The sequence below is a fragment of the Sciurus carolinensis genome, chromosome 10, assembly GCF_902686445.1.
Source record: "Sciurus carolinensis chromosome 10, mSciCar1.2, whole genome shotgun sequence".
NCBI lineage: Eukaryota > Metazoa > Chordata > Mammalia > Rodentia > Sciuridae > Sciurus > Sciurus carolinensis.
The window spans coordinates 11165187-11309365 of NC_062222.1; the positions used below are offsets into that span (position 1 = coordinate 11165187).

Here is a 144179-nt window from a genome sequence, read left to right on the forward strand (position 1 = left end):
AAGTTGACAAAAAGCAGCAACTCTAACTAAAACCAAAAGAAGGAGAAATAAACATAAGTGGAATTAGTAAAACAGAAAATTACTATACAATAAAGAAAATCAACCATACTGAAATATTTTTAAAGTCTGAATTTTAAAACTATTATCTTCGAATAATTCAGAAGGTAGAAAATAAATGATAAGCATCATGAATTTAAACAGAAAGACTACAGATCCCAAGAACTTTAAAAATTAGTAGTAAAATGTTATAAACAACTTTACAGTAATAAATTTGGAAATATAAATGAAATGATCATGTCCACTGAAAACACAACTTTAAAAAATTGAATACTCTTAACATGTTGAAAGAAATTTAATATTTTTACAACTTCCCACCAAAAACAAAACAAAACAAACAAACAAACAAAATCCATGGGCAAAAGCTCCACTGGTAAACTCATTCAAATATTTAAGAAAGAAATAGCATAAACTTCACATAAATTATTTCATAGAATACTAACAGAAGGAATTATAGCCAGTATGTCTAAAACCTCACACAAAAAATCTGGGAAGAGCATCATAAGGAAAACTACAGAACAACCTTTCTCATTAACACATAAACAAATACCATAAAGAAACAGTTGCAAATTGAATTTGCAATATAATAGAATAAGATGTCACCACCAAATGGGCTCTTTTCCAGTTATGCTGTTTGTATAACTTTGGAAGATTAAGATAATTTGTTGAATGAAAATAACATTTATCATGATAGATGTTTTTAAAGGATTTGACAATATTCAAAGTCATTCATCACTTTAAAAAAATCCATTTAGAGCAAGGTAAAACCTGGACTTACTAAATATGGTCAGATATATCTACAAAGAAATAAAGCACATACTATTCTTAATGATGAATCCTTGGAGGACTTTTTTCTGGGATCAGGAATGAAATAAAGACACCCACTACCCAAATTCTGCTCAACACTATATAATTTTAAAACATAACACACTTTTTAATAGCCAAAATCAAATATATAAACATAAATCAAATGTTCAATCTGAAGCACTGAAAATTCCAAGACACTGATGATAGAAATTTTAAAGACATAAATAGAGTGTATTCATGACTTGCAAAGACAATCATTTTAAGGATAATAACTTCTCTACATTCGTTCATATACCTAATGCTGTCCCACACAGGATGCAAACTGGAATCTCTGATCATTTTTGCATGTGCATGTAGAAACTGACAAGCTATTTCTAAAGTGTGTATGGAGATGAAAAGAGCCATAAGTAATAAAGCCAATCTCAAAGAAGAAACCAGATATCAAGATTTATTATCTATTGTTATAATTTAAAGTGCTTTAATAGAGTCCAGAAGCACAGAGATGCTTACATATAAGTTTACATAATAATGCTGCAACAGTAGAGTATATTGGAAAAGAATAATTATTGTATGCATGGTGTTGAATCAACTAGACAGTCACATTAAAAAGCGAATCTTAACTCTTACCTAGTACCATAAAGAAAAATCAATTACAGATGGAATACACGTGAAAATATGGAAAGTAAATCAATAAGACTTTTATAAGAAAACAAAAGACTATCTCCTATTATCTTGGTTGGTCAAAGAATTCTTAAGAAGGATAAAGTAGGACAGATATAAAGAACAAAAGAACACCTGGAATTACATTAAAATTTACCAAGTGAAAGTACACTATTAAGAATGGGAAAAATATATTGGTTATTTACACATTAAATCAATGTATCTTTAAAGTTATATGCCAATAGTTTAAAACAAAACATGAATCATATATTTGTATTCAGAACAAAAAAGTAAATAGTTAGTTGTAAATTTTATAAAGAAAATAGAAAAAAATAAAAAAATAGAAGGTATAAAAAGAGAAATATGTAAGTGCCAAAAAAAAAAAATACAGAAAAAGTTCAAATTCACTAGTCATTAGAGAAAGGCAAAGCAGACTAGGTTACAATATCACTCTATCTCTCCAGAATAACAAAATGAAAACAAAATATAATTTTGGGTGTTAACAAATATATACAGAAATCCAACATGTGAAAAGCATTTAAATTTGCATCATTTATAAAATTATGAAGTTGCAGTTCTATGTACTCTGTGATCCACTAGTACTACTGTCCTTCCTTATATATATACCCTTTTGTTGAATTTATCATTTTAATTGAAAATTTTACTGCTGTCATCATAAATAATGATGATTTGAGTAAGTTAAACATTGGGTTAAGATAGCCTGGCTAACATTGTAAAATTTATAAAAATGATAATGTGAGGCTAGAAGTGATGTTGTATTCAAGAAGGAATTCCTCAAACACATTTACTATGTCTTCTTCAAAGGTCTTGCTTTTATTAGGCAAGAGTAACTATTCCTTTGGGGACCCCAAAACATGTAGCATCACAATCATATTAGAAGCTTCTTACTTACTCATTAAACAGTCCAGTAGAGAAACCCTCCTCCAAATGGCCAGTAGATATTCTGCCATCAGCACCCACATCATCCTGGGTTTCCCTGGCAGCCCTCTCTCTATCTCCACCAGACAGGAAGCAAACAGAGCTCAGAGGAACATACATGGGAGTGTGCAATGAGCCAAGCTGGAAATGGTACGCAGCTGTGCTCACATTTCATTGCTTACTTGAACAAGCAGGAGAAGTGTCAAGAGTCTTCGTATGTGATCGAGGAAGGGAGAGAAAGCACGTCAGTGAGCAGCTGGCAATTTATGCACAAAGCACCTTCCTGATGGTAGATGCTCATGTGCACCCTCCTCATATAGATGGCATATACCCACTCTTTCCTCAACGAAGTCATCTCAAAAGACCATCCATTTCTATAATCTGCCCAAAATTCAGGATGGAAGGGCATTGGGCAATCCTCTCCATGGCGGATGTGACCATCTTGTTCCTGTAATGTATGACAGAAAGACAAAATGTCAGCACTGTGTATGGTATCAGCTGTGGAGCAGGGTCAACATGACTACAGTAGAAAAATTCCGTTTAGAAAAAGGCAGAGAAAACACTGAATGCACCTGACAGTCTCTCTACAATCCCAAGGACAGCATCACCTCACAGAGAAATGCTCGGCCCTGCTGTGAGGAAAGTTTCTCCATTACACCCTCCTTCCTTGTCAAAGGAAACCTCCCTGTTCTCCATGACTTCAAGTTCTCTCCTGAAATACCTGTTCTTTATTCTTCAAACCATTCATCTTGCAAAAATTTGCAGCTCTAAAGCTTGTTTTGAGTCATTTTCTTTCTTTCTCTTTCTCTTTCTTTCTTTCTTTCTTTCTTTCTTTCTAATTATTTATTTGTTTATTTTTTAGCTGGGGACTTCTTTGAGAAAACAACTGCCCCAAAAACTTAACAGGCTTTGGACTTATTTCCTTCCAGTCAATTGCAGGTGCTGGTAAAACCATCTAAAATTCCTTCTTAGATACAGCACCAAAGATTCTTTCTTTTTCTCTCTGATTAATTGAGATAGATAATTATTTTAAATAATCAAACCACTTACACCAACTGGAAAACAGGTTTGAGTGGGAATGTCACACACTGAACCTGATCATTATTAAAAGGCTCATGATCTAGCTAAGAAATCCAAAGGCTTCATTTTTTACTTAGATCCCTTTTCAATTGCATTTAATAGTTTTTGAATCTAGATATAGGAGGCATTTCCAGTCTTGTGAAGCTCCTAATTTTTCTCCATTCACATTGCTTCCAAAAATTGGTCAATGTGTTCCTGAGACAATGTTTTGCCTATGGCTCCTTGCCCAACGCAGGAAAGAAAACAAAGTGGGTTCTTTAAAACAACAAGAAATGCACATGGGAAATGACTAAAAAAACAAACTATTGTTGGACTGATCCAGAAAAAAGTCCATGTAACTATATCAAGAAGAAGGAAGGAGATAAAAATATATAACAGATTTTAACATAAAAATGCAATAAATAAATTTTATGTTTGCCATTTTGAAACATTAAATGAAATAATACATTCACCAAAAACTACCAGATTGATTAATTAGAAAACAGAAATCTCATTTCTATCATAATTTTTCAATAAAATAGCATTGTAGTTAAAAATATCCCCATAAAATACCAAGCCTAGGTATTTTTACAGTCCAATTCAAACAAACTTTAAAGATAAGATTATTTCCAAATTGTAAAGCAATTTAGAGACTAAAGGACAAGTGAATACCACCCTACATGAATCAAAAAGAGACCTAGTGTATGCATGAACATACCTATAATAAATCTAAACATGAAATTAGCAAACAAAGTCAAGCAAAGCATAACCAAATCAACACGACTAAGGTGAGTTTATGTTAGAAATAGGAATGTACAAATTAGATAATGTGTGAACATGAACCACTGTATTAATATATCAATAACAATTTTATTTTAATAAATGTAGAAAAAACTCTTGCTGAATTTCAATACATTTTCATATTGTTAACAAACAAGCAAGACGTTAGTCCAATACAAATAGAAAGGAACCTATTGGCCTGACAAGTGTTCAAATAATCTCACAAAGCAAACCTTATTCTTAATAAGGAAGAATCTCCATCATTAACTTTGATGTAATATAAAATTCAAGTTATGCCCATTATCTTCACCTTTATTCAAAATCTTACAGAAGTATACCACACAAAAGAGAGAAAGAAGCAACTGAAAAGCAAAACCAACTCCAATTATATGAAAGTCTTAGTATTTTCTGTTTTGAAAACTAAAGAATATTCAAATTAGTTACTGAAAATGGTTCACATTCAGTAACATAGTTAAAAAAATTAAATGCATTTTAAGCAACAGATAAGTAATTTATTCTAAATGACATCATAAATAGTATCATGCATTGTAAAATATTTTAAAATAAGATTAATAAAAGAAAAGAAAACAGTATGCACAATATGTTAATACTGAAAGACATTTAAGGAACCCAAGTCCAACTTAGATTCATGAAAGGAAATCACACCATTGTAAAGATGTTGAATCTTGCCCCACACAGAGGCGGTTAGATAAGATGAAATTCTAGCTCAAATTCCAATATGTTTCCTCCCCTCTGTAAATGGATAGGGCATTCTACCATTTTATGAAAGAGTGATGTGTTAGGAAAACATCCAAGAGACTCCTGAAAAAAAAAAAAAAAAAAAAAAAAAACAGAGGCATGGTATCTTAGTCTTCCAGCAATCAAGAGATTTTTACGAAGCTAAAATTATTAAAAGTTACCATAGATGAAAGGTGACCAAAACAGAAAAGAACACCTAAATACTTACATGATATATATTTTAAAAATTACATTTTACTTATGTGGGAAAATTAGGTTCTATTTTACAAATAGTGCTGAAATTTTGATTACCCATGTGGTTTGGAGGTTAATTTAGTGATTGGTGAAATCACACACACATACTCATAAATTCATTCATCCATAAATACATAATTTGTATGAATGAATGGATATAGTAACATATGAAAAAATGATAAATTAAAACAAATATAAAGATAAGGAAAACAGCAATTATTTGATTAGCATTTGTCTGATATTTAAAACTAACAACTTAAAATTCGTGGTTAAATTTAGTTGCAAAATTTGTCTACAAAATATAGACAAACTGATTCAAGCAAGATAAAAGAGAAATAATAACAAAATTGTGACACCAAAATTGGGTTCACTGTAGGAATGCAAGTGTGGTTTTATGTTTTTAAAAATCAGCTAATATAATACATAAAATCTGCATATTCATGGGAGAAATAATAAGGTCCTCTCAATAGAAATAATAAAATTAAATATCCATGCATGATTTTTAAAAATGAAAAATCCCTTGGCAAATTAGAAATAATAGAAAATTAAAAGTGTAAGAATTGGCAATAAAAAGATATTCTTCACAGTTTACTAGATAGGCTACAGCAAAAATATCAATGAAACTACAGGTAAAATACTATAAAACAAGATTCTATAAAGGTTGCGGGGCACAAATCAATATATAATCATCGACAGCACCCATAGAAAAAATTACCTCCTGCAAATTAATAATTTTTATAAAATGGGATAATGATCAAAATGTGTGAATAGCCTCTTCACAGAAAATAGGACTATGAAGAGCCAGTATATATTTAAAGACCAGATGCTCAAACTTACCAATATCAAGGAAACGCAAATTAAATCAATAGGGACATTTTTTTCACATATCGACTGACAATACAACTAAGGTCATATATTGAGGAGAATTTATGGAACTGTGCACTCTCATACATATTTGATGAGATTATCCATTAGTAAAATCCATTTGAAGGATAATTAGGTAGTACATCATAAAATTAAAATATATGTAACTTTAGACAAAGCAATTCAAATTTCTGGAAATCTATCCAAAATTGAACATTCACACAGGAAGGAGCACATGGGTATATTAATTCACTCCTTAATTACCTATTAAGTGCCTCCAAAAACTTAGGCCTATTCTAGGTACTAGGATGCACCTGTTCTAGGTCTTGCAGAATGACCAGAGAAGAAGAGGACTTACCCTAATATTCTACAAGGTTTCCATGTACAAGGATGAGGATGCTAAAGCAATAAAGAGCATAACAATTAATAGGATCATGGGGACAAAGTCGAACAGCTGGGAGTTTTCATTTACGCAGGCCTTGGTAAATGTACTGACGAGGGTTGCAACATCGTATGTCATATACGAAGTGATTTACAGTTGCTCTCCTGTGAGGAATAGTGCAATGGAATCATTTCCTGCTTCTAGCAGGAAAAAATGAAATACTGCTAAAGTAAGAGACCAGATAAACAAGGCCTGTTGAATAAACAAGAAGACCCCAGGGAACAAGTGGCAATTAAAGCTGACCCACTTGCAGGGACCAGTGACACCCTTTCCTGACTTACTCACATGCACTAATACCCTGCTGCCACATGCTGAAATCTCCTCAAGAAAAAACTCCACGCCTGTCATTCTTGTTCCTGGAAACTCGATACTTAGCACATCTTAGCAATCCATGACTGTATTTCTATACAATTATCTCTTGTATAGTGTTTAGCATGCATACCAACACAATAATTCATAATGCTTTATAAATAATAAATAAAATCACATTTGCTCAGAACATTCTAGGGAAGTAGTATCATTTTATCCCCACTTTACACTTGAGGGAGCATATGGAAGTAATTTGATCAAGGTCATGCTGTAGAGAAAAGATGATAAACCCAGGCAGGCCATCTGGCTACAAAGAACCCATTCTCAACTCCTGTTCTATGCTTATTTAAATAATTGACTGCTGCTCTCACTTTCTTGTAAACTGGGTTGGTACAGAACTTTTATTTTGGAAGAGGGCTTCCATTTATAGACTCATTCAAGAGATTCCCCAATCCATGAAGAGGGATAGGGGAGGTTTGGCTTTTACGCTGCGCTGACATTGCAACCTCTGGAAAAACTATTTGCCCTTTTAAAATGGAAATAAAGGCAGCCTAAAACCACTAGAAGATTTTAAAATTTTTTACTGTTTTCAGTCTAATAGCAATACAGCAATTATGTTTAATATGTCCAAAGGAGATTTCAATTACATGAAATTGGCAGGGATTATAAAGATCATCCCACTAAACTTTCTGACTATAATATTTATGTGTTGAAAAAGTCTCACTAGCCAGGGAAATATTTTTCATGCCGAGTAGTTGAGTGATCTGTCTTTTGAATAATAGTAAATACAGCTCACATTTATTTTAGAATGTCAGAAAACAGCCAGTTGACAATATTAATAGAGTGGAAAATCCATGATTACAGAAGCTCTCATGTCAAGTATGACAACTTTCTAAATTACTTGTCAAAGTTGACCTGCACACAATCTTAGATGAACTAAGTTAGGCAACTTAACAGTGAATGTAAATAGATAAATCACAGAACTTCAGAGATACTTATCATTGTGCAAATCTTGAAACTGAAAGAACTACCACTCAGCAGAAAAAATATAGAGGAAAAACTCACTATCTTTGTAACCATCTCAAAAAGAAAAAGTATATATCAAGTTCAGAGAAAAGAGAATTCTATCACATACGTATTATAATCATGCTTACAAACACAATGAGGGTTCATGTTATTATCTGGTAAAAATAATTATTTTTAATAAGGATGCCAAATATAATAAAAAATAAAGCAATAAAGATCATATTTATAATTAGGAATCTTACATCATTTTCTAAATTAAAACTTTAGTTCTTGAAGTCTAGGACTAAAAATTAAATAATAACTAGTTCCAAGAGAGAATCCATCAAGGCTTTATTGGAAGCAGAGGAACTGGTGCTCCTCATAGCTACAAGGTAGTTCCCCGTGCTCTGGACCCACAAGGTCTATGGACAGAGGGAAATGAGAAAGCAGAACCAGTAGCTGCCATTTGGGAACAGCAGTGAACACCTATGAGAGACAGTACTTGCTATTTAAAACATCTCTTCATTTAATGTTCACAAGAAATTGCAGTAGAAAATGGATTAGTGTGCAAACTTCAGTCTGCTACATTGCTGTATTTTTCTTGCCCTGGAAAAGAAATTTGGGTTTATAAACAGTTCTAGATCACAAATGTACTTACTATTCCTTTCAGTGCTTAAATAAGGAACATACCATGCATGGATATTCAGTAAGTGGCCTTAGTATATTAAGAACTTGTTGAATATATTAAAATCCTTAGAGATGGATATCAATATTTTATAATTAGGAATATTATATATGGGATTTTAATTCTTCACTTCCTCAATTCAAATACTAAAGAAGACAAATTATTTTAGAAAAATAATTAAGATACAAACAATAATTTCTAGTTGAAAACCTTAGACATATTTTTTGGATTGCCATACAAATATTTTTAGAGGGCCTCTTATGTGCTGGTTATTATGCTTGGTACTAGAATCTGCCTACCTCAAGGCCTTCATCTAGCATTAGGGTGTGCGTGCATCCACATCTGTGTACATGTTGAGAGGATGGGGTTCAAAGATGCAGTCCGATGAATACAGGCATGCTCAACACATATATCGTCAGGTGTGTTTTAGTATATTAATTATCATTATTTTACCTCTCCAAAATTTATACCATTTTTCTGCCTTCAAGTCCCATGCATCATATATTGAGGATAGTTAAGCAGGTAGAGAAAAAAATGAAAAAAAAAAAGGTTGCTATAATTCTGAATACTCTTTTGTGGATCCTAGTTCCACTAAGCAAAATAGATTTTGGTGGAAAAATTATGAAGGTCTTGAAAAAGCAAGAAACATACTGCAGTTCCCCCGAAATTATAGACCCAAATACTAATAAGAGTGCCCTAAGACATCTAAGAAGAACAGCTGTGTGGCCAGCTGTGTCACCAGCCTCAGCAGACACCTGATACCTCAAGCATGCATGGGAGTAGCTAGAAAGTGCCAGTCTACTGTGAGAGCAGGCGCTGAGAACATGGGTGGGAAAAGAATCACACACAGCTGTCACCAGAAACTCAAGTCCCCTTCCCTGGCACCAAGGACCCTCTCAAATTCAGGAGAGAAATGAGGTGGAAGGAGACCCTAACAGGCTTGAGATGGCATTTCCTGTGAATTTAAAAAGCTAAGGGTAACAATAAAAATAAGTTTGATTAACAGAAACTGAAGGAGTATTTTGTACACATCTTAGTTTGCAGACTATAATTAATACCTGCTTGGTTGTGAAAAAAATGAAAGTTTGTGTGAAGAATGAAAAAAGGAAGACAAGTGAGTGATTAATGTGTCACAGAGAAGGTGACATTTGAACAGAGCTTGAAAGGCAAATAAAGTCTTCAGCAGTGGGAATAACACTTGCAAAGTTAGAGATATCTCTAATACCATACTTCGACCTTGGTAGCATCAGCAATCCATTAAGGTAGTACTGAATATAAAAATTCACAAGCAATGGGTTTTAACAGATGTGGAGTTGAGAGATAAGCAGAAAATATATTGAATGCTCAGGAGAACATCATTCAACAGCAGTGATTCTCCAAGTGTGGTCAAAGGACTTCTAAAGTTTTCAATACTTTTTCAGGGGGTCCACAAGGTCAAGAAGTAGCTTTCTCATAATAATAAGGTTTTCCTGCCTTTTCACTCCTGTTCTCTTAGAAGAATGCAGTGGATATTTCCAAAGGTTACGTGATATATAATATTACAACAGACTGAATGCAACAGCAGATATGAAAAGCCATCTTTCTTCTATTTAGTCTGACGGTAAAGATCGGCAAGCTGTAAAACAAAGCTACTCACCTCACATTTTGGTTTTGAAAGTTATTATTTTTCATAATACACTATTTATGTTTGCATGCAATAAAAATGTTTTGAAAAATGTTAGTTTTACTTTCTAATCTTGTGAATTCTGCCAATTAAGAGCCACAAAAACAAATAAGCAATCTTTGGAGAGGGTCTCAACAAATTTTAATAATGTAAATTTGTTGAGACCAAGAGTGTGAAGACTGTCATTGAAAGCTACTAAGTGTATCAGCTTCATATATATTCATTCTAAGATAAATGGTTTGATGAATGGAAGACGGGAACAATCATGACTGAAAAGTTGGTTAGGCAAAGGTGCCATGCACTGAGAGTTGAGAAAAGCTAAGGAGGTAGGCGGTAGACATTTAAAATGGAGACGAAAGGTGGCATAACATTAGATTTCTTAAGAAAGAATAAAAGGAAAATAGTAATAAGTGGAAGCAAGTATATCAAATTTATTAAAAGTAGGACCAAAGTAAAGTATTATTATCATGGATTTAACTCTTAGTGATATTAATTTTGATAAATAATAAGAAAAAAGTATACAAGTTAAATTTTTTGCACACTGATTAATATTTTTTGTATGTTAGGTTAAGCGTCATAAAAAATATTAGCAATGAGAGAACATTTAATTTTTTAGTGTCCAAAATGAAATTTTCTGGCATAAATTAAGAAGTCCAAATATAGACTATTTCAAAAGTATACTTTAAATAATCCCATGTGAAGACAAGGAATGTTTCAATATTTGATACCAATGTAAAATTCTATGTGCTTAATCAAATTAAAAAACAGTTGTTATTATGAATATGATCAGACTATAGGATAATTTATAAATATTTTGATAAATATTATCAAAATTCTGGACTTGTTTTTACATGACTTAATAATACAAAAACAATTTTGCTAAGTTACAGTTATAACCCAGATATCTAGGGAGTAAGTTGGAAGTTAATTTGGAATAAAAGTAGTCATTTTGGAGATTTATTTATTTTTTTTATTTTGGAGATTTAACAACACATAAAAGCACGAAGAGATATTTAAAAACTAGGAGAGAGAAAAAATAATGTTAATTTTATTGTTCTTTGGTATAAATGTTCATAAGTAGCTCTATAATATTTACTTAAAGTTAAATACACTGAAACAACAATAAGTTATCACTGCCACTATGTACCTTTCAGACTGGCCACAATCAGAACACCAACAACAATAACTGTTGGTGAGGATGTGGAGCAGATGCAACTCTCATTCATTGCTGTTGGGAATGCAAAATGGTCCTCCACATTGGAAGACAGCCCGGCAGTTGTTTACAAAGTTATACATGCTCTTACCAGCAGTCATGCTCCTTGGTCTTTACCTGAGGAAGTTCAAAATTTAAGTTCACATAAAATCATGCACAGGCTGTTTACAGCAGTTTTATTCACACTTGCCGAAACTTGTAAGCAACCAAGATGTTTGTCCATAGAGAAATGGGTAAATAAATAGTGGCAACATATAAACAATAGTATTCAATTCAGTGCTGCAAAGAAAAGAGCAATCAAGCCATGAAAGACATGGAAGAAACTTAAATGCATATTTCTAAGTGAAAGAAATCAATCATAAAATTCTATTTATTTTTTCTTTAGATCAGTATTTTTGGAAGAAACAAACCTATTGAGACAGTAAAAGTAGCTGTGATTGCCAATCTTTAAGGGGAAGGAAGAGACGAATGGGTGAAACACAAGAGACTTTTAGTGCAATGAAATTTGTCTGCTTGATATCATAATGGAGAATAAATGTCATTATGAATATTTCCAAACCCATATAATGTACAACACCAATCCTAACATAAACTATGGATTTTAGATGGCAATGATATATAATTGTAGGCTTGTCAATTTTAATACATGTATCACTTTGGAAGGAGATGTCAATAATGAAAAAAAGGTAGGCCTAAATGGGAGCAGGGGGTATTCCAGAAAACTCCATATCTTCTGCTCAACTTTTTTGTAAACCTAAAACTCCTCCAAAGAAATAAAAGAGCTCAACAATAAAACTGTAAAACATTGATGTCAGAAGTGGAAGAAAACATCAACAACAACAACAACAAAAAAAATGGAAGGACATACCATGTTAATTGATTGGAAGAATCAATATTATACCCAAAGTAAGCTGGAGTTTCAATGCAATCTCTATCAAAATCATAATGACATTCTTCACAAGACTAAAAAGAACAGTGCTAAAATTTACCTGGAACCACAAATCCCTGAGTGATCAAAGCAATAGTGAGCAGAAAGATCAAAATAGGAGACCTTAGACAATCTAACTTTAATATACACTACAAATCTGTACTAGTTAAAACAACATAGCCATGGTATAAATGCAGACATGTAAAACAAAGGAATAGAATAGATATCCTAGAAGAAAGCCCACATATCCACAGTCAACCGATTTTCAACAAAAGTACTAAGAATGTGTAGCAGAGAAAGAATAGTCTTTCCAACAATGGGAAAATCGGATGTACACATAAAAAGAATGAAATTGGACCCTTGTGTCTCAACAGTTAGAAAAAACAAGTTAAGATCCATTTACAAACTTAAATATGAGATCTGAAACTATGAAAGAAGAAAACACATGAAGAATATCTCTTAAAAAACACTAAAGTCAGCATGTAATACTCTGATAACAATAAAAAGAGATATGATCACACTTTTGATTGTTTTAACTCAACATTTCCACAGGTCTACAATTGTTATTTTGAAAGGTTTTAACCTGGCACAAATTTTCCAATGTATCCTAGTGATTGTTTTTTAGATATAGAGTTCACAGAATATAAATGAGCATATTAAGTATTGATTTCCCTTTCTAAAATGTATCTTTGATGTTGTAATGTCTTTTACCTAGTTTCTGTTTTACCCATGTTCTAATTATTCTTACTTTATAACACTATAATATGACCTGTAAATGCAATAACAGGAAAAATTAACAACAGCCAAAATCAGCCTAAAGAAAAATTGCTTCAACATTTCTGGAGGAATGTTGGTAGACATAATAACAGTTTCCTGAGTATTAAAGAGTTTTCCACAGTCATCACATGAATAGAGACCACCCAGGGACGAAATGCTGATATCAGCAATAAAGCCAAGAATACATACTAGATTTGAAAGCAAATTGGATATATAAAATTGTTTAATACAATGCAGTGTGACATGATTTTTATAAGGCATGTAAGTGGTAGGAGGTTTTTCTTAACTGTGAAACATTGTTTTTCTTATAAGCATGTCATATCATAAACCTTCAAAGCCATAGAAAACTCAGAAACATTACAAAATTCTGTTCTAAGAATTTATTACATTTCTTTCTGATTCTGACATATACATTACTTTAAACACTGATTGACAGTATAGCAGTGTTGTGGTTTAGATAAAAGGTGTCCCCCAAAAGTTCATGTGTGAGACAATGTGATAAAGCTTAGCGGTGAAATGATTGGGTTATGAGAATATTAAACTAATAGTGCATTAATCTCCTGATAGAGATTAACTGGCAGTAATTACAGGGTGTAGTTGGAGAAGGTGGGTCATCAGTGGTTCCTTTGGGGAATATGTGTTGTTACTGAGGAGTGGAGCACTCTTTCCCTCTGCTTCCTAGTGCTGTACCCCTGCTGCTTTCCTCTGCCACACCCTGTAACCATGATATTCTACCTCACCTAGGGCCTCAAGGAATGGAGTCCACCAACTATGGATTGAGACCTCTGAAACTGGGAGCCTTCAAATAAACTTTTCTTCCTCTAAATTTGTTCTTGTTGGGTCTTTTGATCATAGCAGTGACAAAGCTGATTAAAATAAGCAAGACCTCTAAGTTGTCTAGCAAAAATAAACTCTGTCCTTCTTTGCAATAATACAATTGCTGCTGATTCCCTTACCCTTATATAGACATATGCCTAAATTATCTAACTGAATTACATAACTAAATAAGCTCAGTCTTTTACACACAAACGTGTTGTGTGCTGTTTTCACTCTGCATTCTCATTCATGTTCATTCTTTCTTACCTTCCTGAGAAATTGAACACCAATGTACCTCGCCCAGACTCGGGGAAACAGATTACTATTCCACCACAAACACTGGCCCCTTTACTCTTTGTTAAGGCCACTAGCATACCCTAACTCTGATTTAGAGGAACAAGTGTCTCATCCTGTGCCAATGCACTTTGTAGCTATCAGGGACTAAGATATCTCACCTCAAAATATTATGCATTAGTTCTCCACTGACTATAGAGAAGCCAACTGGATTCAAACTCTAATGTCATCCCTGCGAGTTCATCAAATGCATAATGTATAACCAAAATAAAAAATAAAGAGTCACCATTTTTCCCTGTCGTAATAGGACTTTTCCAATTACAAGGTTCGAATTCCAATTCAAAGCAGGTTAGCGAAAAATAAACTGAATCTCTACTTCTCTCTCTCTCTTTCTGTTAGGTAATGTCAACTGTTATGTTCAATCCAACCCCAATCTGTACTCTTCATTAGTGACCAAGTTATTCCATCACGCACAGTTCCACAGCAAAATCAACTAGTAAGAAACAAATTCTCCATTCGTTGAAGCAAGGCATGGCAATCCCCCAACCCTTAGCAGTGGTAGAAAGAAGACATTCTAGCCAAGTGAGACCTGGAATAGCGGAGCCTACTGGTAGGATGGAACATGTCTTGAAATTATTTTTCTCTCAAAAAGAGAGAGAGGTGTGTGTAGTCGTGCTTATCTGAAATTTCAGCTATTCTGAAGACTGTCAGGAGATCAATGTTCAAGGTCAGTCTGGGCAACTTAGCAACAAACTATCTCAAATTAAAAAAAAAAGAAAAAAATTAAGAAGGGCTAGGACTACAGTTCAGTTGTAGAGCACTCCTGGATTCAATCCCTAGAGCCACAAAAACATAAATAAGTAAAAAATAAAAGAGAGAGAGAGAGATTGCATGTAAACATCACAAAACTGTTATTGTGAAATATAAATTTTAATATACTTGAAATTTTAAAAGAAATGAGCAAATGCCCATCTAAGTACAATTTAACAAAACTAATTCAATAAAAAAATGTAAATTTCCTATGACCATTAACATCCACTTTTATGAGAATCATAATAATCAGACAATCAAAATAACTATTACAATTAAAATTTTCTCATAATGAAAATTGCAGGCTTTGAGGTCAAAACCTAATGAGAAAACATCAAAAAGAAAATTACAGGTTTATCTCACCTATGAACACAGGTGAGAAAATATGTAACAAATCTGCAAATTTATGGGGGTCAATTATATAAATAGGATAATATATCATGATTGTTGGATTTATATAAATAAAGCAAGTATTTTTTTAACTTTAGTAAATTCATCTTTGCATTTTGCATTCTTAAGATATTAAGGGGGGGAAATCACATAAATATCTCAACCCAGAGAGATGAAGCATTTGTTAATCAAAAATAATTGATTATAGAAATGTAAGCAGACTCCAACTTCCTTAAAATTAGAAGACTATCTACAGATCTTTATCATAAATATAAAATTTAATTTTGAAATGTTTCCATTTGAGATTGGGAACATGTAGGCTGACTATAGCTTCTAATAAACACTGTACTGAAATGTGTTACCAGTATAGTAAGACAAGAAGAGGAAATAAAATTTATAAATGTTATAAGAAAGATTATATAATTAAATTCAAAATTATTTTCAGGTAAAATATTTGAATCAGAAACAATTTAAGAGTTGTTTAAAACAATTTAAAGAGTTTTAAGAGTATGTTTTAAGACTGATAATCATACATAAAATTAAATTTAATTTTTGTGTACCAGCAATAAGTCAATGAAAACCATTTAGAATATCATTAAGAATATTGTCAAATTCCTAACAAATACATTTAAAAATTTTTATTGGCATTGAACAACTAAATAAATTCAAATAAATAATGTTCTCATAGACTGGAAAAATCAATATTGTAGAGAGATTAATTCTCCTCATAATATGTAGACTGAATTAATGCTATCATAAACCAAAATTTTAATAGTATTGGGGGGGCACTTGACCATTTAGTTCAAATATTTATGTGGAAAGCAAACAGCCAAGATCTTTTAAAATATTCACAAGATTGAAATTACTACTCTCCTATATATTAAACATTTTATAAAGCTACAATAATCAAGGCAATTTGGTACTGGCACAGATAGACAAGGGAGCAAGGAAACAGAAAATTATGCAGACCTACACATATGTGGACATTTTATTTATGAAAAAGGGGCAACACAGACTTATAAGGAAAGAACTGTAGGAAAGTATCAGACTTCTCAAGAAATAGTATAATTAATGTCTATATGAAAAAAATAAATTGGAAATCACAGTAGGCAAAAAGTAATATCAGGTGGATTATAGAATTTTATATTAAAAACAGGAAAAAAAAACTTGCAAAGCCTTACAAGGATATATAGTAACACAGGAGAGTATCTTTAAACTCTTGGAAAAATTTTTTTAAAGCAAAAGAGAGGCAGTTTAAAGTGAATGTCATTTTTTTTTCTTTAATGTAGTCATCAAAGAACAAAAAGCGAAAGGATGTTACAGAATATAAAATGATACTTGCAATATCTAAAACTAATAAAGCATTTATACTCAATGTGTAGTAAACTCAAAAAAATAAGAAAATCATGGGCAACAAAAAAGAAGGAAGGAAAAAAGGGAGAAAGGAAGGAAAGAGGTAAAAGATTTGAATAGGCACTTCACAAAAGACAAACTTCACAGATGATTTTCAAACTTATTGAATCAAGAAGTTCCAAATTTAAATTACAATGCCACTAAGCAGCCCCTAGATTTGCAAACACCTCAAAGCCTAAAAATGTCAGATAATTCTGACTGTATAGAGCAACTAGAATTATCATAACTGCAATGGATGTGCATCCTTCTTTAAAGTTTTTTTGAATGCATGCATTTGATCCACCATTTCCACTTCTGCATGTGTACAGTTGAGAAATGTTTGCAGAAGTGTAGGAAACTATACATAGGGAAGAGCATAAGAACACTATGACAGCTGTCATCAAAGAACTCAAATTCCCAAAGCAAAATGGATTAATAAATTGTAACACATGCACATAATGGAATCCTGGACAGCATAAAAAGGGAAAAGCTGAAGGCATGTGCAACCATGTGGGAAAATTTTATAAACACACTGTTCTGTGGGAGTTTATATCACAAATACCATAAAATCCAGTTCAAACAGGCAAAGATAACTATATTTTTAGGGTTGCATACATAGATTTCAAAATTCTAAAGGCAAGAAAATTCTTTCCATTTCTTGGGGGAATTTCAAAAACCAGAAAATAGGTCAAGACAAGGAACCCGCTCGCATTCATCAAGTAGCATCTGGGCTTCAGAGCCTCTGAGATCACAGGCTCTAAAAGCACCCAAGATTATCATGGGGGCATTTACTAGGATCACCTACTTAAAGTTGGTATCATTATCTTTCCCACTTGCTCTAATACAAAGGTGTGTTGTTTCTGAGACAAATGCTAAGACATACATGAATGCTTGCTGCATTTCTTCCATTCACATAAAGATTCCCATGAAACTTCCAACTTTCATTATCCTCCATCAAATCAAAATGGTAATTGGTATTTAAAATGAAGTAACATGACTAGACACTTTGCAGATACAGTCATTATCATCTCATAACCTGTTAAATATTCCGACAGATGATGTAAATTTGATAGTTTTGTCAATGTTGTCATGAAATGATTCTGACTTTCCAAAGAAATGTCAAAGAACACTGGAAATAAAACAATACCTAACTAAAGAATCACATCTCTGGGTGGCCTCAAGGAAATCTGAGATTCTTGATGATCTAATATTCAAAATGAAAAACCATTTCATTTATCGAAGAATATGCAAAGGTCATGGCTACCTGGAACTCTTTTTTTCTGTTTATCAAGCATCTTAATTTTAGCACTGCTTAAACCCACTCATGCATTCTCTGGGACACTAATAACTTAATTGCAATCTTTACTTCTGCACTCTCCGTGTGAACCCAAACTTCTTGGAAAATAAAATATGCAGACTGTTAACTATGAAAAGGGTCAGTTTTCACTGTGAAGCTACTACCTGGGTAACATGTTCTATCGAAACATGAGATGGATTATATCAGGGAAGGCCATGAATCCAAGCTATGAGTAAGCCACCAGACACAGAAGCAGGGCAGAGGGTCTGGTGCTCAGGACAGGTACACCTGTGACTTCACTTGTGCCTCTGACTCCCAGCACCCACAGCCAAGTCCTCCAGCTTAGCCTTATTCCTAAGCCTGCCCTTCTTTATCCTCACAATTGACACGCAATGTCAGCAAAGATCAGAGGGGCTCACTCCACCACCGGGGACTTTGTATTTACTCACCTCTGGATTGCATGTTGGTGATTTTGAGACTCAGAGAATTTGCTACTTAAAAATAGAAGAACGATTACCCTGGAAGTAACCTGCAAAGTCACTTTGAACCTTTCTTTTAGTTGGGGAGAAAAAATACAGAAACCAAATGTAGTTTTCTTTCCTTGTGTGGTTTCAGTCAGATCTCATCCAAAATAAATATAGGAAGAAAAAGAAAAATTACTAAAAGTGATGTGCTTTTTTGTCAGTGAAGAAAATAAAAAATCTCTGGGGGCTTCTCTCCTTTCTCTTCTGTCAAATTTTATAATAAAAAGATTCAGGAAAGTGAAAAAAGAGTATATATTCTGAGTTCCTTATGATTCTTGAGGAAATAGCTAAACTTTATGTGGTGCTTTGAGAATTACTTAGCCCTTATGATTTCTTTGATACTTAAGGAAAATAAAGACATTGAGGTTTACAAGTAGCATGGAATTTGGCTTAATCTGATTTTTAGATATTATCAAAGGGACTTAGTAAACAGAAGGGTTCACCAGTCACAGGGAATAAATGTTTTTGATCTCACGTACAAGGGGATGGAGAGACCATTTTGTACCATTTTCTGTCTGCTGTTCAACATCATTAGATTTTCTATTTGCACCCCTTCATTTTCCTGTTTTTCCCATCACCTCTCCAATTTATGTTCCTTCTAAACACATATTCATTTTCTGTCCCCTTCACTTCACATAAGAAGCATATGAAAAAAAAAATTTAAAAACTATAGATTAGGGTGCCAAAAAATGTGCACCTTTTTTTTACTTCTCTTAAAGAAGAAACTCAAATACTTCTCTTAAAAGACTATCTCCATACACTTCTGATTTTTCCTTTTGTCATCTAATCTAGGGTGTGTTCATAAAATTGGTGAAATGAAAGCTCATTCCAAAACTGACCCTTCATTGGACCTTCTGTTGGTAATTTTATGCCTGAAAAAAATACCTTCATTTTCAAATGTGTATATTTCAGTATACCTTTTAGGCACACTTTCTTTTTGAGTTTAATAGCATACTCAGTCTTGATAGGAAGAGTGACATTAGCCTAAGAATGGCAGAAAGGATACATGAATTTAGGGCACTTCAGATACATTTCAATTGAGGACAAAATTATTGCAGAATATTTTCCATGAGTGGAAATACCATATGTTTCTTTTGGTAAAGACCGACAATGTATGATCATTCGCTTGTCTACATTTCCCCCTAAAACACTGAGTGATTTATTATACTGCATCTTCAACTGTAATAAACAGTTCACAGATACTCAATTAGCTTAAGGATACACTACAATTAAGGCATAAAGACTAAACTTAATCAGGCATGTTCACATTCAAAAAGGAACCATAAAAAGCAGATTTGAGAAATACAGAATGCCTCTTAATGGCTTTGGTAAATTGTTTTATATATTTTCAAAAGAAATATAGTATCACACCTTCATTTAAAACTTTTAATTATAAACATTATTAAAGATGAATTTCTATTATATAGACAGGATACCTGTAAATGAAAGCTTTACTGATATAGCAAGAAAATAATTTCTTCTTCAAAAATTACAGAACATAATATAATATTTTATATGGATGTTCAGTGGCCGCATTGTATATGTTTATATTTTGTTTTCAAAATCATTAAATAAAGATGTACCTAATGAGATTACTATTCATTGATAATATAAAAACTATAATAAAATTACACTACTAAGTTATGAACCTTGAGTAATGTGACATGAACTTGAACCCCTCAAGAATAGTGTAATGGCCCTTACCTAGATGAGTCTAAGACTTAGCAATGTGATTAAAAAAACACATTATTAGGCCACTGACTTTTGAGTTCATTGAGCAATTCCTCATAATTTTACTGGAGAAACAAAAACATAGTTCAATTAAAATCTATCATTTTACGATATTATTTGGGACTTCACACAGGGTCATTTTTGTAATGCACATAGGCATATGTGTTTCATGCTTCTGGTATTGAGAAAGTAAAACTTAAATGATGTATGAGCAAATCGCTGAAAACTTTTCCCTGAATGATTAGATTGACTTGGTAAATAAAAAAAAAAAGTTCATTTGAAATTTTAATACCAATAAACTTATAAAGAAAGCCAAAATAAGGAAATATTAATTTTTAAGACATCTTTTTAAAAGGGACAAGTGGTCCTCCTCATCTATATCTCTTTAGCCAGAAAACTCCATCTTGTATAGAAAATAGTAGGAGCCAGCAGACCAGGACTCTCATTGCCATTTAACCATCATCATTTAAAACAAATCAATTAACTTACCTATATCCTAGTTGCCTCCTCTTTAAAATCAGGAAATGGATGAGACGTTCTCTATGGTTGTCCCTAGCTCTAACAGTCCATGATTCTGATTACATTCTGGATTGAGACCAAAAATCTTTAGAGCAAGATAAGAGGCAAATGCTTAACACAGCTATGACCTTTATTAATAATACTCCCACAAACCCAGGAGGGCAAAGGCTTGAAGGCAGTAGAAGGAAAGGCTTCACTTCCCTCAGAGAGCTGAATGGCCCATTTCCTCATTTCACTCAGGACTCTGCTGAAATGCCCCTATCAAGAAGGCATTGTCTCAACACCCCATCTAAACAATCATGCTGACATGACCATATCTCATTTTCCTTGCTAGTGTTCCTTGACACTAGGTATTTTACATCTTGAATATTTTGAATGTTTACAATCCCCGACTAATATAAACTCCATAGCAGCAGTTTTGTTTTGAACTCATGGTGGTATTCCTGGTGACGTTTGTTGATTGAATAATGGATGCTTTCAACAGTCAGTAAACCTACATAACTGGATCAAAGAGATATGTTGATGCTTTAAAGAAAATGAGGCTGAAAAAGTAAGCTGAAAGCCTAGCATAGCATTCTAAGGCGAGGTTGTCCCGTGAGAACTTCCATGATGATGGAAATGTTGTGGATCGTTGGTGTCCATTTCAGTAGCCATTAGGGACACGTGGCTTTGCAGTACTTGAAATTAGGCTACTGAGATAGAGGAATTCAATTTGTTTTATTTACTTTTAATTAAGTTCACATTCAATTGAAATGGCTGTACATGGCTGGTGGTGGTTGTACTGAGTAATTTCTGAGTAAGTTTAAAACTGACTCCCAAAGCAATGAGAAGCCATTGGACATTTCAGAGGAGGAAAAATAATGTGATGTAAACGATATTTGCACAAAATGATGCTGAGAGCAATGCTAAGAATGAAAGAGAGGGAAATTGTAAAGTACAGCAGCCAGACAGAAACTGCAACGCAGCTGGACGTAAGAAACAAAGGACCTGAATTCAGGCTGTGACAGAAGGACGGGAAGGGAAGGATATGGTCAGGAAAGGTGAGAGAACCCAGGTTCACAGAGCCCAGGTGTGTCCATGCTCATTTATGACAGCATGACCCTGTGTCTGCTGCCATAGAGACAGACAACAATGCCACTAGCAAGAGAAGCCAGGTGCAGAGCAACACCTAAACCAGGGTCAAGAGAAATTCACTGACTAAAACTTCAGCTTACGTTGAATGCTTTGCCAATCCTGATGCCTAATGAAAATATTTCCTTGGATTCTAAATCATTCAAAAAACCAAGCTAAAGAAATGGTGACCAATTTGAAGTTGACAAGTTGACATTGACTTGGGACTGTTGGTAGGTGTAACATCAGATATACGTGTGTGTGTGTGTGTGTGTGTGTGTGTGTGTGTGTGTGTGTGTGAATTCTTGTACATATAAACACACAGAAATTGGAAAACAACTGGAAACCTTATCAATCAAGTCTGCTCTGTTCCCTACAGCACAGAAGGCCACCTGGGACAAGCACACATGGGATGTGTTCCACTGGGGAACACGTATTTTTATTTTAAGGTCAGTTTTACACAGTGCAACCCTTTCTGTCACAACACAAGGAAGACTTCTCCCATACTGGCAACACTTTTTATATGGTTGGCAGGTTTCAATGAGTCTGAACATGAATAAAATCTAACTACTCCACTGGATGAAAAGCTCATCAACTTCCTCTTTTAAAGACGAACTAGAAAATAACTGTCACAAGAAAAGAGCCAAAGCGTGATTTAATATTTCATCAACAAAGAAGCCTTGACCCTTATTTGCACTATTAAAATCTTAATATAGCAAAGTCATATAATGGGACAGTTAGAATTTAGAAGCAAATAAAATTCTTTGGCAGACTAGGGATTTTTGCCATCTGTATCTTAAAGCAGGAGGAACCATACACGGTGTTCAGTTTCTATAATAAGCATATTAAAGCCAAAGGTGCTGCTATATATCCCAAACTAAGAAAAAAAATGAAAGGAAACTCCCACAGGGCTCATGCTCTAAATAAAAATGTTTATATTTTGAGAAACTCCACTTTCTTATGAACTTCTGCTAATGATCACATCAGCATGAAAGTAAGCCAAAGAGTCTCAAGGTAAATTGAAAAGCATGACTTTAAGAGTGCCCCCTACCCGTGGAAAGATACAGATTGGCTCAGTTTTCCATCTATGTCAATTACTGGAACCTATATTTGGGCAACATCTGTATTTCCTGAAAGCATGATAACCACATAAATCAGTGGACAGATTGACAGATATCTGCCAGTCTCTCTATTATTCTCCTTCTGACAAAGGCATGATTTTTGTTATTAGAAAAAGGAAATTATTTTAAAGTACATGTGTACTAAAATTTTAAATCTAGGAAGTAGTGAAAATTTTCAAATTAGGAAACAATACTAAAAAGAAGCCACAAGTAAGGGTGTGCTCAGGAGATGGCTAACCACTGGCAGACTACTACTACTATCAAAAGTTGAAGTTTATTTTGAATCTCGCAAATTTTAACTGAAAGTTATTACTATATAGATTTACTGATTTCTAACAGTAAATTGTCCAAATCCTATGCTAGAAGTCAAATGGGGATTAGAAAATCTCAAACTGTGAGCATATTTATGCAAAATTACTATATTCATTCAGACATTACATTCTAAAATTTTTCTCAAAAACCTCATTTGTTCGTTAAGATGTTTTCATCTCTGTTGATAATCAGAATCAAAAGATTAACAGTCCCATTTCATTTGTAACTCCCTAGTCCATCCAAGAGCATCAGATATTATTGTGTATCCTCTGTTACTACTTTACAGCTCGCAGAAGCTTTTGGAACACTGAGTATAATTTTTAAAAATAACTTCTTAGAAGTCTGTACCTGCTCTTTACAAATATATCAACCTGATTGTTAGTGTTTGAAAAAAATGTGCTCTGTATATTTTAAAATTATAAGAATTTAACTAGAAATACCTTCCTAAGGATGAACTTTCAAAAACCACCATAGTTAAATGGTATTGCAGACAAATGGTATATGAACTTACTTAAATGAATCTTTTTTTTTCCTTGTTCCTGTTTCTCTAAATTCACTCATATAACATAGATGTTAAAAATCAACATGAAGAAAGTCCACGTGTTAGTCGTCTTTCCATTGCTATGACAAAATACCTGAGACAGTCAGCTTTAAAAGAGGAAAGATTTATTTGGTTCATGATGGCAGAGGTTTCAGTCTATGGTCACTTGGCCCTTTGCTTTGGGCCTTTGGAGATTGAACATCATGGCAGAGTGTGTGATATAGCAAAGATGCGCTTCATGTGGCTAAGAAGCAGAGAGAGGAAAGGCCAGGGTCCCAATATCTCCTTCAAGATAATACCTCCTTGTCCTAACCTCCTTTCACTAGGCTCTGCCTGCTAAAGTTCCCCATCACCTCCCAGACATGCCCCAGGCTTGGGACCAAGCCTTCCACACGTGGCCTTTGGGGTGCATTTAAGATTCAAACTGTAACAGTCTACTTGCCAAGCACTTTATCCTTGAAAGACTTATGCCTTCCTCCAAAATTCCCCAAAGTGAAAGAAACACACTGCATTTAAGTAGTACATCCAACAACAGGAATGAATTGTGAAAGAATTATAAAATAAATAATTCTCCTGCTAGTTTGCTAAGGTAAGAGTGCTCATCAGGAGGAATCTAGACATAGTTCCAATTAGAGCAGGACCCTTTTATTTATTTTTAAGTTGATGATATCATTTAAAATAAGTGAAATTTTCACTCTAAACTTTGAAACTGCATTGAAAGAGAGACAGTAAAAGAAAGAAAATCAGACTTGACTTCAGGTTCTGCTCTTAAATTCCAAGCTTGCCCCTGAGTGTGTTTCTTAAGTCTCACAGTCTTCAACAATAAAATTATCATAGTTATGTGTATGTACATCTTTCATTAAATAATTCATTGAAATATCATTTTTAAAACTTGATAAAACTTTCCATATAGTCAGATACCTGACTGGTATGAACTGTCATGACTGACAAGGTATCTATCAGGGGAGTTCTTTTTCCTAAAGAACTAGCACAGCAAACTAACCTCAGAGGAAACCCTTTTCTATCAAGAGTTATTGGGCTGCCATCGTCCACCAAAACTCACTTTCCAAGACCATGAAAATGAGCAAACTGACCTCCCAGTTAACCTGAAAAAGATACACATGAGAGTTATACAACACAACTTATAGTGCCAGAGTTGTTGCCCCAAAAGAAGACTTGCTTACAAGCTATGTATTACACTGTCTCTAAAGAAGCGGGGTGAGAAATAGAAACATCGTGCCTGATACACGGAAGAAGAATTACATAAAAAGTATCCTTAAGAAAGTTTTAGTCAGCTTTTTTGCCACTGTGACCACAAGATCTGAAAAGAACAAATTTACAGGAGGAAGGGTTTACTGTGGGGCTCACAGTTTCAGAGGTCTCAGTCCATAGAAGGCTGGCTTCATTCCTTGGAGCTCAAGGTGAGGAGGACAACATGGCAGAAGAAGGTGGTTGAGGGAAGTGGCTCAGGACATCACCAGGAAGCAGAGAAAGACAGAGAGAGAGAGAGAGAGAGAGAGAGAGAGAGAGAGAGAGAGGGAGAGAGAGAGAGAGATATCTCTCCTCACAACAAAATACAAACCCCAAACGCATGCCCCGCAATGCCCACCTCCTCCAACCACACCCTACCTAACTACAGTCATCACCAGTTAATCCCTATCAGGGAACTAAAGCACTGATTAGGTTAAGGTTCTTCTAACCCAATCATTTCACCTCTAAACTTTCTTGCATTGTCTCACACATGAGCTCTGGAGGAACATCACATATCTAAACCATAAGAGAAAGATATTTTAAAAGCACTAAAATCACCAACCACCAAATATAAGATGGGCCACTTTGGCTATGTTAAAAAAATAAAAGAATTTTTACTCATCAAAACACACAGTAAAAAGAGAGCAAAGTGTAAAGCCAACCTCAGCAACTTAGCAAGACTCTGTCTCAAGATTTAAAAAAAAAAAAAAAAAAAAAAGGGCTGGGGATGTGGCTCAGTGATAAAGGGCCCCCAGATGCAATCCTCCATACCCAAAAATAAAAAATAAGAAAGACAACGACTAATGAGAGAAAATGTTTAACATAGAATAGACTCCTAACCAGAATTATAGCAAAGAATGACAAATAATTTTTAAAAAGACAACCAAATTTTAAAATGGTTTAACTGGCAGTTTATAGAAGTGTGACTTTTAATAAGTCTATGAGAAGATATTCAATCTGACTGATAATTATGGAGATTTAAATTCAAACACCTATGTCACTCAAGGTTAACTGGAATCTCGGCCAATACCATATTCCTGAACTGTGTCCGATTGAAGGTGTCACTCTTAAGCTGCCACAAGGTATGCTGGTACAACTGCTTTGAAAGCCATTGTTGAGTTAGAGTATATCTCACATAAAACTCTGCTGCTGTGTCGAAATACACACAAATGTTCAAGAAGGTGTTGGTTATAGCCAAAAATAGAATGTAACACACCCATGCAATAAAAGCAAATGCACAGCTAGTATGTGAGGAAAATGTATTCACTAGAGCCTCCAAGACATCTATGACTCTGATAATGTTAATTGCAGGAATCATCACATAAAATGAAACATGTAAGTTTGCTTCATTCATACAAAAGTTGAAAACACATGAAACTCTATTATTTTACTATAACAACAGTAAACTTTTAAAGACAAGTAAGGAAGTGATTGCCATGAAGTCTAATAAAGACAAACATCTCCAGATGAGATCATCTTGGACGGCAGCAGATCCTAAATGACAATTTCCCTATAAGACTTTACACACAAGTTCCACAAAGAAACAAGGAAGAGTCCATGTGCAGTCGGAGGTAAGTTATATTGCCACAATCCCAGGAAAACCTCCATCCATCACTGGATGGAAGAGGCAAGGCAGGATTCTTCCTGGAAACTTTGGAAAGACACACTACCTTGATATTGGACTACTTGCTTTCAAAAATCTGAGAGAATATGTTTGCTTTTTTTAAATTTAGCTTTAATTTTTTACAGACTGCATTTTGATTCATTGTACACAAATGGGATACATCATTTCGTTTCTATGGTTGTGCACGATGTAGATTCATACCATTTGTGTAATCATACATATACACAGGGTAATGATGTCTGTCTCATTCCACCATTTTTCAGACCCACCTAAGGCCCAAGTTTGGCTGATTTGTGGAAGGAGCCCTAGGAAATAAATGAAAGCACAACAGCAGATAATATTATACGTGGTTTTTTTTAATTAAAAAAAAAAAAAACTCCTTTTTTGCCTAAAGGAGTTGGCCTTGGTTACAATTCTGATTGGAACTTTTATAAGCTTGTAACAAACCATAATATTTTAACCTCAGTTTTCTCCATGAATAAAATGAGAATAACACTATCAACCTCAAAATGTTGCCATAAAAGGCAAATAACAGCATTAAAAGACTTCAGTACACCTGCACATATTTAGGGTCCACATAATTACACACATTTATCCACTCTTCCCACAATGAACCAAGAAGAATGGACTCTTCTTCAGGTAAGAATATGATATGAGGTTATAAATGCATTAGATAATTTTAGCTGATCCTGAATTAAATTAACTTTCCTTCGCTTAATTTTAAGGAGCACCAAGCAACAGATCTCAGCAGGGACACTTAACCTCACAGAATAAAGATTCTTCTCTAGTTGTTTGATAGGTAATACAGACATGAAAAAGACCATGGGAGAGGAAAATAAGGGGCAGACCAAGAGGCGGGATCCGAGGTGACAGAAGTCTATGCTCAGCAGGGTTAGAACTGTAGGTTCTCTCTGGAAATGCCAAACCCGCTCAGTCTAACTGGTCCCCCCCGCCTGCCAGGTATGCACTAAGTTGCAATATATCTGAAGGTAACCTTTGGCAATGCCATTGCAATACTATCTGAATTACAGTTTTGAACTCCCTTGTGAGCATTTGCAAGAAATACTGGAAGAGCCCTTCACGTGGAATTAATTATGCAACACCACCTATCAGTCACGTTTCCCATCCCAAATGGAGGGAGTTGTTCCTGCTCCAGATAACCTGCTCCTCAGTTTGGGGAGTGTCCTTTCACCTCTTGCTTAATACATATAATTGCTATCACAACACATCACATCTGTGTTTCTCCTCTGAAATATTTACTTGAAGGACACAAGAATGGAGGAAAATTCGGTCCTGTAGCATAGGTACACAGATATGCATTATTCTAGCCTTGTTAGCCAGGCACCTTTGTATTTAAACACATACTACTATGATACCTCACTCTTGCACTGATGTTCATTGAGAAATTAATATCAGAGAAAAAGACATAATCTCAATGTGTCCCAAAGATCAAGCATTAAACCAACCTCAGACCATGAAAATTCCACTTAGATGAAGACCTTTTGGGAAACAAACTATTGATCATTCTCCAAGAAGAAACTATAGCCATTAAAAAAAAAAAAAAAAAAAATTCTGTTCTCTCCATTGAGCCTGCACTGAAATAGCATTGATCCAAAGAATAAAATCACCTAGCAATGTGTTCACTAATGACATGGAAGTTGCAGGCACCTTCTCATATCAACAAAATGAATTATAATGAAAACATGATGATAGCTAGTACAATTATAAATTAAGTTATAAATGATGAGACAACAAAATTAATAAGAATGAAATATGAAACCTAAGCACTAGAAAACCTTTTCTGAGGCAACTTTTATAGTTCAATGAACACTGGAAGTGTCAATCTTACTAATTAATACATTAGTAAATGTAATGATCAGCCTTTCTTCCTTCTCAGATTTGGTTTCCTGCTTATTGCAAGTGCTTTCCCCTGCTCCTCCCGAGCTCACCTATTGTGGGCACTGGGGGACACCCATCCTGAAAAGAGGCCACCCCAAGAAACACAGTTGCAGACCTCAGGGCGCCAGCAGAGGGCAAAGATGAGTAGACTCCTTGCTACAACTTAGGAGAGGAGTCCACGGAGACAACTGTATTCTATTAAAGAAGGTGACTGACAGAAATATCAGTCATGAGAATCTAGGAATTAATGAAAGAATCATAATAAAAATGGTGGAAGAATCTGTGAATACAAATAAGGTTTTAACTAAGACTTGAGATAAGAATGAACTTGTGAGAGAGAATAAAATACCAGCTTGCGTCTGGAAATTTATTGGTAGACATGGATACTTAGTCATGCCAGCCCAAGAGCAGAGTCCAATTCCAACCTGAAGTTGGTGTACAGTCTGGCCCTGTGTGAGGATTCCACCCCATCTGCTGGAGGGCCACTAGGAAAATCACAAAATAATTCAGTTGCACATCAGCTGCCCCTCTGACAGTGTTAGAAAGAAAAGTCCACAAAAGATGCCTCTGAAAAGAAGACAAGGTTAAAAACAAAGAGAAGGTCCAGAGATGCTGTCCAGAGATGCCAGCCAACAATGTATGGACTCCACTGGAAAAGACCCACTGAGCCGCTTGTAAACACAGCAGATCCCACTTATCTGTAAGGAAGCCCTTCCAAGACCCCAACAGGTGCCTGAAACCATGGACAGTACCAAACCCTGTATGACTGTGTTTTTTCCTATGCAGACATTCATAGGATAAAGCTTCAATTACAAAGTGAGCACAGTAACAGACTAACATCAATAAAATAGAACTACTATAGCAATATACCATAATAACAGTTGTGTGAATGCGGTCTCTCCCAAACTATTTTATTCTGACTCAGTCTCCCATCTTGTGCTGATGTGAGATGACTATGTGACGAGATCGAGTAAAGTGAATGACAGAGGAACTGTGTGTGAGGTAAGGGTTACCTGAACAGGAGCACTGTAACACCATAACAGTTGATCTGCAACCAAATCAGCTGCCAAGTACAGGGTGGGTAGCCATACAGCATGGATACACTGGGCAAAGGGATGACTCATGTCCTGGGCAGCATCATTAGAACTGTGTACAATTTTAAATTCACAACACTGAACAACCTTTGAATTCAGGTACTCCTTCTATCTCCCATGTCAAGAGTATGTTCTTTTTCTTATCCCACCCTGAATTATAGCAATTACATCAATATGCTTACTCAACTTCGCACACTTAAGCAGGACTTGTATGATCTTAGTCATGAGACATTAGTAATGTCTAAAACTCAAACAATAACAGTGGCAATGATTCTACCAACAGACTAAACAGAGTGAAAAATAACTGGAGGCTGTTCATCCCATTGAGCACTACAGAAAACAAATATTCTGGGGTTTTTGGTTTTTTTTTGTTGTTGTTGTTTCGTTTTGTTTTGTTTTGTTTTTGGTGATATTCCTTTACTAGCTAAGGAATTCAATCAGGTATAGATATATTAATGTTTAAATAATTTATTTCACTGGCAGAAACATCAGATTTGAGTTCCATAACAAGCAAGTAATCATTTCCTCACAAGAACACTTTGCTATCTTAACTAATGCAGAATCTCATTAATATGAAGTACTTAAAATAGAATAATAAAGTTTTGTATTATAGAATAGCTTTACAAAATTAGAAGTACATTGGGTTCTAGTTGAACATGGCTTTTCTCTATTGTCTCCCCAAACTACATTCCAGTGGCAAGTGAATGAATATAAAACACACACACACACATATACATAAATGCATACACACCCATACACACATGCAATCACAAGTTAAGGACAAGAAACAATAGCAGATGAGAGATGGCAGGAAATTTTTGGTAAAGGGAAAGTAGATGGATGCACGGTTACTAACACAGTATAATAAAGAAGCCAATGCAGCAATCCAAGACTTTCCTTGCAGATCACTGAATTATTAAAACCTGAAGATATCAGTTTTGTGTAAAGAACTAAAGCACATGGGATAAGATTGAAGACATTGTTGAAAGGCAGGATAGATAACTTCTCCAATCTTTTTTAATCTTCTCACCAATCCTAAAAGCACCTCTCTCTCCTGAACATTAATTTTAAGGATGTTTTAAGCAAAAGAGGTTTTTTAACTGGAAAACCAGACACAGTGGACTGGGGTAGAGAAAGGTAAAGGAGCCAAATAAAATCAGAAGGCTCCACATGAAAATCTTTAGCCAAAGTGGAACTCCCTATTCCATTTTATATACTCAGTTGCAGGACATTAGAAAGTGAAAATTAGTCATGTTAAATGATCTCTAAAATGTTACACTAAAAACCTCTCCAGTAAGTGACTCTCCCTACTCTGAGGTATATATCAACCATTCACAGGCTGACCCACATATACAGAGTGTGTTAGTCAGCTTTTCCTTACTGAGTCCAAAATACCCATTAAGACACCTGAGAAAAGGGAAAAATATATATATATATATTTTGTGCTCACAGCTTCAGAAGCTCAGGACATGGTCAGTTGACTCCACTGTTCTAGGCCTGAGATGAAGCATAACATCATGGTGGAAAGGGTGTGATGGAAGAAAGATGTCAGCTCATGGAAGCCAGGAAGCAGAGAGAGAGAGAGAGAAAGGAGGGGACCAGAAAAGATACAGTTCAAGGTCACATTTTCAGTGATATAGTTCCTCCAGCCATGCACCAGCTGCCTACAGTTACCACTGAGGCATCACTACATTCAACTATCAATGAATTAAACCAGCAAATGGATTGGGTCAGACCCTTAATCATTGCCTGAAAGCTGCATGTCAAAATCCTGCTGTATTGGGGATCATCATGCTTTCAACACCTGAGCTTTTGGGGGTACATTTCAAATCCAAACCATAAAATTATGCCCCAACCCCCAAAACTGCATGTCCATCTCACAATGCAAAACATATTCAGACTATCTCCAAGAGTGCCCCTATTCTTAAGATGTCCACCATTTCTCAAAGTCCAAGTCCAAAGTCTCCTCCTCTGAGATTCATGGCACATTCTTAGTTGTGAGTCCCTGTAAAAATCAAAAGCAAGTTCCATGCAACCAATATATAATGACAGAATAAACATTTCCTTTCCAAATGTGAAGTATAGGGACAAAGGAAGAAGGGATGAGACCAAAGCAAGAGTGAAATCCAGCTGGGCAAAAAAGTCCTGTAGTTCCACCTCTGGCATCAGAGGCATGTGATGCTGAGATGTGGGGACCAAAGGGCTTGGGCAGTCCCCTATATCCTTGCCAGTTACTACCCAGATGGCCTGCTTAAATTGGTGTTGTTTACAGTCCGCAGCTTTCCTCAGCAGATTGTTCATATTGCTGGCCTCTCTTAATTCCTGGTCTCTACATTCCAGTTGTGATTTCTCTCACAACTTCACACATCTCCCTCTTGTGGGCTTCCCACTACAGTGTGACTTAACTTCCAGGCCTTCCTTTGAAATCTCAGCTCAAGTCTCTGTGGCCCTCTAACTCCCACATTCTGCATTCCTACAGAACCAATACCACATATACAACACCAAAGTCTGCTGCCAGCTTGAGCATTAGCTGGGCCTCCTTGAACCACAGCCACAGAGGATTCAGAGTACCTGGGTAGCTGAACACAGCAAGAGAAATCCTAGGGAAACGTCTTCCTAGGCAACTCTGTGTATTCAGGTTGTCCCCATGGTCTCTTAAAGGAGTTTTCATTTTTACATACTTCAGCCTATCATAGTTGATTCCTGAGAAGCCCTCTCTTTCCTATTACTCTATGCAAAGTACTCTGCTTCTCTTTTGTGGCTGTAATCACTTTAATAACCATACCCCTCTTGGTTTCATTTTCTTTTTTTGTTTTTTTTCTTTCTTTCTTTCTTTCTTGGTGGTACTGGGGATTGAATTCACAGGATCCCTACCACTCTACCAATGAGCTTCTCAGCAATTTTTCTTTTCTTTTTTTTTTTTCCTGTCTTTTCCTTTCCTTTTCCTTTTTCCCTTCCCCCTTCCTTCCTTCTTTCAAACAGGGTTTACTAAATTTCCAAGGCTGACCTCAAACCTGTGATCCTCCTGGCCTCAGCCTCCCAAGTAGCTGGGATTATAGACACATACTACCAAATCCAACCCTTGGCCTCCATATCACATCTGCTTATTCTGTGGCCAAACTACAAGTTTTTCAAATATTCCTTCTTTGCTTTCTACTCCCTCTTCTCATAGTAAACCTAACTAAAAGTCAAGAGCAATACTCGTGTCACCTCCTAAATGTGGGGTTGCCTTTAAATACAGCCTCAAAGAAATTCTCAGGACAAGGACATGGACAAAATGGAGACAAGTTCTTCCCCAGATTTTAACACATGTGCAGTTCCATTCCAACAGGGTCCTCAATTCACTCATGACCACAGTTTTTCTTTCTTTCTTTTTTTTTTTTTTTTTTTTTGGTACCTGGTATTGAACTCAGGGGAACCCAACCACTGAGACTTTTTTTTTTTTTTTTTTTTTTAGTTTTTTGTATTTTATTTAGAAATAGGGTCTCACTTAGTTACTTAGCACCTTGCTGTTGCTGGGGCTGGTTTTGAAATTGCAATACTCCTGTCTCAGTTTCCAGATCTGCTGGGATTATGGACATGTGCCACCATGCCCAGCTTGAACACAGTCTTTATTGTCCACATTCCTATGGTATTCTGAGCTCCCATCAGAATAACCCATTAGGCTCTGCATATAATATTCTAAAGGCTTCTCTAGTCTGCTTCTCCAGACTATTCCTAACTGGTCCCATAAACCAATTTCAAAGGCTTCTAATCCACATAGTCAGGTATAATCACAACAATACTTTCAATACTAATATCTGTGTTTTTCAGCTTTTCTCTGCTATGACCAACATGCCTGGTAAGTACACCTTGGAGGAGGAGTTTATTTTGAACTCACACTTTCACAGGTCTCTGTCCAAGGTTGCCTGGTTTCATGACTCTGGGCTTGAGGTAAGGTAGAACATCACGGCAGTAGGATGTAGTAGAGGAAGATGCTCAACTCTTAGAAGCCAGGAAGGAGAGAGGAAAAGAGAAAAAAAGGGCCCAGTGACAAATACAGTCCAGGGCCATGCCTCAATGACCTGCTTTTCCCAGCTCTACCCCACCTGCCTAAAATTGCCACCCAGTTGTCCACTCAGGTGAAACTGGGCTAACTCAGCAAATGGATTAATTGACAAATGAGGTCAGAGTCCTATTCATTGCTTAAAACAACCAACTCTGAACCTTGTTGCATTGGCAATCATGCTTTAAACATATGAGATTTTGGGGGTGGACTTTTCATAACCAAACCATAACACTGAGAAGTCAATTAACTCTTATTCTGAGCACCAAATCAATATTTTAGTTCAGCATTTAAAACTGAATGAATGGTCAATGAGAACCACATATAAAGCAATCTTCTAAATGAAAAGTAGTGCACAAAATCAATAAACAGAAAATGGGATCTTGAAAGAAAGAGGAGAAATGTAGAAGAAGAAGAATTCAAAAGAAATTTAGCTATTTTTAGAGAGCTAAAAAATATAATGCATCTATAAAAGCACAATGAGGTTATTTAAAAAGTAGAGTCAAACTAAAACAAAGAACTATGAAAATCTAAATATATGAGAACAGAGATAAAAATATCCAGAAAGGATGGAAGACCAAAATATCAAAAAAAAAAAAAAAAAAAAAAATGGAAGACCAAATTGAGAAAAAATTTTGTAAAGCAGGAAAATCACAAAGAGATGGAAAATAGGGAAAAGGTAATAAAACTAGGGTACAGATTTAGTTAAAGAAGCCTGGAGGAAAAAAATCTGAGAGGAAAACTGGAAAATAATATAAGGAAAAAAATCTCCAAAGAACAGAGATTCTTTTTTCAGAACGTGAAAGCAACTGCTGAGGACTCCACTCAGTGAAATGTACTTTTTTGGTTTTATAGTACACATATTGTATCATCTTGAAATTTCAGAAAAACAAAATTAAAGAGATGATTCTAATATTTTCTAAAGAGATAAACAAGAACAACAGGCCACACTATGCAGATCTGAACTTAAAACTGGAATATCATGAATTTTTAAGAGAAACACTGGAAGCCGTAAGTAATAGAACAGCCTCAACATTCAGAAGAACATCAATTTCTAAGTTAGAAATCCACCTTCGGGTAAAGATATTGTTCAGGAATGTTTTTCAGAATTGCAGAATCTCCAAAATGGAATGCCATGGTCCCGGTCTCATGAGTTTTGGGAAGCGATGTTTATCTAAAATTAAGGAATGACTCAGAAAGGGAAGTCTAAACACAGAAGAAAGGCAAAACGCATGTGTGGGACGCTGGGGAAGGGAGTCCTGGTTTGGCAGACTGCAGCCATCCTGGAGATGGGATGCTGCAGGACAGAAGCAGCAGCTGGCAGGGAATAAATGAATAATGAACAAAGGAAAAACAAGAGGAGATTACAAGGTGACTTCCTTCGGAGAGGTCTGCATAGCATTTTTGGAGTGTTGGCATGACAGGTAGGTACAGATGAAACACAAGATACAACAAGTTATTGACTCCAGATAAAAACGGGAGCACAAAAAGCCAATTATAATCTAAGCACGTTTATACGATATTAATAATATAAACACTGAATATTTTTTTAACCAAAAAATTATAAAGAACTCTGTGGAGGCAGAGAAAGTGTGTTTCCATATGCACATGAGATGGTTAAAAGTGTTTTTCTACTCTGGAACATTCATAGATACATCCAATCTAAAATGGGAAAATCAAGAAAAAGGAATACTCTTGTCTGATTGGAATATGTAGGCACAGATACCAGAGGAACAGTTTGCCAGATACTACTTCTTGGATCTCTTTGATGGGGAGGGTGAGAGTAGAAGATCTCTGTTCTTGCATGTTGTATTATTTTATTAATATTCCCATTTATTACACTGAAAAAAGCAACACGCAATTATTTTAAAGGAACTGTAATAATTTGAAATGTTAAGGTCTAAAACAACAACCAAATCTTTCTTAAGAGGATAAATGATTTAATTAGTTGTAACTGTCACCTAAAGTGATTGAAAAATAATGCTTTGAACATTTTCAACTATTTTTAAAACTTTAAAAACTGCTGATCTCAAATATGCATTTTTGGCAATTTATTTTTCATTTATTTGTTTAGCATACTCTTTTTCACTGTCAAAAATGTTCAAGACAAATTTTCAGGAATTCTAAATTTATGAAGTGCAAATTAATGTATGATACATGCTAGACAGCAGGATCCCAAACCCTGGTATAAATTCTGCTTTTGAATCAAACTCAACTGAAAAGTATCAAAACTGAAAGTAATCTCCCTAAAAGTTAGGTATTTTAAAACTTTAAAAAGTCACTTTTAAGGTCGATGGATGTTGCTCAGTGGAAAAGTCCTTGCTTAGTATGCTCAAGATCTAGAGTTCCATGCCCAGCACCATGAAAAAAAAAAATTACTATTAAGATTTTTTCAAAAGTCAGGCATCATGGCACACATCTGCAATCCCAGTGGTTAAGCAGGCTGAGGCAGGAGGATGGAGAGTTCAAAGCCAGCCTCAACAAAAGTGAGGCACTAAGCAGCTCAGTGAGACACTGCTCTAGATAAAATGCAAAATAGGGCTGGGGATGTGGCTCAGTCATTGCATGCTCCTGAGTTCAATCCCTGCTATCCCCTTCAAAACAAAAGATTTAAAAAAAAAATAGGCATAACTGTCTCCATTATCCATTATTTATCTGAAGTTGCAGGAAACACAATAAAATGTTCCACATTCTATTACTTGTGCATGATCAGGAGACTTCAATTTTCCACTGTCATGTGCCAATTTTAAGAAAAATTACTATTTGCTTTTTTACTAAAGTGAGAAGGAAATGAAAACATTATGGGATTGGTCTGGTGTAATGCATTTGTAAAACTGAAACCTTGAAGTGAAATCAAAGGGGACCCAGGAAATCAAACGTGCTTAAGGATTTAAACATACCAAGGAATAAAAGGTTACTCCGTTTTGCACATTCAAAGCAGTCTCTGAGGAGTCTAATTAATGAATAAAATTCTTGTTTCTTTTACAATAGACCTTTAAACTATTTCTACTCAGCAGTCTGAAAATGATTTCACTAGGAGGTACCAGAGTTATTGAGCTGAAATGGCAGCTGCTGTTTTTCTTAGTTTTCTTTATTCCATAAAAGGATCGGTAACTTACATTTGGCTTCAAAACACTTCTCCTCTGGCTACTCCCCTCTGCTTTGTTTCTCCCCAGAAAAGTTTAATCTAATTTAGAGTATTCAAAGAGGAAAGATTAGGTTCTTTTCAAAAGTAATTAAAAGCATGATGCCTTTTATTCACTGGCTTCCAAACTGGGACTTGCCTTTCAAAGAATATTAAGCCGAAAAGGTAAAGTTCATTTCAGTAAATACTACAATTATCTGGAGAAGGCAGGAGCCACATGTAAATCAAGACCCCCACACCTGTGCTTTAGCAGTATGCACAGGAAAGAAAGATTAAGCGGGCCTGAATCTCAATTTTGAACTGTTCAATCAGAGCCAAGACATTAATTAAATCCTTAACTCTTAAATGTCGCTGTGATATATCTTCATATTTGAATGTCTTTTTTGAAAAATCATATGTTTTTTGTAGTTTGTGTTTTTGTTTTGTAACAACAATGGGGTTGATATTGGCCACAGATGACCACAGATTTATAAGTCGTAGGCATGTGATCCGCAATTTTCTGTTGAGTCATTTTGGAGCTAACAAAACTAGACCAAATACATAGGGAGAAATGTAAACGAGTAAAAGGAAAAAAAAAAAAATCCTGATTCAATTAGCCAAGGGCAAGCTCTCTCCCACTTTTCACAACTGAGGATTCTTCTGAGGATACAAATAGGCTAATTAAATAGGTAACACTGTGCTTCTTAATTACTTTCATTTCTCCCAGAAAGATACTACATGAAATTTAACAATCTTTCCACAGAAACTAAAACACATGGTTCCAACTTTATGTGGTGAAATTAAGTTAGAAATATAACATTTACGAGTAAATGTATATAAGATAATTCCATATACATTTTACTAATGTAAAGCTCATTATGCACAGAGGAAAGAATGATTCAAATGTAATTCTGCAAATATTTAGAAAATAGTATAATTAAAAATATATTCATTGCATGATAAATCTATAAGTAAATTTTTTTTTTATTAAAAACAGTCTTGTAGCAAACCAGGCGTCATAAATCTGTAAGTTAAATATACATGGAGCGAATCTTTTAAAATACAGTAAATACAATCTGCAGCGACATGTCTACAAAGTCTATAAATAAGATAATGCATAGAAAACAGTTTTCTTACAAAAGGAGTCTTAAAAATAATGAGGGACTTCACAGATTATTAAGATTAATATTATCGGTGTATTTGTTATTATATAAATGTGGACCACTGTGTTGAAATCATTCTGAAATGCAGAAAAATATCCCTGCCTTATTAAAAGGAGTATACACAAGTTAAATTTTTATCACTGTTATCTTTGTGAATATCATAAATGTAGCTCCTCACTGAATCGGTGCTGATTTCTGTTTATAATGCACCTAGTGATACTAGTACTTACATACTATCAGACACCTTTCTTTTTTTATCTATGTACAGCTGAACCTACAAAGAACTAAATGGCGGTTCAGAGATGGCGCACCTACTACACTAGTGCTATCTTCTTACCACAGCCTAGGAGGATGCTTTTACCCAGACAAAAACGTCTGCAAGCGCCTAGTGCAACACCTCAAATATATAGGTGCATATTTCATTTTTCTTAATATGTGACTAAATATGTGCATGAAGATTGTAAGTCAATAAAGAAGTCAGCTTGGGTGATAGGAATGCTGGTTAAGTAATGATCTTTCAGCAGGACAAAATTCTCCACAGCACTACAAGTAAGCATTTTGTAATTAGAGATTTCACACAAGAAGAGACCTTGACGTGATCTAAGGCTACTGCCTATCTAACCATAAAACTGAATGAATTGAGAAAAACCTTATAAGGTATACATGTCCCAGAGAGCAAAGCTACAGAGCACATTCCAAAGGGCCCATCACGTTGACATTCAGCATCATTAAACATTTACATTCCTCCCCAACTACAAATCAGGGTTTTGTGCAAAGGCTGATCAATGGAGGCATGTTCTTAGAGTACTTGAGTTTGACACGGTTCACTGTCTGCAGTTTCTGAGGGGAATTCATGTGTCCAAATAACACTAACTAGATTTATTTTTGCTTTTAATGTCTCTGCATTCATGTCATTGGTTGGCCACTCCCTGTGGATAATGACAGTTTTGTTAAGGTAAACAAGGAATTACTCAAAGATCTCCAAGATCTCCAGCAAGGACTCAACATCCCAGCCCACACATTCTTAAATATTAACTTTTGTTACTGCCAAAATTAAAAGACAAACTATCAAAAAATGAAAACCTCCTCTACAACCAGACGTGCTTTACTTCAGAAGCCTTCTTGCCATCAGTGAGACAGAGTTGTTTTAGTGGTTCTCCCACTAATTTAGTGTTTGGGGCAAAATGCCTAGAGGGAAAACATTCAATTTAGTGGCTAATGAGAAATCAACTTTAAAGCAACTCCCAAAGGAAGTCTTAAAGAAGAAGAGCTGTCTTTTGCATCTTCCCCTTCCCTTCATATAGAAACCACAGTCACTACTAACACCCACCTGACCTTGTGATGGTCTTCTACAATCCTCACAAACTTGGAGGAAGTACTTAATTTTAAAGTAAAAGATCCCCTTAACCTGATCTAGGCTTTATTCTTCACAGTGCTTTTCAACATCTAGTACACTCGGGGTTTTATCTAGGGCATATACTCATTCCTTATTATCTGTCTGTACATACACACACACACACACACACACACACACACAATGAAAGCATAAGCCTTGTTCATTAATAAATTCTAAGCATCTTGGCACAGAGTCCTAGTTCAATATACATATTTGTTGAATGAATATAGTAATCAATCAAGAAAGCCAACAATTTTGCATTATTCATTTTAAACTGAAGTTTCAAGTTGTTAGATTTATTCTTCATTATAGAAACATAAGTTCATAAAAGTAAAGGTTTTGATATCTAGATTATTATATAAGTTCATGCAGGCACAACCTAAATGATTATTTTCCTAGACTATAGCCAAATATGCAAAAGAAGTCAGGTGTAATTATACTAGAATATCCACATTTCTGTGAAGATATTGATTTTTTTTTTAATTGAACCAAAGCATGAGTAATGAGAAAGATTGAAATCTCAACCAACTAGTATGTTTAAAAAGACATGTTGGGGGGGTAGGTACTGGAGATTGAACCCAGGAACCCTCTACCACTAAGTCACACCGCCAGTCCTTTACATTGTATTCTGAGACAAGGTCGCATTAATTTGCTGAGACTGGCCTCAAACTTGCAATCCTTTTGCCACCGTCTCCATATTGTAGGGAACTAGCCTTAAAAATACATTCTACGGTGCAATATCCAGGGAGAAGATGGCAGGTTTAGGTACAGCATTAGTTCAGATGAAAAGATGCTCACTCTCAAACTGCTTGTGTTAATGACCAAATGGTCCAAAACAACTGGTCAGCATGAATGTGTGCAAACACAAATTCAGTAATGTAGTACATATTTCCAAAAGCTAGAAGAAAGGATTTTGTGTGTTTTTACCATGAGGAAATAATAACTATTTCAGGAGACACATGTGAGGCCCTGGGTTCATCTCCAGCACCGAGAAAGAAATAAAACGAAATGAAATAGTTAACCAATTCAGAAATATTCCATCTACCTGCTGTAAAACACAGAATTTAGCTGTGTATACTGCCACCTACAATTCACTGAAATATAACACCTCAGATAAAGGAGGAAATTCACAAACATTCCTGATACAGCACAATTTGAGCAGGGACAGGGTGAACACCAGCAATTTAAGACAATAAATACAGTATTATTTAAAAACATGCTCTTAAATACCAGTCTTCTTTATTTTTTCCTTTATTCATTTTATTCACAATTATTAAGCTTAAAATAAAACTAACACTTATTATATATTGACCTTTACATTCAAAACTCTTCTTCATATGTATGGTGTCTAGGAAATAGAAGTGTTCTTGTAATCTGCAACCTAGGAATCAGATCTCATGCTCCCAAGCATGCTTTCAGTTTAGATACAAAAACACTACAAAATCATGACATTGCCAGTTAAACTCAAACTACTAACTTTTAGGGGGAAGGAGAGGAACATTTTATTTTGTTTTAATGCTTTTTTTTTTTTTTTGGTAGAGAAGCTCTCATTTTAAAATTGTAATGAATTTTTCCATCTTGACATAGCTTAATTCTGACATACTCTTAAAAAGAATAATGATAGAGGTCAGTAGACATTTTAAAATAAATAAATCATGTGCTCTAGGCGGAATATTCATTCTTTGCCTTTCTGAGATGAACATAATCTTATGTTTTAATTCTAGAAAAACATATTTAATCACATGAAGACCAGTATACTAATACACAAATAAATGAAGAAGCAAACAAAAAACTTTTGGAAAATTGTAATGTGAATTTCAGTACGAAATAACCATTAAAAATACACTAACAGCTTTCTAACCAGTAGAGAACGTGTCAAAACCATCTATGTGTGCTAGAAGTAACAGATCTCAGAATTCCAAAAAATTGCTCTCCCCTTAGAATCGGAAAACTACTTTATCATTAAATATCTTCAAATGAAAAGTCTTGATAGATTCTTTGGAATCCCAAGACCAAAAGCCAGAATATTTTTAAAAAATCTTCCTAAGGCAGAATATATTAAAAGGCGAACCATCTAAATCCTCCACTCCCACACCCATGATAAAAGGGGCTTACATTTTAAGAGAGATGGTCCAAAATTTTCAAACCTCAGTTTCCCTTTCTGGAATTTCCATCAGTTGCCACCATCAGTAGTGAAAAGGGCTAGGCAGGAGGGAGTAACTGCCAAGAGAAGACAGTGTCTCCTATCACCAGAAAACCTTGCCACTTCTGATATCCTTCAGGTATTTCCCGGTTGGTTTTTTGTTGTTGATGTATTGTTTTGTTTGCTCCTGCCACTGGGAGCAGCCCTGAAAAGTACAAGTTTAAGTGTTGTTTTAAGAAACATACCTAGAGTGATATAAATATTCGATACATGTATACCTAGTTTTCCCATGGTTTTACAATTTTATCTAATACTCAGAACCATCTAGAATCCTTTGTTACATATTGGTAAACTAGCAAACCAAGTCTTCCTTTTCTCCAGCATGTGCAAGTTCTCTGTAAACCAAGGAAACTTCTACACATGGTATCATCTGACTCTGTGAGATTGATTTTCTTCCAAAAAGCTCTTTATATTTTCTTAAATTCAAAAGCATAGTTAACTGCAATGCCTCTTTTTCCTAAGGCATGCATATGTGTGTGAGATGCATGTGTTTTACATTGCCACTTAAACCCTTTCACTCTTGCCAACAAACCCAACTTAACCTGTGAAAAGCTTCCCAGGACTACTCTTGAGGTGGTGTGTATAAAAAGATCACTAGTTGAATTGCAGAGGTAAGTACTTCCAAACTTCACACTACCTAAACTACAAATAAGCAATGTTAGTAGTCGTCCACCCTGGGGGCGGGGGGAATCGAAAATACACAATGGTGGCCAGTAACCCCTTATTGAATTTAAATATCTCCATTTCAGGAGGATGAAGAGTACAGAATGAGAGGCTAGAGTCTGTCTCTTCTGGCTTGCAATTTCAGACATCACTTTAAATCTACCAAATCAACCAACATTTATTTTTAGCTCTGCAACATATTTCAAAATCATGATATTTCCTGATTCCACCTAAGGCATCAAATGCCCTGTGGTTTCAGCCACATTTACTCTAAACAGCTGACATTCTAATCTCAGGGGATTCATTATTAGCATGTTATCATGATCTTACAAGAAGATAAAGCAATCAGAATAGTGGCTACTGTACCTGCTCGTTCATATTTAAACATTCAACATAGTGTATATGAAGTACAAAAAAAATTAGAAAACAAAAGAAAATCATAAAATGATACATGCTGTTGACTAGTGGATGTTTGGAGAGATGCATCAAGTGTTTTAAACACAGGATTAGTAAAGTACAGTGAAATTTTCCAGTTTATGTAAGCTTTCATGGACATACTGAGTATACATCATTAAACATAGTTTTTGGAATTGAGTTTTTGTACTAGAAATATCTAGTATATACTAGCTATTTTTATACAAGAAATATCTGTTACAATTAACAATATCCAAAAGTTAAAGAGTCCAGTATTCACCCACTTAGCACATCTTTATTAAGTACTAGATACAGAGCCTACAAGTCGGTCAAAAATGCAACCACTCCCCTGAATGCTAGTTAGATTCCTTGGGTTTAACCAGTACTTCTAGCTCTTGTCCTGTCCAGCAGAATGTAAATGTGTTACTGCTAAATATTTATTTGGGCAAGTAGTCTGATTAGATAAGGATTAAAAAAAAAAACTTTTTAGAAACTCGGCAATCAGCCCTTTACTATTAAATTAACAACAGTCAACTTTCTCAAATATGATGAAGAATAAGCAACATTAGATTTTGACAGAATTCCAAGACTAAACATCGGCTATTAGCCCAAAACATACCAAAACCATTTTTCATATACAAATGCTGAATGAGGGTCTCACCCATCTCCTCTGACCTTACGTTGAGTCAAATTGAGCTTAGGAGGTGGGGAGAATCAAAAGAAAAATGGAGACTGGCTGAAATTATAGATTTAAGAATGGGTCAAAGGCAGCACACTGGTCTTAAGTGAAATTATTTGCCAGATCTTTACCAAAACCTTGTTTTCATCCCCAGGTTTACTTCTTTATGGTGCAGATCTCTCTAACCTGCTTCAGATAATTTCTTCTCACCAATGTGTGCCACTTCTGTCCTTAAAATTGTAATAAAAATTTCTCTTCTCTAGAAATTGTTGCTTAATTTACCTCATTCCAGCCTTTTCTTGACTCTCCATGTATTTATTATTCATAGTCATTATGTATGTTAAACTATTTCTTGATGTTGTTAATGAACCTATGATACCTTTGCATATATTCACATTTCTTATACAATTGATTATGAAATTGCTGAGAAACACATTCATGTTTTTGCATTTTTTCCCCCATTCTTTCAGTATTCCTGTGGCCAGGTTCCCATCACATCAGCACCAGTGCATGTTTCCAGAAGTTTTGGATTCTCAAGTTGTAAAAAGTTACTATAGAAAATGCAAATAAAGAGCTGGGTTTTAGCTTGCTGGTAGAGGGCTTGCCTAGCACATGTGAGGTACTGGGTTCAATCCTTAGCCCCACATAAAAATAAATGAATAAAATAAAGGCATTGTGTGTATCTACAACTAAAAAAAAAATTTAAAAAGAAATAAAATGCAAATAAAAGCAGTACTAGGCAGAACTAGCAAGAAGGAGGAGGTTGAAGACAGAGTCAAAAACTATTGAGACTTGGTGCTCATTCTGGACATTCTGATGAACTCATGCTATTATAAATGTGGACTTTTCACCAATTTGTCTTTAATATTGAAAACTGGCCTGAATGGAGTATCATATGTTAAGATACTATGTTAAAAAGTTAGAAGAAAATAAATAATCATCACAAGTCTGTTGTTCCCCAAATTTTGAGAAACCTAGAAATAAGAAAATGATGTTTTAAAATTCAAGAACTGTCTTCCTATCAAAATGATTTTTAAACTGTATCTGCCTATCATTTTATCATATAAATTTGAACTTAGAATTTAAAATTTTGGGAAGGAAGCAAATAGAAGTGTTAAAACATGACTATGGAAAAACATCATAACTTGGAACTCGGGAGATAGCTCAGTTGGTAGAGTGCTTGCCTTGCGTGCACAAGGTCCTGGGTTTGATCCCCAGCACTGCAAAAAAAAAAAAAAAAAAAAAAAAAAATCTCATAATTGGATTTTTATGGTTTTAAGCTTGTACAAAATTAGTCTTCTTCATTTAATATATGCATATAATATTAAAATTTGTATTATAAATTATAATGGGAACTATGTAAAATTATTTTTATACCAGTTTAGTAAATAATGTGTATTGCATAAAGGAACAAAAAACATGAAAATCAATGTCAATTGATTAAGTCTATCCCATTCAAAACATCTTAAATGTACTAGGAGTTAACATTCACTATGGGCTAAAAATTTTACATCTATCATTTTACATATTTATCATTGTAGTTTAAGCCTCACAATGATTCAACGAGGTAAATATACCATCATATTTTAACAGATGTTTAGAGTGTCTGTCACTTTTTAACCGGGTTTCAAATAAGTTAAATAATTTGGCCAAGTTCAAATATCTGGAAAAGCAAGGAATTCAGCCCAATTCAATTTAAATTCTAAAGTTTATGATCTTTATAATTTACCAAGTCATCTTCTGCCACAGTTGAGGGTCATCAGAAATGAGAAAGATGTTATAATTTACCCACAGAGCCCTCATTACATAACTTGGATTACTGCATATACAGCTAGAAAAAATAAGATTTTTTTTTCAGTTCTTACTACCAAAATATTAAAACAATTTTACTTACAGTAAGTAAAAATGATACTATGATTATTTTCTTTTGATTATTTCTCTCCAAATTTAAAATTACTTCTAAGTTGTTTCAAATTTTTCCTTTGGTACAAATAAATCTAATGATTTAATTTTTTAAAAAATTTCAAGTAAATTTAATTAATTAAAACAATTTTTCAAAGCAACATTGATGACGAAATTAGTATAAAGTGATAGTTGGATTTCACCTAACAAAACATATTTCCCATTTTAAAAAAGCACTTGAGAAATGCATACAAAATAAACATTATTTTCATTGTTCGAAGTGAATCCACTTCCTGTTTATACCTTACTTTTATAACCTCTTATGAACAAAGAGAGCAGGCAAACCTTCTGGAATGGCGGATCCATGTGGTGATTTTCAGGAATGAAGCAGAGGCTCTGCTGCTTAGACATATATGTTTTATTAATTTCCACGTTCCTTCATTAAAATCTATGATTCCCATGTCAGGCACTTCTGCATGGAAAAGAGAAGGCTGTTTATAATCTCACTCTCTTGCAGGAAAATATATTCAATCTTTGGTACCCTGATTGAAAACAAAACAAAACACATCTAAAAAAAAAAAAGAAAGAAAGAAAGAAAGAAAGAAAAAGAAAAAAGAACTCAAACATTTTTCTTTTTTGTTTGTTTTGGTTTTTAAGTACCAAGATTGAACCCAGGGGCACTTAACCATTGAGCCATGTCACCAGTCCTTTCTATTTTTTATTTTGAGACACGGTTTCCATAAATTGCTGAGACTGGCCATGAATTTGCAATCCTACATTGGCCTCCCCAGCTACTGGGATTACAGGCTTGTGCCACCATGAAGGTCACCTCAAATGTTTTTATGAATTCTTCATGACTCAACTCCATGCTTCTTATGACTGGGATAAAATAAGCATTCCTGTCAGTACAAAATTTGGACGAAACTTATGTCTAAACTAGCCCACTTTTTGCCTTATTTTCAACTGGGCTAGATTGCAGAAATATGGAATAGTAAAATGTGCTAGGACACCAGCAGCAAAAGACCTGGATGTGAACTTGAATTCTAAACATGCTTTCTGGTGTTATCTACAATGTTGGGGTAATAATACCTACAGAGAGAGGGAAGAACAAATAATATAACATAAAAAAAAATTCTTGGCACTCAATAGCTGATGAAAGTCATTAGTTACTTTCACCTAAAAATATGAAATATTTCAATAAAATAAAACATTATAGAATATGGTACTGCAAGTCCATTTAAATAAGACATCATGGAAATCTAGTTTTTCATGCAAAGTATTATACTAACCAGGAAGTAAAACCGAAAGTAATTTTTAATCAAAGTATGTTTTATTATTTGTTCTGACTTACTACTCTAATTCTAATTACTAATAAAACTTTCAGCATGTGTTCAATATTCTTTCTATAGTGCCCATCTCCAGTAGTATTTTAAAACTCTTTAGAATACAGTTGTGTGGCTTATAACCTCAATCACAATTCGGGTAATTTCATTCTGTATTTATAAAATCAAGGATGTCTCTTAAGAAAATAATTTGCACTTCCAGAGAGAAAGAAGTACTATGCTAGCTTGGTATCACTGTCAAATAAGTAAAACCACTGGGGAAGGAAAAAAATAAGAGCTTTTTCAGGATAACTTCTCTCTTACTCATAAGAACTTAATCAGAACTTGCAATTAATTTTTGAAATTGTTCTATATCTATCTCAATGTTCGAAGCTTCGTTTTCTGCCTAGGGGCCCATCAGTAAACCCACACATCTCCCTGTTAGTGAAGCAGCTGGTTTTTAAATGTCTGTCTTGTAGTTCTTATTTACAATCCTAATCACATCATTGATTTCAGCAATCTTTCAGTAAGAGTGGTTATTAATGCTGTCAAAAGCAAAAACTAGTATTCAGTATGTTGTTTCTTACTCTTTTTAATAAAAATGAGTAATTAAGATGAAGCCCAATAATGTGACTCTAGAGGGCTCTGGGTGATTAGCAGTTTCCCATTGTTGAGTAAGCAACACAGAAAAGGCACTACCCACTTAAAATTGCACATGTCTCCAAAAAATACACCCACTCTAGAAGCCACAGATGGTTAAATAAAAATGCTCTTCATAATTCAGAGGTAACTAGATTTTTGTATTTTTCCAATTCAAAACATAGATATCATATCAACATTATTTCTGATTGATTTTTTTTTCTCTGTAACTTATGAAAGTCTGCAGGATCTATTTTGTCTACTAAGACAAAAAGAAAAAAAAACACTTAGGTGCATTAACCTTTTTATTAACCCAAGTGTGTCTCTAATATACTAAAAATAAAACAATATTCTAAAAAAAGATAGGGTAAAACAAATATGAAGAGGTTAGAGACATTTTGGAGAAATAAGATTTTTCAATTTCCAAAGCAATGAAAGAAAAGGGTAAGATGAGGTAATGCATTATGATTTTCAGAAAAAGAGGTCATGAGGCAATAAAGATTGTCATACTGAATCAGGTCTATTTATTTGCATTCTGAAAGATGATGTGGGACAGCAGAAGTTTTAAAAAATCTGTTTGCTACCAAAAGACATAATATGTAAAGCAGTGGGCAAGAAGAATGTATGTTCCATTTTCATTATGCACCCACTCCCAAATCCCAGAGAGAAAGATATATATGTATATACACATACATACACACACACATACATATATGTATATAATATATATACATACACACACATTCAAATCAGTATCAAACAATATGTATCAAACTATATATATGTATATTTTCAATCAGTGTCAAAAGTCATTGCCTTATTTTAAAATATTCTCTTATTGATCAATTTTTTTATAGAAAGGAGGAGAGTATAGTATCTGCCCTGAAACAGTATTATTAGAAAATGATATCCTGAGCATTAGGATGTATAATTCATGTTGCTTTCATTTGCTTGGGCCATTGTAAAAATCCATAAATCATTTTCTTGTTCATGTATTGCTTAAGTGCAATTTGTCATTTTGCATTAGAGGGCTGCTTCAGCTCATTCAGTGCTTTTAATTCACTGTTTAGAGTTTAACAAAATGCTGGCCCTGTCTGATAACTAAAAAGACACTGAAAGGTGAAGCCACACCAATATCAGCCAGGTTAAACAAAATGAAGAGGCATATTTCTACTCTGAGTATCAAGATAATGGTGCTTAATGGAATATCTAGTATTCTCAGTTCCAAGAACAAGGACTGGTTTATTCTCTGTTGAGTTCAAAACATTACACCACAGTAACTAGAAATACTTGAGTACTTACAATAGCATAAGCTATAAATCTTTTGCAGAATTTCCAGTCAGTATTCACTGTTTACTAAAGATAAACAAAGAATAAAAGTGTCCATGGCACTAGTTCCAAAGCCTTGCTTTCCTACTTTTTAAGTTAGGTCAGATTACCACAAAGAAACAGATTTCATGGTTACCACAAAACATGCAAGCAGTCTGGGTCCTTTGCCTTGAACTTTGGGCTGTGCTTACTGGAAATGACAAGTGACAGAAACCACCTTGCTCAATCCTGGTTCAGTCTGGCATCTGAAACACTCCTTATCGATAAATCATTATTTCTTTTAATTCTTTTTTTTAAAGATATTTTCTCTCAAATCTCCTAGCACATTGCGATAATAAGAGGATTTAGAAACAAATTGCTTTTGCATTAATTTAAGTCAACACAAACACTCATTTATCCAAAGGGGGGTTAACAAACTGGTTTCTCTCCAGCCCTTTCCAGCAAAGACTAGGGAAGAAAACAATCGCTTTGAAATCTGTTTCAAAGTTTGTAAAACGCACTTCAAGAATCCTTAGCGACCCATTATTTCTGCTGCACTCAGAGCGCAATGAAAAGACAAATGTGTGTTATCGCTATCACATATAAACCAAGACTTATGAACCCAGAAGTTTATAATCTCCCTCCAATGATAAAACCTTCCCCTCTGTTCAGGGATGCAGTTCCTCGTAGCTCAGACAGCTGGCGCTCCTGGGGCTTGGAGAGGGACTGAGGGTGGATTATGTACACTAAATTTGCTTTTCCCTTCCCACTCCTGTTATGGGGAGTCCAAGAACGCAGAATATACCTGAAACTCTTCACTTCAGAGATCGTCAACCTCGTCATCTAGGCTGCTGCACATGTAATAATGACCTCGCTAAATTCTGGGGTCCACGGGAGAGAGAGTGAAAAAGCAAAAGGGAGTGGGGGGATCTGCCTAATTGCCATAGCAAGCTAGAAAGTAAACCTGTCAGTTTAAAAGGCATTTTAAGAAGGCAATTTTAAAGTGTTGCTTTGTTTCTTGGGTGAGAGGGTGGAGTTATTTTAATGGTTCCAGGGTAAAGATGCAGAAAGCTATTAATGCCAAAGTCCAAATGTTGGCTCCAAACAAAATGATCTTGCAATTGTCCTTGGAAGGAGTCGCCTCGCGAAGGGCGGAGGGCCGGGCGCGGTTCTATTCTGCCCAGAACACCCCATCGTCACCCCTCTGGTCCCGGGTCGGCGCCGCGGAGACTAGAAGTCATTGAGGATAGATCTCTGGAGGACCCAGGCCTGGCGTCGCTAGCGCGGACACCGGCCTTGTTGACCCAAGAAATCCGGTAGAGCCCCCAACAGGCGAGCCCTGCAGAACCAGGGCTCCAAAGCAGAATTATCTGGCTTGCCCTACGCTGCTTTTGCCGCTAGGAGGCGCTTGTAACCCACGTTTGCGGAGAGAGTTCCCATTCAAACACATCTGCTACCAAAAAAAAAAAAAAAAAAAAATGCAGCTCAAGTGTTACAGTGGATGTAGTGATTATTTACAGGGAAATCTGGCCATCTCTCCACGTTCTCAGCTCCACCTCTGGAACCTCTCTGGCTTTCAGCAAACGCCTAAGTCTGCTTAAACTTCAAATACATTTCGGAAGCAGAAAACCTATCTCCCCAATTCTGGATCTGCATTGTCATTCAGCCGCATGCCTCTCACACGTAAACACGCGCGCACACGCGCGCGCACACACACATGTGTTTCCATACGTACAAATGAACACATTAGAAAATTACCATCATTTTTACTAGGCTCCTGGATTCTGATGAGTCAGCTTGAAGAGCTCAAAACATTTCATTTCAACCCTGCAGATCTGAAGAAAAAGAAAAGGGGGAAGGGGTGATAAGTAGAGATAGAATACCGTATTAATATTCAGATACACTATAATCTCCTTTTCATTGATCCACAGGTCCTTTTATACAGTGCCGCTCCATTCCCGGCCGCAGACGTGATGCTAAAATCATTTTAACTGCAGCGGTTTTCGCTTGGCTTTGGCCAGTCGTCAATTTACTGCAGCTGGAAAAGGATTAGCCATTTTTGCTGGCATCCTTTCCTTCTAACCGTTCAAAAGCAGGACCCATCTCCCTGAAAGAGCCAACTGGAGGGGGGAGGGGAGCGGGGCGGCAGCAGGAACTCGCGGGACTCGGGAGGATGCCTCAGTCTACAAGCACGCCCGTGGACGCTCCCGCTCTTTAACTCCCTGCCTGGAGAAAATGGCAACATACCTCGGGGTCGGAAACGACTCACCATTTCCCGCAGATTGTGGTGGTGTTACTCTTGGGTCATTCATTAGCAGAAAGCCGCTAGGGAATCTTCCCATCCTGTGGCAGGAGAAGGAAACTGAACAGGGGCTGCTTTGGTGAATAAACAACCCATTCCCTGTGAGCAACCCGTTAATGAATATAAAATATATTTGTATATCTTTCCTTGGAGAATTGGCATTCAATCCACTCTCCAGCATTGAAGAGTTCGCGCTGTATTTTAACTTCACAAGAACTGGGTGTGCGGATGCGCCGCGTTGCCCCGAGCCTCGGGAGTAGGCACTCAGAGCTGGTCAAGCGAGTCCTTCGGAACTCAGGGGAGGTTGGGCTGGGGCTTACATAGAACCGAGCACAGGGCCAGGGAGGATGAAGGCGAGCACCGTGACGTGCAAACGTGTTTGCAGATACCCGCAGCGGTGCACACTCGAGGCCCCGCGTGTGTACCGCACCAGCTCACCGCCCTGCCCGCCTACGCAGCAGCCCCGCGATCACACCGGAGAGCTGATCCCAGGCAGGGCAAAAATTGGTACCCGGTCCAGCATGGGGGCGGGGAGAGATCTCCAATGTCAAAAGAGAAAAAAAAAAAAAAAAAAAATAGGGCAGAAAATAGCCCGCGCTCCTGGTCGCTGCGTGGCACTTGGCCAGACCAGGCGCAGGGATATCGTAAGAACCTTGCAGCGCCGGGTGGTGCTCTGAACCTTGCCCAGGAGCCAGGCGTTTGGATGGCGGACTCGTAGTTAGTCAGTAGCTCAAATGAAACTCTTCAGTCTTTAATCAATGCACTTTCGGCTCAAATCCATGCCCCCAAATAAATTAATCTATTTGTTAAAAATTTTGTGGATATGCATTTAGGGAGGCAAGAAGCACGTCTAACGCGGAAGCACGTCTATAGAAGCTGTCATTCCAAAATCCCTCCGCTTTTTAGGACCCACCTCGGTACCCCATTCCAACCATTTCGTTCCTTTCCACAGGATCGCTTCAGACCCTCAGGTTTAGATCGACACATGCTACATAATATTCACTCTTTAAACGTCCTGCCAATCTCTGCTACAGTCCCTTAATTGGGCAACCCCTGCCAATTAGTGGCCCTTGTGCAACTTTTTCCTTCTCGGTGATTTTTTCCATGATCAGTAGTAACAGGGAAAATACCTTAAAGGAAAAAGAATGTTAGCATCATTGGAAATCCCGCTCCTCGGAGATAACACCGCAGCTGTTGCTATTATGTTTTCGCATTTGCTGATGCAAACAGGGGAACCTCTCTACTCCCTTCCCATTACCTGCGCCTGGGGACTAGGGAACTTTCCGCGGCAGAGTCCCCAGCCAGCGCCTCGGGACCTGCCGGGCTGTTCTCTCTCTCACACTCACACTCAACCCGAGCAGCCCGGGCGCGGGTTGTGTCCCGCCCGGACTGGCTGCCTAGTGACGTGCCTATTTGACGGCCGGTTTGACCAATAAGCATTTGCTCAGTGGGTGGTGCTCCTCGACCATTGGTTGGCAGAATGAGGGCGCTGCGCAAAAACAGAGAAGCCGAGCGCTCGGAGCTCAGAAACTGCCAGCCGAGATCACAGGCTTTGAGGCTGAAGCTGGAGGAAGGAAGGACTGAAAGAAAAGAGACAGGTTAGAGGCAAAGAGCCTTGGGAAGGAAACAGCAGAAAAGAAAATTGCTCATTATATTTACGGAGAGGCAAGTGACGGTGGAGATGAGGACAGAGGGAGAGAAGACTGTGAAAACCAGAAAATACAAATAGAGCGAAAGAGGAAAAAAAAAAAATGTCAAGAAGAACATCCAGCCGGAGAAATGAAGAGAATGAAAGTTTTATGCTGCAGAGCCGTTCTGTGTTTTTCCGGCACAAAATTTTCTCGCTGTTTTTAAGCTCTCCTGCATTAGCCAGCCGTTGATATTAAGAGGCATGTTCAGCGGTGCCAGCAGCATCTCTCCTTCCTTCTCCTCTTCCTCTTCATCTTCCTCCTCCTCCTCTTTTTCCTCCTCCTCATTCTCCTCCCATCAGCAAGAAGACAAACCGAGGACAGTCTTGAAATATCGAAATTTCCTCCTTGGGATTTGCCAGCGCCGCGTTGCGCCAAGACTGTCGGAATAAAGGACGCTGACTATTGTATTATCATTATTTTATTAATTGGTTAGTAGGAAGATTACAGATGAGGAAAGGGGACGTCTGTCACCCTTCCTGCGCTAAGATTGAAAAATTAGACTGGATTGGGGGAAGCTTTAAAATGAAGCAAAAAGAATAAGATTTTTAAAAACCGAAAGCCACAGGAACCCCCCACGTAACACACTTTTATTTGTATTTTCTTTTTGAGATTTTTTTTTTTTCGTGGTGGTGGGGGAGGTGATTGGGTGGCTGACTAGCTACTGGGAAGCTGCTTCCTTTCCTTTTGGAGATGATTGTGCTATTATTCTTTGCCTTGCTCTGGATGGTGGAAGGAGTCTTTTCCCAGCTTCACTACACCGTACAGGAGGAGCAGGAACATGGCACTTTCGTGGGGAATATCGCTGAAGATCTGGGCTTGGACATTACAAAACTTTCAGCTCGCGGGTTTCAGACGGTGGCCAACTCACGGACCCCTTACTTAGACCTCAACCTGGAGACTGGGGTGCTGTACGTGAATGAGAAGATCGACCGCGAGCAAATCTGCAAGCAGAGCCCCTCCTGCGTCCTGCACCTGGAGGTCTTCCTGGAGAACCCCCTGGAGCTGTTCCGGGTGGAGATTGAGGTGCTGGACATAAATGACAATCCTCCCTCTTTCCCGGAGCCAGACCTGACTGTGGAAATCTCTGAGAGCGCCACGCCGGGCACCCGCTTCCCTTTGGAGAGCGCATTCGACCCAGACGTGGGCACCAACTCCTTGCGCGACTACGAGATCACCCCCAACAGCTACTTCTCCCTGGACGTGCAGACCCAGGGAGATGGCAACAGATTCGCTGAGCTGGTGCTAGAGAAGCCACTGGACCGAGAGCAGCAAGCGGTGCACCGCTACGTGCTGACCGCGGTGGACGGGGGAGGAGGAGGGGGAGGAGGAGAAGGAGGGGGAGGCGCCGGGGGAGCAGGCCTGCCCCCCCAGCAGCAGCGCACCGGCACGGCCCTACTCACCATCCGAGTGCTAGACTCCAACGACAATGTGCCCGCTTTCGACCAACCCGTCTACACTGTGTCCCTACCAGAGAACTCGCCCCCCGGCACGCTAGTGATCCAGCTCAATGCCACGGACCCCGACGAGGGCCAGAACGGTGAGGTCGTGTACTCCTTCAGCAGCCACATTTCTCCCAGGGCTCGGGAGCTCTTCGGACTCTCGCCGCGCACCGGCCGGCTAGAGGTGAGCGGTGAACTGGACTATGAAGAGAGCCCCGTGTACCAGGTATATGTACAAGCCAAGGACCTGGGCCCCAACGCCGTGCCTGCGCACTGCAAGGTGCTGGTGCGAGTGCTGGATGCTAACGACAACGCGCCGGAGATCAGCTTCAGCACCGTGAAGGAGGCGGTGAGCGAGGGCGCGGCGCCAGGCACAGTGGTAGCTCTGTTCAGCGTGACCGACCGCGACTCCGAGGAGAATGGGCAGGTGCAGTGCGAGCTGCTGGGGGACGTGCCCTTCCGCCTCAAGTCTTCCTTCAAAAATTACTATACCATCGTGACCGAGGCCCCCCTGGACCGAGAGGCAGGAGACTCCTACACCCTTACGGTGGTGGCCCGGGACCGGGGCGAGCCGGCGCTCTCCACCAGTAAGTCCATCCAGGTCCAAGTGTCGGATGTGAACGACAACGCACCGCGCTTCAGCCAGCCGGTCTACGACGTGTATGTGACCGAAAACAACGTGCCAGGCGCCTACATCTACGCGGTGAGCGCCACTGACCGCGACGAGGGGGCCAATGCCCAGCTAGCCTACTCTATCCTCGAGTGTCAGATCCAGGGCATGAGCGTCTTCACCTACGTGTCCATCAACTCCGAGAATGGCTACTTGTATGCTCTGCGATCTTTCGACTACGAGCAGCTTAAGGACTTCAGCTTTCAGGTGGAAGCCCGGGACGCGGGCAGCCCCCAGGCGCTGGCGGGCAACGCCACCGTCAACATCCTCATAGTGGATCAGAACGACAACGCCCCTGCCATCGTGGCGCCCCTACCGGGGCGCAACGGGACTCCAGCCCGCGAGGTGCTGCCCCGCTCGGCGGAGCCGGGTTACCTGCTCACTCGCGTGGCGGCGGTGGACGCGGACGACGGCGAGAACGCCCGCCTCACCTATAGCATCGTGCGGGGCAACGAAATGAACCTCTTCCGCATGGACTGGCGCACCGGGGAGCTCCGCACAGCGCGCCGGGTTCCAACCAAGCGCGACCCCCAGCGGCCTTATGAGCTGGTGATCGAGGTACGCGACCACGGGCAGCCGCCCCTGTCCTCCACTGCCACCCTGGTGGTTCAGCTCGTGGATGGCGCGGTGGAACCCCAGGGCGGGGGCGGGGGCGGAGGCGGCGGGTCCGGGGAGCATCAGCGCCCCAGCCGCTCCGGCAGCGGAGAAACGTCGCTAGACCTCACCCTCATCCTCATCATCGCACTGGGTTCGGTGTCCTTCATTTTCCTGCTGGCCATGATCGTGCTGGCTGTACGTTGCCAAAAAGAGAAAAAGCTCAACATCTACACGTGTCTGGCCAGCGACTGCTGCCTCTGCTGCTGCTGCTGCGGCGGCGGGGGTTCCACCTGCTGTGGCCGCCAAGCCCGGGCACGCAAGAAGAAACTCAGCAAGTCGGACATAATGCTGGTGCAGAGCTCCAATGTTCCAAGTAACCCTGCCCAGGTGCCCGTGGAGGAGTCCGGGGCCTTTGGCTCCCACCACCACAACCAGAATTACTGCTACCAGGTCTGCCTGACCCCAGAGTCCGCTAAGACCGACCTGATGTTCCTTAAGCCTTGCAGCCCTTCTCGGAGTACGGACACTGAGCACAATCCTTGTGGGGCCATCGTCACCGGTTACACCGACCAGCAACCAGACATCATCTCCAATGGAAGCATTTTGTCCAACGAGGTAAGGCTGAAGCGAAAGGACCACCATCTCTCATCTCCTCCATCCGAAAGCCTCCTCTAGCCCGGCCCCTGTATCTCTGGTGCACTATGTATTTATTTTTCGGATATTAGCTTATTTGTATCGTTGTGGGAGTCGTGGATGTGGGGTTACCTCCTCCCACCCCTTCGTGTGTAACCCAACTTTCGCGTTGTTCCTAATTCTCTGCGCTCCACCCTCCACATTTATTTTCATTCCCTCCCTCTTGGTGCTTTGCCACCTTGAAACTCCCTCCCTCTCTTTCCCATGTTTCCTTTAAAATCTTAACCCTCTGTCGGCCCCTTCCCTTCTTGGAAACCTGGGGATGTTTGGGAAACTGCGCGAAGGGAGAGGAAAATGTGGGGGAGGGGCTTGCTAGCACTGGCAAAGGTCTTTTTCTCTTCGCATCTGTCCCAGACGTTAATAAAGTTGATTCTATTTTGCTTTGTTTATCGCTGCTTTCAGTCGCGTGTACAAGTAAGCTATAGATTGCTTGACTTTACCCAGTTGTCTAAACTCGAATGCATGGTTTAGTGAACAAGTTATCAGATCCTTATCCTCTGAACTCGGGTTGAAAAAAAAAAAAAAAAAAAAGCCTTCAGTTCTGCTCTGGACAGCATTTACAGACGCTCTTGAAGCTGAACGCCCACACAGTGTGAATTTGAATGAAGTTGCTTTGGCACAAACCCCTGTAAGAGTAAATAAAGTAAAAGAAAGCTTCAACAATTGTTTTAAATAACTTTTGGTTAATAATCATTTTCTTGCCACTGTTTTTGATATATCACTACTTTTGGCTTTCTTCATCAAAGAATTTGGCTTGTCAATTCTGACTTCTTTTTAAGAGCTAGAGAAGTGGCAAAGTTGGATGGTGGGCGATGGGGAGAATGGAGTTGGTTTATGTACAAGTTTGGACCGGAAAAGGTGTGTGGGTGGTGGAGGCTGGGAGAACAATGCAGAGGGTCTTTGGAGGGGGAGAAGGTTGAGGGGGGGTGGGCAGGATTTTGAACTCCTTGGCAGCTCCTTAATTTATTTATTTGAGTCAGATATTACTCATTGACTTTCATGAATATATTTGTACAGCTCATTTGTATCTAAAGCACATTTTGAAAATAAACAACAAAATAATTCCATAAAACATCCAAACTTTTTGCTTATTGAGCGTGCTGTTTTTTTTTTGTTTGTTTTTTTTTTTTTTGTTTTTTTGTTTTTTTACGTGTCAACCAGTATGCACCCAAACACATTTTAGGCCACTGAAGGAGAGACCAGAGTATAACTAGGTTGACTCTGTTAGAGACAAAATAGTTCATGAGCCCTAACTATGAGGACAATTCCATTCTCTCTTTAAAAGAACACATCTAAAGTTGGCCAATATTTTTTTAAACCTTTACAGCTGACAGAAAGAAATTTGGACTCAAACGTCTCTGTTTATCTCCCCTGGACTTAGGCAGCAATCAGTAGGCTGAGGTCTTAGAAAAGCTTAGAAATTCATAAAAGTATACACAATTTCTTAAACTAGATGTTGTTTCTAACCTCAAATGCAGACTGTAAGTTAAACTCTTAGCATTCAAATGCTCTTGATTTATTTATTTTTTTTTCCTAGACTAAACACCAGCGAGCAGAGCTCAGCTATCTAGTTGACAGACCTCGCCGAGTTAACAGGTATGGACCCTTTCTTGCCCTAGCATGGTGTGTGGACAATTTACTACCTAGTAAAATGTATAAAGTAGGTATATTATTTGATATTAAAGTATAAAGTATACAAAGTATTTTAAATTCAGGCAGGACAAAAATGTTGATGATACTCTTTCCTATACTACACATTTTTATAGGAGTATATTTCATTTATATACAAATCACAAGATATTTTTGTCAGTGTACATGGCTTACGTGGCTTATGATAGTTTTCATAACATTTAGATGTATATTTACATCTGTTTTATGAATGAGATATAAATATATACTTTAGTCCAATCATAGAAAAATGGTTAAACTTTGCACATCTTAAGTATTTAAGTTGACCATGATCAATTTTCAAAGAGGCAGGCTTAGGTTATGAAAACTAGCTTTATGCAGAAATAAAGCCAACTGAGAGGTCTGTGAATCTGCAGCACACATCTGTGACCATGTGGTGGCAGAAGAATGTTTTCTGTTTCTTCACCTTTTTTATTCTAATATTGGCATTTTTGTACTTCTAGTTCTGCATTCCAAGAAGCTGATATAGTAAGCTCTAAGGACAGTGGTCATGGAGACAGTGAACAGGGAGATAGTGATCATGATGCCACCAACCGCGGTCAATCAGCTGGTAAGTGTGATCAAAGGGCAATCTAAGTGCTGACTTTGATAGTTTTTTTTTTTTTTTCTTTTTTAAAATGAATCTAGAAAAGATGGTGTCCTAGGTAACTTTCTGTCAGTTTAATTCTGTCAGAAAGATGATGTCATCTTATGTTGTTGTGTGCTCAAAGAGGAGTATAAAAATGTAAAATTGCCTTGGATAGGTGAAATCAGGAAATGATTGTGGAACATCTTTCATTTGTAATGTTCTTTAGTGGAATTATATTGCATACAGAAAACCATAGATCATTCATCTGGTCGGGTCCCCAGTCTTCAGTTAATTAGGGTATTATTAGACTTATTTATGGGTAAGGTCTCTGAAAATAAATGAAATTGATTGACCTCTACAAGGTCACAGAAGATAAATGGACGATTGGGGTCTAGTATCCAAATTTCTTAATTCCATAGTAATGCACTTTGTGATCCACCAAAGTATTGACTGAGAGAAGGAAAACTGACTGTAACTCATGGTGGGTTGAAAATAGGGTTTCCAATCTTGAGTCTTTGAGCTTCAGGACACAAGTAAACATGTGTAATGTGTGTTCTTTGAAGCATCTTAGTTTTTCTTGTATTTTCCATAGGGTTTGTGTTCTGTTAAGAGTTGACTCTGAGTATCTTTATATGTGGACTGATAGTTACTGATGAGAATTGCAATATAATATTTTTGTTCACTGTATTGTGCTTTAATTTTCTCTAAATAAGTTCAACCTTTAAGTTTTATATTAGTTCTAATGACTAATCCCAAAATAAATGAAAAATGTTTTTTTTAAAATGAAAATTTCACAAATTTCTGGTTTTCTGTTTACTTCATTGGATTTCACCTCTGAAGGGTGCTTGTTGAAGTGTAAACTTTTTTCTCCTAATTTTGTGTTTATTTGGCACACAAGGAAATAGAAAGGCTAGTCGATTTTTGCAATGTCTAAAAAATATTCTTCATTGAACAATCTCTGGAGTCCACACAGCTTGCTTGAGATTTAATCTTGATTTTGGTTAATAATACTAGCCTAGAGTGATGGGGTCTTATTTTTAAGGTGACATTAGTCCTCGAGAGCATCCATTCCTGAACACACTTGGGTGACCTCTGAACAGGGCGGAGGCAGTGTGTCAAAGGGCAGTGTACACCCCATGGTGGCCTGGCAGCAGAGGTTGCTACAAGCCTCTGACTTGGCCAATGTGTGCTGTGTCTGAGGCTGCCTTAGCCTTGGGAAACCCAGGCAGGATGAAGGGGAAAAAGGCTGCTCAAGGGTCTCTTTATATCGCTGCAAGTCATTAATATGCAGACCTAATGAGACTTGAGAACTGCCAAGAATCCCCGGAGGTCCCTGCCCCTTGCGGGCCGTCACGCTAAGTGAACAGAGCATCTATTTAGTGTCTGGGAACCTGACAACAAATCAGATCTTGCCAGAAGTTTATGTGCAAGTACAAAGTCCCTTTCATTTTTGCCCTATATATGGTATATGATTTATTGTCATCTTTAAAAAAACTATACCTTCCGAATGGTCCATTTCTAGCCTTTCTTTGCAGTTTCCAACTTAACTGCAAGCCTTTTAAAACAAGGTGTCTGAGAGAAAAAAATGAATATCTGCTACATGTTTTTTGGATGCAGTTTTCTTCTTTCCCACCCACCCCCTTTTGGTTTTTCTGTAGCACTCCAATCTCAAAGAACATTTCAATTAGTTTAGTCCCTTAGACATAATGAGCCATAATAACCTAACCAAAGAACGGGAAAACAATAAACATCTGCAGAAAGGGCTAAATTTGCAAGATAGATGGGAATACATTCTTATTGATGTCTTCCCACTAGCTATTTTATTGCAAAGGCACTCAGTATTTCCATTTTGGTAATGTTTCTTTCAAATTATTTGAGATGTCAAAGCATTTAGAGGAATATTAAAATGTAAAGTATTCACTGAAAAACATTTTGAAGAAGTCAGTTTTTCTTTTTCTTTATCAAAATGGTAAATGTTCTCTGATCCCTAAGCTCTTGAGCATGTAAAAGTATCAATTACAGAATTACCAATCCATTTATGTATTTCATTAGTAGTTACAGGGCAGCCACAACATACTAGGCACACTAAAAGCCGTTTTAGTTTTAATAAAGCACTTGTACTAAGTAATTGTACCTTTGTGTGTTGAATCACAACCAGAATTAATATGTCTAATTTTATTGTAAGAATGATTTTAAGTGTTTTCTTTTTAAAGTTTAAGTCCTAAATACAGAAAATTAAAATGCATTTATTTAATGACTTTTTTCAGCCCATACTGATGTTATGTATTATACATCCCACAGTCAGTAGCTTGAATGTTGTTTTAAAAAGTTAAGCCCATTTCACAAATACATCTGTTTTATTTGTTGGTAAAGCCAGGTAATAATGATCTTCCAAGTTCACAAATTTCGGTAATACCATTTATAACCCTTCTGTTTTCAGGTTAAGCAAATTTTAAAAAGCCATAATATCACACTAATAAGCAAACCCCACTTAAGTGCATATTAAATGGGGAAATTAAATTATCAGGGGAAATTAAATTATCAAGGAAAATAATCTTGGAAAGATAAAAAAATTCTGAATTCTTCCTTGCAGTTTGTAGTTCATCCCAACGACAGTACCGACACTCTTTAGCTTAGAGCTTCACCTGCTCAAACTTCCTTTTCCTTTATTTTCTTACTTTTCTTTTCCTGTGTTAGTGTTACTTCATATTTATTTATTTGGATATGGCTTCTGTTTATTCTTTTATGAATAGTTTTCTTTTCTGTTCTTTCTCTTTCCTCCCTTCTTGCTTTCTCTCCTTTCTAAGCCATGTGCAGTCACCAGTCTTGTGCACAGAAGGGCTTTAAGCACCAAGGCAGCTGCACAGAGAACCACATAAGCTTTTTCAGTTTCCCACTGCACCTGGCTCCATGTGTGAAATTCTTCGGCTTGACCACTGCTCTGTGCCACTTTTCTTTCTATAGCCTTGTCAAGGTGCTTTCCGTTTTTTTCAGTACACTATTGATGTATTGGTTAGGTATGGCAGGAGTCCAAGGAGATGTGGTAAATGCATGCATAAACCATCACAAGAGGAAAAACTGACTAATCACAGCTTGAAGAACTAAAAAGGTAGACTTAAAAATATATATTTTCAATCTTCTTATTAAATCATTAGATAAAAGATAATTTTTCTCTTTTGGTATATAACAGTTTTAGTTACATATTAAACATTTTAAATATAACTGGAGTTATATCTAGGATCTCTTAGTACTGAGAAAGTTTTCCTTCAATTATTGAATACCTATACTATAAATAACATTAGAATTAATTATGAATTCGTTCTTTTAAGAAAACATGCTGAAGAGGAGAACTCTGAAGAGTGATGAGTTACTTGTTATACTTGGCCTAAAAATTCTCAAGTTTCTCTTATAAATTTTTCTTCATTTGTAAAGAAGTTTATCTGCTAATGTTTAGTTCTTAGCCAGCAATTATGAGCTCCAACATTATGTATGGTCAAAATTTGGCTATAAATTTAAAAAGTAAAGTGACTTCAATGTCATTACTTTCAAATTAATATATTAAGCCACATACCACTACAATGTCAGCAAGAGAATTATTGGTTTATCATAAAGTACAAACATCATTTTCCTTACTCCAATAAGAATTTAAATATTGGCAAATTAATTTTTAGCTTTGTAAATAAAATGATTTCACACCACTTGTTTACAAAAATTTATTCAGGTTTCTTTTGAATCCCTGAACTACAACATATAATGTGAAGAGATTTTTAACTAGGAAAATATGAAAGACAAAAGTTTGAGAGAAAACTACTTTGCAAAATAAGTAGGGACACCATTTTGATATACCTTTATTTTTTCATGAATTAATTATGTTGATGAATATCTGCTTCCAAACATTTGCTTAAAAATTATAGAAATGTTTATAATTATAGTTAGCATTTCTTAGTTTCCCATTATTAGGTAGTTGAGGGAAGACTGGAAACTTCCTAAAAAAATGAAAGTTGGTTTATTTAAAATCGATTTATCATACTTAATGAAGGCATGTTACATGATAAAGAAATATGCATGCACTTTTTTTATTATTATCACCAGAAGCCAGCACCAGTTGAATACAACTGTAATATTATTGAAATCACAATTTGTTCTCATTGGAATTATCCACTTCCTCTGACTTTAAGGGACAAATTTAAAAATATGTACTTTAAAAATTTATCTAAATATATCTTTTTATAACAGGCAGTCTATCACGTCAGCTGTCATGCCTTGCAGAACAGATTATTTCTGAGGACTGGAAAAAATAAATAAGTGGAAAAAGAGATTGCAAGTAAAAAAATACGTTGAGACATTTCTTGGATATTAGGAAAATTTAAAAATGAGGTTTGTCCTGTACTTTTCCTATTCTACAAATCCCAAGCTCAATAGTTAGGTCATTCGAATGAAAAAACATGTTAAACATTAAATCTTAAGTTTCCAATTTGAGCCATTTAAAACATTTTTAAGAGTAAAGCAAAAAATATGTATTTTAACATGTCATAGGTACATGTCAGTTCACTAAAACTTAAATATACCCCTACTTATTTGGTATTTGTGGTAATACATTTAATGAGACTAGTGATAAATGATAGAAGAATAATATTAGTCATACAGTTACTCCCTACGGTGAGAACCCCTGCAATGTGATACATTTATTTGGCTCTCAAACTATATATCTAAATGAAAAGTGAAAAAAATCCAATTTCAATTAATATCTCTGCTACTTACTTGAAGTTTATTGACTATGTTATGTTTACTTTCTTTTCTATGTCTGATGTTTCCTTTGGAGAATAGATCCTTTGGTTTTATCAATAAAGGCAGTAAAACACTAGGCACAATGTGAGCTGCTTCATCTTTCATTCTAGTTATGTAATCTTGTATGTATTATTGCTAAGAAAATTCCACTCTAAAAGGATCCATTCATAAATTTATTAAACACCATATATACAATTTTTTCCTTTTGTTGAGTGACTTTGTTCTTTCACAAAACACTTTTATATAATCCTTTTTTGTTATGCACATGCTCTATTTTTTTGTACAGATTATCAATTGTTAAGAACCTTATTATATCATCTAAGGGAATTTAATCAGCCTCTAATAGTTAAGACAGACAGAAAACCACAGGTTTGAAAGAGGAAAAAAATGAGCATAATTGAGTGTAAACGACCCACAAAAATAATTTCCACCAAAAGTACTTTTTGATATCATAAAGCAACATCTTTATGTGAACATAATCACTTTTTAAAAAATTCTGTGCGATATTGCAATATTCACAATTAGAAGAGTAATTGACCATGGTTGCAGAAAAAGAAGTGAAAAGATTTTGTATGGTCTTATTTGGAAATTTTAAAATGATATATATATCAATCACGTGAAGAAAAATTGTATTACTTGCAGATTTTGCATTAGGATCTAACTTTACCAGATCTAATTAAACAATTTCATCTTAAGTTTGAATATAATTCCATCAACTCTTCAAATTTAGTGTCTTAAATTTATTTTGAAAATAATTCATTTCTCATAATAATTTTACTCTTAATGATAGTTTCTTTTATGGGGGAAAAAGCCTTTTTTCTGCATCACACCATTAAAGAGGCAGCATTTATAGCAGGGTGTCAAAATAAAAATCTCTTCTCTGGGTCTCTGCTTATATACTATGTTCTTGAATATCAGAGACATTCTCCTTCCCTTTCCTTTTTCTTTCTACATATCTTCTTGTAGAACTAGGATAAATAACTGAGCTTCTCTTCAGTGTCTAGTGGAATATTTACATGTCTTACATGTGTTCTCAGTTATATTCCTTAATACCAGCTTCAGCTCACGTTTTCATTCCTCAACAGTTCGCTGATCAGTAATTTATTTCCAGACTTATGCATGACAATTATCAATGGAACGTTATAATCAAAGTCAGACGAGGCATTATACCCAGTTTAATTTAAAACAAAGAAGTCATTAGATAGTGAGATTAATATATGATAAAAGACTTGGTGTTATTTCTTTAAAAAATATGTAATTAACTGTTCTTAACTCTAAAATACTTGTAGATAAGCTAGAATTTTTTTTTTAGAATTTTGAGGGGCTGGGGATCTAGCTCAGTTGGTAGAGTGCTTGCCTTGCATGCACAAGGCCCTGGGTTCAATCCCCAGCACCGAAAAAAAAAAAAAAAAAAAAAAAAAAAAAAAAAAAATAGAATTTTGAAAACATTTTTTATGCTTGAAAAATCTTAATGCATACTAACAAACATACACAAATCAATATATAAGTGAATACTGCCAGGAGTTTGAAAACTAATACTTGCTTAAGGGCTCAAATTGTTTGTTACACTTATAGAAGTAATAAGTATGTTCATTAAATAAATATTTTTCTGTTGGCTAAAAATATGCCAGTTTTTCCTTACTTGGCATTTGCTGAAGAGTTTCTTCCGTAGAGATAAATCATACTTTGGTTATTTCAAATTAATCTCGTTTTAAAACATATTTGGTAAATACGTTACTATGCTTAGAAAAACATTAAAATACTATTTTTGTTCATGTGCTTTTCTTTGTAGTGATATATATCAAAATGAATATCAAATAGTTTTCTGTAGTACTCAAAAATTCTTATACCTTACTTAAGAACCTGAATGAGCTTTCTTGATCACAATCAGTTAATTAATAGTCTTGTCAATCTGAGGAAGACAATGAAATCTGAAGTTGTCTTTAGAAATCTTGCTATTATAGGATTAGTTAGTAGTTTTGTGTTGACTGGGACAAGTATTTACAACAGAGGACAAGTAATAAGGTAATTGTCAATAGTATCTGCAGCTGGTTCACTCTGCATTTGGTTACCTTGGTTTCACTAATTACAGCCATTTGTTCTGGGTTTGTCTAAGGCGGTAAATAATAAGTGATTTGTAGTAATATGGATTACCAGAGTGCCAATGAGAAATACCTTTAGGAAATCATTCGCTTGGAATCTCAGAAAACGTGCTTTTAGCTGCCCATGTACTCTTGTTTTTATTTGATATTTACTGGTTTATCAATGTGTATGCCATATTTCTGTTGAATTTCTGTTTCTTGTCTAGAGTCTATAATCTAAATATCATTGCTAAAGTTTAGCATGTTTCTTCCATTTTTTTGTCTTTATGAAAAAAAAATCAGCAGATTCATCATATTAGGGTTTATGGATTGTGAAGCCTTCACACCTGCATTTTTCCCCCTCTGTATGAACTTCACAAGAGATTTTCAAAAAAAAGTATGCATTCTTTTTTTCCTTACCATTTCCTGGTTCTTTGAATAATTTAGAGCAAACATTTCCACCCGCTCCCAGTAGTTTATAAACATCTTTCTCAGACGTATCTTTGCCATAAGTCTTGCCCTTTATATTTGCAGATCACTTGTCTTTTAAAAATGATGAACAAACTGATAGAAGGAGACTTTTGGTTCCTATCAATTTAAGACCAAAAGTATTTGCTAAGATACCCTCACCCATCACTCCTGATGCTACCTGTATCTTTACTTAAACACCAAGTAACTAACTGGTCCTGTTACTGAAGGCTACACATGTAGTTTCTTTCTTTCTTCTTCTTCTTCTTTTTTTTTCTGTTTTCTTTTCTATTTTTGCTTACAGGTATGGATCTCTTCTCCAACTGCACCGAAGAATGTAAAGCCCTGGGCCACTCAGATCGGTGCTGGATGCCTTCTTTTGTCCCTTCTGATGGACGCCAGGCTGCCGATTACCGCAGCAACCTGCATGTTCCCGGCATGGACTCTGTTCCAGACACCGAGGTGTTTGAAACTCCAGAAGCCCAACCTTCGGCTGAGCGGTCCTTCTCCACCTTTGGCAAAGAGAAGGCCCTCCACAGCACTCTGGAGAGGAAGGAGCTGGATGGACTGCTGTCTAACACACGAGCGCCTTATAAACCACCGTATTTGAGTAAGTATCACACAAAAGGCTGTATAAAAGTATTCCCTTTGAGGAAATAAAGTTCATCATTGCTCTTGATCAAAATGGGACTCAAGTTGCATTTAGAAATGAAGATAAAAGTTGCATACAGTCAGCACTTTAGTATGGAAAAAGGAACAGACTTAACAGGAAGATAGGTCCCTGTGTCAGGGTGTCATTGTTGACCATAGTAAAGCACAACTTGTGCGTTTGATGAAAGCATTTTTCAAATGTTCCTCATGTTTCTGTAGGATGTGTCTTGCTTGCTTGATTGCTGTGTTTTGAAGGGTTAAATTATGGTGGAACAAGTCCTCTCTTGATCTTCATCTCCTTACCGATGTTAGTCTTTTCTACCAGTCATCCTTTCACCCTAGTAAGGGAAAACACATGAAGCCAAATCCAGAGAGTCGTGCAGGTGTCATTTCATTCAAAATGATTTGAGAGTATCTCGGTGTGCAGTCGAGTCTGATCAGAACCAGAGGCCCTCTCTGATGGAAGAATGTCAGGACCTCGATAGTCCTGATTTATTGAGAACAGTAGCTTCTTCTAACACGCAGAAGCTGCTAATTGCACTCAGCTCGTTCAATATCGGGACCATATACTCTTAAGTGGATTATTTCATACAACCATTATGGACAAGAAAAATGATCTGAGATTCTGTAGTATGTTTCCTTTGAGGATCTTGGGAATGAACTTTTCCCATTATTCTCTGCTGTGTAAAAATACTTTCCTTTTAGTTCATAGATAAATACTACTGATTATTCAATGTCTTGGTCATACTGTATAAACATTAATTAATAAAGATGAAACTCACACCAATTCAATCAAAAGATGACTTTTATCATGCATTGGAAATCCTTTTACATGGTTTCTTTCATCTTCTAGTATCATTAAAAAAAAAATTCATGGAGCCATGAGCTAGAGGCAAAAGATAACACAAATTATAGATGTATTGTGTCTTTTATAACTGATGAAATAGGAAGGAAGACATTTTTCTTTTTTAGAAACTTAAAGGAAAGGAGAAACTGGAATATAGAGTTGAGCCCTAACAAATGTACAAGGTGAAAGGCACAGATTGAATGCAGGAGGCTATGGCTGCTGGTCTAGATTGGTAACGAGAAGAGACAGGTGCCGTAGGATTGAACATGTGGGTCTTCAGATGCATGGAATGTGGTGGCAATAGTGGTCATATGCACTACATGGAAGACTGTGTTTGGCTTTTAGAATTATTTAGAGCACCATTACTCCAGCATGATGTAACACTTCTGAACCTAAAGGTTGTGTCATCCTATAAAGCTTTGATAGTTGTTTAGCTTTATTTGTTAAAAGTTATATTGTATAACTTTACAAGTTATATTGTATGAGAAGAGCACAAATACATAAAGTATTGAGAAGTCGAAGATGTAATCTGAAATTTACACGTTCATATATATTAAAGTGAACTAAAGTAGCCTAAAATCAGATTTAATAGGTGAAGACTGTAGTGTAGTCCTTGTCCCTCAAATTGAATTCTGAAATTAAAATTTTGTTATTGAAAATACAACTTTTCTAAATTTTTGCCAACATATTTCACTATTGTTTCACTGCAGAATTCATAGTATAGAAACAATCAGTCATCTTGAGGCAAAAACAGAAAGGGTACTTGATTCAGAAGAATCAAAATTTGTAGTTTTTAAAAACACAAGTATTTGCTTTCTGTTATCTGGTAAATCTACTTCAAATATAGTAGAATATCAGCTTGCCACTCTTTGATCTTAGTGAGTACCAATCTTAATTTTCACTTACACATACAAACAATTTTAAATATCTACAAATGAATTTACTCTACTGATTTTTTTAAAATTTTAATAATCACAGTAACAATGTATATTAAGTAAAAATTCTGCATTTATTTTAATGCAGATTTCTCTACATCTTAAGAAACTAGTATTTTCATTTAGAAATATTATTTCAGAGATTATGAAATTTCTTAGCATATATGTGTTTCTAGAAATAAATATATTATTCTAGAAATGAATTTATTATTTTGTCAGATAAATTTAGATTTGTTTGCATATTGTTCAGACATACATTTCAGAATAAATTAGTTTTCAAATATATAGTTATGTGTATATATACATATATTTTTTCACACATTTTAGCTGGCTTATACTGCTCAAAATTAAGGGTTTGGGTTAAACTATGACCTGAATGGAAAATTAGCAGAAAAACGTTTGTATTAATATTATCCTTAGTTCTTCATACAACCTTAATCATGTAAATATTTCTCTTTTTTTTTTTATACTATCACCTTGGACTCATACAATTATATATAAAATTACATCTTAGTTCCAACTTAATAGGCATACATTGGATCTTAATCTAATTAGATAATCTAATATTACACACTATATACCATACTATTCCTGATCACTTTTCACCCCTGATTCGTATGGTGATAGGTTTTAATACTTGTGTCATTTATCATCAGGAGTGAAAATATTCTCATATTCTAAATTAAAAAGCACGTCCCTTATGTAATTAAGGAAGCTAAAAATTGACACTAATTACTTGCTTTTAATCAGAATGTTTAATTATTGAGGTTGCTGTTTTTCTTTTGCTAAACATGTATTTCGTTTTATAATGAACATAATATACATTTTGATGTTCAGGAAAGTACCTGTATATGCAGTTATTTTTGTAAAGCTCTAAAATGCCTAATAAGACTGCCACCATCACTTATAAGAAGATGACAAGGAAATGGTGATATGGTTAAAAATATAACTGAGATCATTGTCTATACAAGTAACTTTCAGTTTCTATACCTCTGTTAAAGTTAAAATCTACAAGAAGCCAAGTCTTAGACAAAATTAGGTGTAGTCACACTTAAAAAATGTACTTTATGTTTATCCAGATGCCTAAATACAGTTGTTTCCTTTTCCATGAAGAGTAGGCAAGATTCACTTAATCAAATGAAACGTTTAAAATTACTCTTAATTTTAAACTTATCTGTCAATAATTCCTGAGTTCGTCATGAGCTTCATTTTTTATTTTCATTGGAAAAGAAGACACAGAAAGATTGAGAAAGTTAATTTAAATATATAGAATATAGCCATATATTCTAAACATTGTTCAATTTACCTGAAAATGTTAGTTTTAGTTAACTTCACCTTTTTTACTAAACTAATAAAAAATATTAAAACACAATTTTAACTTTTAATTAAAATTAGTAATTGCTTTCCAACTTTAAACAATAGTTTTTAAATGAAAAAAATGTTCTCTGGAGTTTTAAAATCATTCTGTTTTTAAGGATTTGTTTAATATTACTAATATCTCATTTAAAATAATTTAGTCTTTCAAATGACCACAGTGCCTTATACATAAACTATTTGGATAATCTCAGTCAGTGAGAAATAGAAAAATGGGTAAAGTTGAGGAATGTGATTGATAAAAACCAATGTAGTTTATGTAATTTTGAAAAATCCCAGTAATTATGGTAATACTCAAAAATAATTTTTTTATCATTCTTGATTCTGCCCTTACACTTTGAAGGTCACATCTTAAAATTATTGTCACTGAATGAATATGTTCAGTTCCAGCTGGCCCAAACAATGCAGTAATAAATGCATAAAGACGTGTTACTTGGAAACTTGTTGACTTCTTAACAATAAAATAGTCAATTCCTTGATGGTCAAGTTTATCATGAGATAACCAATGAAATTACATCCAAATTATATTTGTGAAAAGTTTTTATTTGTTTACATTGTCATACAATAATTAATTATATTGAGTAAAGTGAAAAATTACATTGGTATCTGATCTTGGAACTTTCTAGAATCATAGGATTACAGGCAACCATTTAGTGAAAAATTTCACCATCCATCCTACCTTCATCATATGCAAGATTTAGACTAATTCATGTGCAACAAAACATGACTGGCTCTCTGTCTAACTTTATTTTTGCCAACTTGTGATCAAGTTTGAAATTTTATAACTTGCTCCTGTTGTGCAAGAGAAGTCAAATTTTTGAAACATTGTATTTAAAATATTGCTGACAATATTACTCTTCAGTAGACCTCATTTTGGGAAAGCTCTTCCAGGCACCTATCTATGTAATACCTATGAACAGTTCAGGCTTTTGGCTGTTTGGAATTGTCGAACATGCTGTGTGCAGAGACTTTTCCTCCAATCTCTTCACCATCTCAGTCTTCTGGGAGTTTCCATAATGCCTGGAACTCAATAGTGTGCTAAGAGCATGTATGGAATTCACGGTGAAGTGGCTTCTCTTATTGATAGTGACTTAATATTTATGTATCCCCAGTAGTACTACCTTTGGGGAGGTCCATTCCTATAATACCATGATACAGTGTGACCACCCCGTGTGAAAGTCCACCAAGAAGCACCTTCATTTCAGGCCTTTTTAACGTGTCTCTCCTGTAGACCCATAAGTCACTAAACAAATGGACATGCTTTTTAGGATTTTTTTTTTTTTTCTACTGATAGGCTAATTTCTGTCCACTTTCCCTCAAGTTTTGTACTTATTTGTCATCTGGTGTTTCAAGAGGGTCTTCTTGTTCTCTCACTTTTCTTCATACACATCTACACTTGTGACTCCAACTTTATTGCATTTTCAGCCTATTTCTTTTGACAGATCTCTGGTCTTAGAATCACACAGTCTTTCTACTTCCCTCTTGACATTTTTATTTAGGGTTGGGAAGAAGTCTGTCACAATCAGGAGAGTTTACTTACTTCAATCCTGCGAGAATGAGGCAAATGATAACTAGGGACCAGTGAAAAACCCAACCCTATTCCTATTCTCTACATTTCTACTGTCAGAATTCAGTGTTCTCTGAATCATATTCTATTTACGTCTTTGAAAAGTGATAATCTGTTCACAGTTCATATCATTATTCCAGTTAACCAATACAAGCAGTTGCCTGGACACCCCCTCCTACCCCTGCACAGCACTAGATAAGTGAGATATTATAATATTATTTTGTTTTTCTTCCGTAATTGTTGTGTAATGATCTAGCTCAACTAACACCATACAAAGTAATAGCTATAAAAATCCTTCTGAGATGCAGGTAGGAAATGGTGATTTTCATTTTACATCTGTCCATTTCTGTGGGCAGTTTGCTTTTACTTGTTAAGATGTTGTTCCTGTGACTTATCTCATGTCACTTAAAATTTGTGCTTTTGGAGAACTTAGAACTAATTAGCATTCAAGAAATTTCTGTTTCTTTGCTGAATAACAGTTTCCTAGTTTATTTTGGCAACATACTAATTTATAATACTCTGTGATATTTAAAGCATCATTTTAATAAGACAACAAATTAAATTGACCTTATTTTGAAAATGTGACCTGTGGCTTACTCAGACCTTCATATTCTAAAAATGAGACTTACATGACCATTATTTATTATGAAATATATTTTGCTAGTACTTTCTCACAAATTATTAAGTTTGCTAAATTCTGCTTCTGCTCTAATGTGTTTTTCCCTGATACGATTACTTCCTTGGCACATTTAGACTCATTATCCAGCTATGCATATTATAAATGCCAAATAATTATGTGATGAAAAATAGAAGAATGGGCATTTTTAAAATACCTGATTTTTCTCTAATACCACCCTCTTCATTTATTCCTGCACACACACTGTGCACACATGCACACATCATGATTTCTGAAAGCTTCAAGCAAAATTTCTTTGCTTTCAAAAAATTTTAAATAATTTTTAAATTAGTTGTATTCTCTAACTAGTACCTACAGGTTTTTATAAACAAAATTAGAATTTAAACTAATTCAAATATTGATATGCACCTAATGAGAGTACTTAAAATACAATGTAGATTTTCAATACCTTGAGATTTTAAACTTTTTTTTTTTGTTCTGAAAATGTATTTATATCATATGCAGGTGTCAATTTGTTCAGATTTCTTAACTTTCTTAGATTTTAATTTCCTTTCTTACCTAGTCTGTGAGATCATTTTTCTTTTACATATTTTATTTATCAGCAATTTCATACATTAGCTCTCATCTTTCACCTTTATATGAAGCTAACAGGTATATGTTCTATTTCACTTTTTTCTTTACTTAATTCCCATGAAGCAATTATTTATATTTTTGAGTTCACAGATAATTAAATAGAATATCATCACTTAAGATATAGAGATAACAGTAGATTAAAGCTACTTATATTTTTATTTTATATTTACAGTACTTTAGTATGAGTCTTTATTATTTAAAGCAGTTTGTTTCATGAATAATTTTCATTTTATTGAGTTAACACTTAACATATTAATATTTTTATATACCTCATTTATATTACAGATCATTTCCATTCTCTTTCTTATTTTGTACATTGGAAGTAAACACATGTAAGCATTTTTCCATCATAGGAGCCTAAAAAAAGAAGAATAACAATTAAAATATAAATAGCTTTATTCACTGAGAAGGAATATCTACTTGGGAATTTTTTCCTGGTCATCCTACAGAAGATTTATGAGTCCAAATTTAAATGTGTTAAGTTTTAAAGATATTGTAAATAAGCCTGGAAAATAAAAATTAAATTGCCTAACAAATATCATTAAACATTATTTAATTCTCAATGTTCTAGAATTTTTTTTTTTTTTGGATGAGTTTGCGTCGTCCGAGATCCTTCTTCATAGGAATGAGCATCATTTAGATAACAGAGCTTAGAAACTGTTTTGAACTGTGAGATTCTTTGTTTAGTATTAAATAATATTACTGTGTGAAGATGAAAGTCAGTACAAGGTGAGTCATTTTTAGTCATCTAGAGAAAAAATATCTTTGAAGTTTTATACTAAGGCCTAATGAAACTTCCTAATCACTGAGAAGTTTGACCTGTCAGTTTAGATGGGGAGAGTGTAGGAGATTTAAAAACACTAAATCTCAGAATATAATTACTACATGGATAGAAATGAATTGTAAGCTAGAAACTTTGCAGATAAAAATCAGAGGTCTCCGTCTTATTCTATAATTACCCATTACATGACATTGTACACATATATTACATACATTAAATAGGGCACTTGGTTGTATTCTTTCTTTAGAGATAGTTTCTTAGCTATATGAATAGAGGAACTAATATTTGACCTTAAGTTTTATAAAGTTCTAAATATACAAGAGTCGAATTATCTATGATAACTTTAAGTCACTAAGCTCAACAAATAAATATATTTCCTATGGTCTAGTTTCAAGCTTCAGTTGTATGAATACATTTACACACATATACATCCCACACAAAACATTATGAAATTATTATTTATTTTTTAATTATCACCATCAATTACTAGTGGAAAACATAATGTGATTATGTTAGACAGAATAAACTTATTTAACTAATGGTTACTTTGTCACCAGGAGCTATTAACATGACAATACAGTGCTTGATGAGAAACTTGTATGGGATACAATCCATTTTCTCTGTTCCTTTATTTTTAAGGTCTGGATTGCATTTTTTGAGGACCAGTTCATAGTGTTAAGTGCTTGTAAATTAACCATGACACTGGAGAAGAAATAGATTTCTCGTTCCTGGGCTATGGATTACAAGGAATACATTATTTTGAACGGCTAGGAAAAATGTTGTCCTGAGTAGGGCTTTTCCCCGTCTGAAGGTTGGCATTAACTAGAATCTTACACACTGCAGTCTTGCCTGTGTTGGATAGTTATCATATATTTACATAAACTGGAAACTGGACTGTAGTTTATTGAGTTTTTTAAGGCTCATATGCAAATGAATAACTGTAAGCTGAAAATTAGATGCTACTTTATTCCATAAAAGCATATTTATAAATGTTTTTGTCATAATTTTCAAATAAATGTCTTTTGAAAACACCTAATCATGAAAGTAGTATGTAAGTTAGATTTTTTACAAATGTATGCATTCTGAATTAAATTTTGATGCACCCTGGAGAAGGTAATTGGTAGAATAGTGGGGGCCCTTCTCTCATATCAGATTAAATGTTTCATTGGCAGTTCATTTCCAAAAGTGCAGCACATCATAAAGTTTTCTATCAAGGATGGTATCAGGAAAAGTAGATATGATAAAGTTATCATGATGATATACACCTGATGATGTATGTAAACTAAAATGTTTCATAAGGTTTAATCTAAATGGTTGTAGGAATAGGTACCTAAATATGAGAGTTCATATAATGGTTGGGTAGTTGCCTTCTATTATGCCCTTCGAAAACATAGGAAAAATCTGGAGTTCAGCCTGAAAAAGTGGTATAAAATTCTAATTTTTATAATTCTGAGATTTATCTTATTTAAGAATCATGCATTAGATGATTACATTGGAGGTCATATATTGGTAGCTCTGTCTCTACTCTTGATTTATCTCTATTTTAATAAGAGCTATGGTCATTAAGGACAGAAAATATAGAATGTATAGAGATCTACAAAGTTGTTTTTTTAAACATTGTTTTAAATGTTGGAAAGTTTAAGCTGTACAAAGCAGAGCCTAGCATACGTCTATGCTTTCCATCAACTCTTGGGCAAATTGTTTTATCCAAATACTAACATAGTAGACTGTTTATGAAGATGTTTTAAAGCAAATCCAGCTATCCTATTGCTTAATCTATTAATATTTCAGAATGTGCTTATTAAAGTTTATTTTGAACACAACTACAATATTCCTTCTTTAAAGATCAAGTTTTTTACTCTCATTAACTGTCTAGTTTTTGTTCAAATTTTCATAAATTTCTCAAAAATGTTATTTATAAGTAATTTATTTGATTCTTGATTAATTCTGTGTTAAAGATAGCAAGCAATCTTTGCAATTTTTTCTATTTTAAAACGTTTTAATGAATATATCAAATACACATAGCAAACTACAAAAACCATAAGGGTATAAAACTCAAGAAATTGTCACAAAATGAGAACACCTGTGTAATCAGTGACTGAAGCATTCTAAGGACTGTGTCCAGTAGCTGAAACATTATAGGTATCTCAAGAAGTCCACTCTGCCTACTTCCAGTTAGTGCTGTTCTGGTCACTAACTGATCATTTGTTTGTCTGTATTTTAAACTTTATATTATTGGACTGAAGGAAATAATGGAGTGTGCTCTAGTTTACTAAAATTTAATAGCAAGTTATCTCTGTGATAGTATTGGGAAAAATATCCACAGGGCCTAATATGTTCCAGTGTGTGAGCTAAAAAGACAATTTAGTTAGTATGTCACCTCTGTGGACCTGATTGATTTCCTTTGATATCTTTGAAGCTATCTTCAGGTTTTGTCTATCAGTAGTGCTTGATACTTTTCATTATGTCTTTCTTAGTGATTGAAACATAACCTGCTGTTAATTCAGTAATTTTTATAGAAAAAAATATTTCAATACGTTAACCTATCAGGTTATTAAAAAAGAGTAGAAATATTGAGATGTCTGTTTTTCAAATTTCTTTGAGCCCAGATAAGAGAATTGTGACAAATTATGACCTTGATACTTCAAGGAGATTTTAAGTAAAGAGATTAACATTTTGGAAAATCAGGTATCTGAAGACAGTTTAAAGGGATTGAGGAACTGTGAATTGAGAAGAAAAGGGAAGAGATGGCATAATAAATGTTAAGTATTTAAACAAATGGTGGCAGAGATAAGATAGTGATCAGTTAATCTGTCTTTAAGTATCTACTTAGCCCATGGAAGCCGGAGGTTGCAGGGAATGGGGAGTGTCTGACCCTGACACTGGTATTTGCTCCTGAGGGATAGGAAACATTTTATCTAGAAAGCTTTGCAAACTCCAAATGCATGCATATGCCAGCTGTGATTTGGTGGAATAACACTTTCTAGCCCTTTGATGTTGCTTTTCCCACAAAATGCTTTTCTCAGGCTGAGTCTGGCAAAGGAAGGAAGAGGCTCCATTGACTAGAAGATAAAGGCGAGGAGGCAATTGAGAAAGCTCTGATTATGTCTATTTCTTCTCTTTTTCTCCCCATGGATGACTTCTTATTTCTTTAGACATTTGAAGAAGCAAAAACTCTTGGTTTCTTAAAACCTGCATTCCCCCCACCTCTCTCATTGAATTGCACCAGAGGACAAAATGTACAGGAACAAAAAACTAAGAAATCAAAGTTCTAGAAAAAAGATTTGGGGAGTTGTGTAGTATGTAAAAGCTGAGTATGCAGATGTCAGTTGTACACATGTGCAGTGACTAACAGATTGTGTCTGTTAGTCTAGGAATACATGCATCTGAACTTGAAGGCTTAAGATGTCACTTCTATAAAATAATGTTTTATAAAATGAAGGCAGATGAGTGGATACTTAAAATACCTTGCTTTGTCAAATATTAAGTATTTTCTTTATTGAGTTGCCTTATTTCTCTTAACATGAGAATTTTCCACTTTTGGTATTATTTTATCCTTTGCTGAATTTTAAGAAAAATCCATGGTGGCAGTGTGAAATGGAGCACAATTAAATAAAAATGAGACAGCCATTATTACTGTTCCAGCCGCACTGCCTGGTGCCCTTAAACCTAAGCATGATGCACCTTCCTTGCTACTGATAGAGTAGGCAGATGGTCTACATCACATATGATCATCATATTTTGGGTTGATGTTTCAGAGAGTCAATTAAAATGTTGCCTTATCTTGGTAACAAGGAAGCTTGAATTGATCATGTGCTTAAATAAAATGAAATGAAAATATACTAGGAATTGTATTAGCTAAACATGAAAGCTACACTTAATAACAACAATAGCAGCAATCTACTGAGTGCAAAGTTTATAAATTTAAAGAGATAAAGAGGTGTAAAAAAATACCAATTTCATAAATCGTTATAAAGGGACAGTTCTTGTCAATTAAGGATTATGGCTTAAGACTTAGGAAACTCAGTCTATGGTAAAAATTTTTGGAATCAGACATAAAAATATTTTATGTAATTATATGTAAGTATATAATTATAAATATACTTAGTTTTGTGCAGGCAAGAGGAATATCTAATAGTTGACAACATAGAAATGCCTTTTAAAGTTCATAGTTTGGAGTGGGAGTGAATGTTTCTATTGGTGCATCGCAGTTGTACATGATGATTGGATTTGTATTACTTATTCATACATGCATACAACATGAGAATATGATTTGGTCAATGTCATTGCCTTGTAATTCTTTCCCTCTCCTCCTCCCTCCCCTTGGTCTCTTTCTTCTATTGATTTTTAAAAATTGGTACTTGCCTTAGAATTATTTTTAGGAAAGGCCTAACATTGAATAATTTAATTTCCATCTCTCACAGTTAAAATCGAGTTTGAGATTCAGTAACATCATCTTTGATAATTTAAATTGTTCACTGTGCAGTAATTCTTCATGAGAATTATGTTTTCAAATGCTTATTGGAAGTGTGCCGACATATCTAATATGGAGGGAGATCACCTTCCCTTTCAATGAGGGCACATGATATTGTTTAGATGTTTAAATCTATGTCTTTTTTTTCCCCTAATGTTTTCAAGTTCTTCACATTTAACTTACTTTCTTTTCTAATTTCAATTGAAAATATCAACAGGCCCTATTACTTTTAGTACTATTTTTTTATCGTGAAGGTGCTCCACATTTTAAAACTGTGAAAAAACAAACAAACAAGAAATTCTTACAAACAGTGCTTCAGGCAGGTCTTCCCAAGCTACTGACAAGAACAGTGTGACGCACGTTCAATAAATCATATTGTTGAGCACCGCTGTATTCCAGTTTCTGTGGTCGTCAGTTTTGTTTGGACTACAACTACATTATAGAAATGTTCTCACATGGTATAATGTTCCCAGGGTCTGGTATATAGGAAAATAATTATGGCTCATGAACTCACCACAGACTGATGTGTAAATAAGAAGATCAATAACAATTTAAAATACAAATATAATAACTAAATAAGCTGGGTTTCTCCTGAGAGTTCTCAAGGGGAACATTTAACGTAAGAGAACTAGATGCACTTACTTGTGATCACGTGAGCCGCGTGCCGCCCCACTCACTGTAAGAGAACTGGTGCTACTGCACAGATTGAAGGCTCAGATCCGATCCGGCCAGTGTCACCTGTTCTGTGTCATCCTACAAATGCACCAGAGCATTGTTATGACTCTGTCTCCCTCTTTTTCCCCCAAGCCTCATGCAAACTACCAACCTTTTTTGGCATATTTTTTTAAGGAATAAACTGACCTTGTGTAGATGGGCATATTTGGACTAGTGAAGTTTTCAACTTCCTTTTTCAAAGGACATGAAGCATAAGCAAGTCACCTGGTTAGATTGTGATATCATTAGTAAACTCGCAAAAAATGCTCTAGTCTCACTCTTGTCAGAGCAGTAAGATATTTTCCCAGGCATCACTAAGTACATCCATTTGACTTTCTTATAACTTTGAACTTTTAATAATAGAATATATCATTTTTTATCTTGTCCCTAAAGCATGCATTTACTTTCTCTGGCCTCTCAGCCTATATATTTATAAGAGTGATCTTTGGACACATTCTCATGTCAGAGAAGTGAGGTTGCACTTTCAGAGCTCAGGTGGGGGCTGGCTGACAGGGTTCAAACACTGATCCAGCCAGTTCCTAGCTATGGTGTGCAACCTCTGTCATCTCTTTAGCCTTCCTATAACTTGTTCTCCTGTCGGTGACATAGATCCTCAAAAGCTCATTGTGGAGAATAAATTATTTAACATATTTAAAGCAGTGAGTGCCTGGCCCAAAGGAAGCACTTATTAAATGTTGAAGGCAACTATATATTCAGTTAAAATTGGAACAATGACATCAGCCTGAGTATGGACAAAATTAAAATGCTGGGCTTAAATAGAACTAATTATGTTCTCTTACTCCCAGAGAAAAATCAGACTCTAAGTGTTCTTTCCTCAATGTATCACTATTTTGCATCTGCAGTAAATATATTCTTTCACATGACATATTTCAAAAGTACAGTATCCCTATTTTTCCTCTTTATCCGTTAATTCAGTGGAACAGAACCAAATGTATAATGCACAGCAAAGATTAAACTTCATTCATTTTATGATAATGTTAGTCACAGAGCATGATTATAAGTTTTAAAATTTCATAGACATTATTTTTCTTATATTTTGTGTTTGTTTACAATGAATGAGGATACTTGATTATGCACAAGAAACAGAGTAATCTGACAATGAATACTTATTTTTGAGACCACATTTTTATTTCAGTCTAGAAAGTAACATGTTATATCTGATGATTGTAGAAAAGCATGATTTATATTTTTCCAAGTCAAAAAATTGTCACAGTGATACAAATCAATGTGTATAGACAATTTTGATTCGCCTTTATTTTGACAACCATACTTGCCCATTAGTGTAATTAGTGTCCTCTCCATGGACAGGATACTGTTACCCCTAAGGTTTCTAATATCCCTGAGTTAGAGACTAAGATGCCCTAAAATCACCCGAGTCAATGAAAAGAGACTGTTCATTTGGAAAATTGTTTATTTCTGTAAGATACATCAAAGAGATCTGTGTGTACCACAGAGCAGTATTTGAACACATAAAAGCCGAGACATGCTCTTGTCCCCATCTTTCTTCACTAAAATCTTGTTACCTAATACATCTGATTATCTTAACCAGTCTTATTCTCTATATTTTTGTATCTTTGCTTTTCAAAATCAGACAGAACTATCAAATGGTGCCACAACCCCATTTGAAAATCACCTACGAAACTGGCTAGACTTTACTTTCTGCTTATGGTTTATTCATTGGGCTGTCTGCGTAATTCTCATGATTTTATGATTCTAGATGTTTTCTGTCTTTCACCTTCTACATCAAGTTTGCATATATATCCTGTTTTGTCTGAATAACAAAAAGCTAACAAAAATTTCCAGTGCCCAATTTCTTTTCGAGAATCATAATATTCTCTTTTCTTTTTTTACATTGAAAAAAATTGTATTTTTTAAAATAGTAAAACTTTCTGCATTTAATAATACTATCTTCAACTATGGACGAAATGAAAATTTGAAAAGAGTTTTAATTGTTTTAGCATTTACTAAATAGGGAAATCATTATGGTCAAGTGCAATTAAGCATTTCCTCTCTTCATGAAATGCACTGGTTTTCAACAATTCTGCATTATTTTAAGTATCTCATCAGAGGAACAGAATATTTACTTTATTAGGATAAAATACTTTTTTATTATCTTTGGGAAAGTTTCCTATATTGTAATCAAGGAAAAAATGTAAAGCTCACTTTTGTGCCAATATACAGGCAATATCTGTATGATATTGAACTGCTAGACACAAAGTCCATTCTAGCTGTCGGGAATTGCAGGAACAAAAGGGCAGAATTGGAGGCAAAAAGACAATCATAGGAGTAAATATTCTGGGTTGCCATATCTATAAGACAAAGCCAAAGGTGTAGTGAAGTTGAGGTTTGAAAGTTATTTTTTGGGTAAATGAAGACATGTTTTGAATAATATTACTAATGGAAATAGTAGCTTGCAGCTACTGAAAATTTATAAACCTGGTACTATTTTCTGCATGTTTCAGAGATGAATCCATCTATATCTTATGAAGTATGTATTCTTGCTGTACTTGACTTAGAGATAATAGAACTAAGAATAAGTGTCAGGTGACTCACCCCACGGTCTCATTGCTAATGATGAAGAGCTGAACCTTTTATTTGACACCATCTAATTCTCAAGTGCTTGTTTGTAATCAACTTACTACTAGAATCTCAGGCTTAAGAGATTGAATACTCATTAGTCAGGAGGAGCCCAGTAAGGTGTGTTGTTGGTGGGTGTGTTTAGGAGTTAGTAATGAGAGTGTGATTGCAGCTATCAGGCTTCATGGTAACAAGACCTGGACAAGAATGTTGCTGATGCAGAAGGAGAACAAAGAGATTACTATTAGAGAAATTTAAACGAAGACAGAGAGAAAGAGAGAAGAAAAGTAAGAAAGCAATATAAAGCCAGGAACGAATAGTAAATAAAATAATTATCAGGGATAGTTCTCTAGTCCTGAAACTGGGTGACTGAAAGAAGATTGCATCAACAACAATAATAGTAATGGAGATCATGTGCTGGCAGGGAGTCAACTTGAGCAGAGCACTGATAGCCAATTAGGAACATGTTTGGAAGTGCATTGCAGAGATAGAAGAAGGAAGATGACAAATTGTGTCTGATTTTTTTTTTTTTTTTATTTGAAAGCAAGCTAGTGTTCTTTTCTTGAACTAAGAGTTTGGGAAGTGAGAAGTGGAAAGGAGGGAAGAAGATAACTGAAAACCCTAGTAGACTGAGACATAGCAGGGGTTACTTTTGCATAGGAAAGATTTGATCAAATGCATGTACTCACTTTAATCACTTAAAAATACGTTATCTGAAATGTTGTAATTAAAATAGTCCATACATCTTCACTAATTCTGAGTTATAGACCAGAACTTCATAGGGTAAGATTTCCTTGTATCTTTCCATGAAAGAATAAACCCAGAAGCAATCTTTCGTAAGAGAAAAAAATGCTCAGTCTCGCAGTTATAAAGTGAATTTAATATTAGTCTGTGATCATTATCTGCCTTATTTTTTCTTCGTTAAAAGTTATGGGGAAAATATCCAGTGCTCTTCTGTAGACTCCTAGTTTTTATTGCTGCTGACGTTACCTGAGGCTTTCGTTGGGGGGATAGAATCATCTTTGGAGCAGCTCATTTCATTACATTTTTCCCTTCACAAATATTCCTAGAATTAAGTTAGCCACACAACAACCAGGCAGTCTTTTTAACTACAGAATATTCTGTTACATTTTGAAGATTCGGAGTGATGGATGGAGAGCAGACTGTTTTCAAACATGTTAAGTATAAGTACTGGGTTCTCTGCTGGGATGGGTGGATGGGTGAGGAGGCACAGGTATGTTTTTTTTGATCCTCAAACCCAGCCATTTCTGCCTAGCACAGTGAAATCAGTGTGGACCCCTCTAATTTTCCATGTAGATTGTCCTGTCAATATTTCAAGCATTTCTCTAAGACACTGTCTTTAAAATTTTTCAGAGGCTCTCTGTCACAGCCTCAGTGCCGTTCATATCTATACTGGCTTTTAGAGCCTCTTGTATTTGGCCGTGCCTATCTTTTCTGCTTCATGTCCTTTAGTCACCTGTGAGTTTATCAGTGCATCCTATTTCTCCAGGTCTTGTGTGCTTGCATGTTCTGTTCTGCTTCTGGAATGAGCGTTCCCATTTCAAAGCCACTGCTTTCCCTATCTGCACCTCCCATGATCAACGGAGATGCGACCCAGTTTACCTTTTAAGAGAAGTCTTCCCCAGGAAAAAAGATACCTACATTCTTTCTCCAATATTTTACAGATGCTTATATAAAATTGCTGACTTTAAAATAGTCTGTCGGGAATTGGGGTCGTGGCTCAGTGGTAGAGTACTTGCTTAGCACGCATGAGGCACTGGGTTCGATTTTCAGCACCACATATAAATAAGTAAAATAAAGATCCATTGACAACTAAAAGAAATTTTAAAAATAAAAATAAAATATTCTGTAAAACATGATTTGGCCACAGGATTGTAAAATTTTTTTAGAGTAGTGTCCATGCACATTCAATTAAGAGTCCTGTGTCCAGAACTGTGTCTGGAGCCACGTGAACACCAGCAGATAGTGAGTCAGTAAAGGAAGTATCCTGAAAAAGATAGGGTGCATTTCTTTCCTTTCTGAGCAAGTCTCCCAGGTATCTGCCAGATTCTGGTAAATCATGTAATCACAGTAGTCTCCAACGGCCAAAAAGCAAAAAAAAACCCTCATCATTTCCAGTCCTCCGTACTCTTCCCTGGATTTCATTGTCTTTCAAACTTTGTTGATTCTCTTGTTTTTTTGTTCTGACCTGAACTATACTAGCTCTTTCGTTTATTTTTTTCTGCTACATTGCTTTCTCTTTTGCAAATCCTTAAACCTGGTGTTTCACATCATGGATGCTAATTCACTAATCTGTTTCTTTTCAATTGCCTTTAGCTTATAATTTACAAACATAAACAGAAAGTAAGTGTAAGGTCACCTTGGACATGAATGTGACGAGGAGCTATTGTGGACATGGGTTAGGAGCCAGAGGTTGTTGATGGCACTGGATAACTAGGGCTGGAGGAACTTTATCTGAATTCAGATTTCTGAGTTTTGCATGTACCTGTTTTTAAGCATATGGTATTATTAATCACCAATATTGCATTACCTATTCATATTTTTTTCATAGATATTTGTTCTTTTTTTATGGCAATATAGTAACTAATGGGTGTTATTGGATGCTGATTCTTTTTCAAATAACATTATAAGATTTTGATTTTTTTGCAGGAAAGTTACTATGAAAGAAGCAGATAGATTTGTACATTTGTCATAGTTTAATAATATAGATTTTTTTGTATAAATACACATTATCAATATTGTTTAACCAGAATCCTTTCCTGGTCACACAAAAATTGATTTTAGTTTTTAACTTTTTCTTGAATTTTGTGAAAACTTGCATAGATAAGTAAATATATAACCCAACATTTTGCTTTTTGGAGATGGGTACCAGGGATTGAACTCAAGGGCACTTAACTACATCCCCAGCCACATCCCCAGCCCTTTTTATTTTTTTATTTTGAGACAGGAACTCACTAGGTTGCTTAGGGCCTCACTAAGTTACTAAGGCTAACTTTGAACCTGTGATCCTCCTGCTCCAACCTCCTGAGATACTGGGATTACAGGTTGTGCTAACATACCCATCAACACAACATTTATACTTTGTATGAAGTTTAATATTTGTGATAATTAAAATGAACTCTAGTTGAACAAAGTTTAAGCTTATGGAAAGTATTATAACCATTTAGGGATCTAAATCTTGGCCTTAATGAGAATATAACTAAGATGAGTTTTAATCTTTAACCAGCATGGTATAATCTTATTTCAACAATTTAACATTTATAAATGTTTTGTGACTATTTGTTTTGCTGCCCATCATTTCTCAAATCTCTTATTATCTGATGAGAGATTTAATTGAAAGGGGAGAAGGAAGTGGTTTAATGAGTCCAGGATATAACTAAAATTAAAGTATGTTTAAGAATAGGTAAGGTAAAATTGTTTATTATGCAAAGTAAAAGGAATGCTTTATTTATAATATATCTATCTCACAAAAACAGATTTCACTCAAAAACCAGGGTTAAAATTTAATCTTAATATATATAAATAATTTAAAAGTAATTAGGATTATGTTTGCATGTGATGATTAGGCAATTAGTCATGAAATATAAATCTATATACTGGATAACAATTTTATTTCTTTATTACCTTTTGGATTGTACCACCTTAATTTTAAATTGCTTTGGTTGGAAATATGTAGAAGACTTATTACTTAGACTTATCCTACAAAATGATTAAAAAGCACAGCAGATTTTTCTTGCTCTCCTGGCATGTCAACCCTGGTTTCCCGAGGCAGGTGCCCTAAGGACAGGATTGCGAGATTTAACAAAAGAAAATAAATACATAACATTCAAATATTGCATGGGGCGTATGTACAGTAACAAATTTTCACTGTTTATCTGAATTCAGTTGATTCTGGCACCCTGTATTTTATCTGGTAGCCCTACTCCAGGGTTACTCCAACCTGGAGTCTTGAGGTTCCAAATCTGCTTTTACTGTGGGGGTGTGTTTTCTGCATCCTCTGTGTTCAGCTTTGTGTATCTGAATCTCCAAGAGCCTGAACTTCCTGCTTTTAATCTACTGTTTGCTTTGACACAGAAATAACTGAATTATATCAGGGAGAATAAGATCACTGAGTAAATTTAATAAATAGCTGTATATTAGCACACTGTTTCTAAATCCTGTGTGCTATGTGACTTTTTTGGAAATAAGCTTGTATAGACTGTGATAGATATTTCATTTAATAACCCAGAATATTTTTTCACTTATTTTTATTGCTTATTTCTTTAAGGTTGTGGGTAAGTTATTTTGGAACTTTAAGCCTGATTAATCAAGTTGTTAGTGTTTAGTAAATTAGATACATGGGTATATGTTTCTAAAATGAAAGTGTTATGCATTTTTGTACATTTATCTTACCTTGCTGGAATTTATGCTTGGTTTTCGTATAAAGATGAGGTTGTGCATTTTGTGAAGACTTGAAGTAAATATTGAGAGATAATAATGCTGTTTGTCCTAAATAGGTCTCTGTAGGTAAAATGTCCCTGTGTTTGCAGGGATGACCAATCCCATTAAAGTATTTTTCATGCCTTCTGCTTTGAAAATTAATGCTGATTTCAGCCTCACTGGAAAGTAACTGCCAAAATTTTCTTATGTTGTTTTGAAGGAGCAACTTGAAATGTAAGTGTGTCTAGATGTCGGTAAATAATTTCAGCTCATAATGTTAAAAAAAAAAAAAAACAAAAAACAAAAAAAACAGAGGAAATATTTGTTCTTTAAAGGAACATAACAGTATCTAGTTAGGATTTCAGTGATACAAAATACTGGTGTTTGTCTAGCTTTAATGAAATTGTCCTTTGAGGTGATTAAAGTAAGATATAATTGAGTGGTTTTTCTTCAGAAGATGTTTCAAGGGTATTTCTTTATTGTCAATGTAAAAGATGCTATTTTCAAAATTTTCTGGAACAAATCAGAATTTCTGTATTTTAGTGCAGGATGAAGTATTCCTGAAAATTTTTCAGTATTTTTTTTTTACATGGAGAGAAATATATGTTACATTTTCATTCCCTAAAATATTTGTCAATATGTGGTCAGAGCACATTAAAAATTTATTCATTCTCCAACCTTGATGTCAACATACTAATGAAGCAATCGGGTTTTGTTTGTCAAAGAGGGCCTGGTGTATTGGCAAGTCCCCTGGGTAAGATCATGTGCTGTTATCCTAATACACCTTTTTTTGGAAAATCAAGCTCTGAAGGCATGATGTTTGACATTATTTGAAGGATTTGAATAGATCCCTTTTTCTAAAATTCTACACACATTTTCTTAGCATTTTTAGATTAAATTTAATTGAAATGTTTAATGCTTTTAGTATTTAATAAACATATCTTTATATTGACAATTCTTGTTGCTGAATGGAAAAGTTAGAAATGATTATTGTTTGTTTTCTGATATCATGTTCAAATCAATTTAGATAATGTGGTTTGGAGGGATTTGTCTAACAGAGGGAACATACATCCTATTGCTAGTTTTTTGGTCATAGTTCAAAGTACCCTCTGTTAATATAATGAAGCAGATATGTGTCTTGAAAGCAGACGGAATTGAGTTGCTCTAACGGTATCTTCCCTGCTGATAGCACTAGAGGAGTTGATGCAGTCACAGTATCCCTTGAGTGGACACTTCCCGGTGAGCCAGCTGTGGGTGTCCCTGTTGCCTTTGTGACACACTGACACACTCAGTCATGCACCCTGTAGAGAGGTTTCTAAGTGCCCACCACCCTCCATCTGGAAGGAATCAGCTTATGTCCTGGGTGGGATTCACTTCCTCCTGGGAAACCACGTGAGGGTAATGGCACACCTTGAGACTTGTAAAACAGAGGCCCCTGTTTCAAGGCTGTTAAATTCTTCTTAGTAAAATTTGGTGTAATAATAAACACTAAGGGAGACTAAATTCTGAAATTTTTCTTGGTGATAAATTCAGGGCTTTGTACAGCTTATCAACTCTACTTGATTTGGAGGGACTCTTATAGATTATCAAATAAATTTCTTTCTTTGGCACACCCTGCCTGGAGAGAAAACCCCATTCACTTTTAATGCACATGTCGCCGTCAGTGAAAAGTCTCCATCTCTATAGGCCCCTGAGACTCTCAGGAGAGATGGCGGGCTCTAGCCAGTTTCTAGAGCAAGGGTATGGAGAGAGACAGCTGGGCTTCTCTCTTCTCTTAGACATGGTCCATTCTGCTCATTCGGTGCTAGACATTTCTATTTCACAAAACTAGACTTGCCAATTGTCTTATCTTCAAAAAAAATCCTTTACGCATTTTTTAAATTTAATAAATATTTGCAAACAATGCTGTAAGTATGACATACACACACATTTTGAACTAAGCTAAACACTTGGCTTTACAACATATTTCTTACATGAATGGTCTGAAGAATTGTATGAGTCATTTATTTCACAAAGTTGCCTTTCTAAAAGATTGAACGTGGCTTATGTTACATCATCACCTCTAAATTCCTACTTTCCACATATAATATCATCCCATAACTCTGTCAAGACAGAATAAAAAGGCATGCTTCCGATGAGAGGAAAAAAGCAAATTTTGCCCAAGGATCGTGAGAACATTGTAAATTAAGTCAGAACTCAAGATTATGCTGCATTAAAATATTATTATTGGTCACAAGGACAGTATGTTATATTGAGAGAAGGCTTCAGTTGTGTAATAATTCACAAGAATCCACAACAACATGTAATTGAGTTTTTTTTTTTCACAAACATATATATATATATATATATATATATATATGTACAAATAATTTAAACTCTGTGTGTGATTTTGTGAGGCAAAAACATAATTTGCAATCTAAACAATGTACTATATGTTAAAAAAATAAAAGTTTTCAGTGGGAGGGTAAAAAACCAATCAAGTAGTTTCTCGCTGAAAGGCTGAACACTACTATGCTCATTTCTGGATATAGGGTGAAACAGAAAAAAAAAAAATCTTTAGAAAGATTTTAAAAGGAATCCTCAAAAGTGGTTTAAGAATAAGACATAAGAAAGTTGAAAGAACTGATTATTCAACTGGTCAAATCTCTAATGCAGACTTACTTTTAAACTACCTTTAAATTTATGATTTGCTTTATGTAGGGAACAGAGGGCAGGTGTTTCTGACTTCCACAGGGGGTAATGGGCTCAAATCCTTGTGTGCCAGATTCACCTTATGTATAAAGAAGTGTCTCACTGTGAGGCTCATTAAACATTTGAATGAACTCTGGAGTGGGTTACTGATCTCAGCCTCTGGAAATTTTTCACTATAGTGGAGTCTCAATCATTTCAGATATTTGAAGGCTCTTCTTTTTTCAGTTGCAGAAATAGATTATATTACTTCACAAGCATAATTTATTGCTTTAGCTTCTGTGATTTATGCTGTCATAAAGTGTAAAGAGAATTTTGTGTTTATTGCAATGTGAGTATAGGAATGTGAATATTTGAATTATACATTGTCGTTTTAAAGTGCTGCATAAAATTATTTTTCCACCAGTCTTTTACATAGTATAAAGAGCATATCAATATGGATATGTTTACAGTTATTTTATCATTATGCAATATAGACCTTACATCATTCTTCTTAAGTCATTCATTAATCAGCTTTACATAAATATTTGTATTAATTTTTTAATATTTTCCCACAGTTTAATAAGTGAATTATAAAAGGTGACAGGATTCCACAATACAAAAATATACACCATAAAATATTTATTAAAGATTGTGTGTTAAATTATAAGAAAGTAGATATTTGAGTAAATCTTCCCATTAAGGATATTTTTTCATCCATACTTCAGATATTAAGTATCTTACATCTAGCATTTCTGTGACCTACTGTGAAAAAAAAAAAAAAAACACAAAAACAAAAACTGGAATTGAATAAAATTAAAAAGTCCCTTTTCTACAACTTTTGATTACACCAAAAATAAAACCTTTAATATTAAGTGATCAATTCCTTACATGAGCTGATGCATAGCTAGAAACAAATGCATTTATGAAATAGAAAGAAAATAAAAATTCTTCAAATATGAGTTGATAATTCTATGTAAATGTAGAATATATCAGAAACCTTTGACATTCAATGTATTTGACCCATTCTTCACAGCCTGAAATGCATCAGCAAATGAGTAGATGTCTAATACTGAACACCGTACACCAGTTGTCCTGGGCACCAACTCTAAAATGAATCACGTTTGTTTAATATATTTGCTTGTTACTTGCCCAGTGTTAACCCATCAACTCTAAAAGCAAAGTGTCAATGCAGTCTTTAAACTGACCTCTTTAAAGGTTTGAAATAAGTGGGTGTGACTCTAACTTTAATCATAGTGTAAAGTATTTCTGTTAGATATTTAGTGTAACACAAGTGTGAGTTTTGCTTCTGAAATGGAGGTAGTTGTCCCTCCTCAGTCTAATTGCTCCAACCCCCAACTTCATCTCTTACCTTTCTCCTATTTTTGCATTTCTGAATTAAAGATGATTATATTATCTAAGCAACTCCTGAAATGGGTGGTCTTCAAGTAAAAACAAAGCACATGTAACTCTAAGCAGCAATTGAAATATGTCTGTTAAGCTTAGGATTTTATTTAAGATATTCAGCATAATGTATGCTAAAACTTCTGTGTTCTTATAAATGTGAACCCTTTTAATAATACAGTTTCATTTTGTATCAGTCGAAATCAAATAAACGTACAAAATCATACTAATATTTTTCACATATATAACATCTTAACCTAATAAGAAATGATATTTTAGTAAGTTAAATATCTTCCAGGTTGGCTAATGTCAGCATTTATAGAGGTGTAGTTTTTTTCTTATATAATCTTTCACATTATGAATTAGTTTATATGTTTAGTATATATTATTCCTGAGTTCCTTTGGTCCTTGAACTACTAAAATGAGATTTTCTGTAAATCAGAAAAGGCTACAACCTATAAGTATTAACTGCAACTTATTTCAAAAATATTTGTGGAGTTACCATATTTCCTGGTTTGACCGAGAAAGTATAGAATCTTGGGTAATTATTAATAGTGTTTCTTTTCACACACCAAAGAGTCTAATTGGGATAATAAATTATTTTGGTCACTTTAACTGTTTCAGTTCATTTTATAAAGTTGAACTTTTATGGTTGCAAGCTAATTTACTGAATTTTCTATATTTCTGTATTCTGAACTACTGATTAATTTTCAATTCAATTTGGCACAAATAAAATATATTTGAATTACTTATCTAAAGTGAACCATGAAACAGGGAATTTTAAATTCAAGGACATAGGAAAGTGGGATTTAATTCTATTAAAAGAGAAAATTTCTCTCTGCTTGTAGAATCTTCTCTGTAGCATTATGGCTGTACAGTAGCTGCCTTGTAGTCTAAAACCGTGGCTAACTTGTCTTATAATTCATTATATCATATGATATTATAAAACAGTGCTTTGATTACTTTCAATACTGGGGACTAGACAATACATGAAAATAATCATCCTTACTTTAATTTCTGTTAATGAGGTACCTGACTTTTACAGTTTTACCTGATCCTTCTGCCAAATGTTGATCTGTTGAAGAGCCATTTCATTGGTCTGAAACTGAGTTTTAGAGAAAAAAAATATGTGGAAGAATGAGGGAAAATAAACAAGGAAAAATAGATGATTAGGTAACTTACTTGAAATGAGTGGAAATAGGAAAGGGGGATTAAATAGATCAGTATATTCTTATATTTATTAAAAAAGACAAATAGTTGTTGCACTACCCAATGTTGTTCTTAATTTTTAATGAGATACTCATAGATGTGATCTTTATGTCAACTGATCCATCATAATTTTCAGCACATTTGTACTATACACCTAATAGGTGCTGGCTAGTGATCTAGAGGAGACAATTTCTGTTCTCACTGTGCATATGGTCAAATATTATAAAGATTAGGTATAAATGGAAAAAATGTCCTTTAGCATTACAAATTAATAAAATGCTTAAAATTATAGGCCTGGATAGCTAAATCTGAGCTTTCCATTTTATAATCAGAGGTTTCAAAAGACTGAACCAAAAAGACAATATCTTGTTCTTTGTTTTTATCCCCTTTATGAGAAATCTTATCCCTTTTAGTAGATAAATTTACTTTAGAAAATTGAAGACCATAAAAAACATGTTTTATCTATACTTTAAAGAAAGTAAAATAACCCAGAAAATGTGATTTAAACTACCTAAATATTCTTTGGTGTAGTTTTCTTTGACATTATATTGATGTATGTATGTATGTGTATTTTAAAGTTTACTAAATTAAATATGTAACTAATTACACAAAGATTTTCTAAAGACTTGGTCTTGAAATCTAAGAGCCACCTATTTTTTCTAAACTCTAATAGTGCATGAAAGAGTGAAATAGGAGTTGTTTTGTAGATAACTTTAATAAGTTAAACTTTATATTATTAATGGGTAATATTATTTTTGTGTGATCAAGTGTTCACCACACCTATTCCAACTTTACAAGAGAGATTGTAATTGAATATACAGATTGTATATTTCCCATGCAAATCTCACTTATACATACATCAAAACTGTAAATTGCAGAAAGCCCCAACAGGACAACAGGACAACAGTGACTCCTAGAAACCAAAGCACACTGGGAGGTGGAGCTAAGTGAATTCTGTACCAGAGGACAGCTAGTTTCCACTTGCATTGCTTCTTGTACAATACTGTGCAGTTCTACACTCTCAAAGTCAACCACTTTTTCTTAGAGTATTTTTCTTTCTTTTTCACAGCACGGAAAAGGATATGCTAGTCAATTCTACAGAACTTACCTGAAGCAGCATGATTTGCACAAAGTCGACCAACAAAAGCATCAACTTTTCAACTTCATTATCTTGGCCATCCAGTTAGTTGTGTGTGACTGAGTATTAGATTTCCAGCGGAGTCATCGTGGCCAATTATAGGACCTAATTGCTCTCAGCAGGCCTGAGAAATGAGTTGAAATGTGCAGAACTGTAGAAACTTCAGAGGCAACTGACTTTGCCTCTCCGATCAGTGTGTGCCTGTTTACAGCACTATATATCTCTCTCTCCAAATGTCACTGAGCCCTTTAGATGTTTATATTCACCACAAGAAGCCAGTCATAAAGATAAAGGAAATTTGTGCATTATAAATGCAATATCACTGTTTTAAACTTGACTGTTTTATATTATTTTTGTGTGATCAAGTGTTCCCCAAACTATTCCAACTTTACAAGAGAGATTGTGATTATGTTCTTTTCACCTGTGGGTTATTAAAAAAAATGTTGTATTCTGAAGACCCACAAAATATCAAAGACATTCTGTAGTTTATACACCGTGTTGCAAAGTGTTTACTGTACTATTTCAAAGCTTCTAAATAAATATAAAATATATATATTATATTATATAATTTTCCTAAAATGTGGTACAAATCAGTTGGTTTTTAAATGGATTCATATAGTCCACATCATACAATAAAGTGAAAGGTAATTCAGGGTCCAAAGATAAACTTACTAAGAAAAGTATCATTAATAGTTTCCTCCCAGTTTTCATTTCTTATTCAACCCTGTTTTTCCTTGTTTAAAAGAAAACAAAGCTCTAAGCTACAAAATTCTCTCAAGAACTCATGCTGAATTTTCAATGCCAAAGATGTAGCTGTGGATATTACCAGACAGAGCACTGAATATATACTATCAAAATATCTAGCAATCTATATGATTCTGATTCTATTTCTATGGCTTTGAATTTAGAATCACTTAATGCTTTTATAAAGAATCTTTCACCTGTACTTGTTAGAAAAAAAAAATGGGTGTGTGTACATTTTGTGGTGTAAAATATGTAATTGAAGATTACTATTTTAAGAAGTCCTCAATCATCTAACTCACACAGAATTTTATTTTACATAGTTTTACATAGTTTTGTGACTCAATTACACAGTAATATAAAATATATTTATAACTCTATATGAATATATAGAGATATATAAGTATCTGAACTGGTAAAAAATAACCATAAAATATAAAGAATCTCTAAATTTAAAACATTAAATAAATTTGGAGATAGATACATGGTACATCATTGTTTCAGTATTGTGTGAAAATTTTCTATCTTAACTGTAGTCAGTGTTTATTAATGACAAAATTCTTCATGAGTCAGCCTTGAAAAATCAAGCTTGCCTTTTATGTCAACAAGGTTAATTATTAAATTCAATAAGATGCATTTTTCCTTCTTTTTACATACTTTTTTTCTACTATGGTTTATTGCTTGTTGAAACACAATTAAGAGAGGGAAAAAAAATGAGAGAATGTGAGATGATTTTCTAAACCAAAAGCAAAATTGTCATAACTCCCCTCTTAATACGCCTTGATCATGATGTCCACATTTGTCCCATCCAAATGACAGACCTATTTTGAATACTGCCCTTAAGTTTAACTGACCTTACATACAGTGATAGTTTGAGCTGCACAATGTTAATGAAGAATAGACTAAAACTTAACAAATAGTCTCCACCTATTTTTCAGGTAATTGAAGTGAAAATTTTTCTTTAGATTTAACATTAGAATACATACCTAATTCACAAGTCCTTGATGTTTACCTTTAGAGTGATGTCTCAATATCACACATTTAACTGTTATCAAATAAGGTAATAAGATGTCATAATACCAATCACTTTATATACCAAAATCAAGTATAATGTTCCAGTCTTTGGGGAACCATTTAAAGCTCAAGCTAATCCATCACTCATACTATAAAAAGCACATACCTTCACCAAGGGCAGCAGTAACATTTTCCCAACATTTGGCATTTACTACATCAATATTTTGAATGATAGGCTATTTTAGTAAGTAAATGTTTATATATAATTTAACTGGAAAAAGTCAGTTTGTTCTAATTGCTTTTTAAACAAGAAAGTTATTTTCTTGTTAAATCACTGCTTTGATTAAATTCTTTCATGCATCATTTTATAATCAGGGGGGAAAATCCACATCCATCCTTTTTATTACCTCTATTGAAAAAGAATGTTATAATCACTTCCTATATAATAGATATATTAATTCATTGGATGTAAAGGTGTTTTCTTTAATCATTAGCCCTTTATATCATTGTATATAATTTCTCTTTAATCAACTTTTTATACCATGTATTTGAATATTAGCTATTTTTTATATATCATAGTAATCTCCCTACAGTAATTTTCATTTTAGTTCTTCAATTATATTATCATTCCACAAAAAATTCCAAAAAGTTTGCCTATTTTGAGGGACAAATTATTCCAATGCAAAATAGTAAATGATTAGCTTATTAATCAACAATTGCATCCATAGTCAGTCAGAAGTTACAATAGAGTAAAGATATAATTTTAGGAAATTGTCAAAAATGTTATCCATCCTTGAGGGGGACTAAAAAATGGAGAGTGCAACCAATTAACAATGAAGTTTGCTAAATAAATATTTACTAAGATAGTATATCAAGGAATTATAGTATAGGCTTTCTATTTAATCTGGTCATTCTAACATCCAGTCTTCCATAATTTTTGTACATGTAAAGGAAAAATAATACACAGATTAGTAGATGTTATTTCATAAATTATTTCATAAATGAATAATCATGCCATTTACTCCTTGTTAACATCATGAGTTTTAGAGCGTAAAAGTCAGAAAATTTTCCTGTGGAAACAGTGTTTTAATGTTTCAATGGTATGTCAAATGACAATTTTTAGAAAATTTTCATCCATATGTAAAATTCTAATTATTAGCTTATAAACATAATCTTGTGAAACCGTTTTCAATGAAATAATTAAATATTACATCAGAATTACTCTAAATTATAGTAATGTCAATAACATAAGTGTATCATCTTTTCTTGGGAAATATTAGGATATATGTATATTTTCTTCAGGAAGATATCAAACATTGCAAATTAAGAACTACAGTAGAAGACTGAAATACTTTAATTACTCATTCTGTTTCATTTCTTAATTGTGCTGTAGTTTGATTCATCAGATGTTCTATCATTTGGAAGCCCTCCTGCTTTTCAGTAAGAGGAAGAAAATATTCCACACAGTTCTCGACCTAAGCTTTCCTAACTGTGCATTGATTGTACAATCTAACCTTCCAAAAATTACCGACTGTAGTTCAGTTGATCTCGAGGGTAATTGTGGAGCTGGAATGTGGCAACCGTTAAGCAAGACAAAGGATGTATTTGTGCTCTTGACTGACAGCAGGATGGTTTTTGACGTTGCATGTGATTTTCCCTGCTCATTTCTATGTGTGCTATGAATACCCAAGGAAATCAAAAACACTGAAAACATTAGTATACTTGATGATTTTTCTGAAAAATCTTATATTTTTCATATTGCGATATCTTGGGTTCTTTATCTTTTTCAAGTCTAATTTTGTAGTGGTAAGGCTTTGCACTTAACATCCTTTTTATGTTCCTTTTTAACAAGGAAAAACAGAAAATAACAAAATTCCATATTTTTTACACCACGGAGTAGTAAAATTATTTTATATATTGTTAGTACTTCAAGGACTATCCCTCTGCTAAGTCAAGCAAAATCCTTCTACAGTAATTTGTGAAACTGTTCAGTAGAGTATTTTTTCTTCAAAAACTTGGCATAGGTTTTAGACTATAGCATTCTCTAAGAATGCCGGTAGATGGGTACCGCCAGAGTATTGCAGGCAATAATATGACTAAAATCCTAATACCTTTAGTGTGCATGCATGTATTTCTAATCACTGTTATTTTTTAAGTATTTGTAAAAGTAGAAAAAAATGATTTATTTCTTGAAAACTTGTCACATGCTTAGTTTGAGGATTTACTCTCCAGATATTTTTGAGTTGTGTGAAAATCTTGCATCCAGGATGCAAAAGTATTACATTTTCACACAAGACTCAAAAATCTCTGAACGACAGAACTTAGACTTCCAAACATCCATACATTCTTGAGCTGAAAGTAAGCAGGGAATTTCAGCTCTAAACACATTTTTTGAGACAGTTATCTGTGAGTGAAAACAGGGTATTATAACAAAAGATGAGTTTTGATCTTAAATATAGTGTTTGTTACTGTGAATGCTATAATAATACATAAGTAAAATGAGTGTAAATGTAATATATTATTTTATACTGCTGTATACATATGAAATAAATAAAATTAGGATACATATGCCATTTTTCCATGCATGGATCTTCCACTAACGCCTGTGGGAGCTTTGAATAAAATCAGTGGCAAAAAATGTGACCCTAAGTTTAAAAACAACTAATGCTGACTTAGTAATTTTAATCTTAATATAACGGGTCTAAGGGGACATCTGTTCAAAACCGATTCTCATTTGATGCAACATATGCTAGGTTTTAAAGGATTTCACTATATTTATAGTTTTGAATGTAGGCAATTGCACAAAATTTTCATGATACCCAGGATGAATCCTTAAAGTATATATTTTTCCACCCAGTACTGTTCTTTTTTAAACTTTTTTGATTTGTAGTAAAATCAAGGGTCCACAAATTAATAGAGAGGTTGTACATAAGATATGAGTGCCTTTAAGCAATAAAAGAAAGATGTTTTTCTAAAATTCAGAAACATTTTATATTTAAGTTTCATAGAAATGACAGAACAAAATTCTTATGGGTATCATTTTCAAAGAAGAACATATGAATTAAGGTTTAGATTTTTTAAGTAATATTAAGATAGTCTAAATTAACCCTATAGAAATTTCAATTCTGAAATACCTAAGCAGTGATAGAAGAAACACCCTGCTTCTTAATCTCATGTGTGGTTTGTGTGACTCTTGAGTTCAAATCACACAAACCACACAAACAAGGTTCATTTAGAAGGCAATAAGGGTGAAAACTATGTATTTTTCTTGCTTTAAATATCTATCATTTTCCACCCTGTGGTGTAAAAGAACTGAATAAAATACATAGGAATGATAACTCTTCATGAAATGTTATCAGCTCTAATTACAGTGTGCCTGGGTTCCCCTATAGATCTTTTTCCTTGGAAACCCTCTTATTATCCCCTCTCCAAATACCATATATCATGAACTGTTTCATCAAACCAAGGTTGTAAATTTTTAGAGGCAAAATGTAACTTTAGTAATTACAGATTGAAGTCCGACAATGAGGGGATATAAGAATACATGGTAATATGTATCTTTAAGAAAATTCTAGTTTGTTTTAGGAACCAAAGAAATTGCAGGAAAATATTAAATAATTAAATGACCAAATATTTAAATAATCAAACATCATGGTAAGAATCTATCAGTGGATCATGAGGATCAATTTAATGTACAAAGATAATGACATGAAAAGAAATATAGGTCAGTAGAATAGAAAAAAAAAAGTAGATGATAGAAAAATATTAAAACATACCACTTTTATGTAAAAGTAATTAGTTCTTTGAGAAATTTTTTCTCAGATACATGTGTGAAATAGGTCATAATCTGAAATGCAATCCTTACTGTGCATCAGTTCCCCAAATGTTTGAAAAGTACTGTACCATATGAGTTCTGTTTCCAATTTAATCTTATTTAATGCTGTAGAAAGTCAGGGAAGATATCTTTGAAAAGTTACGTCTCAGATGAATCTTCGTCTTTACCTTTTTGAAAATGTGGATAAGTAGACTAGTTGTAGCATTTTTCTGAGAATTATGTGAACTGATGTCCGCGAAAGGCACAGCATGGTGGTCACATACAAGTGGTGTATGTTATTATTAATATTATTTCCCATTGCTTTGCCAACTATTCTTGGTTACCAAAAGTAGAGAACACACCCTCCAAATGGAAAAACTTCCTCACTCACCATTCCAGACTGCTGTAGACTTGTATCTAAGTGTGGCCCTGAACTTCAAAACCTCAAGATGAAAGTGGGCCCTGCTCACCTCTGTCTCCCCATTTACCAGTGCTGTGGAGTCCAGAAAATAAAACTTGTGTCTGAGTTCCAGTCCTCTCCCCCATCTCCCTTTTGCAACTCTTGAGCAACCCTTTATCCCTACTTTTGAAAAAAGCATTGTGATTGCACTATAACATATTTATCTTGCTTTTTCCCTTTGATGCCAATGTCCTTTCTAAATATCTATTTCCATACAAATAAATATGTGTTGGAAATATTGCATATTTGACAGAATCATATTTTTTTTTGCATATGACGTTCTTTGTTTTCATATAACTACTATTCATTTTAGAAATAATTGGGCAGTATTCAGCATCTGCTCAATAATATTGGATTATTTTAACTGTTCTGTTTGTAGACTGCTTGGTGTTGGCAATCCCTAGTCTGGCAGACTGCTCCCTAGAGCTGTCCTTGGCTGTTTAAAATATTTCTAAAATTCCCTCTTTTCTTTTGAATCAACTAGTTAAAAGTTCTCTTTCCTTATCATGAAATGAGACTAAATTTTCTACATGTGTAAGATAGTTCATATTAATCTGTAACTACATCAGTGTTGTAAGGGAGTATTCTTATTTTAAAGAGAAGGTATTAATTAATTCATGTAGAAACTTCTAATGAGAATATTGCCTGGATAGAGATACATTTTTGTTTGCTCATTTGTTTTCCTTTGAGAGCAGTTGAATTAACATTGCAATCACCAAATCAGGAACACAACCTTCTCTATCCCCTCCTTTCCCTCATCACTGTGAGTAACTCTTCTCTTGATCATGAAAAAACGGACACAGTGTTGGCATGATGAAGGATTTGAGTCTGAAACTCAAAGTGTGAGCATTCTCTTATTGTTAGTTGTGTTTTCTAATTAATAATGGAGTGAATAGCCCATTTCTAAGTTTTCTGGCAATACCTTTCAATATCTGTGGTGTGTGTGTGTGTGTGTATGTGTGTGTGTATGTGATGCAGGGGTGGTTGTGTGATAAAAAAGAACATTAAAGAGCACAAAAGAGGCCCACAAGAAGGAACACCTGAAGGGACACGGTCATCTCACAGGAAATCAGGGGCATCCCATGTCTTTTTACTAAATAGTCAGCAGAACATCAAAGCACCCAATTATAAAGCAAAAGTATTTGATGATCCAAAAGTTGGTTTGGGATTTTCAACACCATGAAATCAACGATTGATTGCTTTTGACATTGTGTGAAAACCACCCTTATTTATGACAAGACAAAAACTGTGCAATGGTAATACTAAAAAAAAACTGAATAAAACTGAATCCAGAGGAGAGCATAAGTGTGTGTGTATGTGTGTGTGTGTGTGTATGTGAAAGAAAGAGAAAGATGCTGGGGAGGGAGAGAAAGAACTTAAGTTCAAGCAAGGAGAAAAATAATGAAAATAGGTGGTCATTGGGTAATTTGAATTAAAACCTAACCAAGAATGAAATAAAGTGATGTAGTAAACCTTAGGAAAAAGTAAAATAGAAAAGAGTTATATTAAATTTTCTGTAAAAATTTAATATCAAATTGCCTCTGTAAAAATATAATATCAAATTACCTCACTGGGATGCCTTAATGTTGATCTCTTATTTCTATTGCTTCTGTGACAAAGATGCATGAACTCACACAAACAGGTTTTCAGGGTGGGGAGTTAAATATCAGTGGTAGAGCACTTGCCTAGCAAGCTTCAGATCCTGAATTGGATCACCGGGATAACATACTTTTTTTTTGCAAATATTACTCAGTTTAAAGGTGTCATACTGTTCCAGAGATAATGTTGTAGTTTTAGAAGCTATACTGGGAGAAACCGGCAATACCACGAACAGATCATGAAGAAACTTGTGATTCTGGTGTAGCCTTTCTTGAAACTCCAGGACAAGGTTACCAGGCTGTGATTACTGAGGGTATTGTGACTGAGATGGGAAGCAAGTTTCCAGTTATAATTCACTTTGTGGAGTGAAAAACGTGTATTAGGTCATTTTTGAAGTTTAGGTTTTATACAGTTTTAGTTTAGGACATAAAATTTTCTTCTGAGAAACAATTTTAAAAGTCTGTAGAAGAGTTTATCCCAAAATTAGATATAATAATAATAGCAACAACAACAAAAAAAAAAAACCCGAAAATGAATTCTGCAAATAACTAAGCATTGTCTGTGTTAGATTTAGTAAGATAACTCATAACATTGAAAAAGGAAAATAAAAAAGTTAGGGTAAGGAGAGGCTATTTTTTTTGTCTCTAGTTAGGTAACAGTACATTATGATTAACTTTCAGAATGCACTAGGACAAATGGCAGGGAAGGGCCAGAATCCAGAGATATTTCAGAGGACAAATAGATGGCCCTCCTTCAGCTGGCTGATGACAGGAAGGAAAATTTGTAAAAGTTTTTTTTTTTTTTGCTTAAGTGGATCCTGCTATCTTTAAACAAGATAATCAAAAAGAAAGAAAAAAGTTTGTGCAGAAACGTAGTCCTGTTTGTAGATGGGCCTTCTAATTTTATCATTATTGCTTAATTTTACTATGCTTACCATGCAAGTGGGCTCTGAATTTCATGATATTTAAACAATTCCAGAACATTTTGATTTTGATTCTAGGACCAATTGATGGAATCTGTCCTGCATTATGCTTTATATCCTGTATAACATTTGATGGTCATTATTTAAAATTTATCTGAAGCTAACATCTTTCAAATTATGTTTGGAAATGACTCTAGAAATGAATGATATGTAAAGTTTGAATATTTTTCAAGTTTCTTTAAAAAAATCTGGACAATTTGGGCTAAATATGAGAGAAGTACATATGAGCACATAAAAAGGATACAGATTGGGTCAATCTAGCCAGTGTTTTTCGTGACACACATGTGACAATACATAATGAAGAGGAAGAATTCTGAAAAAAAAATAAAGACATAATAGTTGTAAGACATTATTTATCTTTTCTTCTTATTTGAGTTCAAATAATGATTTTAGCAAATATTTTTTAAAGAGTCAAAAAACTTTCATGTTGATGAATCCACATTTTTCAACTACCAACTAACATTTATTAGAAATTAATCTTATTTTCTGTTTTCCTTTACAGTAAGAGAATTTTACTGCAGAACAGGGTCTTTATAATATTATGGTCCTAATCTTATGTATAAAGAAGATGAGACAATTATGGGTCAACTCATGAAAGAGCCTGACAGCAAACTCACATTTACCCTTTCCCTTCACTAAACTCTCAGGTCAGATTTCCGACCTCTTTGCCTGGTTTTAATTTAAAATTTTAGAAGTAAGTGTATTTAATAACATTCAAATAATTTATGGCATGTAGAATCTTACTTTATGTTTTGAATTTTCAATGCACTTCCTATACCACAGGTTCACCTGGGTGGATGATTTTCACACATCATTAAATTTGGCTTAGGAAACTCAAGACGTTTCTCAATGTCCTTTTATGAATTTACATTAAAATAAAGCATTTTAATGTATGCATTTTTATTTCTCTCAATAACATGTTATGTTGACAGTGAATAAGTAAACTAGAATCAAACCAATATGAGCACCTCTTAGAAAAATCGTATGTAACAAAATGCTGCTTCTTCAAGAACAAATTGAGTGGATGATGTTGCCTTTAAACAGATAATAAAAAAAGAACAGGAAAGTTTGTGTGGGAAACTTAGAAAATCATCAAAAAGCACAAAACTTTACAGATCATCATCATCCCACCTAATAAATTCACCCAGCTGAAATCAACTTCCATCAATTAATTTAGGCAGATTCATAAGGAAAATTGGGAGATAGAGAAAGGGTTCATGTAATCACCAACTGTTCTTGTAGTTGGTGACAGAGGTGGAGAACACACATAGCTGACCCTAAACAGGTGAGAATGAATGCAGTTTGCTAGTCACATACTGTCACAGCCTGGGGTAGGGTGAGGGTGGGCACACTCCACAAAGCAGAAGGCCACACTGAGGTTGCACTTAGGGACAGAGTGAGCAGCCTCCCTAGGCTCAAATGAGCCAATGGTATCCCATAGATGCTGTCTAAGCCATGTGGTTGGCTTACAATTCTGTAGTGCACATCTAGAACTGAAGCCCTATTCTTTGGGAGTAAGAAGGAACTACTGCTGGTCCCCTGATAAAAAGAGCTGTTTGGCTAGGGAAATCTTACCTTTGGGAGCAGAGTGAAGAAGGACACGTTAGGCCATGAGGGCCCACCTACTTGTGCTAAGTATCAAAGCAGCACATTCTATATTGGTCTTGATTTTAGTCCTTACACCACAATTGTCTCCTTGAAACCTTAGCATCAATTTATATCTTGATGAGGAAGTGAGATTTTTTGGGGAGTGTAAGAGTCTCCCAGGGATGTGAAGTAGGAGCATGAGGAGAGGATAAAATGCCACGTGGGAGGTGGTCCTCAAAAACATGGACTTCAGAGGTATCCCTCTTTACAGACAATAGAGGGCATTGAGGAGCCTGTGTGCCATTGGTGTAGAGAATGTGTGACCCAGGGAACAAAAATTTAGACTACGACAGCCTCTGTCTGTAACGGGGTCTACTTGCCACTTTTTACCTTCAGTAGGAATTATCTGAGGCCATCATTACGTCTGTTTTAAAAACTGGCTCCCTAAGTCTAGAGAGACATGGAAGTTGCCTTGAATGCTTTCTCCAAGTGCCCAACACTGTGTATTTTCAGAATTTAAATAAGTACCTTGACCATTATTAATAATATCTAGAACTCTAAAGGGAGTAAGGACTGTTCTGGTGAGGCCTTCAATTGTGGCCTTCGTACCAGACTCAAGTCCGGCTGCTGGCTGCTGTAGGGTAGCCAATTAAGTCAAGAGGCAAAGTACTGAGGCAAGGAAGATAACTTCATCCCAAAAACCAGATAGTGAAGAAGATGCAGAACTCGTATCCAAGGTCCATCTTGTCCAGATGCTTGTCCAGAGTTGTTTAGGGCAGGTGATTGGTGTTTGCAAACTGGTGAACATCTTTTCACAGTGTGTGGGCCAGATGATGCACATTTAATCCTAATCACCCAGTCAAGACATAATTTTTAGTTTTGCAAATCTTAATGGAAAGTGTAATTATTTTTGTGTACTGATCACTTTGTTTACATGCAGTTTGTTTACATGTTTACATACAGTATTACACAATGGACAAGGCAGAGTGGGAAGCTGCCCAGAGAAGAAAATCAAGGGCCATGGGAAATTAAATATGGAGTCCTGAATGCTTGGTTTTAATCTTGTAGTCATATCTGCTACCTTAATCTATATTCTGAATCTATAAGGTGAGAGAATCCCAGCTACTCAAGGGGATCAACTCTCAGACAACAGAACAGGAGTTTGTAAATAAGGGCAGAAGGGCCCATTTCCTGGGTAAGGCATCCGACTTTATGATGACATCTTGATATGTGGCCAATTGTGCTGAGCCTCATCCTGTCATTCATAAGAACACCCCAGCTGAGGGATGAAAAATAGCAATGTTCCCCCTGAGTTTCATATCCAATGGTGGCAAGATGGTCTGCACAAGCCCCCATAGCATGCACTCAGTTGTTCTCAAGTGACTCTGGAGGTTGTCAGTTGTTCTCAGACCAGATGGGCCTCCTTAGCACCATGCAGTCTAGTGTGAGACTGAGAAGGGGTGAGACAATCCTAATATAGGTTAGATGCTACAGATTTGGTTCCAGGATGTTGAAAGAAGGTCTGGGGAATGACATGAAGCTCATGGGATGCTGCATCCATGATCCAAGGAATAATATCCAGCTCGGTTTGCTGGATCAGAAGCTCAGAGTCTGTGAGAGCTATTTCAAGTAGAGCCCGGTATGTGGCCAACAATTGCCACTCTCATGGTGTTTGGTAGAAGACTGAGGGACAGCCCTTTGCATCAGAAGTCCATGGGCAAGTTACAGCCATCACATGGGTCCAGAGAGTCCAGGAACCCTAAGTGGTTAAATACTGCATCTTTCTTCAAGCTTTTGTTTCCTCCCCCTCTATTCAAGATTCCTTCTTTTCCCTTTCCTTTTTTGACACTGGAGAAGACGTTTTCTTACTCTGTTTATATTTAGAAAGTTTTTCTGTTAGAAACCTCAAGGTTCATCATCAGGGTTAGGGTTCTCCTAATTAAGGCAGTGGTTACATCATAGGGTTAACAGACCCCAGACTTGAGTTGGGTTTGAATTAAGCCCTTTGTTCTATCATGGAGGTAGGGGTGGTTTTCCTCTCACTGACATCAGGGTATTTATTGCAGTGGAGAAATAGTAATGAAGTGGCACAGGAGAAGGACTCTGGACTCAAAACCCAGAGATCAGTTGTTCAGAATCATCATTTGAAAGAGCTCTAGCCCTGTGGGCTTCCTCTCCCTTTTCTTCTTTTTCTTTTTTGTCTCTGTGCGGAATATTTTGGATTTCTAACCATTTAAAGTAGTCACAACTTTCTGTTGGTCTCCTGATCACCTTTGGTGAAGATATTCTTGGTGGTTAAGGATGAGCATTTCAGGAGCCCAGTGCCCATCCATAGATGGTTGTCTTCTCCGGTCAGTTTCTCTCTATTAGGGTCCACATTTGCTAAGGTCATTTCATCTGTGCTGCTGGCAGGTGGCCAAGCTCTGTGATCAGATCAGCCCTTTGGCATGCTGGTAAGCAGCAGTGCTAAGATGAGCCAGGCTTACTGGTAGGGGCTTCTCACTGGGAGTCTTTGCATCACTGCTCCAATGGTCTGCCAGGGGCTGCTGCCCAATGCTCTTAAACTTTCTATCATTTATTCATGACTGCTTGGGCCTTGGAATGGCATGATGTACACCTTCACTCCCTTGGGAGTCAGGAGATTGCATGGAACAGCAGCAAGGGAAATAGTAGCACAGAATCCACAGGGTGACTACCCTGAAGAACGACTCTTTAGATGACCTGGGTACCATGGGTGCCTTGCTTAATTCTTCCTAGGCTATCTGTGTCCTTCCTTTCTACAAAGCTCACCCTGTGGCATTCCTGGGTTCCTCCTGACAGTGTGCAATCACAAATAATGTCCACATGACTGTCCCAAGCAGTTAATGGTCTTCACCAAGCTAGATGCAGTCACGAGAGACCTCTAGTTTACCTTCATAAGCAGTGCTCAAGCACCAACCTGCCCTGTATGTGCTTGTCCTATTGTTAATTTTATGGGCAGGAATTTCAGATCACCTGCAGACATAAACTGAACCCCACAGTAAGTCATGCTAAGACATAGTCAATTACCAAGTCACCTTTTGGGACAAAGTTCATTTTAGGGAGGAAAATATCAGGTCAAAGTTCAAGTTTGCTAGTACTTGGTGGTTAGGTCTCAGGCAGCTTTCCCTGTGTCATGAAACCACTTAGTTATTCAAGAGCAGTTAATTAAAACCAGTCAGGTGTTCTTAGTCAGGGTCAGACTGGAAATGGTTATTTTACTTGCTTTTTATTCACCCTGTTGGTGAAGGAGGGAGTCCTGACCTAGAGTATGGAGCTGGGAATGTGCTACATAGTATGCTGAATGGATGAGATTGACAGCAACGTTCATCTCATAGATTCATAGTCTGGGGAGGAGGACACTGCATCTGCACAGGGGCACAGAAGTTGGAAACAAAAGGAAGAACCTGGGACCTTGGCAGGAGGGCTTTGCACTTTCCAGATTCAGGTACTTCTCTGGTTCCCATGGCTGATGTGAAGGGCTTCTTTGAATAACACCTTGAACTGAAACCCGATCTTCAAGAAAACAAGACCTGCATCTGGTTCTCTGTACGCAGGTTTGTCTGGCTTAGGGAATGCATTTTCTGGAGCCAAGGAGGAAGAGAACTTGAAGTGGGGCTCTCTGAGGCTAGAGATTGAGGCAGCACATGACATGGGGCCTTAATTTTAGGTGTTATCTCTCTCAAGGGTGAGGAGAATGGGCCAAAAATTTCTAGGAGCACTTTAAAAATCCTTTGAGGCTTGACCCAAGCTAAATCTGCCGGATGCTAGGTTTAGAGTGTGTGAAAGGGTTTCCATATTGTCTTCCCATGTAGAACATTTTCATGAATAAACATTTCATGAAGCTCTCTCAGCACCTTTGGAAATTTTTGGGAAGATCTCTTGGTTATTGAATTCTGAAAATTCATAATATCACATAATTTGATATGGATCTATTTTCATCTGTGCTGCATGTATTTAGTTAACTTTCAATCTTCAAACCTGAGACTGTTTTTGAAAATTTTGAATAAATGCTTTCACCATTTTTCCCTTCTCCTATTCTCCTTCTCCTCTTCCTCCTGTTCCTTCTCCTCTTCCTCCTGCTTCTTCTCCTCCTCCTCCTCTTATTGTTTGGATACTGAATCTCTTCTACTGACCAGCTGATTGCCTTCATAATTTTTTCTTATTTTCAATATTTCTGAATCTAATTATTAGGAGATTTTGTTATTTATACCATATCATCTTAAAACCTACTAGTGACTTTTGATCTTCCACAGTGTTTACTTTCCAAACTTTTATTGATCCTTTTATTATAATTGTTTTAATTCTGAGGCCCTTTTTTCCTCATTATTCCTTATGATAAGCATTTTGAACAGTTTTTATATATGCAATCCTTTTTTCTTATTCATCTTAACATATGGATGATAGTTTATTTTACATTTTATTTTTTCCTGAATGAGGTCTCTTTCTTGGAATTATAGTAGAGACTTCTGAAATGTTGGTCTGGGATTGTAGTTAGGTGGGGGAAGATTTGCCTTGTGTACACAAGGCCCTGGACTCAATTCCTGATATTACAAACATTAAAAAAAAAAAAAAAAAAAATGTAATACTTGTTGGAGTTCTCATAATTAAGAATATAGGAACCCTAAAATGCTGAAAGTAAACTCCATTGCTGAGCAGGGCTTGTTGGGTATTTATGGGATAATATTGCTGAACCATTTAATTGGAGAACTCCCAATGTTACTATGTTTAGGCATGATTTTCTTCATGAGCTAGTTAGATATGTCAGAGAAATATTTTCAGATCTGCTTGCAAGCATGAGCATGGTACTTATATTCTGAGAAATAATTGAGGAAAGAAATCTGGTGGACTCAAGATCCAAACGTTTTCTGCAGTGATGATCACTCATTAGACTGTGCCTGCTGTCTTCCAATCCCGACTTTCCTTTCTCTAGTCCCCTAGAGAATGAATCCCATTTTCCAACCCTGGGAATAGTTGATCATCTGTGTGAGCACAAGAGATGAGGACAGCTGGGAGGTCTCACAGCTTCTTAAAGTTTGCCCCCAACCCTTGGTATTGGGGATTGAACTCAGGAGTGCTTAACCACTGAGCAACATCCCCAGCCCCTATTTTTTTACTTTGAGGCGGACTCTAGTTAAGCTGCTTAGGACTCACTATGCTGCTGGGGCTGGTCTTAAACTAGAGAGACTCCTGCCACAGCCTTTCAAGTTTAACATTTTTGACCATACTTTTAAATTTTTCTATTCACTCCTATTTCAGAGCTAATTTGCCCTATTGGTTCCTGAGTCTTTGATTTTTTTTTTTTTTTTGGATTAAGTCATATTTCTTCTTTATTCTCTTTATACCCTAAAGATTAAATATTTTTAATACTAAAAGTCCTTCACAACTTCTTTTTCCAATCCAGAATTCCCCAAATATTCTCATCATTGTTTCCTCACTTATTTGTCTTACACTACACCTTCCAGGTTGTACCTTTCAAATTTTCTTTTCATTTTAGCAAATTATGGATGTGGGGGGAAGAATGGTTAGTGAGTAGATTTATCTCTCCTATCTCTTTAACTAGAAGTTTGAAAATGAACTTGGGACATAATGAGACAAATCTTAGAGAATGTCGTGAGGATCTGACTTGACATTACTGAGAGTCTGAAAGTAGGATTCTTGTTAATATGTTATTTTAGTCCTATTAGGATTGTGTTGAAAACCACTGGAGTTTTGAAATTTGGTCATATTTTGGAGTTAATAATTAAAATGTAAAGTTAAATAATTAATTCCTTTCATTACATATCAACAAGTAAAATCACAGAATACATTATTCAGTTTTCCCAAAATATTCCCATTATAGCAATTTATTTTTCACTTTGATTTTGCAACAGCTTCATCGAATCTTAAATTCTAAAGGAGTTTTAGATCAATAATATAAAAGTCAAATTACGGCATGCAATGTTATGTTTGTTATAGATTAGAACAATGTTTATTTAATTCTTTAAGATTATAATTATATATGAAAATACAATTTAAAACCCAGTATGGTTTTTGTCTTACTACCTTGGTTTATTCACCATATTACTCTCTTTGACTAGTGCCTGAAATTAATGTCCAAATAGTATCAGGAAACTAGCAAGATTCAGTACTTGAGGTCAATTTAATTACACTGTGCATGACAGAAACTAGGCCATTTGGGTATTGCCTTTGCCACCAGCAATTGACACCTGAGTGTTAATGAGCTGGTAATTAAGAATTGGCACATACAGACACATTTTACTGTTTGGGACTAGGATAACCATATGCTACATAACTTCTGTGCTAAGTACTTTGTTAGCTCCAGAATTTACACAATTATGTTTGGGAGGTTTTTTTTTTTTTTTTTTTTAATGCCAATTTCCATTAAAAAAAAAAAAAAGATAAAAACTGTTATTTAAAGATTTCAGTATTTTTTTCACCATGTGAAAGTTGTGAAAATTTCTAAAACTACCAAGATTTTATTTGGAGAACAACATATTTAGAAGAAAAAAAAAAGTGAAGAATTTGTGTAGTAGCCTTACTTTGAGTGGAGAACTGCCTATAAGGACTTGCATCTTGAAAGGTCTTTTGTAATATAAAGAAGGGCCAAACGCAGCCTAACGTGAATGCGTGTGGACAGACTCTGCGAAGGCCCTCATGATGTCCACCTCTGTGTTCAAGCCCATGGTGTGCATTCCCCTCTCTTCCATGCAGGAGCAACACAGTAAACCACCTCCAAAAGATCGATGTGGTTGAAGTAAGGGGACATCACAGCTGACATTTATAAAAAAAAAAAAAGTGTCTGGTTTCCATTTTGAGGAACTTCTTATACACTCCCTTGTTCTTTCTTTGATTGCTTGCAGAAGTATGGAGGCAGCTGTGCGGAGGGACCCATGTGGCAAGGGATGGAGGCCAAGCAACCACCAAGAGTGAGCTTGGAAGCAGACTCCCAAGTTGAGCATTCAGATGAGACCCTGCCAACAGGTGAACAGCAAGCAAGCTCCAGAGAGACACCTGGGCCACAGGCATCCAGTGAAACTACACTGACATTTCTGAACCACACAAACTGTGAGATAAGTGTTTAAGGATGAAACTGCTGTGTTTTGGGGAACATTGTTATGCAGCAATAGATAACTTATACAATATGTGAGAATTCTGTTGTCTGTCACAGTAATATAAAGACTTGATTTTTTGGTGTGATGTGTCCATTTTCCCAAACATTATGTATAATGTGCGTTCATGGTTTCTTTGTTTGCCTCTTCAATTTTCAGATCTTTTTTCCTCTCTACCTCACACATACACACACACACACACACACAATTCTCACCATTTTCTGGATTAATCTATTAGCTTAAAAAAATAAAACTGTTCTCATCAGATGAAAAATGTATTAACTTTAGTGAATTTTAGTTGTGGGAATTACTTCTAATTTTCTTCTTTGAAAGAGTTTGCTTTTCTATCCAACCCTCGGTAGGACATATAGCCTTTTATATGCAGATTGGCATAATTACACTTTGAAATAGCTTTGAATTCCCGTAGCTTAGACTGAGAACATGAAAGGCCAAATGCTATATCGAACTGAAGGATATAAAAGTGCACATACATCAATCCAAAATGAGATATAGAAATGAACAGCTCTTTACACAGTGATGTCAGTTTTTGACAGATTATTGAAGGATCTTTATAATTGCAGAGACTGCCGTGGGTAGCACGAAAACTCTGCCTGGGAATGGCCTTATCAGGTGGTAATTTTTTATTCTTTCAGTACCAAAGGATGAGTCCATGTTAAGTGAAACAAGAAAAATCCTCTCTGACAAAAGCTTTCTTTCTCTTCTCTTCCCCAGAGATGACACCTGGCCCCAAATGGTAAAACACAGTGTGGTCTAATGATGAAATCATCTGCCTGATCTGTCACACTAGAAATGGCAGACTAGATGAGGAGGATGCATTTCAGGAAGTCAATAGAAAACCCACATGGCAATCCTCACCTCCACAGAGCTCCCAGTTGACAGGGCTCCTTGCTCACAGGAGGGGAAATCCTTGTGCCAGCGACAGACACATCAAGGGTTTTTAAAGCACCCACGTTCCTTATAAGATAAAACAATAAGAAGAACACATGGGTTTTCATATGTTCACAATTGGAAATCAATACTATGCTTATTTGAAAACAGACTCTAAAAAACTTTATTTTGAAAGAGTGTATACCATTAACTTTTATTATCCTGCAATTATCCTGACTGCTTTGGGTTCAGTAAAAGCACATCTTAAAACTGTTCTTTTGCGGTAGCAATGCATAAACAATCTATTTTTCTACTTAAAGGGCATATCCTCTCCTGAAATTATATTCAAACAAGTGAGTAGAATAGGCACCTTGGCTGGGTTTGTGAGTATAGAGAAATGTTTTAAAACTTAAACTAAATGCCCTAAATTCTGTTGTTTCTAGAATGCACAGGTATTAAGAAGGAACAGTGAAATCAGAGGAAGAGGGTAAATATTTTGAACAAAATACATTTTGAAACAAATGCAACTCAAGCAGAACTGGGTGTTTAATGAGTGTAACACTTTTGTATTCCACCTAGGCTAGGAAGTTTCACCACACTTGGCTCTTTGTAAAGCTTGACCCTTCTTAATCTGCAAAGCATCTATGGAAGAAATGATGATCATTCAAGTAGCAGTTGAGGAAATCACAATTATTTCTTGGTTCTGAAATTATGCTCTTTTAAAAAAATACCAATCTACTAAAACACATTTTTCTGAAATAACTGGCATCTATTTTTTTTAAAAAATTGAAGATTTCCGCTTAATGAATGATGTAGGTCAGAACTATTCCCCATTAGCCAACAGTATAAGAAATACATAGACAATGCATAATACATGTCGTGATAACTGATAGCTCTAAGATTACCGCAAACTGGATTATCTTTTAACTCTATTATGTAAAACCAGAGGAACATGGTAAAGTTTTACAGTAAACTCAGACATTCAAATTAGTTTTAATATGTACATTTTTGTCATGAACTGAATTTTAATTGTTAGTCAAAACAATCTCCATTTTACAGTGAGAGCCTTCTAGAACTGATGACATAACTCTTCCCATATTTTCTTGTGCAATTTCTAGCTCGATGGAAATTCTGGGTAGAAATAAAAAAGTGAAACAAACTTGCCCCCCCTGAAAGAACCCAACAACCCAACTGTACATTTAAAAACATACTAAAAGTGTTTCCTTTATTTTTAGTGGAAGAACAGTCATTAGTAGTTTGGCAGGTGGTACAAATTATCTTGTTAAAGATAATAAAAGAACATGTCTACCATGAGTTTTTGTGTAACTCCAAACTCTGGCACAAACCAAGAAGCATACAAGACTTTGTAATATCAAAACTAAGGTAATTTTAAGGTTATAGTGAAAGCTAGTATTCATTGGGTGCCCCATCTTTGACAAGTACTGTGCTAATTTTTTCAATACTTACCTGAAAAAGATGCTATTTTCAAACCATCTGCAGACCATGAAACCAGGAGAACAAAAGTTCTCATTTCTTGATCACAAAGCTAGTGAGTGTTAGTGCTTGAAAGTAAACTCTGACCTAGGTATCTCTGCTCTTAGTTCCCTTAAATAGTATGAAGAAAAAGATAACATAAAATGAAGACCTATATCAAATAATGCTGTGTTGGAAAGGTTCCAAATAGATATACTATATGCTGAATTTTAAAGAGAAACTATTTTAGATACATAAATCCCTCCTACACTTGAACCACATGGAAATGTGATTTAAACAGAGCATATGGTGCAAGCATTAGAAATTATATGAAGAGTCTAATGCTTAAGTTGTAGGTCATAGGCTTTTTTCTATATCTCAAGACCAGGACAATATGCCTGAAAGTATGTTGAGTGTGTAAAATGAGGTAGGAATCGATGGTAACAATGCTGGAAAGGAATGCAATGGTGAAGAATTTAGTAGGGAGTAAAGTATATTGGAGCAAAACAAAATGTAGAGATCTCATTTAACATTCCCCAACATACACTCCCTGAACCCAACTTCCACTGGACTGAGGGTGGAAGATGAGGAAGGGAGAAAAGTACAGACATTGTTATTTTCAAATAAACACTGCACACCGTATTAGTTTCTGAAATATTTACAGTTTTAAGCATGTTGGGAGTATGTCAGGAGTCCTCGCTTAACAGTTTTTTTTGACCTAGTATTCCAAACCACTGACCATGGAAGATTTTTCTCTAAAGTTAACATCCCTAAATGGGAGTTATAAAGCACATATTTTGGGAAATGTTGGTTAACAGTTACTTATCTTTTGTAGGAAAGGAAAATTAGGATGTGAGAAGTGTGGCTCCAAGTTCTTCCACTAAATAGCAGAATTTGAACTAAAGTACAATAAGGCAGTAAATATTTAGCACACGCCAACCCCAGGATGTGGAATTAAACAGCCTGAGTCGAAGTCCTAATTCTAATACTCTAAATCTGGGTGACTTTTGAAAAACGTCTTGCCAAATTGTGCCTTAATTTTATTTTATTTAGTTTTTGTTATTTGTGACTCATACTTAAACTTTCCTCATAAAATTACTGACAACTTGCAGGGATAATACATATAAAATTTACATTAAACTATTAATATTAAACAAGATATGTAGTAATGATAGTATACAATTACTTGGGTTGTATTATGTTCCATATGGTTAAATAGATTATAGAAGAGTAAGAAGAAACATCACAAGGTGTTACTGGGTCTATGTGTTTTATTTCCTGAAATTTGAAAAGAGAACTTTAGGATCACTGTTGTATATTGCTAGCAAGTATGAGACAATCTTGCTGAGACTTCACTGTAAGAAAAACAAACCTTTGGAGCTAGGTACAGTAGCACATGACTGTAATCTCAGTGGCTTGGGATGCTGAGGCAGGTGGATCACAAACTTGAGGCCAGGCTGGGAAATTTAGCAAGACCCTGTCTCAAACTAAAAATAAATAAATAAATAAATAAATAAATAAATAAAAAATAAAAAAGGCTGGGTGTGTGACTCAGTGTTAAAATTCCCCCGGATTTAATTTTCTGTAGAAAAAAGAAAAAGAAAAAGAAAAAATTTTTGTGAACTCTCATATACATAATCACATTTACTGCCTGCCATGTAATAATTAGCATGGTGACATGACTTTGGAATCTATGTCTGGAGGGTCAAATCCTGGCTAAACCTCTCATAGGGTCATTGATGTGCAGGCAACTACCTGCACATCATAAGATCACCAGAGGACCATATAAATCCTTCAGTAAATTGTATCTTTACTTAATAAGGTGCCAAAACCACATGTCTTGGTCCTCATTATCACACCCTGCAATGATTTATCTTCAAGATGTCAGAGTTGATCATACCATTTATATGGTGACACCAGTGATTTTTGCATTTCTATTTCAACTGCTTTTTGGAGAATGCTGTTGAAGAAGAGGAGATGGACTCCATACGCACAAAAACATGCTACATATGGTTTACCAGCTCAATCCTATTCCACTAGAGAAAAGAGTTCTCTAAAAAAGTTGATTTTTAACATGGACTTCTATTTTTTTTTCAGGCAAATATTGCCTGTCTTCCCCTGTGCCCCACATCATATGAGATAAGCAATACGATATGTTATGTGCATTTTTCTATGAATGAGTGCCACATTTGAAGTTTTTTCAATTATATATCAAATACCCATATAAGAGCAGCTTTAGATAGATGTTCTCACTATTTTAAACAGTACTGACTTTTCTGAAACTATTTTCTGTTATCAACATATATGATTTCAACTGTTTGTAGACAAGTGTTCTTTATGTGGTAGCCAGGGAACTTGAGAACTCTTTTGTAACATTAGATCCATGGAAACATAAATACTATGCTCTAAAAATTCATCTTATTAATTAACTTTCAGTAAAGAAATTATTTTTTAATTGGGCACTCTCAAAAATAATGTTGTCCAACATTATTTTGAATAGCTGAGATGGAAATAAAATTAAACAAATGCCTTCTTTTTCTATCTGCATAGGAAAACACTTTTTATTGATCTTACTATTCCAGAAAACTATTTTAGAGTAATTTGTTTTCCATGAAGTGCAATTACTATAAGTATAGAATTCATCTTTACTTAATAATTCAATATGTTTAGACTCTCCCAATTTATAAGATCAGAAAATAAAATATATATTTTTTAAAACTACACTTTTAGAAAGTTGTTCAAGAGACAGACATCCTCATAGTATATATACTTATGTGTCGGGTGTGTGTATACACACTTATGTATTATAGTCTCACATATGTCATATCCATATGTATGTATTTTTTTATTTAATAGACACTCAACCTAATCATCTGAAAGTACAGGATAGCTGTCATCTCTCGGAGATGAGTGAAAAATAATAATCTGTTTAAAAACATTATTAGTAATCAATTTTCATGTAATCAAGGTTGATAAGAACTCTCAAAGACACTGATAAATTGTATTACTTATTCTTAATTAAAAGGCGATTGAAAGAACATCTTTTTGGACAGAAGGGAGTAAGAGTTGGAGGAAATGATGACTTTTTTTCTTTTTCCTTACAGAAAGTCTGTCTAACATGATTTACCTTACTAATATTTGTTGTGCACAATTATCAGTAATAACAGATCATGTCACGATGCTTTCATATTTGGATATTTCTATTATGTGTATCTCCCCAATACAAGAAACAGGAGATATAAAGCTAACAGAAAAAAAATTGATTACAGAAAGTCATGGGAGAAATCTTTGTAATGTGATTTGATAATCTAACCAACAATTTCTCCTTCAATTAGTGAAACTTCATCAGATCCATTGTTGCAGAAAGTGAACCTTGCTCTGACCTCATTGTGTGGGTCTCTCCTTCCCTTTTTGGTGTGCGCTCATTATAATTTTCCTCAAGCCTGAAATGCGGGTCTGCTTCATCCACAACTTACAGGGTATGATCTTGCTTCCTAGTGCAGAGAAATAATTGTGACGTTGGAAAGGATCCTATGTCATCCTCTAAGAGACTCAGAAACTCTCAGTCACCTGCACCCATCTCTACATCTCAAGAGGAAACATTTTCGTCACCGTTTATAACAGGACTCTTGTGAGCAGGATAACATTGACTCGGTTGACCAAAAAGTCTGTGTGTGTTTGTGTTCAGGATCCAGAGAAGAAGATTGATTCTTCAATTCCAAGGCTAGACATCAGTGGCTTTTAATCCTGTTTTAGTAGCTTTTTCATCACTGTGACCAAAAGACCTAACAAGAACAATTTTTGAGGAGGAGAAGTTTATTTGGGGCTCACAGTTTCAGAGATCTCAGTCATGGATTTCCGATTCTATAGCTCTGGACCCAAGGTGAGACAGAACATCAGGGTGGAAAAGCGTGGAGGAGGAAAGAAGCTCAGGACATGACTCCAGAGAAGCAGAGAGAGCTCTGCTTACCAAAAACAAACTATAATCCCCAAAGACACACCTTCAGTGACTCCCCGCCTTTGGTTACCTCCCAGTTAATACCCCGTGGGGTATGAATGCACTGATTAGGTTAAGGTTCTTAAAACCCAATGATTTCACCTCTGAATTTCCTTACATTGTCTCACACATGAATTTAAAGAAGGATACCTCATACTAAACCATAACAAGTCCCATTTCTTCCTGCCTGCCTCTCTGGACCCTATGCTGGAGCAATCCAACTAACTTTTCCTTTTTTTTTCCACCTTTGGTATATCAATGTGTTCAGTGTATCCTAAATTAAAAATATATCCTTCCACAACATCTAGATTCATCGTTGGGTAAAATCACTCATTTTGTCTCAATTTGCTGCTGCTCAGACACTCAGACACAATATGCCTGTTTTTCAAGCCTGTCCCTCAAACTCAGCACATCTGGGAAGTAAGGCCTGTGTTTGATGCTGTAGAAATTGTCTTCCCTTCTGGAACCTATGTGTTGGGCAAGGATTGTGGAGCAGAAGATATTTAGATATTTAGCTCAAAATTTCAACTACTGGCATTCCATTTTTATCTTCTTTATGTATAGAATGAAATAATATTTTTTAAAAAGCTTCCATTGCTAAAAATACTTGAACATCACTACCTGAGTAGATTAAATACAAACTATTCCAGTGCATACTATGACCTATGAATTCAACCTTCTCTTTTCCTCAGTTAACCTCACGTGTTTCATTTTGGAAATCCTGAACTGTCCCCCGAGTTGAGTGACCCTTTCTTTCTCAGTTTGCTTGCCCTTGCACCTGGTACTTATGTCCTGTGGTATGGAGTTTCCCCAGCTGCTTTTCACCTGGGGATCCCCTACTCACTCTTCCCTCCTCAACAGCTCACATGCTGATTTTTTAATGATGCCTTTGACTTTAGATAGATGTCTATATGTCTTTTACTTGATTTTCTTTCACTTCTTCCAGAAAGCTATTATGATTTGAAAATGAATCAAAGAATGGCTTTTGTCTTCAGGGATTTTGTTATGTGGAGGTGTCAAAGAACAATACCAAAAGTGCTGAGGAAGGAGGAGGACAATGTCCAAGTGCTGTCAGAGATGTGCTCATGTGGTAAGAGTATGGCGTGAAAACCAGGTACAGTATGGGGAAGGGATTGTTTCTGGAGATGATATTTAAGAAGGGTTTATAGAAGACAAATGAATCTTAGTTTTGAATGAGTATGTGGTCTCTATTATAATCAGCAATAAATAGTATGCTCTTACCATAAATGTTGGGGTGGACTCTACACTTCTCCTTTGTCTTGGATACTCACATATGAAAGCAATATGTTGATGAAATGAATAATTAAATGCAACAGTAAGATGAATTTTGAATGGCTGTGAGAATAATTTTTTTGTTGCTGAATATACTAGCTACTGTCTTATTTATATATTGTCATTTAAATGAAGACTAGATTTTTTTAGAACTTTGAAACATAATGCATTTTGAGGTTTCTTTCTCATATTTGTCTATATGACTAGGAAAGGATTTTTCATTCCCAATATTTAGTTTGGTAGCAATGTTCTCAGTATCAGGAACTATAAAAAAAAAAAAATATATATATATATATATATATATATATATATATATATATACACACACACATTTATTTTTATCCCAAAAGTTTAGTGACATACCAGTGCTTAGTAGATTTTAGATTAATATAAGTTGAAAAGATTTGTGAATGAAGATATACAGTTCAGGTTGATGTTTTGCATTAAATCAAGAAGTAATAAAATTTTTTTTCCTGACATGCTGTAAAAGGAGAGACGAATTGACATTGGAGCAGAAGGGCCATCTGAATAGCTTTCAAACCCTTTATAATTGTGTTTTGATAGTGTGGCTTAATTGTCTTTAATGAAATGATGTGAGTTCTATGAATAACTAACTTAGGTTGTAGAGAGAAGTGTATAGATATACAACTGATTTTAAAAATATTCACAATATTTTATGATCATGTTTTACTTTAATGTTTAAAAGAAGCAAAATGTAGGTTTGGGATGTAGCTCAGTGGTAGAGCACTTGCCTAGCATGCACAAAGCCCTGGGTTCAATTACTAAAACTGAAAGAAAAAAAAAAAAAAAGGTAAAATATAAATCTAGAAGTATCATTTTCTTTTTTTACTTACTATAGTGATTTTTTTTTGGATACAATTATTTAACTTAGTCACAGAGCAGGACACTACCACAGGGCCTTTACTTTTTCTTTAATTCAGAGGAGACACTTGAGCAGGCACGATAATTTTAGTGGTAAACAGAAGGACCAGAAATTCCCATTTGCACAGCTAATGAAAATAAGAGTTGGGTTAGGCAGATTGTGGCACATCTCTGAATGCCTTTGGAAGACAGTACCTTGTGACTTGGGGAGCAGCTCAGCAGGCCATTCCTGCTTTCAGCCCCCAACCCTGTAAATAGGAACAAAATCACACTGAGGGTGCTTCCTCTTACTCAGGAAGATTTGTTTTATACAAATCTGTGTTCAGTGTGCTTGGCTTGCCAGTTTCTGTCTTTGCAACTGTTAGTAATCCTTCTAAGCCTCAGAACTCCTGAGTGAATTTGGATTTGTATACCTTTCCGCAAACACTCATAAATGGAAAAAGTTAAAAAATGACAATAATTGGCAGACATTCACGAATGCTCATTTTTTGAGGATAACAACATTTTTTTTTTTTTTTTCGTCATCCACCACAGCTGGCCCTGAGTTAGGATCAGGACACACAGTGACAATAAGATAGATACGGAGTTCAAAACCTCATATTCTATTCCCACCATGCACAAGTGTTTCATAATTGTGCAGAACACTGAGGATGAACTAACTAGGATGGAATTATACTCCTTCATTGAGTTATATTGCTTCATTCAATCATCACATGTGTATCTTATGTTTTATGCTCTGTTTTAAGACCAGCTGTGATAAATGTGCTTTTGATATTCTCTGAATTGTAAGTGAGGAAGAATGGCATCAGAGGCTTCAAACATGAAGTTAACAATGAAGGCCAATGCTCCCAAATTAAATTGCACTTGAAATAAGGAAAAATTGTTAAAAGTTGCCAGTAATATCTCAAAATACCAGAAATTCACTTTTTTTTCAGTCTTGCTTAAAAGTATGTTTCAGCTGTGGTAGCTGAGGCATAGCTCACTCACCATGCATGTTTGAAGACCTCTCAATAAACACAGTGCTCACTCTCCTTCTTTGAACATGGACTGTATCACAGTGACTTTAGGAAGCAGATTATGTTACATTTAGTTATGACAACAAACACTCTTGATCGGAGGACTCTTAGAACACAAATAACCCCTCAAGTTATTTTATTTGCAAAGAAACTCATTACAGATTATTAAGTGGCTCACATACTCTAGGTAAGGTTAGAGAGAGGGTTTTGTTGAGCAGCCCATTACAAGTCATGCTTCACAATTAACTTTCTTAGAGAACCACTGTCTTGCCCAGTGTCAGCAGGTGCCACGTCACTCCGTCACAGCTGCAGTCGGAAAACCAACAAGATCAGAAAACCATCACCACTTTGTCACTGGAAAAAAATTACTACGAAGGATAAAAAAATGCTCTCCAAACTACTGACTTTCGTGCCATGTGTCCCTTTGTGTTACATACTTTGTACCTTTGTGTTATATACTTCTGAGCATATGACGCCTAAAGAAGACTCCCCGTTCTATACCTTCTAGTGTGCTTATTGTTTATTATTTCCTAAAATTCTGGAATAGATGTTCCTGAGCATATTCTCAAGTTTAGGTTTGCTGTAAAGGGCAAAATATTTTTCAAGGTTGAAAATAAGTCTAAAGTGGAAGAAAACATAAGTAACCTAATAAAAATTTTACTGAATTGCATATGCAACAAATTCTGATTTTCTTTTCCCATCAAAGTAAGTTAAGCAAGTTATTAATTGATCTACATATTAATGAATATATTTCATTAATTCTTTTAATAGTTAACTCTGGGTTTTCAGAGACAGAATTTACAGAATGCATTTCTCTTTTGTGCATTTTTATGTTGCAGATAGTCTAAGCCATCTCTGTCATTGTACTCTCATTATAAACAATATGATGCCTTTCACTAATTTTCTATAAAACTACTGTGGATCATTGAATAAATTAAAAACCAATTTAAAGATTATGCTTAAATTTCTTATGTAAATCTGCTCTTGATATTATTTGTTATTTCATATCCACCAGATTTATTTGAAATTTCAAAAACTGTATCAGACTCCTCACTCTTGGAAAATGGAGATGAAACATGATGATAAGATAAATAAGTAATACAAGGACTACTTTAAGTTGCATCACTTCGTGAAATGAATTCCTTTATGTATAAGATTTGAGAAAGAAATACAGCTTTTATATTGCAATTAATTTTGTGTGTCCTTTCAAACTAATATTCTTTCTTATGCGGGTCTTGTTAAAATTTACTAAAAATTTTCTTAAGGAAGGGAATTTATATGTTATAGGATGCTTCCTTTCTTGTGAAAACTTTCATTCAGTATATCTCTTTAACATCTGTCTGCTCTACCTTCCCATGTCTGCATCTGTCTTCCCCCATGACTGTCTGGTATCTCCCTCCTCTGGGTCTGTATAATGAGAATACAGAGCTTCTGTGTCCTGTTGTGATCACTTCTTATCATAGGTTTCATATTAGAATATCTTAGTGCAATGCTATCTTCTGTTAAAATTATAAGAAATTTTCAAAGTTTTAATTGTGCCCTTAAAAGAATGGCTTCTATAATATACAGCTTTAGAGTGATATTGATTTATTCCATATAAGTAAAGCTGAAGTAAGTAACATAAGATGACTATTCACATGTATACACATGTGTGTATGTATGTCTAAACTCATGTCTTACACTTTTCACAAAGATAAATTTCAGAAAAAATTTTCTGTTTTATAAAAGAATTGTATTTTTATGGAAAGGGTAAGATTTCTTGATTGGGACTAATGATAAGTGAAACTAATTATTTATGATGCATATTAAATAAGAACTTCCATTATTAAAAGAACTCTCATACAGAATGAAAAAGCAAATCACAGAGTGGGAGAAAATTTCATAATACATGAATCAAAGAAAAAATATTGTATCCTAAATAATGAAAGAATACTTTCAAATTGATAGTGAAAGTCATAAGCCCAATATAAATATGGACAAAAACTGTGCACAGATTTTATAAAAGGATAATGTGGAGTAAACATCAAAACTATGCTAAGCTGCACTGGACACCAGAGAAATGCAGGGTAAGGTCACAATGAGGGATTTGGGGAAGATGGTGGAGCAGAGCTAGGTCATGGTCCCTCATCCCTCCACAGCATAAATAGGCAGTGAAGGAACTGCTGACCTGAGAAATGAATGACAGAATCCCATGATTTAACACCCAATATTACAGTTTGAGTCCTGAAGGAACTTGAAGTTCAGTTACTATAACAGGAAAGAAGAGCAGAGTTTCCTAACCCTGAACCCCAACCAGGAAGGGAAGAGAGAGGGACAATACAGAGAGAGAAAGAGGGTGAGAAAAAGCATGTAGGTTAATGCCCTTAGCTAAGAGCTTAGAATAAAAGCAGACCAAATTGAAATGCAACAGAAACATGGGCATCCAGGTCATTGAAGGAGATCAAGCAGTTAACTCAAATCCTGGACAGAAAGCTGTGCTGGGCATGACTGCCATTTTGTGGAGCCCACAGCTAGACAGTTCCCTATATAAAGGTTAACGTGGCATGTCACCACCTCCAGAGAGCAACAATACACAGAATAAGGACTGAATTTTAAAAGCTGGCATAGAAAAATGGCAGGTCACATTTAGAGATAAAACCGATTCTCAACCCTGACCCTAAAAGTCAGAGAGGTCTTGTAATAATATATATCAAACCCTGAAAGAAAATGTTTGTCAATAAAGATTACAGTATCCTACAAAATTGCCCTTCAGATTTGAAATGAAATAAAAACCTTCCTTTACTTAAAATCAGCATATTACAGAGATACAGCCACATCAATGTTCATAGCTGCTCAGTTCACAATAGCCAGATTGTGGAAACAACCTAGATGTCCTTCAATTGATGAATGGATAAAGAAACTGTCGTATATATATACAATGGAATATTACTCAGCCATAAAGAATGATAAAATTATGGCATTTGCAGGCAAATGGATGAAATTGGAGAATATCATGCTAAGTGAGATAAGCCAATCTCAAAAAACCAAAGGATGAATGATATCGTTAATAAGTGGATGATGACACATAATGGGGGATGGGAGGGGTTAGTGTTAGAGTTAGAGCTAGGGTTAGGGAGGGGGGCAAGAATGGAGGAAGGAAGGACTGTATAGAGGAAAAAGAGGGGTGGGAGGGGTGGGGGGAAGGGAAAAAATAACAGAATGAATCAAACAACATTACCCTATGTAAATTTATGATTACACAAATGGTATGCCTTTACACCACATACAAACAGAGAAACAACATGTATCCCATTTGTTACAATAAAAAAAAAAACCTTCCTTTATAAGCAGAAACCAAAAGAACTCATAACCACTAAGTCTACACTACAAAACATACTCAATGAAATATATAACGCAAAGAAAATAAAAATTAAAATGACAAACAGCATATGTATGAATTGTACTAGATTAGCCAATTAAAGATGAATCAACTGTGAATTAAGCATTAGAAATAAAGTCAAATGGCAGGAAATGAAAATCATCCCACAATAGATGTAAATGGTCTAAACTCTTCAATCAAAAGACATACATTGGTAGGTTGGATTAAAAAACAAGAATCAACCATATGTTATTTATAAGAGACTTACCTTACAGGCAAAGACATTAACAGATTGAAGGTGAAATGATGGGAAAATATATATACCATGCAAACAGTAGCTATAAACAAGCAGGGTTAGTATAGCTATTCTCCTATTAGACAAAGTGGACTCCAAGCCAAATTAATCATAAAGAATAAAGGTCACTTCATACTGGTTAAGAAAATCACACAAGAACAAGATATAGTGAATGTAAGTATTCATGTCCCAAACAATGGTGCATATACACACATAAAACAAATCACTCTCAATATTAAGAATCAAATGAGCCACGATAAAATAATATTGGGCAATTTCAACATACCTAGTTCATCATTAGGTAGATTATCAAGGCACAAACTAAATAAAACTTCTTTAGAACTAAATGTATTATTAATCAAATAGAACTAACAGATATCTATATTTTATCCATTGCCAATTGAATTTACTTTCTTCTCAGCAGCACATGGAGCATCATACTTAATGGATAGATCATATATTAGGGCACAAAGCAAATGTTAACTAATACAAAAAGAATAGAGATAGTTCCCTGCATCTTATCACATCATAAAAGAAATAAATTAGAAATCAATGACCACATAAAAAGTAGAATCCATTCCAACACCTTGAGATTAAATAATACACTTTTAAGGAAGGAATGGATTGCTCAAGAAAAAAGGGAGAACATTTAAAAATTGTTAGAAACAAATGAGAATAGAGATAAAGTATCTCAAAATCTCTGTGACAGTTCAAAGAAGAAAAGTTTTTAACACTGTCTACATTAAAAAAATAGAAAGATATAATTTTTTTCAAAAAAATCTACCATTAAACCTTAAGGCCCTAGCAAAAGGAAAACAAATTAATTCCAGAATCAGAAGACAGGATACAATTAAGATCAGAGCCAAAATTAATGACAATGAGAATAAAAAATCAACACAAAAATTAATGAAACAAGTAGTTGGTGCTTTGAAAAGATAAACAAGATTGATAAACCCACCAAAAGAAAAAAAAAAAACAAAGACCTGAATTAACAAAACTAGAGTTGAAAAGAGGAGCTATCACCATAGACACTACTGAAATTCCACCGATCATGATAAAGTATTTTGAAAATTTATAATCCAAATGAACTGGAAAATCTAGGAGAAATTGACACATATGACCTAGACAAATTGAACCATAAAGGGACAGAAAATTTAACAGAGCAAATTAAACCATAAAGACATAGAAAATTTAAATAGACCAATATCATGTAATGAAACTGAAGCAGCAATTAATATGTTCTAAGAAAGAAAAGTCCAAGACTAGGTTAATTCTCAGCCAAGTTCTACCAGAACATTAAAGAAGAAATCCTCCTTAAACTATTTCATGAAGTAGAATACTGTCAAAATCATTCTATGAAGCCAGTATTACCCTGATACCAAAACCAGACAATTAAGAAAGGAAAAATTCAGACCAATATTCCTGATCAACTTAGATGCAAAAGATTTTAATAAAACATCAGCAAAACTCATTCAGAATATATTAAGATGATAGTAAAAGAAAAGTATGTGGGTTTGTTCCCAGGTGTGCAAGTTTGGTTCAATATACCCAAATCAATAAATGTAACTCACCACATAAATAAAGTTAAAACAAGAATCACGCACTCATCTCAATAGATGTAGAGAAAGCATTTGACTGAGTCAAGAATGCATTTAGGTCTAAAATACTAGAAAAACTAGGGGTGAAAGGAACTTACCTTAATACTCTAATGGCTTTATGTAGAAAAACTCACAATCAACATCATACTTAATGGAGAAAAACTGAAAGAATTTCTTATAAAAGTAGCTATAAAACTAGGATGTCTACTCTCACCACTCTTATTCAATATAGTCCTTGAAACTTTAGCCAGAGAAATCAGGCAAGAGTAGGATATTGAAAGTATACAAATAGGAAAAGAAGAAATCAAATTATCTCTGTTTCCTGTAATTAGAAGACCCACAAAACTCCAGTAAAAGACTTCTAGAGCTAATAAACAAATTTGGCAGAGTAGCAGAATTCAAGATCAACACACTTAAACAGAACAACCAATTGCTTTCCTGTAGAACAATAATGATTTTTTTCTAAAAATAAAATTAGGAAAACCATCCCATTCACAATAACCTCAAAGGGAAAAAAGATCCCATAAACTTGGAAATAAATCTAACCAAGCATTCAAAAGACTTTACAATAAAAAATACAGAACAGTGAAGAAAGAAATCGAAGAAGACCATGGAAGATAGAAAGGTCTCCTGTGCTCCTGGAAAGGCAGTATCAATGTTGTTAAATGGTCATATTACCAAAAGCCGAACACAGATTCAACATAATCCACATCAAACCACTAATGTCATTTTTCATAGAACTGATGGTTTTAAAATTAATTTGGAAGAATAAGGAACCCAGAATAGCCAAAGAAATCCTGAGCAAGAAGAGCCACATTGGAGGCATCACAATGATGTATCTCAAACTATACTATAGAGTTCTAATAACAAAAGCACCAAACTGACCTGAAGACCAATGGAATAGACTAGAAGACACAGAGACCAACTCACAATGATTTGGACATCTGATACTCCATAAAGGTGCCAGAAACATATGTTGGAGAAAACAGCCTTTTTGAAATATGATGTCAGGAAACTTGACTATATATATGTAGAAGAATGAAACTTGACTCCTACCTCTACCCTGCACAAAAGTCAACTCAAAGTGGATCAAAGACTTAGGAACTAGATCATAAATTCTGTAATTGCTAGATGAAAATGTAGGCCCAATGCACCAACATATTGGCACAGGCATTGACTTCCTTAACAAGATCCCTGAAATATAAGAAATAAAATCAAGACTCAATAAGCTGGAAGGTGTCAAATTAAAAAACTTCTGCACAGCAAAGGAAACCATTAAGAGCATGAAGAGAGAGCCTACAGAATGGGAGAGCTTTGCCATCAGCTTTTCAGATAGGGGATTAAAAAAACCAGGGTGAAATACTTTATTTAAATTACTAGCAATATAGATGAATAAATACATTGTAGAGTAGGTATATAATATAATATGATAAAGCAATAAGACTGACTTCTACAATTACCTATTAAATAAATGTTTATATATGTTATTGGACTAATAAAATCTGACATAAAAGAGTACCCACTGTAAAATTCACTTTGTATCAAATAAAGAAAGAAGTAAAATAATACGTGATACTAAATTCAAAGTAATACTTACCTTCCATTGAGTAGTACTGAAGGGGAATGAGGAGGAATTCTGGGGTACTGGCATAATTTTATTTATTATCCAGAGGACTGATTATTTCATTAGCTTAGTTTGTGAAAATTCAGTAAACCCTATGATTTCTGTGTGCGCTTTTTGATATGCCTCTTAAAATACAGCAAAGAATGAAAGAAACTGTAAAGAGCATTCTTCTTCAAAAGGTATACAGAAACGAGAAGGCCCTTCTCAGAAATATTGAAGAATTTTGTTGTGGATTGTTTTGTTTAAATTGCCTATCATGCATGAACTGGAAGTAGCCAAGAGAACTTAAAATTGCCATAATTATATTTGTGCATGAAATACTCTGTAACATAGAGGTACAAATTCAACTATTGCTGTATAGCTCTTAGAAATACCCTTCTCTTGACAGAGGGTTAGTTTCCTCAGATAGAGAGAACAATGTGAACCTTTTCTCTAACTCAACAAAATTCACTACCAGTGGTTTGTCATCCTAGAATTTTAAAACAGCTGGAAATGATAACTTGAGAGTGGATAGGATATTCTTGATGGAATAATATGCTCTGGTGAATTTTATCCTATTTATTTTGCTCCAGGTAGTCATATTCAGTTGTATTGTCAATTTAAGTTGTGTGTCCTAGCTAAATACATTACAAAGCATGAGTGTGCTAGAAAAAGAAAATCTGTTGTCCTAAATTGTATATGGCTTCCAATCACATTTGTCAGAATAGAGAGATGTCCACCATTGGTCATGAACATGGATCGTTCTTTTCCTGCTTTACTTTCACAGAAAGCAGGAAGTTGTGTGTGCAAATGCAGATAAGTAGGGAAAAATTGTATGTAACATAAGTTTTTCTATTGTTCTAGAACCTTCACTATTAAATCTAGCATGCGTTTTGAATTTATCTTCTACCAGATACTTAACTGTCCTTTAACTGTGTTCTCAGGGATCATTCTTGTTTTTATTTGCTCAGGTCTCTGACGATTCCTTCTATCTTTCTCCATCCTCAACAATTCAATATTGAGATTCCCAATTTTCTCTCCTAGACCTTCTTTTTTATTTCACTTTCTATACCCTATCCAAAAGGAATCTATCTGCTCCCATGCTCCCATCAATGCTTGTATTTTCAAAGGTGGAAATTTATCTGCGTTCCAATCTAGGATTAACTGTCGCTGAATGATTGTAATTTTATCTGGCACCTTACAATTTTATAGTTGATGTGAATAAAATCTATTTTATTCTGGCAGAAGTGTTCCTCCTTCTGGAATACTTTCAAGGAATTATTAACACTGTTCTTCTATTTTATCAAAAAAACTATAGATTCTACCCCTAATGCTAGTTAATATGTCTGTACTTTTCCAACCCCATCCATATAACCTGATTAAAGATTCTTCATTTTAAAAAAACAGCTAATAGCAATATCGTTCCCTGCCTCTTTTAAAACAGAAATAGGTAAAGATTAATCTCCTCTGTTGAGTGCATTTGGGGAAGCAAAAGCTGTCTCAGGAAAGTGCTCAGCAGAGTTTTGCTTGATTTGTGTGTTCACAACTGGAAAATATGTGTGTTCTGATGGGAAAGGAGTCTTGGAAATTGTAGATTACTATTAATATGTTTGGCTTACAATAAACATAATCTCCTCTCCAAAGAAAACTTGGAAAATAACAGGAGATAGTCATACTGGGGAAGCAACTAGCCACAAATGCCAAAGGCCTGGAGGTTGAGAAGTAGCTGATCAGGCCCCGCATCCCCGGCAGAGGAACTTTGAGCACAAACATCTCAAGTAGGAAAGTCTTTCACACATCTGAGGAACAGAGGTGGTCTGAGAGGAGGGAGAGTGATGTTCATGGTTGAGGATGGACTCAGAGACACAGAAGCTAGACTATAACATGAGTCTGCTGAACAGGATCCTCAGTAGCTCAAATTGAGGAATCACAATTTATGCTTGTCTATTATAAACAGCTTGCACAGTTCTAGACCACTAGCAAGCTTCATTCTACAAAATGAATGAAGAGCAACATTTCTTATAATTATTTCCAAGTATTCTGCGATTTTGTTTTCTAATACAGAGTTTAAACTGTCTTTACAGAAAAAAGGTTAATAGGTCAAAGTCATAAGACTATTAATTATCTTCTTCAGTATATTTTTTTCTAGGGTTAATGATATCATTTGAAACCATAAAGACCTATTTTTAATTGCTGACTGCATTAATACCACAAGACCTCCCTTTCACATATTTTTACTTTGCCCAGGAGGTCACATGAAATAGTATGCTGATCTCCCAATAAATGGGGGAGTTCTGATCCTATTTGGTGTTTACAAATGTGAAAAATTCAGTTAACTTTGTTCATTAGGACTTGTTTTAAAAATCTACAGATTTAAAAAAAAATTGGCACTGAAATTTGGGTAAATTGAAATATTTAACCAATATGTTAGTGATGCCCTACTTTAGATGGTGTGCAATTATTGAACTGAAAAGAAATGACCAACCCTATTATTCTCAAAAGCAATATGCTAAATGCTACTAGTGCTAAAAACATCAGCGGGTGCAGATTTTTTCTCTAGCAATTGTTCTTTGGCGTTCTTTTTAAATACAAATCACCAGTTCTAATGAGAAATATTAGCAGTAATTTCCCTTATATTGTAATAGGCAGGTGTTTTCAAAAAACATTTATAATATGCCATAGTTGATTAAATATAACACCATAGTATATGTCATAACATTCAGAAAGGTTTTGCAAGTTTTTTACAAGACCTGAAAAAATTTGCTTCCATTTTTTTCTTTAACTTAATTGAGACCTAGATATATAATGCATGCATACATATGAACATTCTCTCTCTCTCTCTCTCACACACACACATACACACACACACACACACACACACATACACACAAACATTTGTACATGTATGTGTGTTTTATATTATGTATACATATATATCTGTATATGCACAGACTTTAATTTTTTCCTCTTATCCCTAATGATAAAGATCTTTGAAAATTTTTCTTTAATTAATAATAAATATTTATAAAACATGGAGTTAATTTCCATGAATTATTTTGGAAGTCTAAATTTTGTTTCCTATGCTTTCCATCCAATCTTCTTGCATTATGCATCTATGATCTGTTTCCAAAATACTGTTTGGAAATGGAGTGTTGATTTCTTCTTTACCAAAATATATTTTCATTATTTTTGAAGTAATGAAAATATTTCTATTTTTGTTGAGTGAACTGACAACACCTTTTCCCATTATTTTATTTTTAGCTGTCTAAGTTTAAACTTGACTGTACGCCTTTTAAAATTCAAAGCGAAACAATCAGACTGTTTTACTTCCATTTGCCCTCAGCTGAAGGATTAGTTACTTCAACTAGAGTGTAATATAATCAATAATGTCTGAATTTATATCCAAGAAGACCATCCTTGAAGATATTCTTTTCCTTCTTGGAAGTGTAGTAAATTCCATCATAAATTTGGCCAGGAATAAGACCCTCAATCCTTTTTAAGTATCTGTCACTCTCTTACAGTCCATTTTTATGAAAGGAGGTAAAATAATAAATCAAAAACCATTAGTTATGAAAGGTCAATGGTATCATCCTAAAACACACTATTCTGCAAAGTCTAGATAGTTCTTGTGCATAGCTAAGCAGACAGTTTTTTTTTTTGCCATTTTCATACTAATGGGATCAATAAAATGCATAGTAGGCAAGAATTATCAGGAAAATTTAGATTTGCACTATTTTCTTTGATTGCAAAAATATCTTAGCAAACTGACATTTACTTTTGCTACTGAGTTATAGCTGCAACTCTCCTATGCTCCCACAGTATAGAAATTAGAGTACCTAATAAATATTAAATAATGATTCTAGTGCTTATAATCCAAGTCCAGAGGCCATCAAAGACAAAAAGTGAGATTTCTTTATTCAAACCATACTTCTTCTAAAAACGTAAATCTGAAACTTCAAGGAAATATTAAAGTAGCATTATTTATTAATAGGAAGCAAAACCTACTTAATCACTATAAAATGCTACACTTAGTCTGCAAATAAAACCATGTTGTTTATTATTTCTGAAAATAAAACCTGTAAAAACACTTCACTTAAGGCATTATTTTCCTCAATTTAACATTGGTGTTCCCATAGGTACCATAACATGCATCTATGTTATTCATCTCTAATGTTCCCACCCCAAACAAGCTCAAAGATACATTTGTGTTTACCATCAACTTGTTCCATTTTTCTGAAGTAGAATACAGCATTTCCCAGTGAAATATCTTGGTCTAAACTTCTTGACTTCCAAGAGTTTGTTCCAAAGGAAACTCTCCATTTAAGAGTCCTTCATATGAAGGAGTACTTGAGACCTGTATTAAGTCATCCTTTCTATAGAGTGAAGATCTCTACTTTCCTTAATCTCTTTTTGCTGTGTCGTCTGAAAGCATTTTCACTCTCTTTCAAACTTTCACCAAAGAAATTTTTCTTGAATTACATTGTTCAATAATTGACAAAATTTCCTAGCAAAATTCTGAACGTTACTTGGAATGATGGCAGGACAATTACTATATTCTTTTCCTTCATCTTGTCTCACTATATCAAAATTTGTTTAAAATGTTATGCTACTTGATTTTCAATTGCATCATCTGACACTATTAATTCACCTCTCCTTAGAACATTTTGTTTTCATGAAACTGCATCCGATACCTCAATGTTGGTATCTCTGTGTCTACTGAGTTTCTTACATATGCTCTTTGCCCTCTAACTTTTATTTCTTTAGGATTTGCATCTGCATTATTCCCATTTACTTTAGCTGCATTATCAAATTTGTAGTCATATCTTAAGCACACTGATAGTTCGATGCTTGAAAGATTGTATTTTCTTCTTCCCCTAATTCTTCCCATCCTACTAAGTAGATGTTTCCACTTGGAATTTTCAATCTCCCTCCCACCTTCCCCTCTGCACCTCCATGCATGTGAATGACATGATCTGTCCCCACATTTTGTAGTCTGAAATTTGAAGTCCCTCTTTACCCCAGCTGCCTCTACCTCAGTTCAGGGAGTTTTGTGGGTTATTCAAATAACTTCTTTATGCTTTTCTCTCTCCCTATTTTCTTTTCTTTCTTTCATCCACCTCTTTAGTTTAGCCTTAAATTATCACTACAACATTTTATGTCAATGTGAATATGTTCTATTTCCCTTGCCTTGATTAACCTTTCTTACCCTCTTTTCCAAAATATTGGATAATATTTTTAACTTTTCCAGGAAGTTGCTTCAATACCTCACTTCATGTTTCTAATAAACTTCCTAACATTGTCTATTTAATCCAAAGTGCTAGCTGGCATTTCTGTGGTGTGACTACACTCCACCACTGTACTCTAAGGTGGAGACATTGCCCTTCCATAGGAATATATTTAATACTTAGCAGAGTACAATGGGTCAGGGTGAAGATTCAGAGTTTTCCAGAAATCAATGAATAAACATATGACTACATATGCTCGTCATGGAAGAGTCTATCTGATAAGCAATAATGATAGGCAACTTTGATATAGGAACCTAAAATGTATCAGGTATCTCATAGATTTTCATATGGTATGTCAATATTAATGCTGTTTCAATTTATATGAATCACTGAATGTAAGAATCATTTAAGATTTCAGTAAGTGAGACGTTCAGATTTCCTGTCTGTGCCATCATCATTTTTCATATGGAACAAGATTGGAGAATTAGTAATGAAGGAATTAATTAGAAGACTACATGGAGAATAAGTCAAAAATAAAGGAAGCAAATGCTTCATTATTCATCTAGCAAATATTCATTGGATGTGGATGGTCATTTAGGCACTCCCAGATTTCAGATTCACTGCAGAGGTAATGGAGCTTTCCATTTTTCCTATGACTGTACAATTAAAAAAAATCAAATTGCATAATCTACTGGATGTGGTGGCACTTGCTTGTAATCCCAACAGCTCAGGAGGTTGAGGTAGGAGGATCGCAAGTATGGGGGACAGCCCCGGCAATTTAGTAAGAACTAATCTCAAATAAAAGATAAAAAGGACTGGTGAATGTAGCTCAAGGGTATAGCACCCCTGGGTTTAATCCCCAGAATCACAAAATAAACTGAATGCTCAAAATTCCTACTTTCATATCTGACCCAAAACTTAAACTTAGCACGTCCAAGGCTAAGTTCTTGACGTATTTTTCTCCGCATCCATTGCTATCTGATACCATCATCTATTAACAAAACCACCATCCACAGTTTCCCAGGGCAAAATAACCGGAATTCATACTTTAATGTTTCTTCACCTCCCAAGTCCTGGACACCAGTCTATCACCTCTACCATCCTTTGTCAGCCCCATTCTACACTTGAACTGGAGTCTAGTACTTTCTCTGATATGTCCATTGGCATTCAGTAAATTCTATTATTCTCACAGAGACTGAAGTTCTCTTATAAATTTGGATCATATCGCTTCCTTCCACATACCCTTCTTCCCAGTCCCAGTTTAATCTTCCATTGGTTCTTCATTGTATTCTATGTAAAGTCAATGTTTTGAATAGTTAAAGGTCCTCCATGAATTTTGTGTGCTTATGGGATTAAATTTTCCAGTCCTCTCCTCTCCTTCACTGAGTGCCAGCTTCAGTGGTCTTTACAACACCAAACATTCCATTCTAGATTTTGCCCTAGCTGTTCCCTCTGCTCCTTATCCATGAATCTTTACATGTCTGTTTTATTTTTTTGTCCTTCAAATCTCAGGTCAAAGCTCACCCCAGGAAGACCTTCCCTACCTCACTTAAATTCTAATGAACTCCTTGCAAGTCCCTTTCTAGTCTGTTTCTGTGTTTATTTTCTTCATAACATTGATCACAGTCTGAAAACATTTGGGTCACCTGCTTGATCTCTGTACCTGACCATCTCTATACAAGCTGCATGAGAGCAGAACTTCTGAGTATCCTGTCCTTGCTTTCTCTTCAGTGTGCAGAAGAAAATGCTTTGGCGAAGTTCAAAATTCTGGAAAATATTTCCTCTCTATCCTGAAGAAGACACTTTGATGTTCATGTCTAAAATATACTAACAACAATTCTGCCTTTGGTAAAATTAGTTCAAAAGATCATATAGAATTGTGTTTGATCAAATATATCATATATGTTTACACAGTGGTTTTCAAACTTCTCAGTCAGAAACTCAAGAACACTAAAAACCGATTGAGAGCAATAACCTTTTGTTTAGATGAGTTTTGTTTATTGATAATTTTTATGATGAAAATTAAATAAAATTTTAATATATAAGTATTGCTTTCTTTTAAATTAAAAATTTAAAATGACTATATACTAATATAAATAATATACTTTCATAATAAATAACCATATTTTCCCAGACAAAAAATATATTGAGAAGATGAGAAGAGAGTTCTTCTTTTTCCATTGTTGCAAGTTTCTTTAACATCAGGCTGGGATAGAAGACAACTGGATTCTTATAAATGCATCCACATCCAACTTCTTGATATAAAGTTTTATGGTAAAAGTGAGAGAAACTGGTTTTGACAGAGTTCAGATTGTATTGAATTCAAGGAAGAAAAGTGTCCAGAATTACCTCGAGTTCTAAATTCCAGTATTTCAGACAGTCATTCATTACCTGAGACATGGTTATAGCTAAGAACACTCCTTTCTGCCCCCAGTTGATAAAATTCCTTCACACATGTTGTTTTCCCTAGGCTTCCTACCATTTTGATCACATTTTTAAGGATGAGTTCTAATTTGATAATATTATTACAATATGGTACTCAAAACAAAACTACAACAAATTAATCACTTTGTAAATTCACTATATCTTCTGTTAACATGAAGATGTTTAAATTCATCATTGGTTTAGAATAAATTATCAATTGAGTTCTAAATCAAATTACTTATTCCTGATTTGGTTTTCTTATCTGTAGATAAAATTTTTCATAGAGATGACCTTTGGGTTCTTTCTGGTGTCTTCATATAATTCTGTGATCTTGTGCTACAGCAAAATTATTCCCTGTTACTTAATATAAATTATATTTTAATACTTCTGATGTATTATTGGAAAATATTACTGAATACTTTAACATTTTTAAAATTTGTCATACATATAACTTCCTGTCATATTAATACATGAATTATATTGGTTATATTTTAGGTATTATGCACTTATATTAAACTGATTCTGAAAAACATCTGTGAGTCAAAAATCCTAATGCATTCAATAATTAATTGACATTCTCACTAAAAGAATCAACATTTGTTCTCTTGATGATCAAAATGATCACTGATTTTTTTTTTTTTTTTTTTTTTTTTTAGTTTCAGTGACCTTAAAAAGAGAAAGAATATATATGGTTTTTAAATATCCTGAAGCATAGAGGCATTTATATTCCTGTCTTTGACATCCTACATTTCTTTTTCGTTGTTAGGACAGTTATAATCCTGGCTTTGAACATCTTGAGTGATGTGTTGCTTACGAGACCTTATTTCAATTGTTGGTCATTGTTATGCCTTTTAGATTCCTCACGATGAGCCAAAGTCTGCCTATTCATAACTTCCTCTCATTAGTCCTAATGCAGATTGGAACATCTGCAGTGGATGTCCATTTTGTAACACAAGTTTTCAACTATTTACAGATACTGAGGCTTTTTTTTCATAGTTCTTGCAATTCTCACACAATGTGGTTTTCAAGCAGTTTTGCAAATAATCATTCTCTAAAGAAAATTAATTTGTCCACAAGTTTATAATCCTCCTATAAATAAAGTTAATTTGGCCTCAAGTTTTTATATTTTGGCCCTCCAAATTCTACACAGTTTTGATGGTGTAAGATATCATGACTTATACAATAACAGTGCATTTGAGTTAGAATGTGAATGAAAAATTCTCTCTCTCTCAAACCCACCATCTCCTAACCCTTGGCAACTGCTAATCTGTTATCTATTCCTAACATTCTGCCATTTTGAGAATGTTACACCAACAGAATCATATAGTCTGCAGCCTTTGGGGTTGACTTTTGTCACTCAGCATAATTCCAAGGAGATTCATCTAGGTCTTAGGTATCAGAAGTTCATTTCTTTATTATTTCTGAGTTGTATCCTATGGCATGTGTGTACTGGTTTAACCATTAACAGACATCTCAAATTTTTTCCAATTTTTGATGGCTGGAATAAGGCTGCACTCAACATTTTGTGCAGGATTTTTGTGAATGCAAATTTAGATTTCCCTGACATAAATTGGTGGGGTTGCATTGTAGTTGCGTTTTTAGTTTTTTTAAAGAAAATATCGAAGTGCTTTCAACAGTGACTGTACCATTTTATACTGCACTTAGCAAGCTAATAGTAATATAGTTTTTCTGCATCTATACCAGTCCTTCTTTTTATTGCATTTTTTAAAATTTTGGTCATTCTTATAGACACATAGTGATATTGCCTCCTAGTTTTAATTCCCATTTTACCAATGGCTAATGATATTGAATATCTTTTCATGTGTTTATTTGGAATCCATATATCCTTTTCCTTACAATATCTTGACATGTCTGCTGCTCATTTTCTAACTAGGTTTTCATTATTATTTCTGTTGTGTTTTTTTGAGATCTTAGATTTTTCTACTTTTTTCAAATATTTGCAGATTTTCATTCTATATTTAATTCCATAACCTATCATGAGTCAAGTTTTGTATAAATTGGGATAATCATCACTGCTCACAGAAGACACTGACATTCAACAGATGAGGAGGAGGCACTGAAGCTCTGACTTGGAGATCTGGTGTCAACCTAGAGGTTATTTTTGCAGCAGAGCAGTGGCACACACCTGCAATCCCAGGGTCTCCAGAGGCTGACTCAGGAAGTACACAAGTTCAAAGTCAGACTCAGCAACTTAGAGAAGGCTTAGGTGCTCCCATCTCTAATAAAATACAAGTAAGGACTGGGGATGTGGCTCAGTGGTTAAGTGCCCCTGGGTTCAATTCCTGGTATCAAAAAAAAAAAAGGTTACTTTGGTTCTATAATTAACCCAGGAAACTTCGGGATTAAAACCCCTAAGCAAAGTCCCGCAACTTTGTTATTGGCCAAATTCAGAAGCTGCCGGCAATGGCCCCCATTTCACTTTGTTCTTCCAAATAAAGGGTCTAATTGACAGAATCTTCATTGTACTCAAAACTGGTTTAAAAAGGAGACTGGAAATAATAGTCTAAGCTCTCTAATCCTGGAAAATAGAAGATGTCAAAGATGTTTTTAGAACATCAAATCAAATTGTCCCTACACTTCTTTTACTACCCTGCCATCAGAGTGATATTGTTTTACTACATAAAATCCAAAATATTGCCATTTTATACAGAATAAGACTCACAATTGCTATTGTGGTTTAAAATTTGCCCCATGATCTTGTAATTTTTCTTACCTGGTCTCCTACATTTCCTCTCTTCTTCTCTACTTCATCTACATTTCTTTTTCTTTTATGCCATTCTAGGATTTTTTCCCTTTTATGCAGAAAGAAATTCTTGGAGAGCTTTGTATGGTGACAATATGAGATTTTAGCTTCTGTGACCTTCCTATGAGAGACTTTCCTTTCCTCTCCAGCCTAAAGTACAATTCCCGTCTGCAATGCCTGTCATGCTTCAGAATGCCATTCTGTTTAATTTTTCTTGATAGCAATTTGGTATAGAAATGACAGCCCTTGATTGTAGGGAACAAACAGAAACAATAAAACGTTAGAAGTTCCTGTAAGGTACAACTGGGCACGGGGTGCTACTTGGGATATTGAATCAGGATTGCAAATTTGATGCCAGAATGGGGAAGTGGCCCTTAGGCCCTGTCCCAAAAGAAAGTGGAAAAAGAGCTGGGGGTACAGCTCAGTGGTAAGCACTTGCATAGCATGAATAAGGCCCTGAGTTCAATGCCTTGTACTGCAAATAAAGAAGAAAGTGCCTTTATTGTACAGTCCTTTACAAACCTTTGTGTACAAAGGAAGCTTCCCATGCAGAGTATTGATTGGTACTTTGGATTCAGGGGAGTAAGCATCCCAAGTCATAAATTCCCATATGTTCTGAGTGTTTCCTTTCAATCAGGAAGAAACAAAGGCAACTTAACAGAAGAGGTAGACTGCAGGTTTGCTTAAGATCCTCCCCTGTGATTCGCCTCCCTTATTAGTCTATCTTCTTACAAGTTCCACTTTGCCAATTTTACCACTTCTTATTGTTCTACAATGTTTGTGTATTTTGTATACCTATAGTCTTTTATAATAATCAGCAACATGTACTACCAGGAAAGAAATAGTGTTACATGAAATTTAACAAACTGAAAAACTCTACATTTCTTGGTGAATTGAAAGATGTGTATTGTGATAGTAATCTTTCCATTATTGTGGTAAAATACCTCTGAGCAACAACTTAAAAAGAAGAAAAGTGGCTCATGGATTCAGAGGTTGCAGTCCATGGTCCCTTGGCTCAGTTATGTCTGGGTCTGTGAAGAGGCAGACCATGATGGTGGGGATCCTGTAGTGGAGCAGAGCTGCTCACTTCCTGCCAGCCAGCTGCAGAGAGAGTGCTTTTATCACACACCATTTCCCCCAAACCAGTAAGTGGGTCAATCCATTCAGCAGGTTGGAACCCTCCTAGTCCAATCACTTCCCAATGGTCCCTCCTCTGAACTTGGCTGCACTGGGGACCAAGCCTTCAACGCAGGAGATTTTGGGGGATGTTTAAATTCCCAACCACAACACATTCTTTGCTGTTGGAAAGTTGGCAGCAGGCATTGAACTCACGGGGAGAGGCGTGTACTACTGTGTCCCTCCTGGAGGATCTGCACACTGGAGCAACACTGTGGCCCGAGGCCATTCCCAAGCTGCTTCCCAAGGACACTCATTCTCCTGCCCTCCATCTCTGTACCAGTGGTAACCCTTTATCTGGCTCTGGATATATACTGTGTGTTTTTATATAATTCATAATTTTTGTGAAACTGAAACAGTCCAATGGTTCTGTGGTTTTCTTGCTCAAACATAGAATGAGATACTATTAAAGACATCCTGTTCTCATTTTAGTGATTTTGTTTTATGCAATTATATCTCGATGTCTTGTGGTGCCTATTGTCTTGTTTCTTATGAGCAATTTCGTGTCACTCACGAAAATAAATCAAAAAATTTATTTTTTTTCACTTAGCCCATTACTTTCAATTCATATCTCTTTTAACCCTCTTTTACATAAACTCTTATTTACTATAAAAATACTGTCAAGCTGGGGATATAGCTCAGTTGGTAGAGCGCCTGCCTCGCATGCACAAGGCCCTAGGTTCAATCTCCAGCATCACGAAACAAACAAACAAACAAACAAACAAACAAAAATACTGTCAAAAGTATCCATTGTTCAAATTCAGTGTTGACTTCCCAGATGTGGAAGTAGCCATTCTTTCTTTCTTATTTTTGCCTCTTGAATTCTAGGGGCTGAAACTGCTTCCACATGACAGATGGGCAGAGAGTCCATCAGCTACTCTGGAGGCTGAGATAGGAGCACGGCAAATTCAAAGCCAGCCCAGACAACTGAGTGAGAGACCCTGTCACAAAAGAAAACTTTTAAAAAGAGTCGGGGGATGTACTTCAGTGACAGAGTGCCTCCCTAAAATGTGAGAAGCCCTGTGTTCTGTCCCCAGTAGTGAAGAAACAAAACAAAAATAGAAACAAAGACAAAACATAGAAAACAGCAATGAGAGGCTCTGTGTGTGTGTGTGCACGCGCACACACGTGTGTGACATAAACTTTTGAGTAACTTCAACCTTGTGATTATTGTAAATCTATACCACTGAAAGTGTGATTCTCTAATTACAATTAACTTGTCAAATAATTTTTTGCCTTGTCTCTCTCACAAGACTATAATTATCTGAAAACAATGCATCATTAGCAACTCCGGCAATTTTAATAGTACCAGCACATAGTTTATGCTTTGCGTACAAAATTTAAAAATTGTAGTGAATGATTTCTCTCTCATTTACATCTGCTTTATGCTAATAGGTTTATCCAGATACATGTTTGACTGAACCCCTGAAAGAATTTCACCTTGTTTGGCAGTGAAGTAGAAAAAATATGTGACATATAGATTCATAACTTTTTTCATTTCTAGTACTTTTTTTTAAATTTTAGAAAACACAGTAATTTATTAACACAATATTAAGTGTTGCATTAATTAATAAATTTGTTTAGGGGACTTGCAGAAATTTCAAAGAATCTATTTCCTGAAATGAAAAAATATAAATCTAGGGCCACTATCAGAGCCATAAGAACAACAATAACAACAAAAACAAAAACAAAACAAACAAAAACCCCTTTTTTTCTCATTTTAACTTTTATTCATTTCTAATACTTTTTCTGCTCTGAAATTACAATTTTATTCATAATCTTTTAATTTCTTAACAATGTCTATAAAACCTGGATTGAAATCTTATGTCCTTTATTTTGATAATAGTATCACTTATTTTTCCTTTGAGTTATTGGGGGTATATTCGATTCTTTTTTAAAAATCTAAATTAGATATGTTTTCATCTTCTTTATTTTTCTCCCTTATAGTTATTCTATCTGGACAATATGTTATTTCTGTTTTGTAGCACATGCTACTGATGATTTCTAATCAATATTTAATTTTTTCAATACCAATAATAACTTATTTCTGAGCTATTTTTGCTTTCATTGATATCTGAGTACTTTTAAGCAGGTCTAGTATTGTTTGTTTTCTTTTTCCTCATTAGCAAAGAAAATTTCAACAAAAACTACACATTTTTTTCTAATGTGATGCAGGCCATCAAACCCAAGGTCTCACTCATGCTAAGAAACACAGTCAAAGTCTGTGCTATATCCTCAGCTCAAATCCACATTTTAAAAATAGTTATATTAATAAGACTGTTACACTATGAACTACAAAATATTGTTGGTATACTGAATATTGTTACCTTATAAAATTAACTATCTATTATATTTTTATTAAAAAGTTGGTATGAATTGCATTTTACAGTAAAGAGTCATTGAAACGGTTTTAGGCTTTTCATGAGAATGTATGTTGTTTAACAAGGGTCTTCCAGGTGAAGGGAAGGAGGCTCTGTTTGAAGGTTGATGTGACCCTGCCATTCCACAACTGAATATCTGTAAAGAATAACTGGAAATTACTGAAGAATGCAAGCAAAACGAGGTTTACCATTTCTGTGCTGTGTAGAGTGTCTGTAACTGTTCTCTTTTCCTGAACTGATTCTTGACTGATAGTGAGACAAGAGGAGAATGTGTCACCAGTTTTAGGAGCCTTTAAAAAACAATTCTATTTGTGAGGTTAGCTAGGAGCCAAGATATAGGTAGTGAAAATGTTGGGATTTGATCATACATGAAATGTGTTTGGAAGGGAGAAATCACAGTCAAGGGGGAGCATGTTCAGTTTAAGGGATACTATTGATTGCTTTTACTACAATCATCCTATTTAGGAAAACAGTGAGTGATCAAATAAGGATATGCATTCTGATTATGCACCAAAGAACTAAGAAATGACCAACATCCCTCACTAATGTTCTCTCCTGTCTGCTGTATTTTTCTTTTCTGTGGAATCTAGCCACCTCTCTCTGTCTGGACTCCATGCTTTCATTACTCAACTCAGGGACATTTATGGGCTTCACCCAAATCCTGGAAAGTATAATTGTAAGGGCAATTGTAGGGCCCACCTCACTGGTTTCCTCCCTCTCAGTGATTACTGTCCACTCTTCTGTCAGAGTCAGTGTCTTGAACACACATCTTGTCTGTTTCATGAAGGAAGGGAAATCCATTCCGTTACCCCAACTTGACTGGAGACCAAGATTCCAGGGTCATTTCTGAACTTCATTGACTTTGGTTGGGGTATCATGAAGTATAACATAAAACAGGGATTTGGGTAAAAGTGACCTTTGTTGAAATGATTTTCTAGGAAAAAAAAAAAATACCAGTAAAAATACTGGTGAACTGCTGAATAAAATTGCATACTCAAAGTTTTGATCTTGTCCTGATCCAAAAGGTAGGGCTCTAAAGCCCTGATCACTTAAGGATGTTTCTCCCTATTAGCATGTGTAGACCAGATACTTGCTCTTCTCAGCTAGTCATTAGCTTTGGAAACACACACTTTCAAACACTGGTGCTGCTGCCAGACAAGAACAATTCTTGGAATAACTGGGGAGGAAACAGTGGCTGTTGAGTTATTAGTAACCTAACACCTAGCAACAGAAGAAAGAACAGCCAGTATGCTCACACTATCTACTATCTACTGCGCAAATGGAATAGAGAGGACTCCAGTCGAGGACTCATGCAATACACTTCCTATTTGTATAAGGTTAAAAATATTTATAAGGAAGTAGCATCTGTTTAGGGATTATACATGACTCATATATCTAAAGTAAAGGGTTAATTAGCCCAAATCCACATTAGTTATTACCCTTGTTTGTTTATGGTGCGGGAGGGCAATTCTGAAAATATTCACAATGGTATGTATGTATTTTTGCGCTTTTAATGCATAAAATATATTTATATATAGGAATGCATCCTTCTTCTCCTTGAACACAATTGTGTGATAACTGTCACCATGAAAAGTAAATTTGACTTCTTGACAACTGTGTAGTAAGACTCCAGCAAAGTAGAACCCATACAGCTTTCAAAGTAGTCACTGTGGTACCCTAAAGAACACCAGACAAGAATGCAAACACAAAATTAAAGAATTGAGTAAGCAATACACCTGGATAGCTAAAAGACAACAAGAACCACACCAACATTAAAAACTATGAGTGTGTTATAATGTTTTTAAAGCATATGTATGATATAAAATTTATTTTAAAGTATTTGTTTAGATAGCTACTATAGTAAATACTTCTCCAAATAGACTATAGTATTTAAGTTTATCTCATGGGTATGTTTAAGTTAGTGGTTTGATGAATGAGCTTTTATATATTGAGTGCTCATATAAGTCAATCACCTTATTTTCATTTGTTTTTCTCTTTGTCTTATAACTTCTATTGCAAGTCTCTGTTCTGTTTTCAAATCATCAAGAGCATTTACATTTAACGAATGCTGAAACTTTGAGTAAACAAAATAAAAGATGTGAAATTAAATGTGTATTTGTGAAAATCAAACCTTATTTTTTGCTTTATGTTCTAATTCAGTGTTTTTATTTTGAAAGAAACCTTGTGTAAGGAATGAAATTTACATTGCAAACTAGTAAAAATAAATAACATATATAGAAACAGAAATAAACATAATTGAAGCACCACTTGTATGAAACATTTCTTGTTTCTAACTATGTGTGATATTCTAGAATTTATTAATGCATTTTACAATTCATGTTCTTTTATGCCTGCCCAAAACCTGGAGAATATATGTCAAATCCATACTTTTCAAAGCATGAAATTGAAGAATGGCAAAAATGATAACTCTCTTAAGCAAAATGAATTTATAAATTAAATACAATTGTTCATCCAGCATGTGGACACTGCCTATTTCTTTGAAAGACAGGGTTCATTTTTCATGAACCATAAACATGTCCTTCACAGTAAATTGGCAAACCTGGCACTAATTATTGAGTGGTAAGGGATAATATATTTTAGTGGGATGTAGTAGGATTCACTAATAAACAACAAGCAAAAATTATGTGAAAATATTTCTACTTTCTTTAGGGTAACAAAAAATATCTTTGGTGTAAAATTGCAAACACAGAAGTCAAATTCTGAGTCATTATTTCAGAATCTGATCTTTGCAAATAGCAACCTCTTTTTATCTATCACAGTCAATGTATACAAGGCATTAAGTTGTTAATACTGTTTGATCACAGTAAAAATCCAATTGTATATCTGAGGACAGATTTTTGCATTAATTTATGTTTAATATTAAGAATATTAGAAAAAAAGTGCTGTAGGCTCTCCTGAGTTAGAAAATCTTGAAAATGTTTAATTAATTTCAGTAGTATTGATATAAGAGCATTATCTTTCAAAGGATTTATCAGTCATTATATTGGCTTCTTTTTATTTGAACATATAATTAATGCAAAAATATGAGCCACATATTAATGCCAAAATATGAATCTTCTTTTCTAGCAACAATACCTGGCATATACTATGTTCTCGAGACTATTTTTAATTAACTGAACATAACTACATAGTTCTTTATAATCATATGCTTGCAATTTATGATATGCATTAAATGTTATATTGACAGAGAGGAAATAGTTTTACAAGAAAGTAAAATCCTTAAGAAACAAACAGTGCTATTTTAATGAGTTATTGATGAATTGCTCCAGGACAGCAGAAAAGCATTTATATACTGCAGCTAGTTTAAAGACAGGTGACCTTTTAAGAGATTAGTTAACCTTTCAGCAATTTTGGAGAGTTACTGTTTTGAAAGATAAAGGTCAGAGCAGAACTCAAAATGCAGTTATTGTCTTCCCTGTGTTTGTTGTCATGCCTTTAATTTCCAACAAATTAATTCAAACAATAGAATCTGTACAAAAGTAGATTTTTTTAGAAAAAAAGAAAAAGCAATGCTATTTTCAGGTATTATATATGAGTAATCAAAATATGAAAATCTGAAATCTTGATTCCTCAGTAAATTTCACCTTTAATTTCATTTTGTGCCAAAAGTTGGTAAGACCAAAAATATGTCAAAGAGAATTCATGAGGCTTATGATTTTTTCTCTTTAAAAATGTTGATTTCATATTTTTGTTTCACCTGCGGAATCTTTTATGCCAGAATTAGTCATTCGACTTCTCTTCTTCTAAGCTCCATATCTACCTATTTCCTCACAAGTGTTAACACCAAAGGGGAAGTTGGCTAGGTTTAGAAAACAATGATATACAAAAGCATTTCTGTGCCAGTCTTTCAAATACTTGAAATTCGTGTGGTAGAAATAACCTAAAAGTATTTTAACATTTGTAGATTTTCATCAGGGTGTGATAAGCAAAGAATCATTACCCTGACCTAAAAGCTCCTTTCCTTTGTTGTTTCCTATATCCATATTTTAAAATGCACATAATCTCCTTCTTGACCTAGTCATTTCTAAAGAAAGTACCCTCTAGTTTAGAAATAAAGAAAATGTGTTTCCCTGATAGATTTGATGATATCTACAAAGAGGTCAAGCCAGTTTTATATTACCTGGACATATAACTTAGTTTTTGATGTTTTATTCATAGTCAACTATGGAACAAATATAGATAATACAGTGCCCAGACTTAAGAAAGCATAAAAAATCCAAAGGGTAAAAATTACATTCTAACAACTGCACTCCAATTTGAATGAACCAGCGCTATTTTGGAGATGGCAATATACATACTGACAGATGTTTCATTTATTCAAAAACCTGTCTGTATTTTTACAGTAAATTTCACTTTACACGATAATTATAATTCACCAGTTCTTATCATTGCAACATCAGTGTAGTCTTAAAGCTGAAAAAAACCTTGAGTGACATTTGAACGGCCTGGTCATTTATTGAACAAGCAAAAAGAGGAAAAGAGAACAAACTGAACTTAGGTAAAAGATTTTTAATAAGTAAAACATGAGTTTTTTTTCAGTGCAATTCAGTATTGACTTTATCATTGTTTTATGTGAAAGTCTCTTTGTGTGCATTCATGGCAATACAAAATAAGCATAAATCTTATGGGTATATCATTC

At 35.1% G+C, this 144179-nt stretch overlaps 1 protein-coding gene and 1 long non-coding RNA gene across 3 annotated transcripts; one reads left to right on the forward strand and one right to left on the reverse strand.

Moving 5' to 3' along the window:
• Positions 1 to 45871: 45871 nt before the first annotated feature.
• LOC124994136 (uncharacterized) lies at positions 45872 to 51102 on the reverse strand. Its single transcript, XR_007110455.1, has 3 exons — positions 51034 to 51102; positions 50523 to 50599; positions 45872 to 45967 (listed from the first exon to the last, which is right to left on the reverse strand). It is a non-coding gene; the product is annotated as an uncharacterized LOC124994136 (long non-coding RNA).
• A 1512-nt stretch (positions 51103 to 52614) lies between these two features.
• Positions 52615 to 109480, forward strand: Pcdh10 (protocadherin 10). Of its 2 annotated transcripts, none has more exons than XM_047567520.1 (5): positions 52615 to 56078; positions 57694 to 57752; positions 58289 to 58395; positions 66055 to 66360; positions 108898 to 109480. In XM_047567520.1, the coding sequence occupies exons 1-5, from the start codon at positions 53448 to 53450 to the stop codon at positions 108990 to 108992; spliced, it is 3198 nt and encodes a 1065-aa protein (XP_047423476.1). In that variant the 5' UTR covers positions 52615 to 53447; the 3' UTR covers positions 108993 to 109480. The 2 variants fall into 2 exon arrangements, with proteins under 2 accessions (XP_047423476.1, XP_047423477.1); XM_047567521.1 differs by lacking the exon at positions 108898 to 109480 and adding an exon at positions 91751 to 92965.
• The last annotated feature ends 34699 nt before the right edge of the window (positions 109481 to 144179 follow it).

Bases quoted from the DNA above. Each gene is read 5' to 3' on its own strand.
- Pcdh10 (XM_047567520.1), top strand. From the start codon at position 53,448: ATGATTGTGCTATTATTCTTTGCCTTGCTCTGGATGGTGGAAGGAGTC. The intron at 56,079-57,693 runs GTAAGGCTGAAG...TTTTTTTCCTAG, and splicing joins GAAGCATTTTGTCCAACGAG to ACTAAACACCAGCGAGCAGA. The intron at 66,361-108,897 runs GTAAGTATCACA...GATTGCTTGCAG, and splicing joins TTATAAACCACCGTATTTGA to AAGTATGGAGGCAGCTGTGC.